Source organism: Schistosoma haematobium, chromosome 4 (assembly GCF_000699445.3).
Source record: "Schistosoma haematobium chromosome 4, whole genome shotgun sequence".
NCBI lineage: Eukaryota > Metazoa > Platyhelminthes > Trematoda > Strigeidida > Schistosomatidae > Schistosoma > Schistosoma haematobium.
Window position 1 is genome coordinate 2,654,741 of NC_067199.1, and position 144,179 is coordinate 2,798,919.

Genomic DNA, 144,179 nt, shown 5'->3' on the forward strand with positions numbered 1-144,179 from the left:
AAGTTTTACTTATTTTACTTTCTTCAGTTCTCTTCATCTGAGCTTATATTGTTTGAGTTTGGTTAAAGACTTGCCTTTTGCTAAGCTCAAGTATACGGCGTGATTCAGTGTGACTGTTAACCTTTGACTGTCTGCTTGGAAGGATTGCTGGAATTCCTGCAGATAGAAGTTTGATCCCATCTTGGTAAGTATATTTTTATTGATTCTCATCACGCTAATTTATGTTATAGAAACCCTTGACTGTATAACATATGCTGAACAGTTTGAAAACATTTAAATTGAGCCCAGATTTTGTGTCTTGATACTATTCAATACGAGCCCTTCAAAAATGCTTTGTACGCTATACGGAAGAGCGTAGTCTGATCTAATCGAATAAATTTTGGTTCGCTAGTTTTGTGTTCAAACCGAATGATAATAATTTATTCCCACACAACAGTCTGTTACATAGGGCATGCCGGTTTAGAGGCAAGATCAAATCGTTTCAGATGTACAGCCTTCACTATGGTAGGTTACTTAGTTAGTTTGATATTTTATATGGTACATTGGTCATAAAATCTTGGGGGATAACACTTCTCATACATGAATGCAAATAATATTAGTAAGATCCGTATTGTCAATATGACAGTTGGCGCTTTTTATGGAAGTTGCATTGCGGTGTGCAACTGATAGTCGGCAGTAAACTCACGTTAATTTGAGAGCTTTTAGAAACCGTGACCTTATATCGCTCTGGAGCATCTGAGGCATTACTGCTGGCGCAGGATGAAGACACTTGTTCCATATATGTTTTCCGTTGCATATCTTGAGGGGGCTGAAAAAGAGGGTAGGAAGAAAGGACGAGGAGCCAAACAAACAATGTTCATGCCTATTGAAATTTAGTCATTTGTGTGAAATAGTGAAGGTGTGATTACTTAGTCTAATTCTCTTTTATTAAGGTACGTCTTAAGCAAGAGCATTCCAGTAGGTTAAGGAAAATAAGCATAAATACGGTATGAATGGACAAAGAACTGTATAAATGGACGTGGTTCAATAAGAAGCTGAAAGTATATGATTATGTGAAGTTTTAATATAGAGTACTGTAAACAATATTCTGATGCACGAATAGATGTCTCCCTTTCTTGTTGAAGTCATTTCAGCTCATTTTTATTGGTTTTATGGGGTGAGTGAACAAATCATAGTTATGAAAGGTCAATCTGGGTTAATATGGCGGTGGGTGTTCCCTGTTGTTATTGATGAGTTCTTTAATCTATCACCTCCTTACTATGACATAAATCTAAAAGGAAATAGCTGTGAAAGTATGATAATTGGATTGATAATGATATAATCTGACTTCTTCCAGGGTGATGGTTGGAAGGGCATTATCTATCAAGGCTGGACTAATAGGACATGTGGAGCTTTGGACAGGAAAATGGATCTTAACAAGCGACCTTAGTAACCTCTGTCTTCTCGAAGTAATAGATTGTAGGAGATTACATGTATCCCTAGGATCACTGCTGTAAGCTTTAGATATCGTGAAGTATGGCATAAGACGTACAGTTATTATCGTTGAGGCCCAGTTGTCTTACAGTATGTTAGTTTTTGAGTGTTGTTTCCTTGCTTATCATTGCCTATTTTGTGAATTGCAGATGATAATTTGTCTTGTAAAAGGAACCAATATTGTTAAGGTACAGGGTGTAATAGGGAAATTCTGAATTACCTCACTTATAATAAACTATTATTTCGAGTTAACATTTCTTAGCAGAGTTTTGATTTATTTATATTTCTGACCATGAACGTTTGAACAGTTTCTTGTTATTGTTTTAAACCAACGAACGGACAGATTATTACGAATTGAACACTTGATGATCATATTTCAAAAAGGGCTAATGAAGTACGTAGATAATGTGCATTAGAGGGATTTGTTTGATGAGTTTGGTACAAAGTGCCGTGTTTATAAATGAATTATTCACCATCACCACTGTCAGGTTGAAACTCTCACTTAACAATAAGAGTAGTGATAAATAAATCCCCGAAGCAAGTAGTTCTGTCTTCAAAATTGACGCATCCGCACCAGATCACGAGTTGGATTAGGTCTATTATTATATTGGCAAAGATAAATGTACTAACACCGAATTAGATCATAAACAAACAGGTACACCGTGATATGCATGTATGATCCGTTTTGAATGTTTTGTGTGTGTGTGTGTGTGTGTGAAAATCCCTCCATGTATATATTTGCACTTTGTTCCTAGTGATCCCCTTGGTTGTACAGTGTTAGGTTTCTGATTACATTTGAATTGTTAATATTTGTATTTTTTTATTATAGTTTTTGTTTTTCTTACGCCTTCACTAAGTTTTTTGTTTCTTCCCGAACTGCACTTATGTTGTTTTACTTTATACTAAGTCTTGGCGGCAGCCATATTGGTTTCCCCCCCCTTTGATTGCGTTGCCTGTGTTGACTGGAATTGTTCATTTTTGGTTGTGAATTGAGGCACTCTTCCAGAATTGGAAACACTCTGTGTTACAAAGCAACCAAATATTATCATTTGAACGAATCTGTGCGTGGTCTATCCAGATAGGATAGAATAACATTTATTTGTTGTGATTGGTAGTTTTCTTACATCCTTTATCAACTTCCTTATTTATTGTAATTTATATTTGATCAATTGAACAATTATTGGTTGGATAGCTGAGTGGTCATATTTGTTTAGGTAACAATGTATATTTAAATTTATGATGAATTATGGAACCGTCATTTTACCCCAGTTACTTTGTTTTGGTCTCAAACGGGCAAGGGCGCGTATCTAACCCACCTAGTCAGCTATCCTTCAGTCCAAACCTTAGTTTGGATCCTACAATTCATTTTTTGCAACTACTAGCCAGCTTGGACCAAACACTTCTCGACATGTCTATAACTCTGTAAGTATATCTTCCAACCCGTTCATTTATGACTTCAGATTTGACTGACGTGGGTAGATTCGGATTTTAAAATGTGTTACGCGTAAAGACGTCAAACTCCGAATACCCGTAGCGTCCTTAGTGGCGGATTTGAGGCGATCTGGCACACTAAGCAATCAACTGAGAGTCCGTTCCTTGTTGCAACTTTAAATATCATTTTCCAATGTTTTTTCTACGTATTGTGGTGTTATTTTCATATTTTCAGGTATGTTTTTCACCCATATATATTTTATATTTACCAAGACGGAACGCACACTCATGCTGTTTAAGATTGAGACTATTTCTCTTCTTCCTTTTAAATCATGCCTTTCTGACCCGATAGTATCGAAGTCTGGCTCTGCTTTTCAGAAGCCGACTTTCATGAGCACAGTGCAAGAAACCTTCGTGCATGATTCCTTGCAGCAGTGGAAGCACCACCACGTAATTTTCACAAGTACGTCGCACCTATTATGTTTACTAGTGTTGTTTCGAAACCCTATTCCTAAACATGTAATCCTTGCAGTGTTATTGGTTTTAATCGCACGATCTTCAAAGGTGAACATTTGATAACTGAGAAAAGTTATATTTAGCATTGAATACCTGGGAGGGTTGTAATGATGAGCGCGGAAACAGTCATTGGAGATGATATGGCTCGGTCATGCAAGCGCAGTCACCCTACATAACTTATTGTTTTTGTATTGAATATATAAATCCCTATCCAGCCCAAATGTGTTCGTTAGAAGTGTTCGAAATCATGTTGCCGATTCTCGTGACCGGACGAGTCAGTGTGAATAGTGATGTGACTTCATGCAAGATCTTATTCACTAGGTAGTCACATCATGACAAGCCTATGGTTTTGGAATTAAGCCTATTATTATAGTAGCGAAGATAAAAGTACTCATGCCGGATTAGACCATAATTCTACGACCTAGCAGACTGACAAATGTTGGACTAGAACTTTCATAACATCGGGTCGAAAAATGGCTCAGAAACACAATTGTTGCATCGAGCTTTACTCTGTCAAAGAAGAGCTCCAAACGACACAAGATGACGTTACAAACTTTTATCGTGCCCTCACTCATCATCTTAATCTTTATCACAATCCCAGACGCTCCTTAACTTCTCAATGAAGTTCATCTCTAGAAAGATGTGTCGCTAGACCACGAGAGGTAGATAATCCCGATTGATGTTGGTACTATAATAAGTACAGTGAGTCTTCCAGAAATTTCAGGAAACCCTGGAGTTTCTCAACCTCCAAACTGTTTGACATGAGAAACCTTTTTGGAAACCTCTCCCTCAGAAAGTGTTATCTGCGACCATGAAACTTTTGCGCCATCCGGAATTAAGAGGCTAGATCAAAAATATTACTTAACTGTTGAGGATGTCTTTTCAGCTTTGTCTGCCAAATTGATGAGTTTCGCATTTCAACCAGGTTTGTTTGTTAAACGTCTCATGAGAGAAGCGAATTCGGTATGAAGCGTCGATAAAAACTTACCATGGCCTAGAACGTACGTAATTGGTTGACTGTGATAAGTTCTTAGTAATCTAGAATATACCCCAATTTGTTTTTCAAAAGGCAAGTACGTTGAACACCACTAATGTACTCGAGAAAATCCAGGGAGCTGGCTACCATCTGATATTTTTGAATGTTTACAGTGTTACCATGTCTTAGGAGATTTTGAAGACAAGGTTCAGATGCCTCAGATGAGATTCTCTATACAGACGTATGATAAAGCAGTCACCCACATACGTGTGCATGTAGTTGAGATCTCCAAATACATCGACGATGGAACTCTGACACCAATCGTTGCTGTATTTTAGGGATTATGTGCAAGTGCGATGCTCACGGACTGTTCTATAGTCAGATATTCCCAGGTCTATTATGTGAAGTAGGATACGTGTTGATTATCCACTAAGAGCGTGGATTAATTATGTACTTAACAATGACTAGGCACAACCTACAACCAGAAAATGGAGTTGTATAAACAGATCATTTAATGTTTCCCCCATGAATGGGTTTGCGTAAACTCACGTTTAGATAAACATATCTCCTACTGTATATGGTAATAGGTTTTCTATTTGCCGCTTGTAAGTTTAAAACAGAATCTTGCAAACACCCGTTAATATTCGCAGGAAGGACTCTTAATCATGCATGATTGTCTAAAACATAGCAGACTGTCGTCACATCACTTAAATGTAAGTAACTATAGTGGACATCATTTTGAGATTGATTACTTTGAGTGCTCATTCACATAAAATTGCATTATTATTAACTGACTACAGTCTTCAGTAATAAGAAAAGTGGGTTTCTGCAGCTTTGTCAATCCTAGCAGTCTTTTCTCCCGAGGAGGGAATTGCTTGCTAATCGGACTGGTAATTGTTCGGGTCGTGCGTTCAAGTCACTGACCAGATGATGAGAAAAATAGAATCACACTCTGGACTTATTTTATCTCAGATTTTTAGCGCTGTTAAAAACAGATCAGAGAGGTAAAACATGTTGGTAACTAAATCATTGTCCAAGATGGGGAATGTCGAAATAAGGTTAACTCGTGGTTTTTCTCAGAAAAAGAGGAAAAGGTTTGGACGTTTTAGGCGCTCATAGTAGAAGATTTTGGGAAACCCGTCGCTAATTTGGTTACCACATGTTCGCATGTAGTAGCCTCCTTGTTAGCACACATGCTTTTTATTTGGATGCAATGCTTTGAGTAAAGTCGAACACAGGTGAGCTATAAAACCCGAAACGTCTCCACCAATTCATTTGAATCCTTGTTGAAGTGATCGAAACACACCATAACCAAATATCAACTTAAACAAAGGAGATGAGGAAATTTGTCGAAAACGTAAGAAAAAGAAAATCCAAAATAGAATTCAAATATTATAATCTTATACGGAATCAAATGATCGTCGAAATATGCATCTGATGGAGTCAGGAGCAGTAGATCGTTATAATGTATACGTGGGGGATTTTCACGCACTAAACGTTCAAGTAAGGGTTTATGCAACATCAAAACCATCTTATTAGTTTGTTAGGATTACACTGTTAATCAAAATGACCAGCCCCACTAAGTATTGATCTCTATATTTTGATACCATCTGCAAATAAGTGTCGATAATATGAGTAGACTCGGTAATTCATTAACTCAGACAAGAAAAGAAGGAGAACTGATATTGAGTTTAAAAGCACATCACTTTTCGCTAGTTTTCACTCAGCTAGTGCCAAATACACCTTCATCCTCTGTATCAAACTTTTACATGACAGAGCTTTCCGAAAATATCCACAGGTTCTGCGCAAGCCCCAGGTAGGACAGATTATCAAAGGCCTTTGTAGAATGCACTGATAACAAACCGTTATGATAGCTTCCCGGTAACTACCTCTCGTAATTAGTAAGCAGATCAAGCAAGAATGTTTGTCTTGAATACATGTTGTCCATTAGTTGACATATTTACAAATTTGAACGAATCATTTTTCAGTAATATCCTGACTGCTATGTCAGACTAATAGATTGGTTGTTGGGCTACGGTTTGGAAAATGAATTGTTGAACAGCATCGTGAATGATCCTGAAGTTTTGTCGACGAGGAATGACAAGATTATGGACGTAATCCATCAGGACTTGGTGACTAATCAGTTCTAAGGTTAATGAGTGGTTGAGGGATCCTAATCCGCATGCACTGGTCCTATGACTAGTACCTCAGAAAAGCGGTTATAGTTAGTGTTTGTAAAAACATCCATTGTGTAGACCTCGCTGAGATGAATTTATCAAATCTTAGGTTCAATCATATGTCATTCAGATATTGAGCGTAAAATTTTCTTCAACAATTATAGAGGAATTCCATCAATATGTTCCGTTTTTGGCTTAATGTATAGAACAAATCACTGCGGACGAATACGGCTGTTGAGTGAAAGTGGTCTTCCGTTAGCACTTTGGCTTCCAGAAGTGGCTGTTTCACATATAATTCAGATTTTTCACGGTCAAATGATGCGTGACTCATCGACTTAAAGGACACTCAGAAGTGTTTCATACACCATAGAAGCTTTAGATTTTCCCTGTCGGTTTACAGTGGGCAATCTGATATCTCACGCGTCGATCATGGGATAAACGGTATTATTATGACTTCTAATGTATCTTTAAAATGATTCCATTCGTCTTCGATCAATCAATCAACGTTGACCAACTAAGCTGTCAAGGTAGCACAGTCTCTCATCCACGGAATATTAGCCTTCCAGATACTGAAACGGAGTAGAGCAGTCTGTCGTATATCGTGTATTTGAAACATAAAATATAATACCACTTGATCATTATTCGCTAGTACGGTTAATAGCTGAATATCATTAACCTCATCACATTGGTCTGTAAACACGAGGCCTGGGAATGTTAGTCTATTTTCCAAGTCACAATGTGTCGGTTCTACAATATTTTGTACAAGCGCTAACTGAATATTGGTTTATAGCGGGCTGTTGTTTTAAAATCAACATAACGTTGTAAGCTATATCCAGTTGATGTGTGACTCCAAAGATAAAGCAACAATGACGCTTATTTCACGTTCAGATACGACTTAAGACAACGTGTTCAGTGAGACAACATGGACTGCATCGTTCGTCTGCTTTTATTAACCCGTTAACTGACCTTATCGTACGACAAGCTACCTCACACGTGCCACTTTCATGGACCCCCAATGTACTTGGTTGTACACGAATGTGAGCTTCAATACACTATTTTGTTCCTTCTCCCTTGAATTTATAACTATCACTCATGATACAGATGTGTTCTACAGCAATTGCAGAACAATGTAGTTTCAGAGAAAACAATTACATCGTGAATTCATTCGTCCATCATAAAGATAGGCTCAAACGTTTCATCCTTAAGACTATAGAGGTTTGTGTAGCACACAATTAGGGAATTTCAAGAATCTTTATTATATCCTATGGCCTCTTGCCCCATTTATTTATAACGCGATGATACCGCCAATTAGAGAACAGTGATTTATCGACCGGACCAATGACGCATATACCCGCATGAGCAGTTTACATTTCTTATCGGTTCTTTTTCTTGTCTAGCACTTCTTGTTGAGTCCAGAACAACAATCTCAGCCTACATGATATGAATCAGGTATTTCGAACATACTCCGTTTAGTGACTGATTTCGAACATTGGCAGGTGCTATAGACATCAGGAGAGATTATATGTTTTTTAGATGGCCTTGACATTACTGGAAGTAATGTAAATATAAAGTTTAATTAAGTGAACAGCGACAATTATAAGTTATTAGACGTGTAGAGTTCTAGAATAGGACCAGAACCAGTTGTAACGGAAAGAGAACAGTGAAAATCCCTCTGCAGCTTCTTTGTTGAACAGTATTTTCATTTATTTGTTCCTTCTCCCTTTTGTGTATTCCAACCTTTGTTTCGATCTCGTTTAACCATGTCTTTTGTTCTTCAGTCTTCCCCGTTTGAGCCTTTATTACGTGATTTTGATTAAAGACTTATTTTCGTTACCTAATTTTCTATTGCATGTTGCCGGACCATTGACAGTAAGGTTGTGTTTGACTAAGCTCAAGGTCACGGCGTGGTTTAGTTTGTGACTGTTAACCTTCTGACTGTCTGCCTGGGAGAATTGCTGCAATCCCTGAAGATAGATATTTGACCCCATCTGATTGGGAATATTTGTATTGATTCTCAGGTATCAAACCCTTTAGTATTAACTGTCTCTTTCATTGTTTAGCGCGCTACTTTGCGTTAGAGAAACTTCTGACTGTATAGCACAGGCTGTACCGTTTGAGGTATTTTGTATTTTTGATGTAATTCGTTCTGTTTTCTTAATTAGAACCGTTTATATTGAGCACAGAGTTTGTGTTTTGATATAATATAATACGAGTATCTCAAAGACGCGTTGTGGGCTATACAGAGGAACTTGGTCTGGTCTAATCGAATAAATTTTGGGTCCGTCAGTCCGTAGTTCCAACCGAATATTGGCTGTTCGGTCGTTACAGTTCTCAAACGAACAGTAATCTCAAGTGACAAATTCTGGAATGCCTGGAAAGCGCAATAAGATCAACGAAAACTTGGCATTGGGCCACGGAGAAATGCAACCGGATTCACCTCCAGATGTACGGCAAGTCAAATTAGATGCATTTTCATGTCATGGCTCTAATGTTAGTTTAGTAAGTAGACGTAGTAAAGTTAGCTCTAGGATTACCTTAGCAGAGTTAAAAGAAAGACAGTTATTAGAAATGAGAGACTTGAAAGATAGACAAAGGAAACAACTACTGTGCTTTCAGAAAGAGTTTGGGTCGTTAAGGCTGAACGAAAGCACGTGTAGTAAGTTATCTTCTGTTTCTAACTGTGATGACAGAGAAAAGGAGCACGTTCACAGGTTTGTAAGTCCTTCTCATGACCTTAGGACAAAGTCTCTAGAAAAGTCAGACCTGCTAGATTATCCGGGAACGAAGAGGAAGGAAGTGACCTTGGAATCTCTTAGTGTAGGTCTTGAACTTCCAAAGGTAGAGCTAAGTACCTTTGATGGACAACCAGCTAAATACTGGAAATTCACTAGACAATTTGATTTATATGTGGTTTCCAAGGTTGAAGACGATGGTCAACGGCTCTTGTACTTGTTACATTATTGTAAAGGCAAGGCTCGAGAGGCCATAGAGGAATGCATAATGCTTCCACCATCGTCGGGTTATGGTAGAGCGTGCGATATATTGAAACGGTTGTTCGGTAGAACACACGAAATATGTCGGGCTTTGATGAAAGATTTAACTGAAGGTCCTGATATTGCTCATAATGACTCAGAAAGTCTATCTAGACTAGCGATAAAGATGGAAAACTGTTCTATAACCTTAGAACAAATGGATTATTCAGCGGATCTCAACTCCGTAGTGACAATAGAAAGTATAGTAAAGAAGTTACCCACGGTTTTACAGATGAGATGGGCTGAGACAGTAGGAAAGGTAACAGCAAATGGAAGAGAGCCTACTTTTGCTGAGTTAACAGAATTTGTGTCATCTAGAGCGGAAATATTGCTTAGCAGATTTGGACAGATTGCAACGGCTAGTAAACGAGTGGCAAGCAAGGTGGCCTGTTCCACACAAGGTCTGTCGTTCGGTAAAATCGTTAGCAAGTCACCTTGTGTTATATGCGGAGAAACTCATAGTGTGGATAAATGTTTCCAGTTTTCAACCTTAGCAGTCAACGATAAGTGGGCGAAGGCAAAAGAAAAGGGCTTGTGTTATTGCTGTCTTCGAAGAGGCCACAGATCTATGGATTGTAAAGATCGTGTTGTGTGTACTGTCGAAGGTTGTCGGGATCGGCATCACCCATCGTTGCATAAAACCATCCGAGTTCAGAGTGGTTCGAGTGAGTGCTTAAAAGAAAGCCATTGTGGGTACACAGAGTCATTAAAAGAGGATGTGTTTCTGGGTCTGATCCCTGTACGCCTTAGAGCTGGGGACAAGGAAGTTTCTGGATATGCGTTTCTAGACAATGGCTCAGATACGACCCTAATCAAGTTAAGTACCGTACGACGTTTAGGATTATCGTCAGATGGGGTGTCGATTACCATCAAAACAGTCAACGGAAATAAGTTAAGCAGATCGACCACTAAAGCCTTTAAAGCTTATTCATTGAACGGAGACGAATGTATATGTATTGAACAGGCTGTTGTAGTAGACGATTTGCCGGTACATCGACCAAGAGTACCTGTTAAGGACAGCGCCAAGAAATGACCTCATCTTATTGACTTACCTTGGACAGAATCAGTGGATGGTGAAGTTATGTTGCTTATTGGTTGTGACGTGCCTGAAGCGCATTGGGTCCTAGATCAAAGGTTGGGTGGAAGAAAAAGCCCATATGCTATTAGGACACTCCTAGGATGGGTTCTGTTTGGACCGGCAGGTTTTAGCAAAAACAGTAAAAGGATGGTAAATTATATTTCTCAATCTGACAACCCTGTAGAGCACTTAAAGGAAATATATAACTACGAATTTGCTGACGTGCACTCCTCCGATAAAGCATTATCTTTAAATGACTTGAAAGCAGTTGGCATAGTGGAGCGCGACACTTATTTTGACGAGGGTCATTGGATTGTCCCTTTACCTTGGAGGGTGGAGAGAAATGTAGTCTCTGGTAGCTATGATCTAGCTAGACGAAGATTAGAAAGTCTAAGACGTAGACTCACATGCAATAAGGACTTTCGGGAAAGCTACACTTGTGCCATGCAGCAGACGATCGACAAAGGGTATGCGGTTGTGATTCCAGGTATGCAACTCGATCCGAGTTATCGTCCAAAATGGTACTTGCCCCATCATGCAGTGATTAACCCCAGAAAACCAAGCAGAGTGAGAGTGGTATTGGATTGTGCCGCTAAGGTGGCTGGTAAATCCTTGAATGACCTTCTTTACCAAGGTCCAGATACTACAGCATGTTTAGTTGGGATCCTGTTACGTTTCCGCAGGGAACCGGTTGCCGTTTCCGCGGATGTGGAAGAAATGTTCATGCAAGTAAAGGTCTCGAAGCCCGATTGTGGAGCGCTACGTTTCCTTTGGTGGCCGAAGGGTGATATCGAGAAGGAACCGGTGGAGTATCAGATGACATCACATCCCTTCGGGGCAATATCCTCACCCTTCTGTGCAAACTTTGCATTGATGAAGACGGCTCAAAAGTTCTCTAGTGACTATGATAACAGCGTAGGGGAATCGGTACTGAACAACTTTTATGTAGATGATTGCCTAGTATCCTTTCCCAATGATGAAGATGCGAAAAGTTTTGTGGTACAACTAAATGAATTGATGGCTCGAGGAGGTTTCAAGTTGAAAAAATGGGTGACTAACTCGGAAATTGTAAGGAAAGTCTTTCCGCAATCTGAGAGTATGGAAGCGATTGTTGACATGTCTCCGAATCAAGGGCCGACACATCGAGCCCTCGGGATTGAATGGGACACCACACACTATGTTTTTAATTTTCGTTTTGATCCAGGGGAAAAAACTCCGACTAGGAGAGGGATACTATCCACCATTTCATCTCTTTTCGATCCACTGGGCCTGATAGCTCCAATATACCTTCCTGCTAAACAACTCTTACAGAATCTTTGTAAAACGCGTATCGGTTGGGACCAGCCTCCGAGTGATAGTGTTGTGTCCTCGTGGAAGGAATGGGTCACGTTTGTGCGGAGGCTCGGAACGATCAGTGTTCCTCGAAGCATTATAAATGAAATCAGAAAGAACTTTAAGGCGATTGAGCTGCATTTATTTTGTGACGCCTCCGAATCTGGTTACGGTGCGGTAGCTTACTCGTGGAACATCCCTAAGCACCAAGCACCATACAGCGTTCTACTCTATAGTAAGTCTAGAGTGGCACCTATAAAACAGGTGACTGTGCCTAGACTGGAACTAGCAGCGGCAGTATTGAGTGCTAGAATGGGGGAAGTTTTAAATAGGAACCTTCCTCAGGTGTTTGATAAGATTCACTACTGGACGGATTCTATGATAGTACTGTACTATATAAAAAATACAGATAGTAGGTATTCCACCTTCGTGGCTAATCGTCTGGCCGCTATTCATCATTTAACATCTGTGGACCAGTGGGGGCACGTAGAATCCAATGAAAATCCTGCTGACTGGACATCACGAGGTATACGGAAGGAGCTAGATTTAAAGAACTGGATTGAGGGTCCTTCCTTCTTGAGGAAGAGGGAGTCTGTAGGAACACTAACGCTTATGTGCGAAAACCCCCCAGAAAATGTTGAATTTAAAAGATGTCACACGACCAACGCAGTTGCGAAAAAACATAGCTTAAGTCCAATTCTGCTATATCACTCAAATTTGATAAAGCTGATTAAAGCGGTAGCATGGCTCAGAAGATACGTGGCCTATATAAGCATCATGTACTCCCATCACAATGACAGATCCCTAAGTGTGGGCTATCTGTCAGTTGATGAATTGGATGCAGCTAAACACAAGGTATTAGCCTTGGTGCAAAAGGAAGTGTATGGGGAAGCAGTAAAAGTGTCTCGATGCAATGGCGTAAGCGCAACTGATATAAAAGAGCTAAAAAATCTTTCACCTACGCTAATCGATAGATTGCTTTGTGTCGGCGGACGATTAAATCACTCGGATTATCCACTCTCAATCAGACATCCGGTAATTTTACCCAGTCATCACTTCGTAACAGAACTTATTATTAGACACCATCACCACCTAGAAGGTCACACCGGGACATCACAAGTGTTAGCTACCATACGACGAAAGTATTGGATTGTTAAAGGAACCAGTGCAGTTAAACGAGTGATAGGTAGATGTGTGAGGTGTATACGCGCGAAAGCCACATTAGGCCAACAGATGATGGCACCTCTCCCCAAGTGTCGAGTGCAGCAAGGCTGGTTTTGCTTCTCCTCCGTCAGAATAGACTATTTTGGGCCGTTGATAGTTCGTCGTGGAAGAAGTGAGGAAAAAAGATATGGATGCCTGTTTACGTGTCTCCAAACACGTGCCGTACATTTGGAAGTAGCTTTCAATTTGAGTACCGATGCTTTTATAATGGCTTTAATACGTTTCATAGGAAGGAGAGGAACTCCTAAGGAAATCTATAGCGACAATGGAACTAACTTTGTCGGGGCTACTTCCGAATTACGGGCTAATATGAGTGTGTGGGACAAGCATAGAATAAACGACTTAACAGTATCAAAGGGTATACGCTGGCATTTCAACCCCCACTAGCTAGCCATCGAGGCGGAGTTTGGGAGAGATTAATACGGTCTGTTCGAAGAATCTTACTATCTATTTCCAACGGGCAAATATTACACGATGATAGTTTGGCAACTTATTTTGTGGAGGTAGAACGAATTTTAAACAACCGCCCGATCGTTCCTGTGACGTCAGATGAAAAGGATGATTTGGCGCTCACGCCAAACACTTTGTTATTACTTAGAGACTGTGATGGTTTAGGAATGGAATGTAGTGTTGCGGATAGGTATTCAAAGCGATGGAGACAGGTTAATTGTTTAGCCAATACCTTCTGGCGTCGATGGATAAAAGAGTACATTCCTTTACTGCAAGTGAGGCAGAAATGGTTTTGCAAACACAGAAACTTGAAAGAAGGTAATGTAGTTCTAGTGGCTAACGATGCAACTACTCGGGGCTCATGGCCAATGGGACGGGTTGATAAGTGCGAGACAGACAGAGATGGGTTGGTAAGAACAGTGATGGTGCGAATGAGAGAAGGTGTAGTAAGAAGAGATGTGCGAAAGCTCTGCCTTCTAGAGGGAGCCGAGTAATTGTAGATTGTAGCTTAGATTTATGGATGTACAGGCGTACTGTTGTAAGTCCTGTGCCTCCCATTGATATAGAGCAGTTAGTAAGGAGAGCCATGACTGAAATGTATTCTAAGGTGTCTTTGCGAAGCTGGAGGGATTTTGGGGGCCGGTGTAACGGAAAGAGAACAGTGAAAATCCCTCTGCAGCTTCTTTGTTGAACAGTATTTTCATTTATTTGTTCCTTCTCCCTTTTGTGTATTCCAACCTTTGTTTCGATCTCGTTTAACCATGTCTTTTGTTCTTCAGTCTTCCCCGTTTGAGCCTTTATTACGTGATTTTGATTAAAGACTTATTTTCGTTACCTAATTTTCTATTGCATGTTGCCGGACCATTGACAGTAAGGTTGTGTTTGACTAAGCTCAAGGTCACGGCGTGGTTTAGTTTGTGACTGTTAACCTTCTGACTGTCTGCCTGGGAGAATTGCTGCAATCCCTGAAGATAGATATTTGATCCCATCTGATTGGGAATATTTGTATTGATTCTCAGGTATCAAACCCTTTAGTATTAACTGTCTCTTTCATTGTTTAGCGCGCTACTTTGCGTTAGAGAAACTTCTGACTGTATAGCACAGGCTGTACCGTTTGAGGTATTTTGTATTTTTGATGTAATTCGTTCTGTTTTCTTAATTAGAACCGTTTATATTGAGCACAGAGTTTGTGTTTTGATATAATATAATACGAGTATCTCAAAGACGCGTTGTGGGCTATACAGAGGAACTTGGTCTGGTCTAATCGAATAAATTTTGGGTCCGTCAGTCCGTAGTTCCAACCGAATATTGGCTGTTCGGTCGTTACAGCAGTATTAGTGAAGATCAAATACATTAACGTTAGTGAGCGAAAAGAGGTAGACAGCGTCAAAACTGGCAAAATTAATGTATGACGTTGAGTCCCAAAACGAGGTGTCGAGTTGATAGAACCCTATCAGTGATGAATTATTTATCGCTATTAAATGTTAAATTAAAGGGAAAAACTAATAGGAAAATAAAATAATACCACGTGAAAAAAAAGTTACGACCTCAAAAAACCGCACAAAGACGTAGGGTATATATGTGACTCCTAAACGTGCTCTATTGTCGAGCTCAGATCACTGTAATTAGAATCCAAACTACGGTTTGGATAGACGAATAGCCGTCCAGGTACGTTAGACACGCGCCCTTGCCCGTCAAAATCAAAACAAGTAATCGGGTAAATAGCGGTTCTATAATTCACCATAAATTTAAATGTAAATCGTTACCTAAACAATTATTATCACCCGGCTATTCAACCAACAATTTTTCAATCAATAAAATCTAAATTACAATAAATAAAGAAGTTGATGGAAGATGAGGGAAAATTACCAGTCAAAACAAATGAACGTTATTCTATCCTGACTGGATAGAACACACACACAAAAGGAGGAGCAAGAACAAGTGTCAAGTAAAACAACACAGATGCAGTTCAGGAAGAAACACAAACTTAGTGAATGCGTAAGAAAAACAAAAACTATAATAAAAAATACAAGTATTAACAATTCAAATGTAATCAAAAGACAACAATGTACAACTAAGGGGATCAATAGGAACAAAGTACAAGTATATACATGGAGGGATTTTCACTAACACACAAAACATTAAAAATTGATCTTACACTGTATAACTCGTGTTCTACCTAAAGTATATGGAAAGCATGGGAAGAGCACACTTGTACATCAAGCCAAGAAAGTCAAATATAGGAATTACTCAGAAGACAATATCCGAAATCTGAAAAACATGTTTCATACGACTAACTGGGAATTATTTACAGATGACTCACTCGAAAACACTACTGATGTTATCACTTATTACCTTAAATTCTGTTTTGATATTTACTGCTCCACTGAAACCATTTTCGTAAGTTTTGATCGATTTACATCCTCACAACTAAAACGATTACGTGAGTGAAAGAAAGAATGTACAGGGAGAAAAACTAACGAAGTTCGTTAGTTAAATGTTCTGATAAACCAAGTGATTGTGTGTCTCAACTCTATGTTTACTCAAAAACTATTGTCTTGTAAAAACTTCCCAAGTATGTGGAAACTCTTTAAAGACTTTATTGGTGACAGACACATTAGGAACGATAACCAGCTGAATGTTTGTGACCTAAATAAGTCTTTTGTACGTCAGTCATCTGATGTAGTACTCCCTTCATCCAAAGGTTTAAAGAATATCTATGTTCCTATTTTCACTGAAACTGATGTCCGAAGATGTCTCCAGTCACTTAATTCATCCCTATGTTTAGGACCTGATGTATCCCAAACCTCCTTTTTAGGTGTGCTGGCGTCCTATTTTACCCATTCACGACCATCCTCAACAGATCCTACTCATCTAATCTCATACCGAAAATGTAGAGAAAGATGAAGATAAACCCAAGAAAGTATCTGGTGATAAAAATGTGAAATTCAGACCTATTGCAATAACTTCACCCTTTGAGCACCAACCATTTAATCATGGGTACGAGCTAAACTGATACTACTATCAATCACGCTCGTAGTTTCTTCTTTGTCTCATGTCAGGCTCGTTGAGCGGGGATAATAATTTAAAAATTCATTCATTAGAGTGAAAAGCTGTGGGATTTCATCTAAGAGGATCGCTTTTATTAGTCAGTACTATTTAGGTAACGAGAGTGAAACCGGACTTCTGGAACGTCTACGCGCAAGCGACAGTAGAATAATACTTACATTATGGAACCATATTTAACAATTGTCAGGCTGCGTGTCATCTTCAACAGGGAAGAAACACATAACAGACTTTATCGATGACTTTGGGTGACCATTTGAACAAGAATGATGTCAAAAGAGCAAGCCACATAAGGTTCGACAAGCGATGACCTTAAGAGAGCAACAATAAAAATTTACCAACGGATAACTTCAAATAGTAGTCGTTGAAGCAGTAAAACGTCAAAATATTAGACGAACTCTGTTTTCAAATCTCCCTGCTTTAGGAAATAAAACATTTCATTTGTTAATGAAGGAAAGTGTAGTTCGCTAATGCTGCCGAACAAAACATGTTTAAAAGATTAGAGCTCCTTGTCCTGGAAAATAACAAGATAATGCGTGAAAATTATAGAAAGGAGTGGCACTTGTAGATCAAATACACAAAGTTTAAGACAGATCAGTCAACTTACTTTCTTATTCGCAGCACCCTGTTTGAATTCACCAATGGGTACTTTTGTGTGACCTCAAGCGTCCGCGCGTTTTTTAGGCCTGAAATGCTCAAGTCGTTTTTTAAGAAGTTTATATCAGCTGACGAGTCTGCGAAAAAGAGCTTCTCCACTACAATAGAAAGGAATGTTAACCCAACAGATATATGGGAAATTATTTCGGAGCTTGGAGATGGGGCATTCGGCAAGGTGTACAAGGTGCGTATTTTATTTTGGTCGACGTGTTTGTAGACTCATAAGCGTAATACTGACTTATTTGCTGCACTTAAACGGGTTGATTTTGAATCTGAGGATGAACTTGAAGATTTTATGTTGGAAATAGACATCCTTACTAACTTCAAGCATAAGAACATACTTACTTTGCACGAAGTTTACATATATGAAAGCAAATTGTGGGTAGGTTATTCTTCATATACATTACTAGAAAGATTTATCTGGAACTATGTGGTGGCGGAGCTTTGGACTCTATTATGGAGACTCTTGAAAAGCCTTTGACTGAGCCTCAGATCAGATTTGTCTCCAGAGAAGTCCTTCAGGGTCTTGAATTCCTTCATGAGAAGCTGATAATCCACCGAGACATGAAAGCTGGAAACATCCTACTCACTCTTAATAACGAAGTTAAACTTGGTTAGTCATAATCCACACGATTCAGATTTCAAGTAAACAATTTATATATATCTGTAGTGAACACTGACGTTCGCATCTTACCATTAACGTGCTTTGTTAGGGGAAATCAGGTTGTAATACAAATGCTTCTCACCTAACACCAAGTCTTCTCAACCTTACGTGTTTATCAGTATTGGTACTTGTTAAAACTTGAACGGCAAATATGGTGGAGTAACATTTTTTCAGAAACTAATCAACGAAAAAAATCTTCATTAGCTGTAGGTTCTAATGTATGATCCAAGTAATTTAAGAAAACTAAGTGACATCGGAGAATTAAGAAACGTTGTAAATCTTTCTTAGATTTTATCGTCAGGCGGACTTCGAGGTCTTCTTTTCACTAATGACACAGCTTATTTGCAGCGGTTTAATGTTAAAGTTTGTAGTGAAAACAAGTAGAGTTTAATGATACGATGATTTACATCTCAATATTTTTATTCGGGGGGTCGGCACAGTAAACGTCTAAGGGACCCTGTGTTTGGCTAGCGCAGGAAAACTGACTAGCTCCTGTTTGATTTGAGTTCTCTTTATAACCCGTGCTTTATTTTACAGCTGTAAGCATTCAATTTGTGAATCTCACATAATATCTAAGTCGTTTAAGTGAGCTCGTGGCATCTTCAACGAAGTTCTAGCTGAAAAGTGCATGTTCAAGATTCTGAGTGAGTGTGTTCATTATCATTTGCACATAAAGCAGGTAAAAGGAGATATAAGTGTATATTCACTACATTAAATTGTTGTCTTTCTGTGGATACATGGATATAAATATTTTTGAAATAGTGAATTTAAAGACAATTTCAGCTTCTTAAAATTGTTTTTCGATTAACAGCTGATTTTGGAGTTTCTGCCAAGTTAACGGATGAAAAGCAAAAGCGATCGACATTCATCGGGACACCTTACTGGATGGCACCAGAAGTTATCAATTGTGAGACTTTTAAAGATGCTCCTTATAACTGGAAAGCAGATATATGGTCTTTTGGTGTGTTCCATTGATTTATTTTCAGTAATTATTCTTTGTAGATTATGTGGTTCTGTTGTTGATTTTAATGTACATATTGTATGATGTTTAATTTAGATATAGTAGGGTTTATTATCTATTTCGGGTTTATTAACACAAATGTTCGACTTTCTCTGTTTAATTCGTGTCGCGTGGCTGAATTAAAGGATATATATCACTATTCTATTGACTAGTACTATTTTGCTGGGTCATGATTTATAACTTTAAATACAACAAACAATGTCTACACTATTGTTGTCCTGGTAATCATGTGGGGCACATTCTATCTCATAAACGTTCACATAGTCAATGATTTATTTAGTGATAACTCACATTTACTGATATCTACATGTTCCATGGATAAAGATTGTGCAATTGCCGAAAGTGTCGCACTCCTGTCGCATTTTTTTCATGTCATCAGGTTTACTAATACCAGTTTGTATAAAGCGAAACCCTTCGTTGAGTTAGTACTCTTGCTACCAAACACCTTGTGTCAAATTACTGAAGCATTTTTCATATATCCTGGGACCACCGAGTAAGTAAAGCAGATGCTAGGACACAGGTACTAGGTAAGGATGGCAAATCAAATGATGAAGTAGTGAAACTTCATGAGTTGAGATGGCTGGGACATGTGTTACGTATGCCCAAACACCGGCTGCCCCGACTTTTGATGTTTTATGGTGTAGGAGTAGGTTCTAAGGAAGTTGTTGGCGGCCAGACGAAAACATGGCACAAGTCCATTAAGTGACTGACAAGTGGACTGAGTGATGTTGGTAGGTGTAGACTATCTGGTTCCAGGGATCTGCGAGATGATAGCAACCGATGGTTAGAAACCTTGAATGACATAGCTCAAAATTGTTTGCAATGGTGCAGGTGCATCCACTTTTCGTGTTCTCTGAAATTCTAATCTTCTGAATTCTTCATGTCCCTGTTATTTCCCAAATTGATTTTACTGGATTATACTCCTTGAGTAACATCTTATACTCTTACTACCTCTACTATGGGATTTGAATAGACACTTGTATCTGTGTGTTAATGTGGTATGACAACTCGAACTGGTGTAATTGTGTACTAAGTTCTATGTTGTTGACTGGCTGACTGTGTCAAAGTACTGAGTTTTATTCTAGCTATAAACGCTCAGAGGACTTCATATTAGATTCCTTACAGATGTGAGTTAATTACCTATATATTTATAAGTCACAAAGGAGCAGTCACTGTGGCTTATAGTGTCTATGAAGCTGTAAATGTTTGTTTCTCATATCCTACATGCATTTCTATTCTAAATACTACTACCTTGGCTCATTAATATAGAAATATATACACTTACTATTAGACAATAGGTTTTAAACAACTAAATTGTAATTTGTGTTCAATTGACCTTTCGCACTTTCTTTTGTGATTTTGTGAAAAAGAATTAAACCTTATCGATTTCATCAAAAGAATTATGGATGAAAGTCACTTGATCTGTTGAATTCAAAGTGCCATATTTTATGTACGGAAGCTACCCATCGTTCAGTACCTGTTTAACTAAAATCATATGGTGAAGTGAAAATTCTTTTGTGAGTATACATATAATTGGCTGAGATTTCTCACTTGTATTGGTGTTCCAATAGTTACCAAGACGTTTAGATGTTAGACTGAATGAACGACGTTAATTAAGCTAAATTGAACAACGCCATATAAAACTTATCCCCAGTTCATATCTCTTCGTAAATGGTAAATAATTTTGTAGCTGCTTAAAAAATAAATGTTTCTATGTTCTTTAACTAATATAATTCTGTCATATTGTTCACTTGATTCGTTTAAAGGATTATTCAATCAAGCTGATGACCGGATATCATAATACAATGTATTTAGTTTTGGATAATTAGAGACTTTAAACTTCATTGTTATCAAACCTTAACACGAAGTCTTATAACAATGATTTAGGTTGTAATATAGCAGAAGCTAAGTCTTCTTCATTAATTCGCTACTCTTAATGTTTCAACCATAGCAACAAATGATCTAAATTTGTATATTTGAACGAAGTACTAGTTCCTTAAAGACTACATATTTTTCTACAATTTAGTGTTGCAAGTGGAAAATTTAAATCAGTCGGAGATTCTTGGGTATTCTCATTCAATGCAACTCACTTCGACCTATCAAGGCGAATTATTTAATTTTGTTTTGATAAGCGTATCCCTTTCTTTTTGTTGAATAAAGATCTATTGCTAACTTTGTGTAGGTATAACTCTAATTGAACTTGCTCAAAAGAGACCACCTCATAACGCTACCAATCCAACACGTGTTTTGTTGAGAATTCTGAAGTCTGACCCACCAACTTTATCTAGACCACAATTATGGTGAGTTACCATTTATTTGATGGATTAACCTTATTGTCCGAAATCTCAATTGTTAGTTATCTAAATTAGGTCATATATACATAGTAAGTCAAAGATTCCAGATTCCTCTCCATAGACTTTCTGTACTTATCATACATTATAAGGTATCATACCCTTAGCAGCATGAACTGATCATAATATTTGGCATCAGATTTGTGTTTGGTCTCGTTGTTATAATATACAGTTTTTAGTGTAGCAGCACCTCAGTGGTTAAAACCTGAATCGAACCCCATCCCACTTACTTTTGTTTGAACAATCGGATATTATCACTAACCCTTAAACATGGTCAACAAACCAAGTACGTAAGTTAGGTAATTCTGTGCTCAGTAAATAAATACAATACTTAAGTTTGTTATCGATATGCTTGTGAAACCTGGTCTCTCCGAGTTGAGGACGTTAGACGACTCTCTGTGTTCGATCATCGCTGTCTCCGAAGGATTGCTGACATCCAGTGGCAACACCATGTCAGTAATGCAGAGGTTCGGCATCGTGTGTTCGGGCACAGAGACGATAATGCAATTGGTGTCACCATCTTGAAACACCGACTTCGGTGGCTTGGACATGTTCTACGAATGTCGTCCCAGAGGATTCCACGTCGTGCATTATTTGCCGACTCTGGGACTGGTTGGAAGAAGCGGAGAGGTGGTCAGTGCATGACATGGTGTCGTGGCATGAAAGAAAGCTGCAAAGGACTGGCTTGTGTTGGTCTTTCACGACTCCCTGGTTGGGGTCTGAGAGATGGTGCTACACAGTGGCTAGAGACGTTATCAGATATGGCTCAGAATAGAAGCCAGTGGCGATCCTGCTGTAACCTTCTTTTACTTTCTTCATAAAAAGTGGTTCTGTCTCGCTTACCTGAAAGATTTCTTCTGATTGTACCTTTCCGTTCCCTCATTTCTACCATACTACCTTACACCAATCTCGTTATTGTTCTCTTTTTTTTGCGCTCCTTAGATTTTTTTTTCTATTTCTCTTCAAATTCTCATTGTTTTGTGTGGCGCATATTATTTATTATTTATTTGGACACATGAATATTGGTACAATAGAGCGCCAATATATATGCGCCACACAAAACAATGAAAATTCGAGAGGAATACAAAGAAAGAAAAAAAAAGCTAAGGAGCGCAACAAAAAAAGAGAGAACAATAACGAAGAGATTGGTGTAAGGTAATGTGCTAGTAATCAGGGAACGCAAAGGTACAATCAGAAGAAATCTTTCAGGTAAGGGAGACAGAACCACTTTTTATGAAGAAAGTGAAAGAAGGTTACAGCAGGATCGCCACTGGCTTCTATTCTGAGCCATATCTGATAACGTCTCTAGCCACTGTGTAGCACCATCTCTCAGACCCCAACCAGGAGTCGTGAAAGACCAACACAAGCCAGTCCTTTGCAGCTTTCTTTCATGCCACGACACCATGTCATGCACTGACCACCTCTCCGCTTCTTCCAACCAGTCCCAGAGTCGGCAAATAATGCACGACGTGGAATCCTCTGGGACGACATTCGTAGAACATGTCCAAGCCACCGAAGTCGGTGTTTCAAGATGGTGACACCAATTGCATTATCGTCTCTGTGCCCGAACACACGATGCCGAACCTCTGCATTACTGACATGGTGTTGCCACTGGATGTCAGCAATCCTTCGGAGACAGCGATGATCGAACACAGAGAGTCGTCTAACGTCCTCAACTCGGAGAGACCAGGTTTCACAAGCATAGAGCAAAACTGCTCTCACCGACGCGTTGTAGATCCGACCTTTTACAGCCAGATTAACATCACGAAGGCGCCATAGATGGCTCAGATTGGCATAAGCCGCTCTGGCTTTCACTATACGTGCATTGATCTCATCACTCACACCCCCACCAGCACTTATGCAGCTACCCAGATACACGAACTTCTCGACTACGTCTATCTGCTCACCATCCAGGGTGAGTACAGGATTGGAATCCTGCCAGTCTTGTAGGAGTACTTTGCACTTCGAAGGTGCAAAGCACATACCATACCTACGGACACTGATTGCCAACTGATTAAGTGCGGATTGCATGCCTTGGGCATTATCGCACAGTAAGACAATATCGTCCGCATACTCAAGGTCAAGAAGTCTTTCTCCAGGCAACAGATCCACACCACCATTACTTACACTCATCAGAGCTGTTTCCAGAATGTCATCGATGGCAAAGTTGAAGAGGAATGGTGAGATTGGGCAACCCTGCCTAACCCCACTACTCGAATGGAACAATGGAGAAAGGTGGTTGTATGCCCTCACTCTGCCTGAGGTGTTTTTATATAGGGCTTTTAGGATGTTAATAAACTTCTCAGGCACACCCTTCTTCAATAGACAATCCCAGAGAACAGTTCTGTCCAACGAATCGAAGGCAGCCCTGATGTCAAGAAACACTACGATTGTTGGCCTTTGATAAGTATGGCGGTGTTCTAACATTTGGCGGAGGGTGAAGATATGATCAATACATCCTCGACCAGAACGAAACCCAGCCTGCTCCTCGCGAGTCAATCTTTCTCGGGTTTTGAACAACCTACGAAGTATGACGGAAGCCAATAGCTTGGACGCAATCGGAAGTAGACTTATCCCCCGATAGTTGTTACAGGAACGACGTGAACCCTTTTAAAGATAGGGACAACTATCGACTCATTCCATGACGTTGGCACACTCTCTAGTTCCCAAACCTTTGTAAACAACGTCGTCAATTCCTTAGTCAAAAAGTCACCACCATCTTTAAAAAGAGCCGGAGGTAAGTCATCTGGGCCAGTTGATTTGTAACTCTTCAAGAGTTGGAGTTCCTTGCGGACTTCCTCCTCGTTTGGTGGATCAGTCGTCACCGGCCATGGAGGGCAGGACAGTCTGACCGATGTTGCCGGAGCAGCAGGCCAGTTGAACTGCCCTTCGAAAAATTCTGCCCATCGTCCAAGACGTCGATGGATGTTAGTGATTGGCATCCCATCATCCTTGCAGATTGTTTCACTCACACCAGACTTCTTGCTGCCAGTGGCTCGGATGAGCTGGAAGAGCTTCCGGTAATTACCAGATGCAGCTGCTGCTTCCAGCTCATTAGTACGCTTCGACCACCAGGCTTCTCGGTCCTTACGCAAGCTTTGCCCAATTTCCTTACATAACATCCTTCGTTTATGGTCAAACTCACGGTCACCCGGAGTAGACCGACGGGCTTCAATGAGTTGTAAGGAGCCTGGAGAAACCCAGTGCTTAAAAGCGGGACGTTTCGCAAACCCACAACTGACTGTTCCCGCCATTTTCATGGCGTCATGCAATTGCAACCAATGCTCATCTACACTTTTCGGTGGGGTGGTAGCTAGCCTAGAGGCTAGCTCGGTTCGATACTTATTTGCAACAGAAGTTGCAACCAGCTTGCTAACATCAATCTTTTGGTGGTGGTCACTTCGTTGGCCACTGAAAAGTAAGGCAAGATTGGCGCAGACCAAGGCATGGTCAGAGTCCAGATAGGTACTCCAAAAGGAGCGGCAGGCTTTTACACAACCACGCCAGCGGTAGCTGATCGCGATGTGATCAATCTGAGTCCAGGCTTGGGATGCAGAGGGAGGACGCCAGGTGGCACATCGGCGATGACTGTGCCGAAAGTTAGTGCTAGCCAGAAACAGGTTGTGGTCTGTGCAGAGTTGCAGTAGACGGTCCCCGTTATCTGACCTGCGACTAACAAGTCCCCATCGGCCACCTAAACGACTCTCTTCTGTGCCTAGACGCCCGACCTGAGCATTCAAGTCTCCGGCTAGTACTACAATATCTGTCGAACGCACTTTCTGGAGAAGAACAGATAACTGGTGGTAAAACTCATCCTTGATTGCATCCGGGCTGCAATCTGTCGGGGCATAGGCGGAGATGACGAAAAGACATCGTTTCTCACGCCGATTTCTTCTCACTTTGATGGAACTTTCTAATCTAACAGTACATAACCGACTGTTAATGGGGATCCAGTCGATTAGTGCTGCCTCAGCTCTAGCGCTTAGTGCGACACCAACGCCAGCAAGACCAGCCGAAGATGCCACAGGGTCCCCGGATAAGCGCACGTAAAACAAGCTTTTTGAAGTGACAGATGTAGAGCGAATTTGTAGTACTTCGCTAGAGTCTTGAATACGGGTCTCGGATAGACAACAAACATCAATATTAAGACTTTCCAAAGACATAGCCAGCCCTATCTGTTGACCAACCTGCATAAGTGTGCGAACGTTGAAGGCAGCCAGTTTGAATGGCGCACGTGGTTTCAGAAAAACTGCTTCAGTACTCATATTCGATGGTAACATACAACTTTCAACCGGACAGTGACTGGAGAACGTTTAGATACAGTCGGATTTCCACCAAAGACGAGCCGCTGTATAAGTATAAAAGAGGGTGAATAATGTGGGAAATAATAATAATAATAATAATAATAATAATAATAATAACGACAATAATAGTAATAATAATAGTATTAATAATGACAATAATAGTAATGATAATTATTTGAATCGACTGATTGTTTTTCGGAGCGATAAAAGTAGTTGCCAAAGACATAGAGTTCATCGTTTGTGTGTGGGCTGTGATACTGCCCGGGTGCCCAAACCGAAGCAGGTGGTTATCTTAGGGGGCCACTCCCCGAGCCTTTGACCTAAAGGTCTAACCCACAAGGCAGTGGAGCATCGTAAGGAGATGCAATCCCATGGTAGCCGGTGACCAAAGATTGGTTCATACGCCATTTGTTCCCGCAGGATACTGGAGCCCATGTGCACCATTGGTTTGTGATCCGGTTAAAGCGCCGGACATTCGTTTTTCGTCCTCTCATTTTCGTAAACAACACCCCCGCCACGAGAAGGCAATGAGTAGGACTTCCCTGGTAGAGGCTGTATACGCGCGGCCGTGTGAGAGTATTTCGAGAGGGAGAGCGGACTCACCCCACTCTCGGCCGTACCAGGGCATTCGGGGGCTGTCTTGTATCAGACAGTAAGTTTTAAAATCACGTTTACAACAAAAAATCACAACTACAAATATGGAATATGAATAATTCATTTATAATTGATTGGTCATTGGGTAGTGACCAATGTCATGTGTGTTAGTTCCTTCTTAATGCAAATCGAATTCTCTTCAAATTCTCATTGTTTTGTGTGGCGCATATATATTGGCGCTCTCTTGTACCAATATTCATGTGTTCAAATAAATAATAAATTTTGGACACTCATATGATGTTTATTTTATTTATATTTATTAATTAATAGATGTATTGATAAGAATCATAAATCGACAATGAAATATATAACAGAGATATATTTACATGATAGTATTTTGAAAAGAGCAAGAACAAAGATTCTAGCAGAACAGCATGAATTCATTTCTATTTCGTAGGTTCTCATCAGCTGCTTACAACCTATGATATTTAAAGTCATAATTACATAATGGATTTCAATTATTTACATGAGACGGTTTGGTTGAAAGCTATATTGAAGACATATTCGTATAGTATAGCAAGGGTGTAAATAAATTTAATAGATTGAATATTGTAAATATATACCTTATGTGATGAAAGAACATTTTACAACATTGATTGTGACAACAGTTCAAACGGCTAGAAACAAGTGATGATTGTATAATGAGTAAACATTGATAGGAATATAGTGAGTAGAGCTCAGTTGATAAAATAAGATTATTAATTTGGAAGATAGTTGAAATAAAATTCATTGATGTAATAAATGCAAGAAAGAGTTTAAAGAAGAAGATGCAACGAAGGAATATTTGTCATCAAGGAAAGGAAAGGCAAGATTAATAACCATCTCCTTTTGAACATAAAAGTCAGGATTTTGACTCCTGATAGCAACGGCTTTAGCAAACTTCAGAAGACTAGAGTTTAGCAGATGTCCTGTATCAAGGAGATGTTTGGTTATTTCACTGTTTAGAGTCTTTCTTTCCCTTGTTCTGAGAATTTTTGCATCATGTTCAAAAAATAAAAACGAATTCATGCTATTCTGATGGGATCTTTGTTCTTGCTCTTTTCAAAATCATAAAGGGAACTATGTGTATGTAATAGTATTTTTCTGAAATAGTTATACTTTTCCAGCTATAAACCTTCATTTTATTATGTTATGAAATCTTGAGCTTTATCTTTCTATTCAAGCAATTCGTTGGATGTGATTCACATCGTAACGTTGGAATCAGTCACTTTGGTTATTGAATTGTATCATATGTATTTTAGTACAATTAGTATTTTATTGTAGAAAGTTTCAATTCACAGGGTTTCCGATCAATTGTTTTCACGATATCACAAACGAATTGATGTTGTATTTGAAATGTCTGTTTGGTGAGACTATAATTTATGAACGACCTTTGAGCGACGTTAAAGTAACCTTGAGAGTGTCCACCTAATAACCAGGACGAAATGAGGGTTGTAAACCAGTGTGAGGACTTCGAATTGTGATTTACAGTTGACGGTTAAGGTTAGGAATTCTATTTAGGGTTTTTGTTATTAACTGACATGAGCTATAATGCCAAGACTCTACTGACTCAAGTGGATGAGTGAATTTAGTGCCAAAATTCGAGACATGTTATCTTATACATAATTGGTTCGTCCATAAATTATAGTCTCGCCGTCTGTTTTTCTGATAAATGGCATAGTACTAATTCAACTGCGAACTATGGAAACAAAATATTACCAACTATTTATTTATTAACATAACTCTTATTAAAAAAATAATGGAATGAAGTACTATTGATAATGATTGATTTGTGCACTACTACATTTGTAACTAGTAGTTCTGTAGTATACGTTATCTCTCATCAATAATAGTAACATTGAATACTTTCTGTAATGGGTATATTTTTTCTAGATATTAAACTAACAATTCCATTTACTATATGCTTATTAAACTCATTGTACAATGTTATTCGTTCATCTCTTTTAATTTACGGATTAATTGTTTATTTCAAATTCTAACAATGTGGTGTTGGATAAATTTCTAGTGATTTCTTTAATTGAAACCTGGCCTATCCGAGTTGAGGACGTTAGACGACTCTCTGTGTTTGATCATCGCTGTCTCCGAAGGATTGCTGACATCCAGTGGCAACACCATATTAGTAATGCAGAGGTTCGGCATCGTGTGTTCGGGCACAGAGACGATAATGCAATTGGTGTCACCATCTTGAAACACCGACTTCAGTGGCTTGGACATGTTCTACGAATGTCGTCCCAGAGGATTCCATGTCGTGCATTATTTGCCGACTCTGGGACTGGTTGGAAGAAGCGGAGCGGTGATCAGTATATGACATGGTGTCGGGGTATGAAAGAAAGCTGCAAAGGACTGGCTTGTGTTGGTCCTTCACGACTCCTTGGCTGGGGTTCGAGAGATGGTACAACACAGTGGCTAGAGATGTTATCAGATATGGCTCAGAATAGAAGCCAGTGGTGATCCTGCTATAACCTTTTACTTTCTTCATAAAAAGTGGTTGTATCTTCCTGAACTGAAGCAATTCTTTATGGTTGTCCCTTTCCGTCTCCGCCATTGTTATTATTACACTACCTTACACTAATCTGTTCGTTATTGTCATTTCTTTTTTACGCTCCTCACTTTTTTTCCTTGTTCTCTTCAAATTCTCATTGTTTTGTGTGGCGCATGTATATTTGGTGCCCTTCTGTACCAATATTTATGTGTTTAAATGAATAAATAATAAAATACATGCTGGGTATGTACTTACTCGATTACTTCGTTTAGAGCTACACTTATGTATAAGGATTAATAATACTATGTAAATACTATGTAAACAGAGAAAGATTCAAGTGTATAACTCAATAATTGGAACACTAGTGTTCTTTTTCAGTAACTTTTTGTTTAGAATACTTAACTTTCAACTGTTAGATTTTAGGCTCGAAACCCTCCGCACTTAAATACTTTTAAAGTGTACTTCAAAACCGAGCGCATAAATTTTTACTTGACTAGTGAGTTAGCCTTATAGTTTAGCAAATAAACTACCGTTTCATACTTAACTTTTATTATTTCTTTTTATAAGCTTCTATGACTGTATTTTTCCACATTTTAATGAAAACTCTGTACTTTCTTTCATTTAGTTTCATTTAGGTAAGCAGTTAGTATTACCGACTCTCCCGTTAAATTATTTTTTATTTGATTATAATTTATTATAGGTCTTCAAAATTCAAAGCGTTCTTGGAGCGTACTCTACAAAAAGATCCAAATCAAAGACCCGAGTGTAGAGATCTTCTCTTGGTAAGTTGATGGCTTTCTTATCAGAAGCACAACTGCCGTTTAGACATAGAAAGTTATAGCTGCTTGTCATTTAAATGGATATGATTTATTTTTCTGTACCTTATCACACTAACTATTACACATTGATCGAGTATGGTGCTACTCAAATTAAGTGACAAATCTAACCGTAATTCATGACAGCAAAACGTTCTCATAAGACAATATTCATTGAAGTACATTTATCAGAAGCACAACACCTAGTCCTAAACACCTTGTTTTTACTGATATACTTAAATTAAATTATTCCCTAAGTACTTGTGTGTAAACCACATCCCAGGTGTAAGGGTCAGTTATACTATCCGGCTGCGCAAACGGGAATAGGTGGAGTGGGGTCTGAACTGAGAACTAATGGGCTGAAAGTTGAACACCTTAACCACTAAGCCACCGCTCTTATTTACTTACTAGACTGATGTAATGTTTTATGACCAACCAAATTACAAGAGAGATGTTCGCTCCTCCAAGACATTATAAACGGTGGTCAAGTTGTTTTAAAAACCGTGAATTGGCAATTTAATAGATAGGAACCTTTGAATTCTGGCACTATGTGACGATATATGAGGAAGACTATGCCAATGTTTAGTCTGAAATTGGTTATAGTTCAGATGATTGATGATGAAAGTTCTCCAACTGGGTTTCTGCATCAACTCTACTAGTGTATCTTGTTGTAATATGAAAAATCCAATCCGTGAAATCGGTTTGTTGTATAGTCATGTCGTATTCTGCTGTATGATTTGATCAAAATATGCACCTCCTACGGTATACCAAGTCCACTGTGAATGTGAGAAAACTATATGAATAGAAATATTCACTTGCTTGTTAAGTCCTCTACTTGATTACGACTAATAAGGTATATGATTTCATCAGTCAGACGCGTAGGATCCATATTCAAAAATCGAAAAGACAGAAGAAAGTGGGAGGACGGTTTATTGTGTAAGTGTTTTAAATGTACAGAACAGGTCTATTTATAGTTTCTGGTGTAGGCTATAACATCATTGTGATCCAGCGAATTCTCACTTCGGAAGTTTATACAACTGTCCAATTACGGAGTTCTATCTCATTGTTATTGGATGACGCTTCGGCTCCGGAGGCCTCGTTACGTGTTCTGGGAGCCATCCTAACATTGTCAAACTAAGTTTTAATGCACATAATTTATGGGTATTTACTTATTCACCCTCTTTGACCTGGATAACGTAGGCAACGGACCCTTGACTGAGGCATAATCTACTTTCCTCAATTCAATACTTCCGTAACATCTCACCTAACTTTTGGCGTTAAGACAATACATAATTGAATTTTTATGGCATCGTGTAGTATATCTAGATGGACTCAATCTGTTAAATCCTATCTACGATCTTGGATCTATTCTCTTGAAGTTTCAAAGAACACTGCTCAATGCTTCTTCATCATTTGATGGTAGTTCATAATTGACATTTTTCTTCAAATTAGGTCTTAGTTACTCTATGAGATCTCAACAGTTTATTCATTCTCTTTTCTTTAAAGCTTAAAATGAATATTGATTAAAGTTTTAAAGTGCTCGACTTTCTTTACCTGTTTGTTCATGATGTCTTGACTACAAGTTTTTGTTTACAAATTAATAATTATCTAAGTATAGTGTTTTGTTTTATAAACTTGGTTGTTGTTTCTTTCTTTTCTTTTTTTTTTTCTCTATTGATGAAATAAAACCATACATTAACACATTATACTACTTATGTGACATAACTCATCTATGACTTTATCAACATACCACACATATACTAACTACAATATTTTGTTATTATATATGAATTGCCAATTTTCAGTCAATTTGTTTTCTTGAATAGAAGTGAACTATCTGTAGTTGTGTTAAACTGTAAATTATACAAGGAATAAGGTGGTAATGCTGATTACGGAAATCCATGAATTGTCATATGACTATTGACTTGTGACGGCTGTATATGAGATACAGATGTGTAATATATCTTCTCAAACATAGATTAAGATGTTATTATACAAATATTTCACTGATTGAAATCATGAGCCAATTGAAGCCAGACCACCATGAAAAATCATCTGCTCACTAGTGACTGACTTCAAAGATACTCCTGGAGTTCTAGTGAGCCATTACCAGTAGAGTTCAACTAGGTCTGTTGTGAGAAATCAACTCACTGAAGACAATGGTGTACGGTGGCGCAACTTCGTGGGTTGGTTGAAGTTAGACATTAACACCGTTGGATGCCGGCTCAGTGGTCTAGTTGGTCAAGCGCCTGGCGCAATACTGATAGGTCCCGGGTTCGAAACTCGCGGAGTGCGGGATCGTGGGTGCGTATTGCTGAGGGGTCCTATACTAGGACGAAACAACCGTCCAGTGCCCCCAGGTTTTTCATGGTGGTCTAGCTTCAATTGACTCATGATTCCAACCAGTGAAATCTCTAAAATCTCCACAGAACTCCTGATACAAATATTTAGTAGAGCAAGAAATTTTGACCGCGTGTTTGATATTTGTTTTGTTTTATATTGTTTATTCACAGGATCCATTTGTTTCTGATGTGACGGAAAATGATCGTAAAGTAATTCAAATACTATTATGTGAAGTCAATGCAGATATTATTGAAACAGTTGAAGATTTCGATCCAAATGAGCCTGTAAGTTACTTCTGAAATACACGTAATAATAATAGTAATAATAATAATAATAATAATAATAATGTGATCCACCTGTTGAGTAAAGGTTCTCATGCATAGCTTACGGCCACATGTTAGTTGCAAAGGCTAATGTTACTAACTATATATAATACCAAAATTAAAATATGTGAAGTGAACTCGAACCTGAAATCTATTGATTGGAGATTCGAATGCACTATAATTGATATTCTATATATAGATGACATTCGAAGGCTTTTTTTATTTATTTACATTTCACGTAATCTGTTTGAATGATTATTATTAATAACTATATTCAAGTTGTCAACCGATTCGAGACTGTTTTCACTTGATTTGCTTTTATCTAGCCTGAAGTTATCTTCGGTTTTCATATACGAAAATAGTACTGAAAAATCTAATATATAAACTTATATTAGGCTGCTGAATTGCATTCATAGTTTCTACATCTCATTCCATACCATTGGTTGGCTTATATCAACCATAGTTGACGTATGACTACCTTTAATAATGTTACTAATTATGCTGTTCTGGCGTCTCTCCATGCTGATATCATATGGGAGCTTAAATAGATGTGTTAGGTTTTGCGTTTCTTATGACTGATTGACTGACTGATGAAGTTAGTACGGAACATTTAATAGAAGTTTCATTCTTGGTGGCATTTCAGCAAGTTGTATCTGGAACCGTATTTGATCTGAATATTTTTCAAAAAAATATAATTCATATGCCAAGTGTAAGTCTATGTTCACTGGTCTTCGAACAACACTTATTTAAGATAGCCAGTGATATCCACTGGGTTATCGAAGTCAACTCAAGTGGATCGGGACTTACAACTACTGCCAAATAACTTTCAGAGTTAAAACTGGTAAGCTATTAACACTCTGAAATAATCCGATTCTCAACATCAATAATATAATGACCTGGTAGATTATTATCATCAATCGATTTATTTTCTCCTAAGTTTGTATATAACTTGTATATTCAAATCCATAGTGTTTTAATGATTGTCACATAGTGTACATTCACAAGTTTTTCTCCTTATTTGTTTTGTCTTGTAATAACAATGTGTTAGTTACAATAAAGCACATTTATAAACATATACACGTATATATATGGTTGATATTGTTTGCTTAGATAATTAGGCCATTTTGTTTTGTTTTATATGCTAGGTAGTTTGAGAAAGAGAGATATGTATGTGTCTGAATAGTGATGTCCTTTATTTAACTTATGTTGATTGTATAACTCATCAAATAAGCACTATCGCATGTTTATTTGAAGGAGATAAAATCAGAACATGTTATCATCCATTATTTGACTTGTTAATTAATATTCTGATAAGTCTATAATTATATTTTCTTCTGACCTTTCAACCTCCTTACATAGTATTCTCAGAGTACATATTCACAGTTATGAATAGTGATGGTGGATATTGGTAGTACAGACACATGGGGAGAGAGACCTAACGACATGAGGCTTTTGAGTTCTAAAGATGGCGTACTATATAGAAAGCGCTAGTATGGTGTGGCAACGTAAAACGATGTACATGTGTGATAGATTCTAAGTTATATATGACTGGCTGATCTAGAAAGAGAAAGTCAGTGTAAAGAAACAATAATTTAAATTGAACCGGGCGAGGTAAATAAACAAACTAAACATATTCTCTTTAATTATATTCCCACTTTAGTCACGAAAACTGTGACTTGATTTAGATATATCTAAAGTCAGATATAGTGGTTCACTCGGTTATGATGATGGGATCACCGGGTAAGTAACAGTGAGGTTAGACACAGGGTATTAGGAAATGATGGCAAGTTAGTTGATGAGGTTGTGAATCTTCATCGACTGAGATGGTTGGGTCAAGTATTACGCATACCCGACCACCGATTACCACAGTGTGCAATGCTGACTGGTGTTAGAGACGGATGTAAGGAAGTTGGGAGCGGCCAAACCTAAACGTGGCACCAGTCCACAAAGTCACTAACTTCTCGTCTGAGGCATGTTGGGAGATGCAAACTATTTAGTTCGGGTCCGCGTGACTATCGTAACCAATGTTTGGATACTCTGGATGACATGGATCAGAATCCATCACAATGGCATCGGTGTATACACTCTTTGTCTTTCCTTAAAACGTGAGATTAAAATTGCTTCATGTCTTTCTTTCTACGCACTAATTCTTTCTTCCTGTACTATATCCTTATATGAAATCTTTCTTTTATATAATACCACCATTGAATTAATTGCTTCTATGAATTCAGTGTTCATCTTGTTGTGTTAATGAGGTATGGCAACTTGGACCGGTACATATATGTGCCTGGTCCTACGTTGTAGCTGACTAACTGATGAGTTTATCTAAAAAGGTTAGATATGCAGTCGTATCGTTTGTAAAGTAAATTCAACTTACTTTCATTCGACGAAATTTTTTGTTAAGAGCGATAAACTGTATACACATATGTACCTTCAGATCAAAATTGAATAAAAAACTAAACTATCAGATAAAGGGATTAAACAGTTTAAAAATATGATATTACTCTTATTGACATAAATGTGAACTTAAGTCGTTTGCCTTTTAAAATAATAAATAAATAATGGGTTTCAATAACTTTACTTCATTTTATCACTATGGAAGATTTGCAGAGATTATCTAATGTCAATACAGTTTAAGTCGTAAAATGTAATACCAGGAAGCTATTTTTTCTTATCATAGGACCTTTCAATAGTGTATACTAGCAATTAGTCATTAATGAGTAACTGATCATTATTAGGATGAAACTTCACTTAATGATGTGAAGAATCGTGAATAATTTATATTCTACTAATCATTGGTAAATGCAACTTTGTAACCTAGTAGAAGTTCAGTCACTAGATTTTAATCAAGCTTAATACGAACGAGGTCATTATTTTAAACTTTGTTTTCAAGGTGCTATTAAAATCTTAACACGTTCAATATTCGTCTTTATCTAGTTGATGCCTTAGTACATGGTTACCACTTTCCATTCTTATTCCATTCAGTTGAAAATATGTCTTATCTCTTTACATTAATTGAAGTAAAGCTTGATTTAAACATATAACCTATTGTTTGAAAGTTCTCTATCTAAACCAAATAACCACATCTTCATCATACATTATAGTGTATTGATAATAATTATCTTCTCAAAGTCAATCTAAATAGTCATTTAAAAAGGAACAACAAATACAACAACGAAACAAACAAACAAGCAAACATATTCTTCTTTTAAATAGAATGTTGAAAGAACTTGATGTGACTTAGTAGAAACATTCCTAAGTTCAGTAGAAAATAAAATGTACATTTTTGTATAAACCATCATTATATATACATATTAACTATAAAAATAATGTATCTCTCTCTTTGTCTCCATCTCTGGTATTTTTTATCAAAAGTGTGTGACTTCAGTCAGTCAGTTACAACGTAGGACCAGGCACATATGTGCATTGGTCCAACTTGACCTACCTCACTAGCACAACAAGATGAACACTGAATTCATAGAAGCAATTAATTCAATGGTGGTATTATATAAAAGAAAGATTGCATATAAGTATATAGTACAGGAAGAAAGAATTAGTGCGTAGAAAGAAAGAAATGAAACAATTTTAATCTCGTAGTTTAAGGGAAGACAAAGAGTGTATACACCGATGCCATTGTGATGGATACTGAGCCATGTCACACAGATTCTCCAACCATTGGTTACGATAGATATGCAGAACCCAACCAAGTAGTCTGCATCTCCCAACATGCCTCAGACGAGAAGTTAGTGACTTTGTGGACTGGTACCACGTTTTGTTTTGGCCGTCCCTAACTTTCTTCCAACCATTCCCAACTCTAGTCAGCAATGCGCATCGTGGTAATCGGTGTTCAGGCATATGTAACACATGGCCCAACCATCTCAATCGATGAAGATTCCCAACCTCATCAACTGATTTACCATCATTTCCTAATACCCTGTGTCTAACCTCACTATTACTTACACGTTTGTGCGAATTGTCTAAAAGATTACCGATACGATTACTTCGACTATTCTGTTCGGTTTATATCGTGTCAATTTATCATTTGAGTTGTGTTAATGTAAAGTGTGAGAATTCAGGCTCAATGTTTTATGTGTGTGCTCGGTTCTACGTTGTCACTATTTGATTGATTTATACAAGGTAATATTTATGAACCATAAAAAAGAACTTTTCACTTGAGATCTATCATTCCGAATATCACCTAAACTGTCAAAACATATTATATATATATATATATATATATATATACAGCGAGCAGCAATTCGGAAGACTCTCCTGGTCTTCCACATTGTACGAGCGTTCCATGTACCTAGTTGTCAAAAAGGGCATCAGCCTCGTTTCTTCCGAAGGAAATCGGCTTTCACCATGTGGCTCCATAACTTTTCTAAATGAAGACCTTCTGACTCCTAGGGTAGAGTTTAAATGGTTTGAATAATTTTTTCTGATTAGTGTTTTTTTAGCGAGTAAGTTCTCTACGGGATAATGTCGCTAACCCCATACCCAACCCTCCTCCATTATCCGGGCTTGGGACCGGCAGTAGCCCAAGAGGCGCTCCAGACGGAGTCATATATATATATATATATATATATAAGATAATACTATTATGATTGCTACTACTACTACTACTACTACTACTACTACTACTACTACTACTACTACTACTACTACAATCCAATAACTAAGACTCGTTGTCTCCATAAATTTAACAATAATTGAGAAAAACAAAATAATATTCTATTCATTGTAGATTGATGAAATTGACGATAATGATTTGAATCCACTTATACTGTCAGATTCTACGAAATTATCAATTCCTGTTGAAATCGTTTGTGATGGTGATGATGATGATGATGTTGATAATGATAATAATAAAAATGATCCAATCGATGAAGAACATGATAATACAAAGAATAAACATGAATCAAATAAAAATCTTAAACAAATAAATGATAATAGTGGTGATAGTGGTGTTAGTCTTGAACAAACAACTTCTGATAATCATTACGAATTAACAAAACAATCTGATTCAGTAAGTGTATTATTTCTCTTAATTGTTTTTATATTCGTTATGTATACTTTCACGATTAAAATAGAATATTTCCTTCTTAATATTCCATCATTACAGATTTAGCATAAGTTGTAATTATATAAAGAATTTCTATGTAATTTTAATAGTTGAGATCATGAATTAATTGAAGCTAGATCACTATGGAAAACCTGAAAGCACTGGACGGCCATTTCGTCCTACTGTGGGACTCCTCAGCAGTGTGTATCCTCGACCGACATCCGTGGCCATATTCACATGCTTTTTATACACTTGCTCAACCTGGTACGCTTTGGTGAGAAAGCTAGGAATGAATATAAAGCTGTAATTGGCACTAATAAATTAGTATATATATATATATATATATATATATATATATATATATATATATATATATATATATATATATATGGCCTAGATGAGGACATACAGACTTAGACGTTTGCTGAGTGTGTAGTTGGCTTCATTCGATAACGTGCCTAATTTACTACTCTCCATCTACCTTTCGGTCGTGATATAATATGTGAGCACAATCACGTAACGTTTTCAGCTCCATCCAGCGTATTAGTGAAGGCTTTTCTTTACAATTTAAGTCAAGTTGAGTGACTAATGATTAATTTGAAAGGAAATAGTTTTACCATAAATTGATATCAGCTGAGAAATCGTTTAAAATCAGCTAGCACTGGTTAGACATTTTACTCTAGCGATAAATCCATGACTTTACACAAAAATTAAGCCTATTAGAGCTCTCGGCTTTCAACCACTAGGTTTTAGGCTTCAAACCTGCTCCACTTTTTTTTGTAATTTCAGCACCGAGTTAGTATCTCTAGCCCCTCATACTTAGAGTTCTCCTCTAAGCCAAATGAATGAGTTAGTATCTAGTAAATTAATTAGTACAAAATTCCTTATCGATCAATCAGTTCCAATCCAATTATTTCAATTTTAGTTCATTCGGTTTACAACGTGATCCTTGGTCAATATATCATCAATCGTATTTATTAACATACAGTTACAATCAACATCTTTTTAAATTAACAAATTAAGTACTAAAGCAAATAAAGTATATTTAATCTTGTAGGGAATATAAACTGTTTCTAACTCCCCCTTTTTCGAATAGTCTTATAATTTTCTTTCAACTTAATGAATACATGTTAACCTAATTAAAATGTGCTATAACTTAAGGCCTATGTGCCCTGGTAATGTATAACGTGAAGATACCACCAATTTGAGAGCAGTGAATTATCGATCGGACCAATGACGTATAAAACGCGTACGAGCAGTCTAGGATCCTTATCGGTCCTACTTCCTGCCTAACCCACGCAGCTAGTTAAGTCCAGAACACCAATCTCAGCCTCTGCAGTATGAATTATGTATTCCAAACATACTGGGTTTGTATACCAACCAGATAGACCACATCGTACCATAAAATATGAAACAACATTTGTACAAGATTTAGCCAAAAGTGGCTGTGAATCGGGGAGGTAGTAATTAATGGACAGGGCTTAATTCAAGAATGGTAAATAGTATAATAATAGTTCATAGGTCAAGATAAAGCTCATAATAAGAGGGACGTGAATATAAATAACAAAATGTTTACAAAAATCTACACATAAGCACTAGTCGTTGATAATCAACTTTACTTTATACAAAAAGAAACCCATATTAGTTCGATTTTTTTTTATCACTCTTGAGGATGTAATTGCAGGTCAAGTATATTAACTTTTTACATTTTGACATGGACTATCATTTCAGATTTTCTTGCTGTTAATCTGTGTACTATTAAAGTTAATTGTTCAGTGTATGTGATCATACCTAGTAATGTTCTATCTATTGATTATCTCATTATTGTTACTCTGTACTCAAGTAATAATAATCCGTTTATAAGTTAGGTCAAGGTTAACTAAGTAGATCTAATGGAAATATTCTTAAAATACTACTTTATTCAAACTAATTCGTGTATGAAGTACTATTAGTCTCTGTATAAGATATTTCAATTACTACTAAATGACTAAATTGTAATCTGAGTTCTTCGGTTATTTGAATACATCTTACTATATTTCAAGCTTGATTGGTTATTTCAGTATTTCATGTGAAGCTGATATAACATCGGGCAAGTTAATGAGATATTTCGCTATATTCTTGAGAGCTGCAAACTGTTTATAAGAGTACATTATCTTTATGCCACTGTATGTTAGTCGAGTTATGTAGAATTTTTTTAAATGTGGTAAATTTGTAACAGAAAGAAAAATTTATCCTAACTTTCAAACTGGTTATCTCCACGGTTCATGTCCTTGAATTACCTGTTCTTTATGCTATCCCTTTGCCATCAACTAATTAATCGATATTCACTGACACAGGCTTTCATAGTCAATCAATTTACGATATAATATTGTCAAGGGAGATTGGAATGAATGGGTTAAACACGACCATTATGCAGGTCTCAGAATACGATTTATATGACTCTGCCCATACTAAAGTATCTAAATCGCACGACACAGGATTTATTGCAACAATCACATGTCACTATACTTGCGCACAAATTTTATCGGTAGTACGGAATCTGTAAAAATAATTATTAATTATTTATAACAATAGAAATGGTGTTACTCTATCAGATATCATCATCATCATAAAACACTACCGATAAAACAGTAAACGATAACGAATCAAGCTTGATTCGAACGGGATCAAACAAAATTACTGAATGAACGCTATTGTGTTAAGTTTTGGAACGTTCAAGCAAACCAATAACTTCACTTACAGAGATTCTGGGTCACTTCTGAAAATCCAGTGGGAATTTATCGCCTTTAGAGTCGACCAAGTTGAATATGAAGTAATACTTACTTACTCCTGTTACTCCTCGTTAAGGAGTATAGGCCACTCACCATCCAACCTTGTCCTGGGCAATCTTTTCCAGCTCTTTCTAGTTGTTATTCATCCTTTTCATATCTGCTTCTATTCTTCCACGTAATGTGTTCTTTGGCCTTTCCGCTTCACTTCAGGATTCCAAGTTAGGGCTTTTCTCGTGATACACTTTGGTGATTTCCGTACTGTATATTCTATCCACTTTGAATATCTTTTCCTAATTTTCTCTTCAACTGGAAGCTGGTTTATTCTCTCACATAGTAGGCTGTTGCTGATGGTATCCGGTCAATGGATGTTGAATATCTTGCGTAGACAACTGGATGAAGATCAAACTTGAAAATTAGTTTATTAATTTTTCAAGAATAAAAATTATCATCAAGCTATACGAATATTTTTTTGTGGACAGCATATCGAATGATGTATAGATAATAAAACATAAGAAGATAAACTCTATTTTCATTATGTACCTTGTTTGTCTTAAAGTCTCACTCTGTATGATAATAAATAATACTAACCAGTTGCTCAAATAGATGTGGATGGTGCGAATGCTTAATGGTTGGAATTCGAGTGTTTCAACCACACTACAGCTCATTGCTCCATTGTTGTATGTTGTCTGTTTTTTTTTGCAATCCAATAAAGTCAATATCATACCATTATAGTGTAGTTCGTTGAATTCTTACATCAATTCGTAAATATCTTATCCGTTAAGTTTGCTGTTTCCATAGTCAGACAAAATTAGCAGACCAATTGTATTTTTAGAAGATTTTTAACCAGTTCATTGGTGTGTTTTATTGTTTATGTTACTAAGTATTATTGTATTTACATTTGCTGTTGTAGTTGGCACTATTCCATCACAAATTGTTTGCTCTCTATATCACTTAATAATTTAACCAATCTCTTTCTCATTATACATTTGTGAATGTGTAAATCTTAATGTATTTTCTTCTATCTGTTTAGTCATGATTTGTAAATATTAGTTCTATAACAATAATAACACATTCAATCATTTGAAAGCGAATATAGTACACAGAGACTTTAAGTTACAATTAACTTTACTATCCAGTGGTAACTATTGTAAAATTGAGTAATGTAGGCATGAGTCCTATAAGGAGAATTAGTTCTTTCAAGATTTAAAATGTACTTTAATAACGTGTTCCAAGTAACACGAAACTTGGGCTTAGGGGATCCTCCCAACTTCATTCAACCTATTAACATATTCTTTCTAAAAATGATCCCCATCTCGTAAGTATTTTCGCGTTTTGTGATGTTATATAAACAATATAAGGTAGTACAGTTGATTGTTCACTGTATTGGTTAAAAGATTTTTGTTATTAGTAGTTTCAACCAGGTTTATTTTACATTTATTGTTGAAGTTCTTTTCGTTATCTGAGTTTCAGTTGAAAATTTTTTCGAAAAATGTAGCTACTTTTTAAAATCGAATACAATTCATTATGTTAGAAGGTGGGGAAAATGCCAGGACTATCATTGGTTGCAATAGCTCGGTCATGTTCTTTGAAACAAGATCTACTACAGACAACCACTAAACCAGTTGTGAAAATGCGTTCTAAAGTAAAACGTCGATCTACTGTTACACATGTCAGTCAAAGAAAATCCGGTTCATTATTCACTATCTCATCGATTTACAAACCGAATAACGTACCGGTATCAACTAACACTAATCAATTATCATGTGAAAAATCAATTAATACCATACAATCAAGAAACAATCATAATAAATCAGCAACTACTCATCATACTTCTTTTAAAGTTACTGTATGTCCTACATGGATAGATAAATCGATGATCACTATAGATTTACCATCTATTAAACCAATTATATCTAAGAAAATTTGGCGAACTGAAATCAATTTACCAATTTTATCACCAATAATAAAAAAGAATCATAATGTTGATAATATAAAATCAACAATCATATATGATTATGGAAAATCTCAACAACAACAACAACAAGTAAATACAATTCACATTCTCATCTACACGATACACAGCTGATTATATAAATCCAACACCTAGTGATTATTTATAAATAAAACAAAAAAAGTAATAAGTGCTCTAAATTGAATGCTATTTGATTTAAAAAGAAAATCCCCATCATTATATGTACACATGATGATACCATTGCACATTTGATCTATTGTTGTTGCATAATTATGTCATATAAAAGTGATCAGGCTTCTTCTTCTTCCTATTATGCACTTTTGCTATAAAGAAGGAAAAAAAAGCTAACAAATTCAATGCTTTTTTATCAATATATCTCTGAATTTGTGGAGATTAAAGTTAGACCATTATGAAAAACTTGGAAGTAATAGACGGACGTTTCGTCTTAGTATGGGACTTCTCAGTAATGCGCATCTACGATCTCGCTCACCGGGTTCGAACCAATGTAGTTCAACCAGGTCTGTTGTGATAGTATAACACATTGAAGACAATGGTGGACGGTGATGCAATTTAGTGGATTAATTGAAGTTAGACATTAACATCGTTGAATGCCAGCTGGCTCAGTGGTTTAGAGGTTAAGCGCTCGTGAGCGAGACTGATAAGTCATGGGTTCGAATGTCGGGAGGTGGGATCGTGGATGCGCACTGTTGAGCAGTTCCACAACAGGACGAAACGGCCATTTAGTGCTTCCAGATTTTCCATGGTGATCTAGCTTCAATTGACTCATGGTCTCAACCATTGAAATTAATATCTATATATATTATTTGATTTATAGACAACTATTCATGCTTATAATAATCGTTCATGAGATATACCAACCTATGCACCATATGATTACCTCTCTATTAAGCACATGAACTAAATTTTTTTGAAGTTTTGTAATGTGACTTTAAATTTCTTTTTGATTGGCTTTCATTAACGAGTATCACTGATAGAACTGATATACGTACGTACGAAGTTCTACGTTGTTACTGATTGATGGAACTCATGCTATTTTAGATAATAAAAAGCTTTCATCAATAAGTTCATGATCTCAGTCAAAAACTTAATAATCTCTACAACTGCATACTGATAATTACCATATGCTCACTAGTGACTATCTTCGTGAGGAAATTCTTGGAGTCCTAGTGAGAAGCCGTGACCAGTGGAGCTAATCCGTGTCAGGTAGAGACAGGTATCTACCTCAATACAATGAAAGTTTTCAGTCGAGAAATTTCGTGGATTGCTTGAGGTTAAACATCAACACCGTTGGATGCCGACCAGCTCAGTGGTCTAGAGGCGAAGCGTTCGCGCGCGAGACTGACAGCCCCGTGTTCGAATCCCGTGAGCGGGATTATGGATGCGCATTGCTGAGGAGTCCCACAATAGGATGATTTATTCAATAAAGACAACTCTATGATTTTCTATGTTATATTACTTAATATTTTTTCTTAATCACTAACATGATTCGACTAACTATTAACTAACCAATTATATTTTCCATTATATTCAATTTGATATTAAAAAAGGGATTTTATTTAATTATCATGCTATAATTGCTATTTTGCTTTTCGCTTTGTCTCATTTTCGCTTTATTTAATTTAATGCTATCTAATCTTTATCATTAATATAATATTTCCTCATTTCTTTCTCTCTATATATATATCTACTCACATATGTATTATGTGATTGTGTAGAATAACAAAATGAATGATTATATAATTGATGAAATAGTCGATCAATTAATTACAGATGTAATCACTTCTGACACAAAATCACCTTCAATTACATCATGTGTATTTGAACTTATGCATGATATACATTCAACTGTTGTCAAATCACCATATACTACTTCTATTACTCCTAATGCCACGATCATCACCACTTCTGTTGTTCCTAATTCTACTGCTAAAATGGAACATGTTGCTAAGGGAAAAGTAAGAACTGTTTAGTGTTTGACTTTTGCCTTGTTCGTTTGTTCTGATTTACAATGCTGTAACTTAGTTGTTTATATATTTATATTCCCTACTCCACTTCGGTTTAAACTGCCATTATGTTCATTGTGATAGGATGGGAATGTCTAACAGTTAACCCTTTACTTAATAAAGGATAAGTAACTTTAAAAATTGATCTCAAATCGTTCAGGTGCTTACATCGATAATTAGGTTTCTTGAAAAGCCATCACTTGGTCATACTTCGTATCAGTGTATACCATCTATCGATCAGTATTATATCCTTTCATTTCAATAGTCATTTGTATAATCTATCATAATAAATAATTGGTCACGCTTGCAAAAGAATGGAATACACTAATTTGTATTTGTTTATTGTACAAAATGGTCTCAGCATTTGATTTCTAACGCTTGTTATCACTAACATCTTAAACACATTATTCTCTTACACGTGATTGAGTCTACTCGGTATTATCGATGACCTGGTGCATAGCTGATAGTGTATTTTGCTTAATTCAATTCAGTATTATTAACGCTTTTGCTTAACAAATCAGTTAACCAAAACTAACATTATTACTTATAGTTTCTTGTTGTTTATATTCAACACTAACTTCATTATTGAGACCTAAATACTACTAATATCTACAAATTGATTGTAATTTGAATAGGAACGTTCGTATTAATATTCAAGAGTCGAGTTTCGTCCCTTTTGAAACTCGTCAACCGTTAGTAGTGTATTAGATCATTTCCATTTTGTATAACGTTTATATTGTGTTTATTGAGTATTATTTTACAAATACTGACAATTCAATAAGTGATTTACGTTCATTTAATTAATTTAATAGTGACTACTATCAAGTTATTTCGATACTAATGAAGTTTATTGCGTGTAATAGATAACACTTGTTCCTTGGAGTATCTTTTTTGTGTGTGCAATATTTGATCCAGAACAACATATATATCTAAGCGAACAATATTGTTTTCGATTAGATCCTCATCAGGCTTTACTCTAATATACAGTTATGTATTTATATGCATATATGAAATTATTAAACTGATCCAGGTAGTTTATAAGTCAATGATGATAACAGTGGAATAGATTACATGAATAAGTGAAAAGTACAAATTGATAGTGTAATGACAAGTGTACTAGTTGTGGTAAGCAATAATAAAGGGTTGAATCAATGTTACGTAATGGGAAATAGGTCAATGATTAGAAAAATAGATTAATACAGTGGTCTCGAGTGCTGTTAGAGGTATGAGGGCGGTTATCACTTCCCGGTTGCCCACACCGAGGAAGGGTTCTTCTGGAGGTACCTGAAAAGGAAATTGGATTAGAGGTGGTCTCAGTGACCTGAGAGCGTGACCGCAGTGCCCAAGGGACAACTGCTTGAGGCCGGTCGCGCACGACCTTTTCGTGGGAGGTTTTCGACGTGTTAGCTCCGTTCTTCAAAGGGCCTTACCGCCGGAGACGGAAATCCGTGAGGTAAGGTGAGGTGTGCATTTTTAGGGTCGACCTTTTCTAACCCCACCCCTCCTTGTGGGAAGGCAGCATCTCTGTCATGCTGGTTGTCTGAAGGGAACACCTTACTGCTGTCACACCTCTGTACAGTCAGCAGTACGACTTCACCTTCGGACCTTGGGTTTGTTGCTTTTAGTCTTACCGCTCTTCAACCGACCTGTCTGACATGGTAGGACCTTGAGGAACGGTTGTTCCAACCAGTATAGCTCGGTTGCTTCATCACGATAGGCAAGCCCGACCACCACGTCAAGGTAGCAACAACGGTCGGAAAAATATGTAGTCACTGTGAAATAACTATCTTGATTAGTTTAATTATTTCATATATGCATATAAACACACTACTGTATATTAGATTAAAGCCTGGAGTCCCTCCGGGGACTACTGCCGGTCCCATGCACGGATAAAGGAGGAGGGTTGGGCATGGGGTTAGCGACCCCACCCCGTAGAAAACTAACTCGCTAAAAAAACACTGATGAGGATCTAGTCAAAAACAATATTGTTCGCTTATATATGTTGTTCTAAATATTTGTTCCGTCTAATGATATATTGGTATGTTTTCTATTACATTGAGAGTTGATTATTGTTTTCTATACCGTACATTTGAAAGCTTGTCATTTAAATCAGTTATTACTCAATGTAATGTTTATCGGTTGTTATTTCCTTTTAAATAATAAACCATCGCCAAACATACATCTTTTATGGATTACTACCATGAGTGTTAATATTTTCATTGTTGTTCTTCCTCGTTCACCAGTTCAATCCATCTTACTCTTGTGGAAATATGATCTATCGAAGTTATCATACATCTATATCAGTTCCTTTATTGTTTATGATGAGATTTCTATCTATTTTAATTGAGCTAAAGAAAAAAACCCACACATTACATCTTTAGTTTTGATCATAAGTATAAGATATTTGATTTAATGTTTTTAATCTTCATAACATATTACACTGTCTGAAGAGTAATAAACGGATGTTCTATACCTTATTCATAAGATGTACTTATTAACTATTTAAATCACTTTTATGTTAATATCTGTTTTATATTTCAGGCTAATAGTAATGTTAACAATCGTATTCGGGAAACAATTGTTCATCCTAAGAAACGGTTGACTCCATCAGAAACTATTGAACATAAATCTCTTGTCGTCAATGATGGATTGAAAGATCCACTTTCATCATTGCCTTCAACAACTGATTTTCATGATAATAATAAATCGAAAATGACTGTATCTCCAGTAAGTCAACTTTTGTTCATTAGAGTCATATAAAGGGTGGAATATGATCTTTCATTGTGAATGTGGATTATGTAATGTTAGTGTCTTGATTTTTTTAGATGACTGATTTCGGTAATTTATATTGGACTTTTTTTTATCGTCGTGTATAGACCTCAACTGAGTAGCTATTTAAAAAATGTAGGTACTAGACAGTTGTTTTAGTCTTGTTTGGAGTTCTTCAACAGTGTACACCATCGGTCTCACAACATTATCACTCAAAACCTGGAGGTGTCACGATACTGTGTCAATATCACATACTTTTTATTCCAGACTTCCGGCTATTTGCGTTATCTTCGATAAGTTTCATCAATGATTTTCTCATTCATTCTTAGTTTGCAGTATTTTCTTTTTCATGGCCGTTCACAAGAGCTTCAAGAAATCTATCTGAAAGCCTTTCATTAATGAGCCCATAAATATTACTGAAGAAAGGGTTTTGTTACAAGTGTTCAGTTTACGGTTAGTATTATAATGGATTGATATTGATCGTAAATACTCTAGAGACTTGAGAGGGTTTGACAGGCGTTTCATCATAGTCTGTCATTTTTGTCTTTGTGTCTAGCAGTTCTTTCTGTCCTACTTTCTGACTGTAAAACGGAGTCTCTAAAAATCGAAGGTATTCTTATTTTATTAGTATTTACCTACAGACATCTCCAAAGCACTCACCACGTATGTTGGGGTCACTGACTGTGCGATTTTGAGGTTATATGCAGGGTACTGAGTAGATAGTTAGGACGTATATCACGTATGAATTGAGACATGTAGAATGTTTAGACTATTTGTTTGGGGTCCGTGCAGTTATCGTAACTGACGACATGGGTTTAGAGTCTTCTTGCAATGTTGCAGATGCAGTTACTCTTTGTCTTCGCTTAGATCCTGAGTTTTAAAGCCCATACTTTTTATTTCCGTGAATTAATTCTTTCCATTCGATTCAGATTGTTCATGCATAATGTTTTCTACTATCATTAATACTTTTACTACGTCTACTACTGTGAAATTAGTCTTAGAGACTTCATCTCACTGTACCGATAAAATGTGGCAGTTTGAACTAGTTCTGATATTCATCGTTTAACCGGTTGAAATGTAAGTATATGGGCCATAGATCTACCGATTACTACCAATTTTATCAGTACCCTGGATAACTGTACGTGACCCAATTCATTTGTCCCGTAATATCATTTGGGTCACATTTTTCTATCTTCTACTAATTGCTAATTTTAGACGATTAAATGGTTAATTTACGTGTATCAGTAGTGAATTATCCATTTCATTCGTTATAGATGCTTAGTTTCGTCTCACTGGAATTAATTCCATTTTATTATATTTCTAGTTCATTCATCATATGGAAGAAATCAAGATCAATGGTTTATTAATTGAAGGATTCAGCCTTTAATTGTTATGTTGTATGCTTAAAACGCACATCAAATACTTCATTTTATGTAATGGAGTAGTATCACTAACTTTCCCGTGGACTGTATGACTATACTCTAATGACCGGGACCTATATTAAATATATATTATATTACACCATAAGGAACACTTATTGGCTAATGATAGTTGATCTGTTTGTAAGAGTTATCCGTTTGTACTACTGTGGTGTGTGCTACTGATGTCGACAGATATAAGTAGTATGTAGTGGTAGTAGTAATAGTAGCATCGAAAGTGAAATATCTGGTGACAGAAGGTTAAGAAGATCGGAGGAAAGAGAACGAGAACAGAAAATATCTGGTGTGGAAATGAAGGAACAATCGAGTCTGAAACATTTGATTGACATTTTGCAAATGAAGTATTTATTGTATTGTTCTCAAGTTGTACTAGGTGATTCTGTTATTTTCTATTCAATTACATTTGGTTGTCCCCGCTTATATTCTCATTCACTGTACTACTACCGTGGTGTGCGCTACTTATATTGAAAGTCTCCGTTCACTTCACCACTACTGTAGTGAACAAGAACACAAGTGAGTACAATCGAACGTATTTGGAAACAAAATTACAAACTCTCTTAGTAAAATCTGAGAACCATACAATAAATACTTCATTTGCAAAATGTCAACCAATTGTCTTAGACTCGATTGTTCCTGTGCTTCCATACCAATCACTCTCTATTCGCGTCCTTTCCTCCTCGATCTTCTCGACGTTCTGCTTCCAGACATTCTATTCCTGACTAGAGTTATATACTACTTATGTTGATATAAGTACCACACATCACACTAATAGGATAGATGACATCTCTGGTTGGTACTTAACTCATTTACCTTGTAGAAAGTATAAACTTGAATGTTAGTAAAATAAGTTTAATTTTTAAAATATTTAATGTTTTCATCTTATTAACTCGGAACAATCATAAATCACTAATTCAAATATCTATGTCGGACAGGTATCTACCTCAGTACAATGGAAGATGGTCGCGCAGTTTCGTGGATTGGTTGATGTTAGACACTATCACCATTGGATGCAGGTTCAGTGGTCAAGTAGGTTAAGCGTTCGCGCGCGAAACCGAAGGCCCTGGGTTCGAATCCCGCGAGCGGGATCGTGGTTGTGCACTGCTGAGAAGCCCCACAATAGTACGAAATGGCCGTCCAGTGCTTCCAGGTTTCCAAAAGTGGTCTAACATCAATCGGTTCATGATCTCAATCAGAAAAATCAAATATCACCTATTTGTCTATTTATGTATCAATAGTCAATTATTATCCATCAGTTAAACAAATGAATGATTACATAATAGTAGTAGATATCTGAATAGATTGATTACACATACACCTACTACTGAATCAACAAAATTGACACATTTCAATTTTATGTTGAAATAGGTTATTGTTTTAAATAACCACTTTTTCTGTTTACTTTGGATATGTTTTGGTTAAGTAGATATTTTAAAAATTAAAACTTTATTCATTATCCATATACAAATTGTTCAACTATTCAGTTAGTGTTTCAATATATTATGTATTTTTGTATTGATACAAGCCAAAAGTGTTTCTTAGTTACTACTGAGGTATGGCAACAGATATTATGTCATTCATCAGGTATTTGATTGTGAGCCATACATTAAGTGTAATGACTAATGAAACGAATCAATTGTCCAAACTCAAATAGGTGGGATGAATCTCGAACCTGAGGATGGGACTTAATTGCTGATATTTATTTATTTTAACATTTATTTAAACAAAAAAACATTGGTACATGAAAGCACCAAATAAATGCATAAGTCGAATGATATCTGTGAGCGCTGGGATACTGCTCGGGCGCCAAAACCGAAGCAGGTGGTTTTTTCGTATAGGGCCATTCCCCGAACCTTTGACTTAGAGGTCTATTCCATAAGGCAGTGGAGCAACGTTAGAAGATGAAGTCCCATGGTAGCCGATGACCAACATTAGTTTTATACGCCATTTGTTCCCTCATGATCGTGGTGCTTATATGCATCACTGGTTTGTAATCAGGGTTTCCCGACTTTCCTCTGTAGATCTTCCATATCCATTAGCACGGTTAAATCATCAGACATTCGCTTTTTGTCCTGTAAACTTCGTAAAGAACACCTGTGGTACGACTTCTGTGGTTGTGGCTATATACGCGGGGCCACCCTCAGTTATAGCAGGGCATTCAGGAACCAGTAGGTGAAAGTTGAACGCCTTAATCATTAAACACCGCTCCACTATAGGTATATTAAATATGATAACTAGTGAAAACTTATTTACTGTCATGATCAGGCCGACACAAAAGAAAAGAGGATATTTACAAAATAAGTATACGTTATTTGAAGACACGTTGTTCATTAGTCCTCATACCTAAAACATGATGTGTATTTTAGAGCTGTGTAAATACTTTGCTTCTGTGTAAACTGGTATCGATCCGATTAGTGTCCAATTTGAAATTTATCATGAGACAAAGTATTGGTGTGTCAGTTCGATCGTTTCCGGATAAGTTTTCAAATTAGTTCTACTAGTTAACCTCATATATTGTCTTGCGTGTTTGGGCACATATTTTGGTGGATATCCTATGACGGCATTCTTTTGCCCCCATGTTGAACAGACGACAAGCGATGGAATATACACAAATCTTTGCTCGTTGCAACATCTTTTTCCTTCCTTATTTTCAATATTCATAATTTGATACCATCATACTATTGTGAAATTATTTCATATACTGGATTATTATGGTTTAACTCTATCTTAATTTGTTATCGTTATTATTCTTTGGTGTTTACAAAATCATATATAGTTGTCTAGCTTTTTAGGATGCAGGGTAAATAATCAATTTGTGTTTTATGGCCTACATCGCAGATTAATTTTAGTTAGAAGCCTTAACTAGTAAGGTTCAACCATCTTCAATGTGAAGTAGAATTAATTGGTCAGATATGTGAACCATTAGTTTCCAGCTGTGTTCCAAAAATCAATCTTTCGCAACAGAAGTTGAATGTTCCAGGCTCCATCTCTGTTGAGGTCGTGGGTCGATACAGCTGAGAAGTCGCATACTAGGGCGAGACAAGTGTTTGATACTTTTTTGGTTGTTTAATAGTTGTCTAATTAAAATCAATTCGTGATGTTAATTATAAAATTCAATTATGTGTCATAATACTGATAATTCTGTCTTAGTATATTACGATACAATGTCTTGGGTTTATGTCCTTGTTTTAATTACATCGTGTTGGCTATCTTGTACTTATCCATTTATTTATTATGAATTTCAGCTTAAACGTCAAAATAGTGCTTATCGTACAAGAACACGGACGCGTAGATTTGTTATTGATGGTCAAACGATTACTACAACATCGAAACGCATTGTAAACACTAATTTAGAAGATAAAAGGTTCTGTGAAGACGAACAGTGAGTCATCGTTTTGATTATTATTATTATAACATTTTGTGAAAAATGTCAAATTCTATCCCCTCATCGTCTATGAAATATTTATCTGTCAATTAGTAATAATTTACAAGTTCTAACGTTGCTGTATCAGCTGGTCAATATTGACGAGACTATAGTTTATGGACAAACCAAACAGGTCTTGAATTTTAGCGCGAAGTTCAATCATTCATTTGGCTAAATAGACTTTTGGCATTATAGCCAATGTCAGTTCGTGATGAAGAACTTAAGTCTAATTTCCTAACCTTAATCATCAACTGTAGATCATAATTCTAATTCCTCACACTCGTTTCTAACCCTCATTTGGTCCTAGTTATTAGGTGGACAGTTTCAAGGTCACTTTAGCGTCGCTCAAAGGTCTTCCCTAAATTCTAATCTCACCATTTTATCTCTATAGTAAATTGTTCTTGAGACTAAAGTTTTGTATTCATAAACAAGACAAATATATCGTCGGTTAAATAGTTTGTATTCACTTAATAAGTGAATTCATGAGTCGATTAAAACTAGACTACCATAGAAAAACTGGAAGCACTAGACGACCGTTTCGTCCTACTGTGGGACTCCTCAGCAGTGCTCACCCACAATCCTGTCCCGCGAGGTTCTAACCCAGGACCTCTCGTCCTCTCACGTGAACGTTTAACCTGTAGGCCACTGAGGCGATCGGCATCCAAACTTCATTTGATCCTAGTTATTAGGTAGACACTCAAGGTCAGTTTAGCGTCGCTCAAAGGTCTTCCATAAATTATAGTCTCACCGTCAATACGATTAACAGGAACAATATCTGATAAATTAAGGATAAACAAAATTTTTGTAAAGGGAGAAATAATACAAATTTCAGAAATTAATAAATAACACTGATAGAATATAAGTCAATATGAAGCTTTTTTTTCCTAATGTGAAGATATATTATTTCCTATTGAAGTCTGTACGACGTTCAGGATAATTTATTGAGGTTATTAGATGTTGTCGGCTTAAAATTCACAACACTGACTCAAATTTACTCAGTTTACTGCCCTAATAAACTTCTGTATACTTGATACTAACCTATTTTTGTTCATTTTCTTATCACTTTGTAACAGTTGAATTCTCCTTGTCTGGTGAAAAAATGAAGTAATATATGTATTCGGTTCAAATATATGCCTATTAAGTCATCAAAGAAATCCATTTATAAGAGTTCATTTTAAAGTTGTACTATTTTATATAAATATGAAAATCCTGCTTCGCTTAGGGTGCACGGGGAATATTCCAGCTTTCACGTTAATCGAATGATTTGTGTGGGGCATATGTATTTGGTGCCTCCTTGTACCAATGTTTATATATATATATATGGATAACCCAAACTTGCACAATTCAAAATAGTTTAAGAAATACATCTCTTAGTGTTTTTGACTTGATTGTTTAAAGGATCTAAATGTCTTTTATTTGCTGCGTGTTACAGAATCGATGACATGATTCACTTATTTCAGCATTAGATAAACTACTCAGGTAGATCCTCCCGAATGTGATTAAGATGTGGTCTTGATAAATGATTACAAGTACAGATGAACTAGAATCGAATTGATCAATTTCGGCAGCCTATTATCCTAGTTATTTGTTATTCTCCCATATTACCTGGGTGTCAAATGTCGATTAATTTATCTTTTTAAATCAATCACACATTTTTATGTGGGTGGATGGGGCAGTTGGTATCTAAGTCCTTTTATTGTACTATTAAAAAACATATGCCTTAATCAGTCAGTTACCGTTTTGAAATTTAAAAAAAAACATTTTATTAGACTAATTTTCTACTTTTTCTTTTTCTAAACAAAACAAAAAATTTCTATTAGAATTAAACGTAAAGCTGCTTTACGTGCATTCAGAATATTAGCCAAACAAGAAGCACATCAAACACGTGAACTGAATGAACGTGCACAACAACAAATTGATATATTAGAGAATAAAATGAATGCAGAATTTTCAGTAGGTCTTCTTTTCGGTTGTTAAGGATAGATATTCATGCTTTTTTTCCCTCCTCTTTTGTTGTTGTTGTTTCATAGAGATCATTTTAATATTTGAAGATTTTCATACTCAATGAGGTTGTATAATGCAAATATTGACAAATTTGTGTCTAGTGTAATTATTCACGTGCTTAAGATGATACACTTCATGAATCGAATTCAGTTCGTATAAAGTTAAACCAATGGTTGTTGGGTATTTGTTTTTTTATAGGCACTTTAATTATTTGAAATGTGACTAGTTATATAGTCCAAGACTGATATTTTTTCTTGCTTGGCACATATCACCTGCATGTACTTGGATCACTATGTTGATATCTATACTGAAATTTCATTCCAGTACCTATTATTTCGAATCCAAACTCATTATTTATTAAACTAATGAATTCAAATAATCACAATCTTCTTCAGTGAGTATGAAGATGTTAACAGTGGTTTTCAGTTTTCCCTCATTGCGAATATAGTTTGCATTTGATCGGTTCTACTGTTAGTCATAATTTAGATATTAACGAAATCTTGAAATTAAAAAAAGGCTTTGTTAGGGCAACTTGCTCAGAAATTTTTTTATACTAACAGTGCCTCATCAATTGACATTCTGAATACGCACTTATAAACCTCTCTTTGTACTGTTCGATGTATCTTTAATGTAACTATTTTTCCTTTTCATTGAATCTAGATATTTACCTTATATCCTTTATATCAGATGGGTTTTGTGGATATTATAGTAGTTTCAATGGTTAAGATCATGATTCAGTTGTAGCTAGACCACCATGGGAAACCTGGGAGCATTGGATGGCCGCTTCGTCCTACTGTGTGACTCCTCAGCAGTGCGCATCCACGACCTTGCCCCTTGCGACATTCGAACCCAGGATCAACTGGTTTCGCGCGCGAGCACTTAACCACTAGACCACTGAGTCGGCATCCAACGGTGTTAATGCCTAACTTCAACTAATCCACGAAATTGAGCGAAACATCCACCATTGTCTTCAGTGAGTTACTATCTCACAACAGACCTGGTTGAACTCCACTGGTCACTATTTCTCACTAGAACTCCAGGATATACCTCTTGAAGCCAGCCACTAGTGAGCATATGTTGATTGATACCATTAGGTCCTGGGTTCGAATCTCGCAGGGGGCGAGGTCGTTGATGCGCACTTCTGAGGAGTCCCACAGTAGGACAAAACGGCCGTCCAGTGCTTCCAGGTTTTCCATGGTTATCTAGCTTCAACTGACGCATGATCTTAACCATTGAAATTATATCTTTTATATTCAACCGAATAAACTTCTGAACTTAACATTTCTCGAGTAACCAGGATAGTTTGTCTGTTTTGTTTTGGTTTTGTAAAACCTTTCGTCCCCTTTTTTTAAAAAATTTCAATTGATCTTCTTAACATGAAAAAATTTACTCATTTTTTTGTCTAATTATATTCTAGTCAGTTACGTAATTGGTTCGATTATATTGTAATTTATATCACTTGTTACATCTTTTTGTTGTTGTTCTTGTTGCAAATGTGATTGTCTTATACTAACTTGATTAGTTGAATGAAAAACGAACAAAACAAGACATGATATTTTGTCACAATCTTAAAAAAAAAAGGTCGAGGTCGCGTTGCACTCGATCCATGATGCATAGGCTCTTACCCTTTCATAAACTAACTTATCCAATTTTCCTTTACCCATTTTTTTTGTTTCTTTCCTAATTCAGTTTATTGTGTGCATGACCCTATTAATTATGTAACTAACTGAGTTGTGATCATTGTTGCAACATATTACATAGACTGGAAACAGCTTAAAATGGATAAGAAATGTATGATATAGATTAGTTAATGAGGTTGAAATGAATACTTGAAACAGAAGTGAAAATTATATTTAAGAAAAAAAATGGAATAGGATAGAAACTCGTCAAAGATTAACGTGGTATTTACGTTTTGAAAGAGAAAACAGTGAAATTATAGTCATGAGTCAATTGAAGCTAGACCACCATGGAAACCTGGAAGCACTGTAAGGCCATTTCGTCCTAGCATGGGACTCTTCAGCAGTGCGCATCCACGATCTCGCCTCGCGAGATCCGAACCTAGGACTTATGAGTTTTGAGCGTGAGCGCCTAACCACTATGTCACTAATCTGGTATCCAACGTTGTTAATGTCTAACTTCAACTAATCCATGAAATTAAGCGACATATCCACCATTGTCTTCAGTGAGTTACTATCTCACAACAGACTTGGTTGAACTCCACTGGTCACTAGAAAATTATAATTGCCATTGATCATTATAAAATAAAAGATTACATCATTGTAATGGCCAATATTTTTATAGTTAACTTAGGAAAAGCAGAATGAAAACATGAAACACAGAATAAAAATATATTTCTCCAAGTATGTTGATGATATCTTTATTATTTGTGATAATATGCATCATACTTCTTATATCCTCTATTGCTTCAACCGTTGCTAATACCTCGACATGGTGGTCGGGCTTGCCTATCGTCGTGAACCACCATCCATGCACGACCTCACACTGTAGTCCGTCGCATAAGTTCCGGATAATGTCGACAATCTTCTCAGGAACTCTGTAGTGTCGACGACGTTTCCATAACGGCCTCCTATCTACATTGTCAAATGCCTTTTCATAATCAATGAAGTTGACGTACAGTGACCAGTTCCACTCAGTTGATTGTTCGACGATGATTCGTAGTGTCGCAATTTGGTCAGTGAACGACCGATCCTTACGGAATCCAGCTTGTTGCTCTCGAAATTGGGCGTCTACTGCATCTTTCATCCGGTTCAGCAACACTCTGTTGAAGACTTTCCCTGGTATTGACAGTAGTGTAATGCCTCTGTAGTTTTCACATTTGCTCAGGCCTCCTTTTTTTGGAATCTTGACGAGGTACCCTTCTTTCCAGTCCATCGGCACTTGTTCCTCCTCCCAAATATTTTTGAATAGAAGGTGAAGCATGTTTGTAGTTGCTTCGATGTCTGACTTCAGTGCTTCAGCTGGTATATTGTCGGGTCCTGCTGCTTTCCCGTTCTTGATTTGTCTGACGGCCATTCTAATTTCTTCCGTCGTTGGTGGGTTGACATCTATAGGAAGATCTATGTGTGCTGCTTCGATGTTCGGTGGATTCATTGGAGCCGGCCTATTCAGGAGTTCCTCGAAGTATTCTACCCATCTGTTACGCTGTTGTTGAATTTCGGTGATTGGCTTGCCTTCTTTGTCTTTGACCGATCTCTCTGATTTACTATATTTCCCTGCTAGTTTCTTCATTGTATCGTAAAGCAGCTGTTTCATATTTCCTTCTCTTGCAGCATTTTCCGTCGTCGTTGGTAGTTCTTGCACGTATTTCTTTCAATCGGCTCTAATGCTCCTCTTCACTTGTTTGTTTGCTTCTATGTATTCAGCTTGTGCTTGGACTTTCTCTGCTCGTGTTTGGCTGTTGTTAACTGCTGCCTTCTTGTTCTTCCTTTCTTTGATCTTGTCCAGTGTTTCTGTAGAGATCCATTCCTTATGATGGTATTTCTTTAGACCGAGAACCTCTTGACACGTTGAAGTTAATGCTTCCTTGATGTCTTTCCAGTTGTCCTCCATAGTAGTTTCTTCTTTCAGTAGATCTTGTAAGGCTTGGAACCTGTTGTTGAGAGCTATCTTGAATTCATTGAGTTTGCCAGTATCTCGAAGGAAGGCTGTATTGAACCTTTGTAGTGCTGTTTGTCCACTTGTCCAGTTCTTTTTTAGCTTCAGTTTTAAATTGGCTACAACTAGGTGGTGATCTGAAGCTACGTCAGCACCTCTCCTGGTTCTCACATCTTCCATTGTCCTTCGGAATTTTTTGTTGATGCAAATATGATCTATCTGGTTCTCTGTAGTGTGGTCTGGTGAGATCCATGTAGCCTTGTGTATACGCTTGTGTGGAAATATTGTGCCTCCTATGACCAATTTGTTGAATGCACACAAATTTGCAAATCTTTCTCCATTTTCGTTTCTTTCTCCCAGTCCATGTCGTCCCATAATATCTTCATATCCAGTGTTGTCTATTCCGACTTTGGCATTTAGATCTCCCATTAGAATGGTGAGGTCCTTTCTTGGACATTTCTCTATCACTGACTGCAGCCGCTCGTAGAATTGATCTTAAATGTCGTCGTTGGTATCATTGGTGGGTGCATAACATTGGATAATATTCATTGTGATCCCCTCCTTCTTTGTTTTGAATGATGCTTTGATGATTCTGGATCCGTGGGATTCCCATCCTACAAGTGCATTTCGTGCTACTTTGGACAGCATTAGAGCAACTCCCTGTGTGTGTGGAGCATTTTCCTCTTCATGACCGGAGTGTAGTAGCATCTCTCCCGTATTTAGCCTTTGTTGTCCAATTCGCCTCCAATGTGTTTCAATGATCCCAAGCACCTCTAGGTTGTATCTCCTCATTTCTGCAGCAATTTGGAAGACTCCCGGTCTCCCACCTTTTACGAGTGTTCCATGTGCCTAAATAAATGGTTGCTCTGGTTGTCAGAAGGAGTATCGACGTCGTGGCTTTCGAAGGAACTCGGCTTTCACCATGAGGCATCATAGTTTTTCTAAATGAAGACCTAACTTTCAGGGCAGAGTTTAAAAGGTTTGAATTATTTTTTCTGGTAAGCGTTTCTCTAGCGAGTTAGTTTTCTACGGGATGGGGACGCTAACCCCATGCCCAACCCTCCTCCTTTACCCGGGCTTGGGACCGGCAGTAACTCTAGAAGAGCTACAGGCCTAGTTAACAACAAAAATCCAGCAACTAAACTTACATATGAAAAGGTAATACATAAGAAAACAGTTCCATCAGTAGAACTATGTATAGAAATACTTTTTTTTCTCTCATTAATTCTATATCTATCAATCTGTCTCTGTTTGTTTTTCTTTATCATTTCAGGTTGTTGTTGTTGTTGTATATTGTTTATTTATCTATTTATACAACTGATGAAAAGATTTGAAACTGAATGAATTCTTTCATCTTCTTCTTTTATTATTATTATTATTATTCTACAAAATGTTTGTCATTTTTCTTTTCTTTTTTTAAAAATCTTTTATCTAAATACAAAAAAATAATCGTGTTTTTGTATAGGAGTTATAATTTATTGGAATCAATAAAATAAAATACAATCTCATCATTTACTGTCATTTAATTTTGTAATTCGAAGGCCCGACTAGCTTTTTCCAACTTGCGTTACTTCTGTCGTCAGCGAGATATCCGCCTATTAACGAAAGGGCGGGTTTACTGCGCAGAAGTTCGTTCCGTCCTACTTTATGGCAGTGAAACATGGTCGGTAAGAGTACAGGATATACGTAGGTTACTAGTACTCGATCATAGGTGTGCTCGAAACATTGTTTGTATATCCTGGGACCACTGAGTAAGTAATGTAGTTGTTCGGAAACGGGTATTAGGTAAGAATGGCAAATGAATTGTTGAAGTAGTGAAACTTCATGAGTTGTCTGGGATGGCTGGGACATGTGTTACGTATGCCCAACCACCAACTGCCCGGACTTGTGATGTTCTATGGTGTAGGAGTAGGTTGGGAGAAAGCTGGGAGCTGCCAAACGAAAACATGTCAGAAATCCATGAAGTGATCGACAAGTGGACTGAGTGATGTTGGTAGGTGTAGACTATCTGGTTGTGGGGATCTGCGAGACGATAGCAACCGATGATTAGAGACCTTGAATGACATGGCTGAAAATGGTTTGTAATGGCGCAGGTGCATCCACTCTTTGTGTTCTCTGAAATTCTAATCTTCTGAATTCTTTATGTCCCTGTTAATGTTCTCTTTCGAAATTGATTTCACCGGATTATACTCCTTGAATAACATTTTCAAACTCCATTGTTTCGAGTTACTGCTTATAGGTTTAGTGCCTCTACCATTATGGGATTTGAATCGACAATTGTTTGTGTGTGTGGTAATGTGGTATGGCAACTCGAATTGATGTAATTACGGAGTTCGACGTTTCTACTGACTGACTATATGGTCATTAAAGAAAAATTTCAATGAAACTTGTCACGAAGTTACGTAGTGATTTAGTTCATCGTTGAAATGAGTGTACTCAATAGTACACACTGAATTTTTTTATCAAGAACTGAAACTATGATAAAAGTTGGAGATGAGTTCAATAAATTTATATTCAATGATGTACACTTTTTTACTTCAATCAATTTACGATATTAATGTATTCATCATAACTGTAATATTATTGATGATTGTTATCATTTAAGAATGACCTGATTTTTAAGATAATTTTGTTGTTGTAGACTTATATTATCTAAAGTAATAACTGAGTAATAGACTTCATTTGTGTTTTGGTATTTCTTGATATTCTGTACTTGAAACATCACATAAGATTGAAATGGATCTTGACATTAAATTAGAATCGGATGATGTATTTTATTCAGTTTTCAAGGAATTTGTCTAAAGCGTTTCATCATCTCCTTGTATGAAATATTCTATTCTAACTCTTGAAACACGAATTTTACTGGGTTGTGTTTTTAAGTGACACTTTAATGATTTTTTTGGTTATTTTTGTTTCATGCATTTTGTATTTCTCAGTGTTTTATTTTTATCATTATTCTTGTCATTAACTTAGATGGTTGGAAGAAAGTAAGGGGCGGCCAAACCAAAACGTGGCATCAGTGCTTGAAGTCACTAACCTATAGTCTGAGCCATGTTGGTAGATGCAGACTACTTAGTTGGGGTCCGCGTGACTTTCGTAACCAATGGCTGGAGACTCTTGGTGACATGGCTCAGAATCGATCACAATGGCGTAGGGTATACACTCCCTGTCTTCCCTTAAACTAAGAGATTAAAACCACTTCATATCTTTCCTTCTACTAACTAATTCTTTCTTCCTATACTATATTCTTATATGCAATCTTTCTCCTATATATTACCACCTTTGACCTAACCTCTCCTATGAATCCGGTGTTCATCTTGTTGTGCTAATGAGGTATGGCAACCTGAACCGAAGCACATATATGCTTGGTCCTACGTTGTAGCTGACTGACTGTCATTAAATTATTTTGCTGAGTTGATAGTGCTCAGATTATATAAATTAAGGGAGTTATTGTACAGCAATTCAGTTTGAGGACTGTAGAGTTCACATCTTTCATCTCATATCTAGCTGAATGCAAGTAGTTTACGTTTTTGTGTTGTAAAAAAAAATTCTTTCAGATCAAAGTCCAAAATTCAATATTCCGAACTTTAGCCTATTCGTGGTATATAATACAATAATTATTTTCTAGCTAATGCTAGTTCTGTCTTAGTCGTCTCTATAAATCATCGATTTTATCTGAGAATTTCAGACAAACTTGAAGAAGACTCATTTTATAACGAAAAGACTATTTCTTATAACCTATTACATCAATTCTGTAACCATCAAACAATGCGAATTATGTTGTATTTACTAGTATAGGGGTTGTGGAGATTATTAAGTTTTTGATTGAGATCATGAACCGATTGATGTTAGACAATCTTTGGAAACCTGGAAGGACTGGACGGCCGTTTCGTCCTATTGCGGGACTCCTCAGCAGTGCGCATCCACGACCCGCTCGCGGGATTCGAACCCAGGGCCTTCGATCTCGCGCGCAAACGCTCAACCTACTGGACCGTTGGATGCCGGCCCAGTGGTCCAGTAGGTTAAGCGTTCGCGCGCGAGACCGAAGGCCCTGGGTTCGAGTCCCGCGAGCGGGATCGTGTGTGTTTTATTTCTCCAAACTTTTGATCTACATTTCGCTCATACATAAACCACATATAATTTTCTGAGTTGCATGTGTATGTGAATCGAGTTAATCAAATTGTGTATTTCAAAGTCGATATTTAACGACAGTATTCGAACAAGAATATCATATGGCAATTCAAAACAGATATGACTGTAATGGCGAGACTATGATTTATGGACCAACCAATCACGTGTAAGATAACAGGTCTTGGATTTTGGCGTGAAGTTCACTCATCCATTTGGGTAAATAGAGTTTTGGTATTATAACTCATGTCGGTTCGTAATGAAGACCTTAAGTCTAATTCATAACCTTAACCATCAACTGTAAATCATAATTCAAATTCGTCACACTAATTAATAACATTCATTTGGTCCTAGTTATCAGGTGGACACTCTCAAGGTCAGTTTGGCGTCGCTCAAATGTCATCCATAAATTCATAGTCTCATCCAACTAGTTATATAAGATATTATAAAAAGATATTATGAATATATCATCAAAATTAAAAATCAAGTAAATTTTGTTATCTTTCAACACGAACTATCTATAACCTTCTTTGTACTGTAAAGCGTTTTTGATGGTCGTACACGACCAAATCACCCAGCTCAGAGTACAATACTCCATCGAAATCATCCACGTGAGCTAAAAATCTTCTTCATCATCTCAACTGTAAAATGTTTCACACTATTTCCTGTATATACAAAAATTTAGATACAGAGAAGTTGAAGATATAATCTTAATTGCATTGAATATCTGTTGTCGATCAATGGGAATTGATTGAAATGTGAACTGTTCAAATACTTTTATGAAGCCAGGAGATAATGATCACTATGATGTGACAATGTTTTGTTAATAGGGATCCAACTTTTTAATAAGGCGAATTTTTCAGTCAGTTACTTACTTATGCCTGTTACTCCCAGTGAAGCATAGACAGTCGATCAACATTCTCCAACCCACTCTGTCCCGGGCCTTCCTTTCTAGTTCTATCCAGTTGTTTTCCATTCTTCTCATGTCTGTCTCCATTACTCGAAGTAATGTGTTCTTTGGTCTTCCTGTTCTCCTTTGGCCTTAAGGATACCATGTTAGGGCTTGCCTTGTGACATAGTTGGGTGCTTTCCTCAATATGTGTCCTATCCACTTCCAGTTCTTCTTCCTTTGAAATTTTTCGGAAACATGTGCAATAAGTAGGTGTCGTTTGATTGTCGTATAAGCGAGGAGTAACATTTCTCGATATGGTAATACCTTTATCGATGCATCTGATTTAGAGATTTTTGAAAGCTAATCACAATTGATTCATATAATTTCTATTACCCCCAAACTAAGTATACAGGGCTTCCAATTCCTTATAGTAATATTTATACTGCAACTTGATGGATGAAGTCCGGTGACTACAAAAAACTAGGTAATCATGAAGTGGTAAATTAGCATAGTGTTTGTTAAAAGATATATTCTCAGTAAGAAACCAAACAATAGAGGTGTCTTTCATTTGAAAGGTTTCATTTTATGTTTATATAGAACTATGTAGAGAATCTATAACAAAACCGTCATTGACTTCTAATTGAAGCCATGTACGACAAAGTCGTCATACTACTGTACAACTTCAACTAGGAAGTCTTGATGAACTAGGAATTCTCAATTGTTTCTTCTATACCATGTAGTCATATCACCACCTTACACACAAAAACTTCAGAATTCACATTAAATGTTTATGAAATATTGAACTATTTTTCATTGAATTTTTTTTTCTATGTATAGACATTGACAAAAACCTATGATCATAAAATGGAAATTGTTATACGTAATTATAAATTACAAATGGAACGATTAGATAAAGAATTCGAAGTGGAAATGAAACGTATTCGATCAGAAACTGTAAGTTTACATTCGGTAGTTTGTAATAAAAAAAATAGTTGAAGTTAGACGTTAACACCGTTGGATGCCGGCTCAGTGATCTAGTGGTTAAGCGCTCGCGCGCGAGACTGATAGGCCCTGGGTTCGAACCTTGCGGGGGCAAGATCGTGGATGCCCACTGCTGAGGAGTCCCACAATAGGACGAAACGGCCATTCAGTGCTTCCAGGTTTCCAATGGTGGTCTAGCTTCAATTGACTCATGATTTCAACTATTGAAATTACTATAATATCCACAAAACCCCTTCTGATAAAAAAAATTGTTAAAATTGTATAGTTAAAAAAATGCTAAGGAGGATAACTTATAGCTTCAGGATCGTATCCATTAGCCTGTGGTGGTCGAATAATTCATTTCCATCTTAATACAAATACATATTTAATGCGTTATTAATAAAGAGATGATAATTAATCCAATGAATTATCATATATTTATCTTTTATCCCTACAAATACTCATGATTTGTAGTTCTTTATACCATGATTTTTAATCCTTAGTTTCGACCTAGTTTGCCAACTTGCGTCACTTATGACTCCAGCAAGATATCCGTCTACCAACTAACGGACGGGTTTACTGTCCGGCAGTTCGTTCGTCCTACTTTATGGCAGTGAAACATGGTCGGTAAGAGTACAGGATATACGTAGGTTACTAGTACTCGATCATAGGTGTGCTCGAAACATTGTTTGTATATCCTGGGACCACTGAGTAAGTAATGTAGTTGTTCGGAAACGGGTATTAGGTAAGAATGGCAAATGAATTGTTGAAGTAGTGAAACTTCATGAGTTGTCTGGGATGGCTGGGACATGTGTTACGTATGCCCAACCACCAACTGCCCGGACTTGTGATGTTCTATGGTGTAGGAGTAGGTTGGGAGAAAGCTGGGAGCTGCCAAACGAAAACATGTCAGAAATCCATGAAGTGATCGACAAGTGGACTGAGTGATGTTGGTAGGTGTAGACTATCTGGTTGTGGGGATCTGCGAGACGATAGCAACCGATGATTAGAGACCTTGAATGACATGGCTGAAAATGGTTTGTAATGGCGCAGGTGCATCCACTCTTTGTGTTCTCTGAAATTCTAATCTTCTGAATTCTTTATGTCCCTGTTAATGTTCTCTTTCGAAATTGATTTCACCGGATTATACTCCTTGAATAACATTTTCAAACTCCATTGTTTCGAGTTACTGCTTATAGGTTTAGTGCCTCTACCATTATGGGATTTGAATCGACAATTGTTTGTGTGTGTGGTAATGTGGTATGTCAACTCGAACTGATGTAATTACGTACGAAGTTCTACGTTGTTACTGACTAACTGAGTTTCGTTGTAACTACTTATTATTACAAATGATCAAGTAATGTAAATATCTCATTACTAATGAAGGTGAAATGTATTATTATGCTACATAGAAAATATTTTCTTGAATATTAACTATATGGCTTGTTAATAAGTATTGATGTTAGTCCAATACTTGTTGTCCATCGTCTTCAACCACATAACTCATACTCATTTTTTTATTTCTCTTAAAAACATTTTTTTACTTACACCTGTTACCCCTCGTTGAGGAGCATAGACCGCCCATCAGCATTCTCTATTCAACTCTGTTTTGGACAATCCTATCCAATCGCTATTTGTCCTTTTGATATCTGCTTCTGATTCCTGACGCGGTGTGTTCTTTGGCCTTCCTCTTCTCTGTTTCCCTTCAGGATTCCAAGTTAGCGCTTGCCTTGTGATTCGATTTGGTGATTTCCGCAATGTATATTCTATCTACTTCCAGCACCTTTTCCTATTTTTCTCTTAATCTGGATTCTGGTTTGTTCTCTCCCATAGTAGTCTGTTAATGATGGTTTCTGGCCAACGGACATTGAGTATCATGCGTAGACAATTGTTTGTAACTACGTGTACTTTTTTGATGATACTTGTAATAGTTCTGGAAGTTTTAGCTCCATACAATAGGTTTGTATTGATGTTCATGTTGAAGATTGTTACTTAGATATTGATTGACAAACAGTTGTTTTGAGTTCCATATATTCTTCAACTGTAAGAATGCTGTCCTTGTTTTGCTAATCCTTGCCTTTATGTTTGCATCAGATTCTCCTTGTTGATCGATGATGCTGTAAGATTTAACTTGTCCCAGAGTTTCTCCATCAAGTGTGATTGAGTTGATGTTCTTCGTGTTTTGCCTTTTTCTTTTGTGTATATTGAAGCTTACTGATACAGAGGTTACTACTACTACTACTACTACACTCGCATACCTTAATGAAATTCAGTTTTTTTTTAAAAAAAACCGTATTAATGTTTTAGTATTATTATTTTATTTTATTTATTCTAGTCTAAAGAAGAGCGTACATTTAAAGATCGTTTAAAAAGTGAAATTGATACATATGATCGTGCTATGCGTAAAGCTGCTAAACGTGATCTTAATAAATATGATCATATTCAATCATCTAATTATGATATTAAATCAAATTCATCATTAACTTCATTAAAATCAAATCATTCCACTAATAATAATAATAACAATGATCATAATAATTCACTTGTTTCTCAACGTTTAACATTGTTTCGTGAAAATCAAGAATCACGTATGAATAGTCGTATTTATGATTTACATAATGAATATAATAAACGTCGAAATTTAATACATTCAGAATATTTAAATGAAATTCATACATTAAGATTAAGTAAGTATTTTTCTAAGTAAACAAATATATATATCTTTAATTAGAGGGAACTTGTTACTAAGCCTTACTGGTGGTCACATTGTAATTTAATAGTTGAATTCATGAGTCAATTGAAGCTAAGACCACCATTGGAAACCTGGAAGTACTGGGCGGTCAACTCGTCCTAGTATGGGACTCCTCAGCAGTGAGCATCTACGATCCTGCCTCGCGAGATTCGAACCCAGGACCTATCGATCTCGCACGCGAACGCCTAACCTGTAGACCACTGAGCCGGCCGGCGGGCATCCAACGGTGTTAATGTCTAACAGACCTGGTTGAACTCTACTGGTCACGGCTTCTCACTAGAATTCCATTGTAATTTGATCAGGATTTAGAACTAGACAAACATGATATCAACCACTACTCAGTGATCAGTTAATATGAATATCTAAGTCATAAAGGTGGAAAATCTTCACTTGAGTAGTTTAATGATAACGCCTCAGAATTTATATTCGGGTAAATTTCAATCGAATCTATTAAAGATTATCAGTTGCCCAAGAGATTTGATGTACACTTTGCTAATGAGTGGCACTAAACCTAAATCAGGCAGAATTTTCTAGCAACTACCTTCAACCACATAATAACAGTCTTTGAATCAGTTAAATGCTCATCAGCTTAGAGACAACCACTAAACGACCTTTTAGCTCATCCTGTTTAAAAAGTAAGTAATAAAACTATATTATACTTTCAGACGTTAAAAAGGTACTATTCTATACTACTCAGTATTATCCTACAGAATATGATAAGCACTGAGGACTGGTTGATGTGATATTTAATTACAAGTCAATCAACAATTAATTTCAATTTTATTGTCTGTTATTGAAAAAAATCGATTGGGTACCAGGTTAACATACATATAGAGAAAATGTAAACGTTATATGGATAATCAGTCTATAAGCCTATGAACTACGTGTTATCCGGTTTCATTTTGAAGGGATATATATATATATATATATATATATATATATATATATATATATATATATATATATATTGATATCAATCAAAAGCCATGTCACCTAAAGTTTCCAGCTAGAAGCTACGATTTTCTCATGGGCTTTAACCGAAAGGTTTCCGCATCTTGATACAGCTCAACCCAATGGCTATTGACTTGATGAATTAATGCCATCTCTGCGTGCGACATATTCACTTGTGTTATTTAGGTCTATTTTTCGGATTCATAATATTATGTTTATACAACCATTAATGATGATAGTATACCAGGGAAATAAATTCTTCTTATAGGCATTAGACAGAACGTTCTTAGAAGGTGATCTAGATACTTCAGGGTTTTGAAAAAAACAAATAAAGAACCCTTTATTCTTAATCATACTGTAACATTAAAGTGGGACAGTATACCGACTAACCATTCAATATATGTTTAACGTTGATATTCTTCAGATGTTTTGTAGATAGTATTACTTTACCATATTCAGCTTTTATCATGTTCCCTATTTTAATGTACCATACCGTTTCATCTTTTAATTCCTTTTATTAACACAACCGTCTGCCTTACAAACAATCAATTGTAAAGATTTTGAAGAAGATAAATGGAGAACGGAACATCGTTTTTTATCTATGAAACATCAATTGGATAGAAATCGTCAACTAGACTTATTTATGATTAAACGTGAACAATTAACTGGTCGATCGGAACTTGAATTAACGGAATTGAAACAGGTATTTTTTTAATAACCTCTTTATCTGACACCATAGTGATCGGATAATAATGGTACTGATGAAGTAAATAGATATCCTACTTCGCTTCATATATATTTATCAACTTAATTCGCCTTAGAATATAACAAGTAAAATACGAGATTGCTTTTGAATATATATTTTTGAGACAATTATTATAGACAGATGATGAGAGATGCGTGTGTGTGTGTGTAATACAATAAAAGGATCACTTAGATCCATCTACATTAGTTCTGTAAATCTGTCAATATAACTCAAGAGATAAATGAATTTTATAAACATTTTATCAATCAATTACAGTGATCGTACATTGAGAATACCAAGTGCTAGGCTTTTGGTGTGATGTAGTTACTAATATTTTTCACATTGGACATTTCAAAGTAGGTGAACAATTGGTTCTAATTTGAGAACTATTGTTTGATTGTCGAATAATCAAACTAATAAACAGGGAATCTTTTTGATCTGTCGATGAAAATAAACAGATTTCCTTGTTTAGTTATTCAAGCCCGTGATATTGAACTATAAGAGAGGAGAGCAATTGTATTGCTCTAATCTGAGTGTTGACTGGCTCGTTTAGACTGTCTATCTAGTATCAATGACCTTCGTCTAATCAACGACACGTTAAATGTGAGATAGTAGCCGAGAGTAAAACTAAATATCTATTAGTACAGAATGCAGTTGCATATACTCACTCACTCGGTAGCCAGAATATACAACAAATCAGTTTTCAACGATGCAGTTCGAATTTTTGAATCATTCATACAGTATAATATAGAGCGAAATTCCGACCACTTATCAATAGAATTAAGAAATTACAATATGGGTATAAATGGAAGAGCTCCGAAATAAATTAACAATAATTTAGACAAGATAAAACACACAACAATCATTTATGTATCAAACAGAAAATTACAAGTAGAGGAGTAGTACAAGTTTATTTATTTAAACACAAACATGAATACAAGGAGGCACCAGATAATATATGCACCATACTTCATCATTCGATTTGTGTGAGGGTTGGAATACTGCCCGGCTGCTCAAACCGAAGCAGGTAGTTTACTTAAGGGGTCACTCCCCGAGGTTTAATCAACAAGGCAGTAGAGCAACTTTAGAAGATGCAGTCCCATGGTAGCCGGTGACCAACAATAGGTTTATACGCCATTTGTTCCTTCATGATCCTACAGCCTATGTGTAACATTGGTTTAGAATGAGGGTTTTCCAACTTTCCTCCGTAAATTCTCCTCATCCATTAATGCGGTTAAATCACCGGAAATTCGTTTTTGTCCTGTAAACTTCCTAAAGAACTCATGTGGTATGATAAGGTAATGAGTATGACTTCCGTGTTTGTGATTGTATACACGTGGTCATGTGAGATCATCTAGAGAGAGAAAACGAACTCTCCTTACCCCTCAGTCGTACCAGTTCATTTGAGGGCTACTACTAAATATATTGGTTTAAATATTTAACAATAATAATTTCAATGAAATTCGACAATCTCCACAACATCATACTGAAGACAAATATATAAACAGTAACTTCGAATAGGATCATTTGAGAAGTTCGCTTTTGCTTTATGTTTATTTCAACATAATAACAATTTAGATTGTATATCTATAGAAATAATGGTTGATTGCTTGAATTATATTCACTTTTATTAGTCTCAATAAATATCATTGTTTAAGCCATTTTAGTATGAAACTATAAGATTAGAGATAGTTCCTCATTGAAACAATGTTCTCTTAGAGTGGAAGATTGAAAGGTGATAAATCATTTCGTTTTCGTCTACAGGAAAATTGATTTTAGACATAGAAGAAGACTAGTTTTAATGAATATTGTAACAATTGGAAAGTGTTATTTATAATCTTCAGTCGCTGTTATAAGTAATTGTATATTCATGTTTAGAATAGTAATACTATGATGTATGCTACTTATATCAATATAAGTAGTATATAAATACTAATCAGAAGTGGCAACAGAAGGTTGGAAAGATTGAATAGAACAGGAACAGCAAGTAATTTTTATGGCAATGAAGGGATGAAGTTTGAGACAATTGATAAATGATTTGAAAATGAAATATTGAACATATGGTCTTAACATTTGACGAAACAACCCTGTAATTTTGTATTGAAATTATGTTGGTTGTCCCCATATATGTTCTCGTTCATTAGAATACCACTGAAACAGAAATTGACATACCCCACAGAGATGTAAATTTTGCATATAGATCCAAGACAGTTCTTCAAGATCATTTTCACCAATCACTTACTAGATCAATATCGTTTACTGATATTAGCCAGTTGTATTTCATTTTACTGTGTAACCACAGAATGAACATCTATGTAACGATATTTAGTTGTTTTTTATTCTGCCCATTTTCATTTTAGACAATCAACATGGAACGAAGTAAACTTCAAACAATTCATTCCATAGAGAGAAAGAATTGTATAAAATCTATGAAGTCTGTTAACAAACGTAGTATTCTGACATTACAACGCCAATCTAGAATCAATACCATCCAAGTAAGCAATCAGCAGTCGATAAGATGCTTTTCTCGCCAATAAAATAACTAGTTACTTATTCTTCTAATAATCTAGTAACGATTTGATTTGTATCATGTTTGTGTACTCAAGTTACAAGTTGAATTTTCATTAGTCTGCATTAGAAATTAAACATCTTTTGGAAGAGTTTTCCTACGAAACTAAACAAATCAGCCATCAGAAACCTAAAGTTGTAATATCTTTCATCGAACATACAACAAAACTTCTTTTTGTGTTGTATACTTGATTGGAGATGTCAGAGATAGCCTAGATAGGCGTAACTCGTTATGGCATTTCTATACGTACATTGATCTTATTTGCCATGCCGATAAATGACGTATTTTATTTATTTATTACTTGAACACATAGAGATTGATACAAAGAGGCACCAAATACATATGCGCCATACGAATCTCATTTGATTTGTGTGAAGGCTGGGATACTGCCCGGGTGCCCAAACCGAAACAGGTGGATTTCTTAGGGGGCCACATCCGGAGCCTTTGACCTAAAAGTCTGATCCACAAGGCAGTGGAGCAACTTCAGGAGATGCAGTCCCATGGTAGCCGGTGACCAACGATTGGTTTATACGCCATTTATTCCTTCAGGATACTGGAGCCCATGTGCACCAGTGGTTTGGGATGAGGGTCTTCCAACTCTCCTAGATGAATCCTCCGTGTCCACCAACCCTGTTAAAGCGCCGGACATTCGCTTTTCGTCCTCAATTTCGTAAACAACATTAATGCCGCGAGAAAGCAGTGGGTAGGACTCCTCTGACATTGGTTATACGCACGTGGCCACGTGAGAGCATTTCGAGAGGGGGAGCGGACTCTCCCCACTCTTGGCCATACCAGGACATTTGGGGGCACTCTTCATCAAGGTGTGCCTGTAATCTTGAGGGAACTGGTGCTCCCTGACGGATTCGATCCCGTGTCACCCAGCTTCACAGTCAGAGACGTAACCACTTGGCCATCTGGGCTGCCAATAAATGACGTAGCTATTCAAATACACAAATGTTTCGACGATTCGGCCCAAAGGCACTCACAGACATAGGCTTCTGCTAGTCCTGTCCATATATAATCTTCATGGTGCTTAAGTTCTCTGGGTTCGATGTCCAAGCGATTCAAGGACAAATGTTTAAAAAAACAAACGGAAGTATATGAAAGTCAGTTGTTTTTAAAATTCAGTTGTTTTATCTGTAATACAAACTTTACTATAGGTGGGATTGATTCCATGTATAGTTACAATAATTTATCTGTTTCTTAATATGAGTTAACTGGTTGTTGTTATGACTTTTGCCGTTAGTTATTACGTGACTTAATTGCCAATTAGAACACCGACCTATACGACCTTGGCGCTGTGCCAAACCAATGATGCGTTAACCAGTACGAGCAGCTTAGTCAACTCCGAGTCCCTTATTGGTTCTTTTCGCCCAACCCAGTCCATTTTAGTCGAGAACAGAATCCCAGCATCCACTGTAGTAATAATGTATTTCAGAAATAAAGACCTCAATACGCCATAAAATAAAAATAATTATACAAGTTCAAGCCAAAAAGTGGCTGTGATTGTGAGAGACTGTAACTAATAGATTGGGAATAACTTAAGAATAGTAAATCGTATAATTGTAGCCCATAGATCAAATGGAAGCTTATAGCAAAAGGAATATGAATATACATATGATTTAGTTCATTAACAGTTATACCATAAGAATGTATCTACAATAAGTCTATAAATAGTTCCCGGAGGTTACCCGTAATTTGATCTCCTTCCGATATAACAGTTGTTGCTTCTCTTCCTAATTATGTAAAGTATAAAGTCATCACCTTATCCATGTTCATTTACATAATCCTACCCGTGTTGCCGCTGTCTCAGTTTCAATAAAGATGATTATGATTAAGGTTTCCAATCGAGCCTTGCGATAATTGCTATTTATGAACGACTTCTATGACATATTCGTTAGAACAGTAACTAATACACAATATCGCTCCAACATTAAAAATGTACACATTAATGAGAGAGAAAATGGCACTTTCAGAATAGCTTTATATTCCGAACAAAAGTTAAACATTGAAATGGATTGGCTCTGTTTATACAATAATTTCAGTGCACATGACTATGTTAGCAAACTAAAATTGTTAACAACCAATCAGATGGTACCAAAGTTCATAACGGAAATATGAACCATAAAAATGTTATCGACGTTATCTTCTAAAGAAAGAACTAACATACTATGACGAAGATTAGAAAATCTGAGCTCTTATTAACACTATCATACTCTTGATTACTGTTATGTCCCGATAAGTATAATGAATGGTAATTTTTGGGATCCATTTATGGACCAGTACTATGCATATATTTTTATCGTATAATTGTCAAATAACTGAACTATTCATATTCATGTTCCTCTTATTATGAATTTTATTTTGACCTATGAACTATTATTATACCATTTACCATTGTTGAATTATGATCTGTCCATTAATTACTACCTCCCCACATTCACAGCCACATTTGGCTAAATCTTGTACAAATGTTGTTTCCTATTTTATGGTACGATGTGGTCTGTTTGGTTGGTATATAAACCCAGTATTTTTGGAATACATAATTGATATTACAGAGGCTGAGATTGGTGTTCTGGACTTAACTGGCTGTGTGGGTTAGTCAGGAAGCAGGACCGATAAGGGCTCTAGACTGCTCGCATGGGTTTCATGCGTCATTTGTCCGATCGATAAGTCACTGCTCTCTAATTGGCGATATCATTACGTTGTACATTAATAGGGCACACAAGCCACAAGTTATAACAATTACTTACTCTGTTATCATCTTCTTGTAAGTAATAGAATGATATTGGTATGTAATCTTTTATTTTACTTTATAATATAAGTTGAATGAAGCTCAAAAGCGTATGAATGAAGAATTGGAATTGTTAGAATCGAAACATAAAGCTCAAACGGATGAATTAGAACAGAGTATACATTTTCGATTACAAGAATTAGAACAAAGTACCATTGAGAAACGTAATGCTTTAATTGATCAAGAGACTAAACGTTTACAAGAATTAGATAATCGACATCAAAATGAAATGCGTATCTATTCAGAATCTTTACCTCGAATAAAAGCTGTAAGTTAAAGTGCTTTATTATTTTTTTTTTCTTTTATGATTAATTTGTGTGTATTTTCAATATGAAGAAAATATATAATTTGGCTTGATTTTTGTAAGTTTAAAACCCCGTGCATCTCCTGTTGTTATTTGGGCATCTTGATACTGGATCAAGTTTGGGCACATAAATTTTTTTCCGGCAAATGTAATTTATGTCAGGTTGTATTCTAAAATATTTAACGACAGTCTAGTAATACATGCTTAATCTTCACTATAGGCTTGTTGAGATTGTTGAGTTTTGATTAAGATCGTGAAACGATCACCATTGAAAACCTGGAAGCACCAACAGATCTTAATCAAAACTGAACAATCTTCACAACCCTATACTGATAATTATCATATGCTCACTAGTGACTAGCTACAAGAGGTAATTCTCGAAGTTCTAATGAAAATCCATGACCAATCGAGTTAATTCGTCGCGAAGTTTTCAGTCAGTCAGTCAGATACAACGTAGGACCAGGCACATATGTGCATCGATCCAAGTTGCCTTATCTCAACAAGGTGAACACCGAATTCATCGAAGTAGTTAATTCAGTGGTGATAATGTGTAAAAGAAAGATTGTATATAAGGACAGGAATAAAGAATTAGTTGGTAGAAAAAAAGATATGAAGTAATCTTTATCTCATAGTTTAAGGGAAGACAAAGAGTGTATACATCTACTCTATTGTGGTCGATTCTGACCCATGTCACCCAGAGTCTCCAACGATTGGTTGCGATAGTGACGCGGACCCCAACCAAGTAGCTTGTATTTACCAACATGACTAGGACCAGAAGTTAATGATAAGCGCCCTCATACTTCCAACAGCACCCAAGACCACTTATCAATCTTACAAAATTAGTGATAAACTCTTTAATTATCTAATAAAAATACGATATGATCTGTCGTTTCCTAGATCTGTATGAGAACTGAACAAATTATTTTCCTCCATTTTTAAGAAAATCTCAAACGATCTCAACATAGACTAAATAACAGTAAAGTTACATCATTTTGTACAAATATTCGCTGAATTATTTAACAAAATAACGGCCGTCTCTTCCTATGATTAGACTCCTCAGTAGTGCTCATCCACGATCCTGCCTCACGAGATTCGAACCCAGGACCTATCAGTCTCACATGCGAACGCTTAACTTCTAGACCACTGAGCAATGTAACAAAATAAACACTCCATATATATATATGTGTGTACTGAAATTCCTTATCTCATTTTAAATGATCTTTTGTTTTATTCAATGAATTATAGTTAATGAAAGAACAATTTGCTCAAGAATATAAAGAAGATTCTTTTAAAATAAATTATAATAATTATCGATCATATAGTCCAAAATCTCATCGGCATAGATTACCAATTCCTGTATCAAGTTTAACAAATCTACGTTGGGGTTCACTTTCTAATTCGAATACAAAATTAAGTAATATATTAGAATCTCGACCAAGTCGATTGATTACATTATTCTCTTCAGATTTGAATCATAATAAGACAAGTTCATCGGATTCAATGTGAATTATCATACTAAATAGCATTATATAGTGTTAATCATTTTAAACTTATTCAATGAATATCTTATTCACGCTTCTTTTAATCCTGCGGTTGTGATTATTATTACTTCACAAATTATATAGATATATATTAATGTACACGGATATAACTTTATCATCCTATGCCTAATTTATATGTTACCTTATTCCACATCATGAAATCTTCTACCAATTTGATCTTAACAGAGAGGAAAAAATAATCCTACTTTTAAATGATCCAATTACTATAGACACTATTATTATTATTATTACTTGTAAAAAGCAAACAAGCATCACTTCACGCTCAGAGTATGTCTACGTCTACGTGTGTGTGTGTGTTTGTACGTGTACAATTCAATCTCTTTCGTATTTACATATTTCCAATGATTAAACTGTCTTCCATTGATAATCATTATTATTTTGTTAAGAACAGCATTATTTTGTTTTTGTAATTTTAGACTGTTTCTTTTTTTTCATAAAAAATGAAATTGTTATTACATTTATAAATGAATAATAAAAAAGAACTTTTTTTAATGATGAAAAGTATTGTAACTTTAAGTTTGGCTTGTATTTTCCCATTGAGATGGTTTATGACTGCAATTGATCAGTAGAGCTGAGTGGATAACGCGATGGCGTTTGAAGCAAATGGTACCGCGGTTCGAGTCCCAGAGTGAACATCAACACTGAGATGCAGGTACATCCAGCTGACGAGTCCCAAATAGGACGAAACGTGCGTCGAACTGGATTCCACTGCTAGCCACTATCCATCATTGCTTTAAGTTTGTCCATCCAGTTCGTTATCATGTAATTTGATTCGCCAATCGAAATATGACTTATTCACTCTTGTACTGTATACTAAACCAATGATGTTCAACTGGTCTTTTGTTCGTCTAACCCCATTCACAACTAAGTCCAAAGGACACCAATATCAGCTTACACTATACATACCATTTATTTCAAACATACTGGGTTTATATTATCAGTCAAACAGGCCATATCACACCATGTAATAGAAAATAGCATTTATACATGATTAAACCAAAATGTGACTGTGAATGTGGGAGACAGTAATCAATAAACTCGACATAACTTAAGAACAGTAAATTATATCATAATAATCTATAGGTCAAAATGAAGCTTATAATAAGAGGAATATAGATATATATAATTTAGTTACTGAATAGTTATACCATAAGAATATATAGATAATATTAGTCCACTAATAGTTCTTAGAAGTTACTTGTAAATTATTCTCTGCTAGGATATAACAAAAAGAACTCTAATGTAACAATAATGCATATCTAAATTATTATTTCATTCATTTGGTATTGTTTCTTTGAATATTCCCATTGATGTTTAGGACTGTAATTGATCCGTATCTTATTGGTATATGTGCATATTATGCGAAGGTTCAAGTAAAAAAGTACCAAGTGAATTTAAATTTCACCCTATTGCATAAGTAAGCGGCTATTGGGATTCAGTAACTAAGTGGATAATGTGATGGCATTTGAAGCGAACGGTACTGGGTCCGAGTTGCACATTGAAAATCAACTCTGGGATGCATGTACATCCGATTGAAGAGTCACAAATAGGACGAAACGCGCATCCTAGATTCCACTGCTAGCCACTATCCATCTTGAATTGTTTTTTTCAGTGTTATCTTTCGTTTTGTGACTACTGTCTTTTTTCCACATTCAATCGTTCAATTAGCGTTTACATCCTCTGTTGCTCTTTTACTAAGATTTATTGTTGTACTCGCAAATCAATTGAGTGAATAATTATAATGTAGTGCTGTTATGTACACTGTAAACGTTTCCGAGTATATCCCATATACATAATAATTCACTTGATCGTTATGGTAGTTAGAGATCCGTTTTCAACATAGGATTGTGGAGATTGTTAAGATTCATTGAAATCATAAACCGGCCAATGCTAGACCATCATTTGGAACGCAGAAAGTTTTAGTATGGGACTACAGCAGTGCACATCTACGATTTTCGGTATCCCCCACAAGTTACTAGCTTTGGAAGGAAATCCCCGAGGTTTTAATGAGAAGCTGAAACCAGTGGAGTTCAAACGTGTCGGTTGTGAAGCAGTTACCCAACAAAGACAATAGAAAATGGTCGCGCAATATTGTGGATTGGTCGGAGTTAGATATTAACACCGATAGACGTCAGCTCAGTGGTGTAGATGTTAAGCGTTCACATGCGAGACCGAAGGTACTGAGTTCGACTCCCGCGTGGTTTTCATGGATGTGTACTATTAAGAAGTCCTGTAGTAGGACGAAACGACTGTCCTGTGTTTTCAGTGATGGTCTAACATTTATCGGTTGACAATTTCAATGAAAATATGTTTGTTGAAAACTGGATATTGAAAGGGGTTTAATTTTGTGTCTGTGTGCTTTAATCTGCACAAATGAAGTTCCTGTCTATTGGCCACTTTTAGAAAAGCGAAATTAGCAAAAAGTAAGCGGGAGACTGGATGTGAGAATCAGTGCTTTATTGAGTTTCTTATCATTTAGTTTTTATTTTGTTGTTGAGCAATGAGTCCAGAATGCCATTTTTCCAATATGATCGATTTAATTAGTTCAATCCCGACATATGGAGGGATTATTTTAAAATAGCAAAGAGATTTCACTTTAACAACACAGGATATTGGTTCTCGTTACAAATTCATTTCATGAACACCCAATGTCTTTTTCAGATTATTGTCTAGCAGTCTTGATACTATGCTTCAGAGTTAAATCATTTCTTTTAAGAACAATTTAATCAAAGAAGACTTGTTAGATTGGATAAGCGTTTTGAAACAATATTAGTTCACAATCCATGTGTTTTATAGGTTAAAGAATCCTTTTAACTTCGTCCCCCATTTTCGTGCTTATTGCAATGATTAATACATGAGTTTTACACAGATTTATGATACCTATTCAAACGAGAACTGTTAGCACGATATATTTTTTTTTATTCGATCTGTGTTACTTTGTAGATATGAAACAGCCTTGCAAGGCACATTTATGTAAGTTGCTAGTATTTGTTCAAAAGTATTTTCATAGTACTGTTCATATGTGATATAACCATGTAATTAATACTGCAGTTGTGAATAGATGACAAACAAGTAATTATAGTACGGAATCAGTTGTGAAACTATAAATCTATATGACTGAAAAATATACTGATCAGATCAAGACATATGATAGTTTACATTCACTAAGCCACTGACTCATTTGGTAATATGAGAAGTTGCCAACTGTAATCTGCGGGCTGATTATAATTTCTGAGTACAAATATTTATTATTTTAACACATAGACATTGGTACAAAGAGGTACCAAATACATATGCGCCACACAAATCTCATTCGATACGTGTGTGGGTTGTGATACTGCTCGAGTGCCCAGACCGAAACAGGTGGTTTTACTAGGGGGCCACTCCCCGAGCCTTCGACCTGAAGGTCTAACACACAAGGCAGTGGAGCATCGTAAGGAGATGCAGTCCCATGGTAGCCGGTGACCAACGATTGGTTCATACGTCATTTGTTCCATCAGGATACCGGAGCCCATGTTCACCATTGGTTTGGAATCAAGGTTTTCCAACTCCCCTAGCTGGACTCTCCATGTCCACATGAGATAGTTCAAAGATAACGCCAGTAGAACAGATATATTTAATTTTTATCTTCCTCCCTAAATTTTGAACTTATTATTATCATGTATTATTCATTCTCCGATCACATTTACAAATTCACTATGTTTATAGTTCCCATTACTATTGATATTGATACTTTCGATTTCTCCTTTGTCATACATAATAATTACCTCATTCACCAGATATTAGGTAATGAGCAACACTGTAACCATAAAAGGTAACGATTATTATCCAGATACTCAAACTGAAATAGATGAAGCCAGATTTCAACCTGTGATTTAATGGTTAACAACAACAACTACAAAAACAGTCGGACACCCTAACTACTAAAAGTTACCACTTCAATTTCACCTACTAAATATCTATTTGTTTGATATTCGGAAAAAATATTTAAATCTTTAAAAACAAAACTCAATATTTTATCAAAAGAAATGATACAACTTTCATTTTCATATTTATACAATAATGATAATAATCATTATATCAACACATTGAATGTACAAAAGCTATTTGAGTGATTTTCGTGGTCGTTTAATATCTACAAGAAAAGAATTAAAAATAATACAGATTATTTCTCTTTTTTTCTTAAACATTGATGATTAAAGCACATTTTGCGTGATGCCTTCAAATGCCCTGGTATGGCCGAGAGTGGGGTGGACCCTCCCTCCTTCTCGAAATGCTCTCACACGGCCACGAGTATACAGCCTCTACCAGGGAAGTCCTACTCACTGACTTCTCGCGGCATTACTGTTGTTTACGAAATTGAGAGGACGAAAAGCGAATGTCCGGCGCTTTAACAGGGTTGGTGGACACGGAGGATTCATCTAGATGAGTTGAAAAAGCCTGATTACAAACCAATGGTGCACATGGGCTGCAGTATCCTGAAGGAATAAATGGCGTATAAACCAATTTTTGGCCACCGGCTACCATGGGACTGTATCTCCTGAAGTTGCTCCACTGCCTTGTGGATCAGACTTTTAGGTCAAAGGCTCCGGGTGTGGCCCCCTAAGAAATCCACCTGTTTCGGTTTGGGCACCCGGGTAGTATCCCAGCCTTCACACAAATCGAATGATTTATGTGGCGCATCTTTATTTGGTGCCTCCATGTACCAATGTTTATATGTCTAAATAAATAAATAAACTTAATCAAGGATTCTAAACAAAAACGAAATTAAACTATTTGGCGTCTCAGAGTTTCACAATAGTTTGTGAAAATATTTCAAACAATCGCTTTAGTGAATAAACAAACTTACCTTGTGATTTTCCAACAGCAAGTCGTTTATTATTGATTGCTTGAGTTGATTTATTACGAGTTAACCAGAGAGTTTTATTACACTTATATAGTTCTAAGGATAACTTCTTATAAATAAAATGTCCATATTTATGTGAGTGAAGGTGGTTAGTAGCATTAATTAATTGTTCTGCCATTAATTCTTTATAAATTATCGGTTGAGGTAAGGTATTTGTAGCCGTCCATAATGCTTCAACCACATGACTACCGCTAGGATGGCATGCCAAAACAGAGAAGCCGTTCTATATGTGTTGGAAAGAAAACCATATACTCAAATTAAAGAAATAGCTAATTATAAAAACAGTCTTCATTATCAAAATAGAAGATGAGAAAAAATACGTCCGAAATAAAATGAAAGTAGTGAAGTGTTTGTGGTTACTTAATGACCAACACTTTTATGCTTGGGTAAACATTTGTTACGTAATATTAAGTTGGCCACTTTATTTAAATACATAAACATATGACTGGTATTGTAGACTTTGAATTAACATGGCTTGAAGTCGGTTAGTGGAGTGAATGCATCCACTTTATGTCTTCCCGTAGATATTGACATTCAGTATTCTTTCATGCATACGTTCACACAGAACCATATTCTCAACGTTTAGCTTTTCTTACTGAAATCCAGTTATCTCGAGTCCTTTACCATGCATCTTGCTGTGCCAGTGTGGTATGAAAACTGGGACTAATGTATATTTTTACAGGCCCACCTATGTCCAGTATGAGAACTGGTTGACTGATATGAACATTAGTTTTGTCTAATGAACTGTGTTCGGTTGAAATTTTGGGTTCCAGTCTTGGAGTAAACATCAACTCCGGAACGCAAAGACATCCACCTGACGAGTCCCAAATAAGATCAAACGTTTGTCCTGGATTCTACTGGTAGCTACAACTCATCGTTTGTACGAAAATCTTTGTCATAATAAATCTTCTTTACAATATATTTTTTCCGAAATAACCGCGGCTAGGAGAAATGTAGCTCAAAATTGACTCAATCAACATATACTCATTATTGAGTTGTATTCGATTATAATTAGAAGCAACATAAAATATACGTCCTGAACTTCACCACTAGATGCTCCCAGCTATATCCGAATGAAATTTGTCAGCATAAGAAAGTCATAAGTTAAAACATAGTTATTATATGAAAAGAACAAGATATAATGGTGAGACTATAATTTATGGACGACATTTAAGCGACGCTGAACTGACCTTGAGAGTGTCCACCTAATAACTAGGATCAAATGAGGGTTATAAACCAGTGTGAGGAATTCGAATTATGATTTACAGCTGATGGTTAAGGTTAGGAATCAGACTTAAGGTTTTCATTAAGAACTGACATCAGTTATAATACCAAAACGCTATTTGACCAAATGGATGAGTGAATTTCGCGCCAAAAATCTAAGATCTGTTATCTTATACCCCTGATTGCTTTGTTCATAAATTATAGTCTCGCCTACAATATATTTTTTTCAAAGCAAAATACCATCAACTAACCATTAGAGACTTCAATAATGTAATTTTAAGCTCACTAATTACAGATTCTGATAAAATTAGCGCTTCTAAAACTCTTGATAATTGATAATGTTGTGCCCATGCAATTAAACGTTTAGGGGATTGACTTAATAAACTGTTAATCACTTTAATAGGATGAGCATAAGTGAATTTAAATAAACTTTCAACAAATAAACATCCTGGTACAGTGACTGGATTGACTAGATCTTCTTTATTGTCAAAGTATTGATTATCATCATTATTATCCTTTTCTTGTACTGACTGATTGGTGATGTGTTCATTTAATTCACTGAGAGTTATCATTCCAACAAGACAACGAATGAATAAATCTTCTTTAGATTTTGAAGAAGAATGTTTTTCAGTAAAACCAAAAATTGACGGTAGCATCTAGAAGTGTTGAATAAATAAATAAACAACAATAATGATGATAATTGAAATTCGATGACCAGATGCGTTTCAATGATGAAATAAGTGAATAATAACATTATATTTTTCATTGAAATCGTGAACCAATCTAAATTAGACCATCATTTGAAACCTCGTGTGTTATTACAGGTATGAGGGCTGATATCACTTCCCAGCATCACACCGTGGAAGGGTTATATCTTGAGGGACCTGAAAAGGAAGTTGGATTAGTGGGAACGTGACCACAGAGCCCAAGGGACAACTACTTGAGGTCGGTCACGCATGACCTTTCTATGGGAAGTTTCTGACGTGTTAGCTCCGTTCTTCAAAGGGCATTACCACCGGAGACGAAGTCCGTGAGGTAAGGTGAGGCTTGATATTTCTAGGATCGACCTTTCCTAACCCTTTCCTTCCTTGTGAGAAGGAAGCATCGCTGCAGATGCTGGTTGTCCGAAGGAAACACCTTACTGCTGTCACACCCCTCTACAGTCAGCAGTACGACTTCGCCCTCAGACCTTGAGTTGCTGCTTTTAGTCTTACCGTTCTCCAATCGACCTGTCTGGCATGGTAGAACCTGCAGGAACATATGTTCCAGCCAATATAGCTCGGTTGAGTCATCACAATAAGCAATCCTGACCACCACGTCAATGTAGTAGCTATGGTCGGGATTTGAAACCTAGAAGTAGTGGATGAGTTTTTCGTCTTAGTACGAGATTTCCCAACAGTGCGTATCGATAATCCCACACGCAGGAGTCGGACCTATGACCTTCAGGCGTGCAGATTATCATTATAAAATCTTTGGTTGGTGAAAACGACCACTATATTAAACTGATTTATTTATCCTAGAAATAGTTTTCTTTTCTCAAAAGTGTTAGTCAAGTCACATAAACACTTTTTTGGAAAAGGATAACCATTGATCTTTTCAACAGTTTTTTGTTTTGGAAAAGAAATAAAACGAACACACAGAAAGTTATCATAAATTGAATGACTTTGAACAAGTATGATAAGAATTAGGAAATTGGGATTATTTGAATAAGTGAAGAATATTAAACAATAAAATGATATTGTATAGAGGAGTTGCAATCAATGGTAAGTCTTTACAATGAAGAAATTATAAATTCTTATTGATGGAATGATAAACAATAAATGACTTGCTACATAACATTATAGATAAGTCAGCCAATTTGAAGAGTCAATCAATAAGATAAGAAATAATAGTAGTAAGCATTTGGACATAGGAAATTTAACTCTGAAAGAATTAATGAACTCGAGAAACACGATATTTGGAATAGTATTAAAACTTGAAATTAACTGTAGGACAAACTATGAATGCATGTGTATTATATTATCACCTACGGTTTTTAATTGAAGATAATGATCATGCCCATTAGTCATAGGAAACTGTAGTTTGAAAGTTATTAACTTCATGGATAAGTTCGATATCTTAGTTCGAGTACGGTTGGTCTTTACTTAATCTCTACTCAGTCAGTCAGCTACAACGTAGGACCAGGCACATATGTGCATCGATCCAAGTTGCCACATCTCATTACACAAGTTGTATATACATAATAATCTGAAGAAGAACAATATAGGCTTGAAATGGATTAGGATATTTGAAAACACAAGCTATTTCACTAATAATACAAGTGTTGATATATATAATATATAAAATGTTTACTCGTAGGAATGTACGTTGAAATTCTTCAGAAGGATGCCTGATACATAAATCAGCCAAATCTGTTAATATACCATGCTGTTTATTGGGAATAATGCTACGTATGCCAAATTTATTACTTTTGCACGACTGAATAACAGTAAAAAAGTTTTTAATATCAACTGGTTTTACTAAACGTCGAATGACCGCTCGTAACACACGACTAGCTGTTTGATTTGACATAAGAATATCTGCTACTGTTACGGGATTTGAATCATTGCTATCCAAAGAGAGTGAACATTCTGATAAAATATGAGTGTTTAAAAATTTTGCAAAATTAGCCCCTGGCATAACCTCCACGAGAAGTTCAGCGAAGTAGGTGGCAACTGGGTGAGCATAAGAATCAAGATATCTGAAATGGGGGAAAAAGAGTGGTACCAGTAATCTAACGTGAAATACGTTCGCACATCACAACTGTATCCCTAGGACTGTCATCACATAGAATATCCTCAGACTACCAGATAAGTAATACTACCTCACTTTCTAGAGTGAAAAAAGTGGGGCGGAGTTTAGGCCCGTAAACAAGTAGTTGAATGTTGAACATTTTAATCACTAGGCCATAAACTTGCATGTAAGTACAGTTCCGTTAAAAGAAAAGTGTACGTTATATCTTTGTCAACGTACCAAGTGTTAATGTTCGCAGTCTGAAATTGTGATCAGTGGTAGTGTAGTGCCTGTGCTTCGTTAACCAATCACCCTCGTAACCGTTATCATATCATCCTCAACGGTGTTTGAAATCAGAAGGCAAAGGGAAGCAGCGACTACAATTTTATTAGCAGATAGCTCAGACCATAAAGCAGTGAGGCGAATGAACGAGTCAGCGAACCGAGAGTGTGTAGAGTGGAAATGTACATGTATATATATAGGGAAATGAATGGATCATCGAATCAATTAAGCAGCTAATAACAAAGCTGGCAGAATGAATATATGCGTAGACGGTAAACAATGTTCAAGCATACATATTTCATACAAGCACAATAGTAATAAATTTACAATAAGTTGTTGTCGTACGGATGACTTTGTCCTCTAAATAAGTTAACAAAAGGGCTTAACTGAGTTAAATGAGAACAAACTCAATTGCACATGAGTTGCTATAGTAGCCGTGAATAATAATAATAAATTATTAGTGTTGGCTGTAAATTTATTGAAAATACTACTGAAAATCTACAGGAAATACCATCTGAATAACACTGAAAGCATGCTTAAGGTTTCAGAATTCGCAATCAATCTATTTAGTTATGTTTGTTGATACGGCTTTTTAGAAGCACGACGAAGCCTCCAGAGGCTTTAAAGGAGCCGAAAAGATTGCACCCAATGAAGACTTGGTGGAGATTTCTAGAATATCAACGTGGCATGCAACGATTGGACGACAGAATAACTTGCTTCCTTGCGGATTATCTAGACTATAATGATGTTATAGCAAACACTAATAACTATAAATACCCACGTTTTTCCATGCATTTTTGATCCTTACCCAATAGTCACTTCCTTTGCTTCTTTCATGTCCTGATTTGCGACTGTAGGGTTCTACACGTTCGAGTGCCGTTAGTTGTATATCGTATTCTGTCGTAATCACGTAGAGGACGTAACAATGCCGTGGACGAACACCACTTTAGAAGTCATAATACATCCTGCATACACCAGATAACTATTACTACTACCTGGCAAAACGATAGCCTTCGAAAGACCGGAAAAAGAAATGGATAACAAAGCTATTTACTACTGTTTCAGTGGAAATTTTTGGAAAATACGGAACCAATCCTCCCTAATTGATAGGAATAAAAATAATAAGTGTTTTTACTAACCTTGTAATCAAATCGTCTTCTTGTAAATTCAAACTAAACAAACCAGAATACTTCATAACCTTTTTAAACTTTTTTGTAAATACATCAGGAAGACGAGCTGATGCGACAAGCAATAATACTTGAATAAATGGACAAAGGTGTTCGTTGACCACATGATCTAAATAGTATTAATTATAATATGGTTTTAACACTAAAAAACCTACTTTTCAATGCTTTCGTAAATAAGAACTCTTTACACAACTCATTAAGTGATTGAATATAATTTTCATCATACGGTGTGACAAGTTGAACAGCTGACTTATAAGTATCTTTGAAAAATGATATTATCAAGTTAGCAGTATACTTGTTTTCTTGTCCTTTTCTAAACGAACTCCAGCTAAAATTTGTGGATAAATGCGACATGTATGCGTTGCATGAGAATTGGTTATATAGACTGGCAGATTTTCTTTCATATGAGTACAGAAACTTTGTATATGATCAACAATCAATTCGTCGGCGTTATATTCAGCTGTTTGACATTTAGACAATGCCTTGTGAAGCAAATGATATGCAAACTTGCTATTGATTAATCGACCCCAACCTTTGGATAGAATTTTTAGCAAGAGAGCAATACACTCCACGTTTGCATCTGTAATTAATTCTTCTAAACACCTGCATACTTGTGGATGTAGTGCTAATGACCAACCATCTTTTTGAAATGCCAAAAACGTATTTAGTATAAAGTTGTCTAAAAGTATATAAAAGAAGTGCTTGAAACCAAATACTATTTGTCATAGATGCGAAAATATAAATAGTGCATGTAGTACATGCGAAAACCTACCCAAACAAATCTGAACACATAATTGAACAAATGTCAATACTGACACTAGCAACAACCAACTCTCGCTTTTTACTACATAAAAGTTAGCAACAATGCTGACCTTACGTAAAATTCATTTACAGATATCATGTTTGACGAGTGGCACCATCGCTATGTCCTTTTCAGCGTTCATTTTGTCTATCACAATGAGCTTATATTCTCGGTACGTTTTTGCTCAGCCGAGCTCGATGTATAGTGCAATATCATTGCCACACAACCCACGTGGAGAAACATTTGTAAAAAACGGTTGTCTTGTTAAGTATCTAGGTGACTAGTCTTTAATTTTGAACACACTTTAAAGCTAGTAATTAATATATAAAAGCGATTTGGCAACAAATTGGATGAACCTTAAATAATTGAAATTTTGATGAAAAATACAATTTATAATCTTACGTAACCTTAGCAGAACTTACGTTTCTCTTCGATATCTGTTATAGACGACAAGCAATGCACGCGGTTCAAATAATACTTTATAGTGCTTCTTTCAACATGTACTCGTTCCATCAGTTCGGTAAATTATTAATGCCTTCTGTCTATACTATCTGGAAGGCCTCTTTTCTAAAATTAAAATGGAGAAAACAGTCCTAGAAAAAAGAAACATAATGGGAACACATGACCAACTGTCCTCTTAATTTAACTCATTGGAGCCTAATACTAGTCTTTACTCCCAACCAAGAGTCGTGGAATTATCATTTCAATAAACATGCCGATCCCTTTATTTTGTCTGACATTAGTTTTCAAGCGTTATCCAGAAAGCTACTCAGGTATAAGACTTTATCGCGGTAGGTCGACAAGTCACGTCTATTATTATTATTTAAGCACATTCGTTAAGGGAGGCACCGAATATATGTGCGCCATACTTCATCATTAGATTTGTTTGACGGTTGGAATACTGCCCGGGCGCCCAAGCTGAAGCAAGTGGTTTACTCAGGGTGTCAGTGCCCGAGCCTTTGACCTTAAGGTTCAATCCACAAGGCAGTGGAACAACGTTAGGAGATGCAATCCCATGGTAGCCAGTGACCGATAATTGGTTCATACGCCATTTGTTCCCTTAGAATCCTGGAGCTCATTTGAACTATTGGTTTGGTATCAGGGTTTACTAACTCTCCTGGGCGGATCCTCCATATACATTAACCCTATTAAAGCACCGGACATTCGCTTTTTGTTCTGTAAAATTCGTAAAGAACACCTCCGGCGCGAGAAGTCAGTGAGTCAATGGTATACAATGTTTAAACCAGTATTTTGCGTCATATATGGTTGACCTAACGAGAAACCTAAAACAAAAGTGGTCTATATTTTACGATAGCTTAACAAATGATTAGTGAAGATACAACAGAACAGTAGTAGAGTATTTTTGCTCGTCGTTTGCTTCATTTCGACCGATTGATATTAACACCAATAAAATGTAAATCATATTTACTTGACAGACATTCTGTCGATAAATCGCATTGACACAACGCAGATGACACGAGTCGAATGTGAATTGTATTTAGAATACTTATATTCCAGACATGTTAATGTTGAACGGCAGACAGATAATGGATATATTAGAGTTAACAACAAAGTGAGTCAATCTTTATGAACATCAAAGAAATACAGGAAGTGATTAGACGCATATATGTATAAAAAACAGTTAAGGTAATGCGCGAACAGTTGAAAACACAAAACATATGTGGGACAGAATAGATGAAAAAGCTTGAATGATGCGTCCTTTCGAAAGTTAAAATAAATCATGTAAGGGTGAATAATGAGTATTGCAACACATTAATATTCTTTTTCTTTGTGGATACCGTCGTCAGCAGAACCGTCTATGAGTATTGTCGTACAACATGTCATGAAATCTGTGCTTATTTTCGCAAAAACTTTAGATAGTTTTTTATACGGTGTACATTAGTGACTGTTAGCTCGATCGAATACTAGGACCGAGTTTTATGACTTCTTGTACGGCCGAGAGTGGGGTGAGTCCGCTCTCCCCCTCGAAATACTCTCACACGGCCGCGCGTATACAGCCTCTGCCAGGGAAGTCCTACTCATTGCCTTCTCGTGGCGAGGGTGTTGTTTACGAAAATGAGAGGACGAAAAGCGAATGTCCGGCGCTTTAACCGGATCACAAACCAATGGTGCACATGGGCTCCAGTATCCTGCGGGAACAAATGGCGTATGAACCAATCTTTGGTCACCGGCTACCATGGGATTGCATCTCCTTACGATGCTCCACTGCCTTGTGGGTTAGACCTTTAGGTCAAAGGCTCGGGAGTGGCCCCTAAGAAAACCACCTGCTTCGGTTTGGGCACCCGGGCAGTATCACAGCCCACACACAAACGATGAACTCTATGTCTTTGGCAACTACTTTTATCGCTCCGAAAAACAATCAGTCGATTCAAATAATTATCATTACTATTATTGTCATTATTAATACTATTATTATTACTATTATTGTCGTTATTATTATTATTATTTCCCACATTATTCACCCTCTTTTATACTTATACAGCGGCTCGTCTTTGGTGGAAATCCGACTGTATCTAAACGTTCTCGAGTCACTGTCCGGTTGAAAGTTGTATGTTACCATCGAATATGAGTACTGAAGCAGTGTTTCTGAAACCACGTGCGCCATTCAAACTGGCTGCCTTCAACGTTCGCACACTTATGCAGGTTGGTCAACAGATAGGGCTGGCTATGTCTTTGGAAAGTCTTAATATTGATGTTTGTTGTCTATCCGAGACCCGTATTTTTAAGACTCTAGCGAAGTACTACAAATTCGCTCTACATCTGTCACTTCAAAATGCTTGTTTTACGTGCGCTTATCCGGGGACCCTGTGGCATCTTCGTCTGGTCTTGCAGGCGTTGGTGTCGCACTAAGCGCTAGAGCTGAGGCAGCACTAGTCGATTGGATCCCCATTAACAGTCGGTTATGTGCTGTTGTGCTGCTGTGGTAAAACTCATCCTTGATTGCATCCGGGCTGCAATCTGTCGGGGCATAGGCGGAGATGACGAAAAGACATCGTTTCTCACGCCGATTTCTTCTCACTTTGATGGAGCGAATTTGTAGTACTTCGCTAGAGTCTTAAAAATACGGGTCTCGGATAGACAACAAACATCAATATTAAGACTTTCCAAAGACATAGCCAGCCCTATCTGTTGACCAACCTGCATAAGTGTGCGAACGTTGAAGGCAGCCAGTTTGAATGGCGCACGTGGTTTCAGAAACACTGCTTCAGTACTCATATTCGATGGTAACATACAACTTTCAACCGGACAGTGACTCGAGAACGTTTAGATACAGTCGGATTTCCACCAAAGACGAGCCGCTGTATAAGTATAAAAGAGGGTGAATAATGTGGGAAATAATAATAATAATAACGACAATAATAGTAATAATAATAGTATTAATAATGACAATAATAGTAATGATAATTATTTGAATCGACTGATTGTTTTTCGGAGCGATAAAAGTAGTTGCCAAAGACATAGAGTTCATCGTTTGTGTGTGGGCTGTGATACTGCCCGGGTGCCCAAACCGAAGCAGGTGGTTTTCTTAGGGGGCCACTCCCCGAGCCTTTGACCTAAAGGTCTAACCCACAAGGCAGTGGAGCATCGTAAGGAGATGCAATCCCATGGTAGCCGGTGACCAAAGATTGGTTCATACGCCATTTGTTCCCGCAGGATACTGGAGCCCATGTGCACCATTGGTTTGTGATCCGGTTAAAGCGCCGGACATTCGCTTTTCGTCCTCTCATTTTCGTAAACAACACCCTCGCCACGAGAAGGCAATGAGTAGGACTTCCCTGGCAGAGGCTGTATACGCGCGGCCGTGTGAGAGTATTTCGAGGGGGAGAGCGGACTCACCCCACTCTCGGCCGTACCAGGGCATTCGGGGGCAACGAAGTGACCACCACCAAAAGATTGATGTTAGCAAGCTGGTTGCAACTTCTGTTGCAAATAAGTATCGAACCGAGCTAGCCTCTAGGCTAGCTACCACTCCACCGAAAAGTATAGATGAGCATTGGTTGCAATTGCATGACGCCATGAAAATGGCGGGAACAGTTAGTTGTGGGTTTGAGAAACGTCCAGCTTTTAAGCACTGGGTTTCTTCTGGTTCCTTACAACTCATTGAAGCCCGTCGGTCTACTCCGAGTGACCGTGAGTTTGACCATAAACGAAGGATGTTACGTAAGGAAATTGGGCAAAGCTTGCGTAAGGACCGAGAAGCCTGGTGGTCGAAGCGTGCTAATGAGCTGGAAGCAGCAGCTGCATCTGGTAATTACCGGAAGCTCTTCCAGCTCATCCGAGCCACTGGCAGCAAGAAGTCTGGTGTGAGTGAAACAATCTGCGAGGATGATGGGATGCCAATCACTAACATCCATCGACGTCTTGGACGGTTGGCAGAATTTTTCGAGGGGCAGTTCAACTGGCCTGCTGCTCCGGCAACATCGGTCAAACTGTCCTGCCCTCCATGGCCGGTGACGACTGATCCACCAAACGAGGAGGAAGTCCGCAAGGAACTCCAACTCTTGAACCGTTACAAATCACCTGGCCCAGATGACTTACCTCCGGCTCTTTTTAAAGATGGTGGTGACTTTTTGACTAAGGAATTGACGACGTTGTTTACAAAGGTTTGGGAACTAGAGAGTGTGCCAACGTCATGGAATGAGTCGATAGTTGTCCCTATCTTTAAAAAGGGTTCACGTCGTTCCTGTAACAACTATCGGGGATAAGTCTACTTCCGATTGCGTCCAAGCTATTGGCTTCCGTCATACTTCGTAGGTTGTTCAAAACCCGAGAAAGATTGACTCGCGAGGAGCAGGCTGGGTTTCGTTCTGGTCGAGGATGTATTGATCATATCTTCACCCTCCGCCAAATGTTAGAACATCGCCATACTTATCAAAGGCCAACAATCGTAGTGTTTCTTGACATCAGGGCTGCCTTCGATTCGTTGGACAGAACTGTTCTCTGGGATTGTCTATTGAAGAAGAGTGTGCCTGAGAAGTTTATTAACATCCTAAAAGCCCTATATAAAAACACCTCAGGCAGAGTGAGGGCATACAACCCCCTTTCTCCATTGTTCCATTCGAGTAGTGGGGTTAGGCAGGGTTGCCCAATCTCACCATTCCTCTTCAACTTTGCCATCGATGACATTCTGGAAACAGCTCTGATGAATGTAAGTAATGGTGGTGTGGATCTGTTGCCTGGAGAAAGACTTCTTGACTTCTTGAGTATGCGGACCATATTGTCTTACTGTGCGATAATGCCCAAGGCATGCAATCCGCACTTAATCAGTTGGCAATCAGTGTCCGTAGGTATGGTATGTGCTTTGCACCTTCGAAGTGCAAAGTACTCCTACAAGACTGGCAGGATTCCAATCCTGTACTCACCCTGGATGGTGAGCAGATAGACGTAGTCGAGAAGTTCGTGTATCTAGGTAGCTGCATAAGTGCTGGTGGGGGTGTGAGTGATGAGATCAATGCACGTATAGTGAAAGCCAGAGCGGCTTATGCCAATCTGGGCCATCTATGGCGCCTTCGTGATGTTAGTCTGGCCGTAAAAGGTCGGATCTACAACGCGTCGGTGAGAGCAGTTTTGCTCTATGCTTGTGAAACCTGGCCTCTCCGAGTTGAGGATGTTAGACGACTCTCTGTGTTCGATCATCGCTGTCTCCGAAGGACTGCTGACATTCAGTGGCAAAACCATGTCAGTAATGCAGAGGTTCGACATCGTGTGTTCGGGCACAGAGATGATAATTCAATTGGTGTGACTATCTTGAAACACCGACTTCGGTGGCTTGGACATGTTCTCCGAATGTCGTCCCAGAGAATTCCACGTCGTGCATTATTTGCCGACTCTGGGACTGGTTGGAAGAAACGGAGGTGGTTAGTGCATGACATGGTGTCGTGGTATGAAAGAAAGCTGCAAAGGACTGGCTTCTGTTGGACCTTCACGACTCCCTGGTTGGGGTCTGAGAGATGGTGCTACACAGTGGCTAGAGACGTTATCAGATATGGCTCAGAATAGAAGCCAGTGGCGATCCTGCTGTAACCTTCTTTTACTTTCTTCATAAAAAGTGGTTGTGTCTCCCTTACCTGAAAGATTTCTTCCGATTGTACCTTTGCGTTCCCTGATTACTAGCACATTACCTTACACCAATCTCTTCGTTATTGTTCTCTCTTTTTTTGTTGCGCTCCTTAGCTTTTTTTTTCTTTCTTTGTATTCCTCTCGAATTTTCATTGTTTTGTGTGGCGCATATATATTGGCGCTCTCTTGTACCAATATTCATGTGTCCAAATAAAATAAATAAATATGGGGTCCGAATAGGGTGGCTTAGATATCGACGTACAATCACTGAGTTCAAGCCACATACTATTATTTCTCAGTTAATGAGACGGAAAGCATAAACCAATAGGTGGTTACCTAGTTGCATTAAACATTCCTAATCCTTGTACATTACACTAATTTAACTTAGATTTGAAACTAAACAATTTGAATCAAGGAGATAGGCACAGCGAAATATGTGAAATTTCAAACTCAAACAGCACTCAACAGTTCAAGATATTATTTATTAACCGTGGTACAACTAGGATGTCTTAGTAAACTGGAAAGTATTAGGAGACCATAGCCAATTTAGATCTAGTTTGTGGGTTAAAAGGTTCACAAAATGAAAATTAGTATGGCCAAAATCATGCTTACATATTTGAATGTAGTCAAAATAGCTTTACTGAGATCATAAATGAAGTAGCTCGATTCCTATTATCAACTGATTTCGTATAAAGTTACCACCCAAACCCCCAAAGTATCTTTACAAATTTTTATATTGGCATATTTAGCATCCCAAATGTTACACTATAAAACAGCTAACAGGAGATAAAAAGCAATCGACCTAGACTGAGTATTGATTTATTCAGTTTACTCGGATTTTCTGTTCAAAACATTATTCATTAATGCTAAAGTAGGTTAATGGTTTTCTCAGAATCGATCACAATGGCGTAGGTGCATACACTCTTTGTCTCCTTTTAAACTATGAGATTAAAGTCGCTTCACATCTTTCTACGAACTAATTCTTTCTTACTGTAATATACCTTAATATGCTATCATTCTTCCATGTATTAACATCATATCACTACCTCAACTTGTCTTCATGAAGATACAGAAGTAATAACGAAAGGTCTTACGGTGATATTTACTCTTTCTACTTGTAGTACCACTAAATCTTAATCTTAGTTCAAAAGTTCAGGGAACTAGCATAATCGGAAGCTTAATAATTGGCATAAAACATACTCCACTCGGTAGCGTAAGAGCTGATAATACGCGGGGTTCAATCTTCAGTCTTCAGACCTCAGTAATAAGGATAGGACGTCTATCGACCTATATTAATCCTTGCAGTTTGTAATACTGTGAAGGTCCAATCTCGTTTTGAATATATTAACAGAGGGTGCTGATAGTACGTGTTCCGGTAGAGAATTCCAGTACTCGGTGCGAGAAACGGAACTCCAGACGTAAACGATTTTATCTCGGTTTTTGAACTTTCTTCGAATGTCCTCTCAAATGATCAGTCCTGGACGAAAGTAAAAGATCAGACGTGTTAATACCACGGTCATCGATCAGTATACGATAAGCCAATATTAGATCACCTTGGCCAGTTTGACGGAAGAACTTTCCACACAATCTTCAATAGTTTCATCCGTCCCCATTTAGAGTACGGAAACATAGTACTCCCACCTCACTCCAAAAGGACAAGGCCACTTTGGAGCGTATCCAACGGCGAGCCACGAAATCAGTTCGAGGACTCAAATCTAAGCCTTACGATAAGATAACGGAAATAAGTTGAGGTGTCTCAGTCTGTCTTCATAAGATAGGTCAGATAGACCTTCTACCATTTAGTACTTCGTCGTCGGACTCTTTCCAGCATCTCTGCTTCATACTTGAAACAAGGATGCGCTGCTTGAATCCTGTATTCTAAATGTGGTCGAAATAAATCGGGTACAACAGTTTCATCTGCAATTCCACAGGACCCTCCGAAGTGAACCTAAGCGCTAATTTAATGTTCCGTAAATTGCAGCACTTAAGACTAGATACTTCTCCTGGCCCGGATATGGTTCATCCTGCCATACTGAGGGAGGCAGCCTCGATCCTGGCAACGCCGCTTAGCGTGATGTTTTCACACTCGCTAAGCCGAGGCAAATTACCGGAAAAATGGAAGTTGGCTCACATCACACCAATTTTCAAAGGTGGTCGACGCAATGAACCTTCAAGTTATCGGCCGGTGGCTCTTCTGTCATTACCTTCAAAACTCATGGAGTCCCTGATATGCGACGGTTTAAACGACTATCTACTGTCCTTAAATTTCTTCTCACCCCAACAGCATGGTTTCAGGAAGGTTTACTCTTGTATAACCAACCTGCTGACTGCGGTGGACAGATGGACAAGCATCCTCGATCGCAAGGGAAAGGTTGATGTCATTTACCTTGATTTCTCAAAAGCTTTTGATAAGGTTAACCACTTATGTCTTATCAATAAGCTCAAACAACTAGGTATCAAACCACCTCTAATCGATTGGCTTACTTCATACCTAAAAAATCGACACTTTAAGGTTAAAGTTAATTTCACTTTATCTCAGGCTATGGAATTTCCTATTGGGGTCCCCCAGGGCTCAGTACTAGGGCCTGTTCTCTTCTTGGTCTACATAAATGATCTTCCTCAACAGGTAACGTCAGACTTATTACTTTTGCCGACGACGTGAAACTTTGGAGAGAGATACGCAACTAAGACGATACACAGGCACTTCAGGAGGATCTGACGCGACTTCAAAGTTGGGCAGACGATAACGGACTTACCTTTAACACTTCAAAGTGTAAAGTAGTCCATCTGCGACATGTTGCAAACTACAGTTACAACTTAGGAAACACCTCTCTAGTAGTATCCCAAGTCGAAAATGATTTAGGAGTCCTGGTGCCCCATGACTTAAAGTCTAACGCTAACTGTGACAAAAATGCCTTCCGAGCAAACCTTGCACTGGTAACGTTGAAGCGCATTTTTGGACAGTTTGACGGACGAACTTTCCATACAGTCTTCAATAGTTTCATCCGTCCCCATTTAGAGTACGGAAACATAGTACTCCCCCCTCACTCCAAAAGGACAAGGTCACTTTGGAGCGTATCCAACGGTGAGCCACGAAATCAGTTCGAGGACTTAAATCTAAATCTTACGAAGAACGCCTCCATTCACTAGACCTTTACCCATTAGAGTATAGGCGTCTTAGAGGTGATTTATTAATGGCTTATAGTATTCTTAACACTTCTGGACATCCTCTTAAACACCTACTTAAGCTTAGTTCGAATAATAACCTAAGGGGTAACACCCAGAAACTGGAAACACAACATAGCAAGACGGAATGTAGACACAACTTCTACTCCTTAAGAGTTGTCAAAAGCTGGAACTCGCTGCCGGCCGAGCTAGTCCAAGCGACTTCTCAGGAGTCATTCAAGAGGCAACTTGACCTATTCTTAAGGACCAAGGACAACATCACACTATGATTTACCAATTTCTTTTCCTCTTTTATTGTTAACATACCTAGGTTCCTGCCTGGAGGATTTGGTGATCCCTGCTACTAGACACGGAAGCCTGTTAAGCGAAAGCTTCTTCTATTCCGTCCACAACCATTTGAACCATTTGAATAGTAATCTAAACATTTCATCATCTAAATACTGGAAAGACCTACGAATTGACCATAATACCCTGTAGCCTTTTGCTGCAACAGCCTTACAGTGACTAGTGGTTTTGAGATCATTGCTTAATATGACTCCTAAATCTTTATAGTTTCTTGCTTAGGGTAGCACAAATCCACGTAGTGTATAGTCATACGATTCATCAGAGTTATTTAACTGCATCACTACACTCTTATTAGAATTTACTTCTAGTGACCACCTGTCTAACCATGCCACCAATGAGCTAAGATCGTCCTGTAATACTGTTCTATCCGACATACTTTATATGGGTCTCCAAATCTTTATGTCATCAGCGAAGAATCCCTGACCAATTTTTTTTCGTATGATAGTCTATTCTTGCTTATTAACGCCCAGTATCTAGAAAGAACAAGATTATAACAAGTTCGACTGTTACTAATACGAATATAACCAAATCATAGAATATATGGCTTATCCTTTCCTATTATTCATTGTTTATTAATCATAAACTTATGTTCCTAACCCTAGCTTTCAGTTCCCAAATCTCTACAGGTTAAATGTACATTATTCTTCCTAAAAGTCATGCTTTTTTTTTCTACTGCAAGTAGACAGATAGCTCAATCTTATGGATGCTGATCTACTAAGGCCGATCATACAAAGCTCAAAATTTGGCCACAAAGTCTTGTGAGTTTCTCAATGTTTTATTTGTCTTACCCTGAAATCTTTTTCTTTTCTTTTTTCTTTCTACAGTTTTATACCCTCTCATATCTTTTAATTTGCTATTAGTCCTTACTTCTTTAAACCATTAGTTATTTTCATAGCGGTGTGATATACTATATGGACATCTAACCCAAAAAAGACTTTCCAACTACCTGATTTGCTTGTAACATGGACCTAGTAGAGACAGTGTATTCCAACTATGAGCTTTGATTAAAGCAGTATTCATACTTACCACAAACGTAAGAGAGCCTAACATCACAAAAGGAGGGAGGGTGGCGTTATTGACCAGCAAACATGAAGGTGGGGAGATAAATTCAATCCACCCATGCCCGTAGGGCAGAACATTTTGTTAATTATGGCTCCTTATGGTTTAGTGGGATGTCACGAACTTATGGTATTGAAGCTGATTTATCACGCGAAATACCTCTTTAAATCGTGTTACGAACGTTGAATTAGTTTCACTTCCTACCCAGTAATCCTATTACAAGCAAACTAGACAATTCGCTACTATACGAAGCCTACTCAAGACCCTATGATACCTGAAAAAAAGTAATAATACAAAAAAAATGAAAAGGGCTCCAATTGCTTCAATAAAAAAGATAGCCAATTGTATATCACAATAGTGTTTCTAGCACCATATTTTATTTTATAACCACACATAATCCCATACTCACAGCTCCATTCCGAATCGCTTCCATTTGTCAGTTGTATGTCCACTCACACCTTGTTAACACTTATTTTCTTTAACCGATTAAATGCTCTTTCTTAACAACTACCTTAATAAAAGAAAATTAGACTGAGTAATCATACCTTAAACATTCATTCATAAATATTGGCTACTCTGCCCCTCGTGTTTTCTTTTACATGCTCCATCTTTCAGCCCCCTTGTGATATGGAACGAAAGATTTTATCCTGCACCATCCTCAAAGCCTTAGACATTCCAAAGGGACATAAGGTTGCGACATTTAGAAGCTCCCACTTTCAATGGGCCTATCCTTGACCATCAGTTGCACATTCGCAACGCAACTTTCATGAAGCGCGCCAACTGTGATACTGATTAAAACCATCTACATTTATATCTTATAAATTATCAACCCAGCTGTGTAATTTACTACAGTGGATATTGTATCATTTGTAATAATTTGATCTTGCCTGTAAACTGGCATGCATCATGTAACAAACTGTTATTTGAGAATAAATTATTATTATTATTATATTTATCATTAACTTTCCACTCAATGCTCAACTTATTTGAAACTATTAAGTCCAATCTTCGTATGGATACGTTTAAAATATTTTTTTGTATCCGAAGTAGATTAAATTAACGGTAACCTACAGAAATTGTTTATAGACGGTTATAATATAAATATTCTTATTTTATAACTTTTAAGTAACTAGATTGTATGTAATAATTGAATTCATGAGTCAGTTGAAGCTAGACCATCATAGAAAACCTAAAAGCAGTGTTTTGGGATAGTAACTCATTTGAGACAATAGTGGACGGTAGCGCAAATTAGCGGATTGTTTGAAGTTAGATATAAACACCGTTGGATGCCGGCTTAGCGGTCTGTAGGTTGAGCGTCCGCGCGCAAGACTGATGGGCCCTGGGTTAGAATCTCTCGGACAGGATCGTTGATCTGCATTGCTGAGTCGTCATATGCTAGGAAGAAACAGCCGACCAGTGCCTCCAGGTTTTCGTTGGTGGTCTAGATTCAATTGATTCATGAATTCAATTATCAAATTAGTACAATTTCTACAAAACCCCTCTGATTAGACTATATATATTTCTATTCCTTTTATCATAAGCCTTTATTTGAACTATTAACCACTAATATCAGACTTGTTATCCTTAATTTTGTCCCAATCTATTATTTACGGTCTCTTGAATTTACAATCACTTTTAGTTTGACCTTTTGAAATCCATTTTTATAATCTTATGGTTTGATGCGGTTTGGTCTGCATGTAAGTGAAACACGTACGTCTGAAATATGTCATTTATACAGTGGAGTAGGATATTGTGTTCTGAACTCAACGGGTTGGGTTAGACGAGAAGTTTCTATAGGGAGGACCAATAAAAATTCAAAATTGACTCAAGGCTGCTAGCGCTGGTTGATGTGTCATTGGTTCAGCACAGAGCAGGATCACAGAATTCGATATTCTTGTCGGGAGGTTTGCAACAGAATAATTAACAGAGGCATAAATCCTAACAATTTTTGTGTGTGATTAAAATTGTACAGGTAATAGCGTACGACTCAAATTGTGAGAATTAACACAAAGCCATTCTACGAAAATAACTCTGTAGTGACTGACGTTTATCACGAGAACACGACTGGTTTAATAAAAACAATTATTATTACAACCAACTGTACCAGTGTTTGTTTTTATGTGCTTTTGTTTGACTGTGCTAATGACAGCTATTTTCTGCTTCCATTCTTTCGCTTACACTTCGATTGTAACTTCGCGCGAATTCGGTTACGTTCTGTAACCAAGCTTGTATCCTGGCACGATCTCGGTATCCTTTCGATGCCACGAGATCGCCAGCAAATAAACATCGACTTGGTCCATTAATTGCCTTCTGGTATTCGGCTTCTCGGGGATTTTATGGAGTCATTTGGAACGAGCTTCTTACGCCTTCTGATTCGCTTGGCACGTGTTTCTTGGTAGCGGTGTTCATAGTTAATCTCAACTCGACGCCACGCTACAATTGGTAATCCCAATTCGCTACAATTGGTGAGCCGTATTTTGGAACACGCCTCAACTTCTGATCAAATCTTCCAAAGAAGCCAATTCGGTGAGTCTATGATTTATCTATCCACGTCTGTCGTATATTTTCATATTTTTAATATATAATATACGCGACATGACGGATAACGATAAGAATAGTATTAATATAATAGACTCACACGTATGTGTACCGAATCCTTGTCACTTTTTATTCGCGTGATGATGAATTCCACGCTTTATTCGAGAAATGTTACCCTATTAACGATTCTCCTCGCTGACCCGGCTGCTTGGTACGGAATGCATACGCATAAGCATATCCGTCTACCACCCAGCACCAAATGGTTAAGTTGAACGGTTTCACTGCCAACTTAAAAGTGTTCTACGAGCACACGAAAACGGCAACTGGCACGAAACCATACCGCTCGTACTTTTAGGGGCGAGAACGAGCTTAAAGGCAGATATCCAATGTTCCGCCACTGAACTTGTATACGGCACGACATTGCGTCTGCCCGGAGAATTCTTCACACCACGGAGCAGACCTAATTTCGGTAAATCAGACTACGTCCATCGACTGTCTGCATTTATGCGAACGCTGTCTCCGGTGTCAACTCGAATACAACATCGACAGGTCGCTCTCCCTCGAGAGTTATCTACCTGTTCACATGTTTTCATACGAGTAGATTCGGTACGCAAACCTTTGCAACAACCTTACGAAGGCCCTTTTCGCGTGATCGCTCGTCACGAAAAGACCTTCAAGGTTGATCGACACGGCCGCGTCGAGATCGTCAGCATTGATCGTCTCAAACCAGCACACGTCGATGACAGTGCCCTATCTGACAACCTGAGATTCAATGCTAGACCTAACAAACCTACTAGCGGGATCCTCAAATCATCTACAGGTCCCACGCTAGATACATCTGAGACCTCATTCTCACGTCCTGGTCAACAGCACGCGTCATCTGCACCGTCTACGGACGAGACAACAGTCTCACGTCCAGATCAGCAGACCACGCCGCCTCTGACCTCGGATGAGATTGCAGGCTCACGCGACGCGAACGAGACTGCCGTCTCACGTTCCGGTCGTCGAGTACGGTTACCCGTACGCTTCCTCGACTAGTCGCACAGTCGACAACCGATACGGTGTAGGAATATTCCTATGCTACTTGTATGCTACACTCTTCTTTTTTGATTTTCTTTTTGTTTCCTGAGCCCACGCCTTCGACCATCTCCTTTGGTTCCGTCGACTTCAGTCAACTTTGGCGAAAGCTGGCCTGATCACCCACGCTCTTGTCAACGTACTCAGTCGATACATTGGTTTCGAATGCTTGGCACACGCTTGGTCACGAACTTGGTCGTAACGGTCGCTTCTGGCTTTCGGCTCAACGTGGTTTCGTCCTTCGTCTGCAGCGTTTATGTTCCGGACCCGTACGAACGCCCTCTTCAGATTCTGGATACAAACCACTCTGGTGTAGCATGCCGACTCGAGTAATAAATACAACACATCGCTCCTGGTACCGTTCTCCGATAACGACCTTCGTTGGCAACTCGACGATCAACGATCGCTTTCCTGTTCGCCAATTCTTCCGTCCTACAATCGCTCATCAGCCGATCAGTCCCACGATTCAAACCGCTATTTATCGAAAGTGTAAACCCTTTCTAGCGAGGGGCTCCTGTAGTGACTGACGTTTATCACGAGAACACGACTGGTTTAATAAAAACAATTATTATTACAACCAACTGTACCAGTGTTTGTTTTTATGTGCTTTTGTTTGACTGTGCTAATGACAGCTATTTTCTGCTTCCATTCTTTCGCTTACACTTCGATTGTAACTTCGCGCGAATTCGGTTACGTTCTGTAACCAAGCTTGTATCCTGGCACGATCTCGGTATCCTTTCGATGCCACGAGATCGCCAGCAAATAAACATCGACTTGGTCCATTAATTGCCTTCTGGTATTCGGCTTCTCGGGGATTTTATGGAGTCATTTGGAACGAGCTTCTTACGCCTTCTGATTCGCTTGGCACGTGTTTCTTGGTAGCGGTGTTCATAGTTAATCTCAACTCGACGCCACGCTACAATTGGTAATCCCAATTCGCTACAATTGGTGAGCCGTATTTTGGAACACGCCTCAACTTCTGATCAAATCTTCCAAAGAAGCCAATTCGGTGAGTCTATGATTTATCTATCCACGTCTGTCGTATATTTTCATATTTTTAATATATAATATACGCGACATGACGGATAACGATAAGAATAGTATTAATATAATAGACTCACACGTATGTGTACCGAATCCTTGTCACTTTTTATTCGCGTGATGATGAATTCCACGCTTTATTCGAGAAATGTTACCCTATTAACGATTCTCCTCGCTGACCCGGCTGCTTGGTACGGAATGCATACGCATAAGCATATCCGTCTACCACCCAGCACCAAATGGTTAAGTTGAACGGTTTCACTGCCAACTTAAAAGTGTTCTACGAGCACACGAAAACGGCAACTGGCACGAAACCATACCGCTCGTACTTTTAGGGGCGAGAACGAGCTTAAAGGCAGATATCCAATGTTCCGCCACTGAACTTGTATACGGCACGACATTGCGTCTGCCCGGAGAATTCTTCACACCACGGAGCAGACCTAATTTCGGTAAATCAGACTACGTCCATCGACTGTCTGCATTTATGCGAACGCTGTCTCCGGTGTCAACTCGAATACAACATCGACAGGTCGCTCTCCCTCGAGAGTTATCTACCTGTTCACATGTTTTCATACGAGTAGATTCGGTACGCAAACCTTTGCAACAACCTTACGAAGGCCCTTTTCGCGTGATCGCTCGTCACGAAAAGACCTTCAAGGTTGATCGACACGGCCGCGTCGAGATCGTCAGCATTGATCGTCTCAAACCAGCACACGTCGATGACAGTGCCCTATCTGACAACCTGAGATTCAATGCTAGACCTAACAAACCTACTAGCGGGATCCTCAAATCATCTACAGGTCCCACGCTAGATACATCTGAGACCTCATTCTCACGTCCTGGTCAACAGCACGCGTCATCTGCACCGTCTACGGACGAGACAACAGTCTCACGTCCAGATCAGCAGACCACGCCGCCTCTGACCTCGGATGAGATTGCAGGCTCACGCGACGCGAACGAGACTGCCGTCTCACGTTCCGGTCGTCGAGTACGGTTACCCGTACGCTTCCTCGACTAGTCGCACAGTCGACAACCGATACGGTGTAGGAATATTCCTATGCTACTTGTATGCTACACTCTTCTTTTTTGATTTTCTTTTTGTTTCCTGAGCCCACGCCTTCGACCATCTCCTTTGGTTCCGTCGACTTCAGTCAACTTTGGCGAAAGCTGGCCTGATCACCCACGCTCTTGTCAACGTACTCAGTCGATACATTGGTTTCGAATGCTTGGCACACGCTTGGTCACGAACTTGGTCGTAACGGTCGCTTCTGGCTTTCGGCTCAACGTGGTTTCGTCCTTCGTCTGCAGCGTTTATGTTCCGGACCCGTACGAACGCCCTCTTCAGATTCTGGATACAAACCACTCTGGTGTAGCATGCCGACTCGAGTAATAAATACAACACATCGCTCCTGGTACCGTTCTCCGATAACGACCTTCGTTGGCAACTCGACGATCAACGATCGCTTTCCTGTTCGCCAATTCTTCCGTCCTACAATCGCTCATCAGCCGATCAGTCCCACGATTCAAACCGCTATTTATCGAAAGTGTAAACCCTTTCTAGCGAGGGGCTCCTGTAGTGACTGACGTTTATCACGAGAACACGACTGGTTTAATAAAAACAATTATTATTACAACCAACTGTACCAGTGTTTGTTTTTATGTGCTTTTGTTTGACTGTGCTAATGACAGCTATTTTCTGCTTCCATTCTTTCGCTTACACTTCGATTGTAACTTCGCGCGAATTCGGTTACGTTCTGTAACCAAGCTTGTATCCTGGCACGATCTCGGTATCCTTTCGATGCCATGAGATCGCCAGCAAATAAACATCGACTTGGTCCATTAATTGCCTTCTGGTATTCGGCTTCTCGGGGATTTTATGGAGTCATTTGGGACGAGCTTCTTACGCCTTCTGATTCGCTTGGCACGTGTTTCTTGGTAGCGGTGTTCATAGTTAATCTCAACTCGACGCCACGCTACAACTCAATCTTCACTTTGTGTCCCAAGCTACACCATAATCTTCAATTAATATGATTTTCCAATAGTTTAGGCAGTTATGTTATATATCTATCACTAGAAGAATTCGGATGCTTTAAATAGTTATTACTGTGGATACTTCAATGATTAGTAACTGCAGGGTATTTAACTGATATATTACATCCCATGAAAAAATGAGTGAATTTCTTAATTATAAATAACGAAGTTTGGTCGTAAGTTCACCATTTAAAGTCACTATTTACATGTTTTTAGTTCAGGCTGTAGAATAACAATTTTTAATAATCTGAATAAAGTTGAATACATTCAGGTTTCACTGTCGACCACCTCTAACCACCATCTCATCTCAACATAGTGCGTACAATGTTGAGTCACCTATAGTAGTGGCCTCATTGCAACTTGTTCGATAGAATTAAATCTGAAGTAAGAAGGACCTGACCTACATGACTGTTGTGAATGAAAACGTAGGTGGAGATGACCAAATCAAATTTTCTACACATCCTTACAAAGTCCTTGTCAAATTCTAAAATCCATACAGTGAATATTTCATTTGCAGATTTACATTATTTTTAATTTGCATTCTGTATGTTTCTTCCAATTCACAATTCTATTCTATTTCCGTTTCTGTTCTCTTCAACTCTATCTTCTTAACCTTCTGTTGCCAGGTTTTCCACTTCCGATTGATAGAACATACTACTTATAACGACAGACATAAGTAGCGTACACTACACTACTACTCATTTACTCAGAATTTGTATTAACTAAAATTATCATCTCTACAACTAGGGCTTCAAATGTTCAAGTATACCTATTGACTTCACTAGAAAATTTCAAGGCTATAGTAGTAACTAAAAAAACCAACACAAGAAATTCAACATAGATGGTTAACAACTTATTAATTGGTAAGATACCGATATACCCAATGAACTAAATCTTTGACTGCAGATTTAAACGTGTCTTTTCGAACAAAGTAGTATGCCTTGAATGAATAAAGTATAAGAAATAATAATAACACCGGTAACCACGACCCGCATTGCTGACTAGTGTAGGTGCTGGTTGGAAGAAAGTTAGGGGCGGTTATACCAAAACGTGGCATCAGTCCACAAAGTTACTTACTTCTAGTCTGAGCCATGTTGGTAGATGCAAACGTCTCTGTTGGGGTCCACGTGACTATCGCAGCCAATGGTTGGAGAACCTGGGTGACGGCTCAGAATCCATCACAATGGTGTAGGTGTATATGTAGTGGCATTGAACAATAACCGCGCAATCCACAAAGCTGAACACGAGACTACTCAGAAAATGGATATTCAATATTTAACTCCGGGAAATACCTAACAATGGAGAAGGCGCGGAGAATGAATTGAATGGACTGGAGTTGATCGAGTGGCATGGCTCGGCCATGCAGGCGTGGTCTCTGCCGAATGTTACCTTATATCTTCTATTCATATTAAATATATTGTTGATTCTCTAGCCTAACCTTGTTCTACATCATGTATTGGTAATTGATACGATACAGTGAGTTGGTGTAGTCGATGGTGTGACTTCCACGTAAGATCTTATAGATTAGGCAGTTATATCATGACGAATCTACAAATTTAGGATTAGGTCTATTATTAGAGCAGTACTAATATCATAGTAGACCATAATTCTACATATACACTCTTTGTCTTCCTTTAAACTATTAGAATAAAATCACTTCATAACTTTCTTTCTACCCACTAATTCTTTCTTCCTGTACTATATACTGATATGCAATCCTTCTTTTATACATTACCACCATTGAATTAACTACTTCTATAAATTCGGTGTCCATCTTCTTGTACTAATGAGGTAAGGCAACTTGGACCGATGCACATATGTGCCTGGTTCCACGTTGTAGCTGACTGACTAACTGAGAGTATTATGAAATATCATTACTGGATCCAAAATAGTACATTCACATACATTTAATATCGCATTATTGTTGTTCAATAATAAATATAATAAGAAATTTTACAATTATGTGCAATTAAGCTGTACAGTGCTATTAGTTTTCAACGCGGATGTATTAGGTCTTTCCCTGAAAAATACAAAACATTTAATCAGAATGTTTTTTGAATATTTTCAAGGTTGAAAATTTAATTAAAAACACCATATTTTGTAAATTCAGAGAGAGTATTATTTATGGTTGAACCAATCAGGTATAAGAGGTCTTAGATTTTGGCGCGAAGTTCATTCATCCATTTGATTAAATAGTTTTGGTAGTATAGATGATGTCAGTTCGTGAGGAAAATCCAAAATCTAGTTTTTAACTTTGACCATTAACTGTAAATCATAATTCTAATTCCTCACACAGGTTTATAACTCTCATTTGGTCCTAGTTATTAGGTGGACACTCTCAAGGTCAGCCTGGCGTCGTTCAAATGTCATCCATAAATCATAGTCTTAGCAGTAAATGAAACAACCATCATATATTGTAGTTGGAAAATTTGCCATTTTTAACCGAATTAGGAACCAGAATATTGTCAGATTAATAGCAACGGCAATTCGGAGGACTCAGTCTCGCACATTGTACGAGTATTCCATGTACCTGATGTGTGGGCGAGAATGATGATGATTAGTTGTTTGCTTAGTCAGACATGTAGATAGTCTGACAGGTGTCAGGTGAGTTATATATTCCCTTATCCTTATTATCATTACTCACTTATTATTGATTGTTCATTATTGTTGGATTGTGTCGGGTTTTGGTGTGGAAATATATTTACGTTGTGGTCAGGCTAATCACGTGTTCTTGATCTGAGTTGTGTTGACGTCCTATAGAATAGACACTGGGAAGGAATCTAGTGTAGATATTCGTCTAAATTAAATTAACGTCCCATACGTGTAAACGTGTAAACCCAACCGTTATAACATTAAACGAAGTAAAACCGAGCGGTATAACAGTACCTAAATTAATGGTTGTTCTGGTTGTAAGTGCATATCTTGTTAGAATGATCATAGGCCTCGCCTATTTACGGATTATTAACTTGTTCATTAGTATATATGCTTGTTTGTTTTTCATATTTCCCATCAATATCTAATCATCATAATTTGTTTTCAACTACATTACATGTTGCCAAATTGTAATCTTACATCCTACTGTTATGTGACAAAGTAATTTAGCCTATAAGACTAAGAAATAGTAATATTTAGATTAACAAATAATATTCCATTTAGTGTACATTATAATGATGTATTTGTAATAATGCAATCAATTCACAACTGTTATCTAATCTTCATGACTCAAATGTTTTGATGGATTTTTATTTAAGGCAGTCACAAAGATTTACAACAAAATGTATTGATACATATTCAGCTATAATATAGGAGAATAACATAAGCGATTTATTTTTAGTTGAGATCATGAATCGATTGATGTTAGATTACCATTGAAAACCTGAAAGCACTGGATTGGCATTTCTTCCTAGTATAGTACTCTTCAGCAGCGCGCATCCACAATCCCAACCGCGGGATTCGAACCCAGGGCCTTCGATCTCGCGTGCGAACACATAACCTCTAGATCAGTGGGTCGACATCCGTCGGTGTCAAAGTCTAACTTCAATCAATCAAAAAAGTTGCGCGTCCATCTTCCATTGTACTGAGGTAGATACCTGTCTCTACCCGACATGGATTAACTCCACTGGTGACGGCTTCTCACTAGAACTCTGAGAATTTTCAAACGAACCTAATTACTAGTAAGCACATGATAATTATCAGTATGGGGTTGTGGAGATTATTAAGTTTTTGATTGAGATCATTAACCGATTGATGTTATCATTTTTTATACTTTATACATGCACATAATAAACGTACCCTGCAAAACCTGTTAACATTAGGACATAAGATTTTCCCATTAAGTCTCGATTCTCCATCAGATACATTAAAAAGTACTGGTTCATCTTTCCTGGTACAATTCACAGTTGAATCTTTAAAGAATAAACCAAGCGTTCCATCTTTATAACACGTGTACTAAATAAAAAAAGAAATACGATTTTGTGAAATAATTCGAGAATAAATTAATATGAAGATACAATGAAACAGGTTATGTTAAAGATACGAACGAAAGTTGTGGATTTAAAATATAAAGATAGCTGATTTTGGTGAAGTTTTGTTCTTTGAAGTTTGTGCTGATGATGTCGTTCAGAAGAACGATGAAAGCTCCACGACCAAACCATCCAGCTCAGAGAACAAAACTCCACCAAAATCATCCACCTGAGCTACAAATCTTCTCCACCATCTCAGATATGGCTGATATATTGCAACGCGAATAATGGATGGTTACTGTTGGGATCCATTTATAGACAAATCTTATACACATATTTTTATCGTATAATTGTTAAGTAACTAAATTATTCATATTCTTGTTCCTCTTATGATTAGAGCTATTTTGACCCATAGACTATTATCATACGATTTACTGTTCTTGAATTGTGCCCGGTCTATTCATTACAGTCTCCTGCATTCACAGTCACTTTTAACTTGGTCTTGTACAAATGTTACTCCCAATTTCATGGTACGATGTGATCTGTTTGATTGGTATATGAGCCCAGTATGTTTGAAATACATGATTCATATTGCAGAGGCTGAGATGTGTATTCTGAACTTAATAGGCAAGGATAGGCAGAAAGAAGGACTGATAAAAACTCTAGACTGCTAGTACAGGTTAAGGCATCCGGTCTATAAGGTTCGAGGCCATAACCTATAACAGTAGCATACATTTTCAATCACAAAACTAGAAACTGTTAATATATATAATTTCTAGACATTACAACATAAATGTAAAGACAATATTCAAGGTGCATATCATTTGAAGAAAGATTTCGCAGATAAGAAAGTAGTCCCTGAATTTTCTGAAGTAAAATAATGTTCAATCTCGAAAGAACACATATTCCAGATAACTTTAATGATTATTAAGCTGTGTTACAAATTAATCTCGCATCAAGTCTATGAGGTGTCGTTAGTAGTCCACACTGTGAAGATCAAATTCAAGAAAGTTGTTCTATTTTACATGATTTTCTACTTTTCTTTCAGTAATGCAAACTATCTAACATGAACTGATATTACTCAAAAGTTATCAGACGTTTATATCATCTTGAAAGTTTGGTTTTATCTTTAAAAACTCAATAGATGACAGAAATATAAAAGAGAACAAAACTGTACCTTATGACAACTTCCTTTCAAATATGTCCCTAAAGTGTATTCATGTTTGTGGGTGTAATTCCAAACACCTCGATGTTCAACACAAATCCCATTTAGTCCATATGTTTGATAGTATTGGTTAACGCCTTCACCTAATATGGAAGATGAGTTTTAAATAACTGATTAATTATTTCTTATCCATTCAGAACGACTAGCTAAATACACAGATAGATCGACGATGTAAATATCTGATTAGGAAAAAGGAAACTTAAATTCACTTGATATTGTTTACTTGAATCTTCCCAGTTGGTATTTAGAACTGCAATTGTTCAGTCTCTTATTGGTATATGTGCATCCTGTGCGTATTGCCTCGATATTGCCTTAATTCACAAGAATTATAAGCAAATGTGAAGTTATATCTCGAAATGAAAGCTCTAATTAATGCTATGCTATTACATACATTATTTAGTTACTGAATGGACAGAAAAACCCTAGGCACAAATCATTCAAATTGATCCAATTTTTTTTGTTTGTAATGCTTGTGAATTAAGGCTATATCTAGGCAATACGCACAGGATGGACATATGCCAATAATAGACTGATCAATTGCAGTCCTAAACAGCAATGGGAAGATTCATACAACCGATACAAAGATGAATTAAACTTCACTCCATTGCACAAGCTAGTGGCTATCTCGACTCAGTAGCTAAGCAGATAACGTGACGGCGTTTGAAGCGAACGGTAATAGGTTCAAGTCCCAGAGTGAACATCAACTCTGAGCTACAGGTGCATCCAACTGAAGAGTCCGGAATAGGACGAAACGTGAGTCTCGGATTCCACTATTAATCACTATCCATCTTTGCTTATAATATTAGGAAACATCTGTTTCTCATGGTTATTTAACTGTCGTATATTTTCTACATTTTACGAAACAATTTTAGAATTCTAATGAAGAGCATTGAATGTTTAGCAAAATGATACATAAGCCATTATAGATATGCTAAGTACACCTAGAGTTTACTTTGCGTCCATGATGTAATGGTATCTTTGCTATTGAAAATACCATACAGTTTCAAATTCTATGTATAATACAATAAGTAAGTGTAATTTTCCATTCTGAAACCAATCCAAGTTGATTATTGAATCAATAAAAAGTACAATCAGCAAACAAACATTAGAGAATCGCTTTAACTATTCTTCTCATGTAAAATATTTGATGGGCTAACTATATTTGTGAATAAAGCCTAAAACGCTGTTCTAACCAGTCTACTCAAAATTCTTCACTACATGTGTTCTGTGAATAGGTGATTCGATATATGATCATTTTATAAGAATTAAGTCAATTGTATTCACAGAATACTTGATCTATAATTGAGTAATTCAATGATAGGTTAACGAAGAAATAAATTGAATAGTGGCTAGTAGTGAAATCCAAGACATGCGGTTCGTCCTATTCGTCAGCTAGATATACTTGTATCTTAGAGTTGATGTTCATTCCGGGACTCGATATCGATATCGTGGCAGTCCTCACAGGACAAGTATATATGAACAACAAGAGACTGATTAATTCCAGTCCTAAATAACAATGAGACGATACAAGTAAATAACATCAAATGAAAAAAGTGGGATAATTAAATCTCAACTGAATGATTTCTAATAAATTTCCACGTCAAACGCATAAAATATTTAACTTGATAACTTATCGATATGAGACTATAACTTATGGACGATCATTGAGTAATGCTAAAGTGACCTTCAGAATATTCACCTACTTAATAGAGCTAAATGAGGGTTATAAACCTGTGAGAAGAATACAGATTATAATTTTCATTTAATGGTTAGAGTTAGAAATTAGATTTGAGGTATTTCACCACGAACTGACATAAGCTAAGATGCCAGGACTCTAGTTACTCAAATGGATGAATGAATTTCGTGCCGAAATCCAAGACCTCTTATGTTAAATCTGATTGACTCGTTCATAATTTATAGTCTCTTTCTTATTGATGAAAGTATGCTTTTAAGCTAAATGTATACTATACTATACAGACAAAAAAGAGTAAAGTGCTTACGTGATAATTTCTCATTCTCCGGATGTGTACAGAATGATGTAGCTGAATATTCACTGCCCAAACCTTTAACATACTACAAATGTGGGAGAGTAAGGTTAGTCCAATATAATAAATCATTATTATGAGAAGATATTTTCTTACAAAAATGGCGAGACTATAATTTATGGACGACCTTTGAAAGAATCTTGAATGAGCTTGAGAAATATTAGCCATTTTTAATATTTGAGATCATGAGTCAATGGAAGCTAGACCACCATGGAAAACCTAGAGGCAATGGACGGCCGTTTCGTCCTAGTATGGGACTCCTCAGCTGTGCTCATCCACAATCTCACTTCGCAAGATTCGAATCTAGGACCTATCAGTCTCGCGCGAGTGTCTAACCATTAGACCGCTGAGCCGACATCCAACGTGATCGTGGATGCTCACTGCTGAGGAGTCCTACAGTAGGACAAGACGGTCGTCTAGTGCTTCCAGGTTTCCATGATGGCCTAGCTTCAACTGACTCATGATCTCAACTATTCAAATTACTATAATATCCATAAAACCCCTTCAAATATTAGTCAATTAGAAAACAGCTAGTATAGAGTAAAAATCTATCATATATAACCAAAGAACTAAAATGGATACACTTCTTTTATATGGTTCAGAAACTTTTCAAAGTTAGAAAGAGATCCAGAGGTTCTAAAATTGTGATCAATATAGTAGAGGGAATCATCCATATGGCTCTATAACTGTCGACCTCTGGAGCCATGATAAATACGCGAAAACTTTCAGCCTCGATCATATCGCTTCAATATTGTTTGTGTGCACTCCGGTGGTTGGATCCATAAAATGCCACTTGTGGATAACGACACGATGCACATAAACAAGTCTCTGTAGGTGTCTGTAAGCTCTTCAATCATCCGTATATATTGTAGTACCCGGTAGCAGCCAGTGTTACTGGTGCGTTTATTATCCAGTTCGCAACAACTGTCGTAATTTGCCTTACTCTCAATCTGCATAGAGCGAAAAAAATCATATCATGTCTTCTCTAAAACCCGCTGTGAAATGATCGTACGTGAGCACCAGATACAGGAATTGACATCATGACCCTGAAATTCCTGAAACGTTCCTGATTAACTCGTCCATAAATTATAGTCTTGCCAAGTAATTTTAAGTAGTACTGAACAATTGAAACTATTTTAACTGTTACTTATTCAAAACAACCATTTGTAATTTTCTATGTTAAAACAGTATCATTTCCCACATGTTAACTAATATAAGCTTCACCATATATCCCATTAAAAGTACTTGTTATTTATATAAATATGATTATGTAGTGGCTTTGTTCCGTTAATCGATCACCCTCGATAACCATTATTATGGAAATTTCAACGGTGTTTGAAATTGGAAGGCAATAAGAAGCGGAAACTGCAGTCTATTAGCAGATAGCACAGATCACAAAGTTATAAGCACACCAAGCAAATTTGAAGCAGAGAGGCGTATATGTGTATGCGTGCAATTACATAGGCAAATTTATAGTCAAGTTGCATAAAGGCACAGCAAGACAAACCAAAAGCTAATAATCGGATTCGAGTACATAAATACATAGGGATCGGAATGAATGATCGAATGATATATAAGCAATCAACATTTTAGCTAGATTCTGTTATGTTACCTAGTGATCATAACAGGACAAAGAAATATGAGAATTGTTACGGTTCAAATAAGGTTGTCTGTTAAGGGTTTAACCAAAGTGAACCATAATCGAAATTTGTTGGCGTTTGAAGCGAACAGTATTGGGTTCGAGTCCCAGAGTGGACATCAAATCTGAGATGCAGGTCCATCTTACTGACAAGTGGCGAACAGGACAAAATGCGCGTCCTGGATCCCACTGATATCCACTATCCATCTTTTGCTTATAATGCTTGTTGTAGGATAGTTTCTATATTTATATCATTTCAGATTATTTCACAGTAATAGTGAAAATATCTTTTTATCTAAATATGATTCATTGTAAAACCTAAATATTTTCAATCATTGTATTCATGACTCCATTGAAGCTAGACCACCATTGAAAACCTGGTAGGATTGGACAGCAATTTTGTCCTTGTATGGGAGGATTAATTGATAATATCACACATTACCGACGATGGTAATTCATGTTTTCGTCACAGATTCATACATGAAAGTCGGTACAGGCGAATATATTTTAAATTATAAATAGTTAATTTCTGATTATGGTCAGGAATGAAAAATGATTATAGAAGTTGACCGAGAACCCTAGGTCATAATATTAAACGTTATAAGGTGAAATATTCACAAGAATGTGGAGCAATCAACTTACAGCCATTGTTGGACAATAGTCTGTAAATGGATCATTCCCACCGAAATATTCAGGAGGATATTCAGTGTCAAATGGGGCTTTGGAGAAGAACCGATCTTCTTTAGGAACTGGGGTTCCATACCTCACAATAATACATCTTCCATATGAGAATGCATCCCGACATCTTGCTTCATTGACAGTGTCACAGAATGGGATAATTTTCCTGCCGCTTAACGAAAAAACAAACAATCAATTTTAAAGGCAATTAGTAATTTCATTTTTCGTCATGTATCTTTATTCAAAACAATTTACTATGCCATCAACAAACAGAGTATTATGTTTGAAGTTAAATATCAACAGTAAACAGTTAGACAATTTCATTATGGAATGTTTGAAGTGATTACAAGTTCACCTAGTCTGAGAACGAAACAAGGACTCTGTGACCTGAGACCAATAAGTTAGCTATTCTGATGCGTCACAGCCCCGTTAACTAGAGAGAGAACTTCATTTTCGATACAGAGGAACATACTCCGCAAGCACCCAGAAGCACAAGAAATAATAACAGGTAAAAATCAAACACATATATACAGCAATGAATTGTCCTTAGGAAGCGTTACAAAATTGCATACTAAAAGATACAACGAACCAACAGTGTTTAAGATTCTCCCAAGTGGGAAATACAACCCGACAGTGAAAATGAGCGCCTTTGGTACGAAAACAAGAAATCCAAAATTTTAAAATAAAATTACAAAAATAAGGTATTTACCAAATGAGTTCTGGGGATCTACTTGATGGTATATTGAAAGGTAAGAAACTTTGATAAATTGATAGACATCTAATATAATCAAAAATATAAATATTAAGGAATGGATCTGAATTATTGAATTACCAGTTGCGATCGCATTGTGTAACTTTGAGTTACATAGCGAAGCAAGAGCTGTAGTCCAACAATTGAGGATATATGCGACTCAAAATAATTATCTGTCAATAATATCAAAGTCGCAATCTTAAATACGAACGCCAAAACAGTCCCACTGTACAGAGCTGAAACGTGGAGAACCACTACAACCATCATCAAAAAGGTACAAGTATATATAAATACTTATCTACGCAACATACTCAACATCCAACATTAGCCGGATACCATCAGCAACAGCCTTCTGCAACAGAGAACAAACCAGATTCCAGCAGAAGAGTAAATTAGGAAAACACGTTAGAAATGGATAGGACATACATCATGGAAATCATCGAACTGCATCACGAGGCTAGCTCTCACTTGGAATCGTGAAGGGAAGTGAAAAAGGGGAAAACCAAAAAACACATTACATCGAGAAATAGAAGTAGATATGTAAAGTGTGAAGGATTGTTTGGAACAGCGTTTGATGAAGAGTGTTGGTGGTTGGCCTATGCTCCTCCACGAGGAGTAACAGGCGTAAGTAAGTAAGTAACATATATTTTGTCGATTAGACATATGAAGGTATTGAACAAAGAATAATATTATAAACTCATAAATGAAATGACAATTGACTCACTGTTGTCGTCTAATTTGAGCATAGTCGAGGCAACTTTTCATGCTAAAGTCACATCCTAATTGTCTACCATATTCCCATTTCATTGCTTTTGAGTAATCAACAGTGTACCAACTTAGAAATGACATAAAAGAATTTATAAAGTCGAATTCCACATCATTAACGAATGAATAACAATAATGAAAGTTAGTACAAGATACACCAGAGGGTGATATAATTAATACAAACTACTAAGTAAAGATGATAGTTAATTTATAGTTTACTTTTTGGATGAAAAGTGCTGATGGGAGGCCTACGCTCCACGAGGAGTAACAGGCGTAACTAAGTAAGTGAGTAAGTAAGTATAGTTTATTGTAACTGAAAAGGACTGATTACCAGATAAATTCAAAATGAGTGTTTTAGACAAGTGTGATAAAAAAGAAAAAGTGAAGAACAACGAACGTGATGAAGTGTATATAGTTTTGAGAAGAGTGGTATTGCATAACAAAATTTGAGGTTTTATAACAAAGATAGTTTTATTAAGGATAAACCTGTCATTTGTTGACATGGTTAAAGTATATGCAAAACTATTGTGGGTTTGGTATGGCGGATGTGTCACTCAATTTAGTGGACTAGTTGAAGTGAGACATTAACACCGTTAGATCCCGACTGGCTCAGTGCCGAGAAGTTTAAGAGTACTTGCGCGAGATTAATAAGTCTTGGGTTCGAATCGCGCGGGACGGGGTCATGGGTAAGCATTGCTGAGAAGTCCCGCAATGCGAAGGGTTGGCCTCCCAAAGTTCCCAGGCTTTCGATGGTGGTTTAGCTTCAATTGACCCATGATCTCAACTATTGAAATTACTACAATCTCCAGAAAACCCCTTTCTGATATGAATGAATCATTTAATGTATTTTGGTTTGGAAAATATTTTATATTCGCTTAATAAAAAATATGAAACTGAGTTCAGAAACCTTCAGTCTGTTCAGTCATTTCCATCATGTCTCTGAGCCAATGTTGGCGTTTACGACAGTGTTCTATCCCGACGAGAATAATGGATGGTTACTGTTGGGATCCATTTATAGACAAATCATACACACATATTTTTATAGTATAATTGTTAAGTAACTAAATTATTCATATTTTTGTTCCTCTTATGATTTGAGCTATTTCGACCCATAGACTATTATTATACGATTTACCGTTCTTGAGTTGTGTCCAGTCTATTCATTACAGTCTCCCGCATTCACAGTCACTTTTAACTTGGTCTTGTACAAATGTTATTTCCAATTTCATGGTACGATGTGGCCTGTTTGATTGGTATATGAGCCCAGTATGTTTGAAATACATAATTCATATTGCAGAGGCTGAGATTGGTGTTCTGGACTTAACCTGCAGGACTAAACAGGTAGATGGATGGATAAAGACTGTAAACTCTTCGTACTTGTTTTATGCGTTATTAGTCTGGTCGAATAATCACTGTTCTTTAATTGGCGGTATCATTACGGCACATATTGATCGGGGCACAAGTCCACAAGTTATAACAGACAGAAGTAGGTTCATAGACTGTGCGATTCATTCAGTTTCTCAAAAAAATGTGTAGTAAGGTAACAGTTACAGTAAAGATGGACCGTCCGTAACACTGCCTCTAATAACATCCTTCCAAAACCTGTAAACATAGGCTCGTGGAGTTCAGATTTCGAAATCGTTAACGAAACCAAATCTTTTATCAGAGATTCTGCATGACAATTGACATTATTCTTTTATATCCATCGTTGTAATAAAAAATAGGTAATTACTTTGTCTAACTTTGCTTACCCCGAATCCTCAAAGAAGCTAAGAGTAACACGCGATACAGAGTAATCAATTTGTATTCTTCCAGCCATTATTTCGCTCTGAAATCCAAGATGATAATACACTACATAAACAATGAAGCAACTAACATTTATGGTTATACAAGAATACGGTTTTTTATGCTATATTATTCTCAATAATATTTACGTCCTAACCTTTACTGAACTATCATCAACAAAGTGTATACCCTACTACTAATAATAGATGAAAAAGCTCTGCTTACCGTACCGAAATGTGTTACTTTGTTCACATAAGTAATTAATGATGATTGCAGCTGGATCCAAGACCCGTATTTTATTCTATTTAGGATTCGTCAACTGGAAAGAACATCAACTCCGGGATTCAGGTACATCCAGCTGACGAGTCCCAAATAGGACAAAACGTGCGTCACAACGTCACAAATAACTGTCACTCTTAACAAAAGTCTAATATCACGGTAATTGTTTAACATGTTGACTTTATTTGCTACTTAACTCCTTAATACTCTTAATTCAATGCAAATAATTTCAGAAATAGCAAAATATATTATTTTGACCGTTGTTTATCACACAATTTAAGAATGTACAAAATTCATATTCATACTTAAGTAAACTCACTGAATATGTTCTTCCCTCCCAATGCGATCCTATCGGTCCAGTTTGGTATTGATTTTCCAAATCTGCTCCATCTAACTGTTCACAATTGAAATGTTTTTTCGCAGCGTTCTAAATATTATAAGTATGTACAATTTGATTCTTTTTAATTAAATGAAGAGAAACCCAGAATAATTTTGTTTTTGATTTAGATCATGAATCGATTGATGTTAGACGTCTATTGAAAACCTGAAAGCACTAGATGGCCGTTTCGTCCTATTGTGGGACTCCTCAACAGTGTGCATCCACGATCATGCTCGTGGAGTCAAACCCAGAACCTTCGATTTCATGAGCGAACACTTAATCTCTAGGCCACTGATCTCAACAAAAATAAAACTTAATAACTTCCACAACTCCATACTGATAATAATTTTTTTGTTCTATTTCTAAATAATTAAATACAATAAAGTCAGTCTATGGATTCATACACTAAATAACAATAAATTCTTTTCTTTAAACGACATAAACACTTTCACTGATAACCAACCAACACCAAGAAACACAAAACACTTGTTTCTTCTTAACATATGGTTACATACAAGTAGACACAAATTAAACGTAGATACGCACTGTTGAGGAGTCCCAAAATGGGACGAGTTGGCTGTCCAGTGCTTCCAGGTTTTCTATGTTGGTCTAGCTTTAATTGACTCATGAACTCAACTATTAAATTACTATAATATCCACAAAACCCCTTCTTGATAATCCATATATGATTAGTTTAAGGGTTTTCATTCAGAAAGATGATATAATTTCAGTGGTTGAGATTATGAGTCAATTGAAGTTAGACCACCACAGAAAATCTTGGAGCAGTGGACGGCCGTCTTGTCCTACTATGAGACTCCTCAGCAGTGCTTATCCACTATCCCACCTCACGAGATACAAACCCAGGACCTATCAGTTAAGATAGTGTACATCAGTCGATGAGAAAAATTTCTTTTCGTTCGAGGTGAGTTAGTGAATTTCTATCTAACATTTTCTTCATCATAAAATGATATGAATTGTATAAAAGACTTAACTAACCAGGATTTTAGGAGTAACGAAAGCATAAAAGTCTTTTGTAAACCATCCTGCCGCACTTCTCCATCTTCTTGTGATCTTTTGGATAGTGTTGATACTGTGAAGAAGACGTTCGAAATATCAAAAACTTGCAATATAAGCACATAAATTCTTTAAAAAATATTCCTTCGAAAGAAAGCCTGGTGATAACGCTACACAAAACAGTAGTTTTCAAGAATTATTCAAATAGATTTGTATGGTGAACCGTAAATGAAATATTAGGGTCATCATCCTAACTAATTGTTTATTTATTGATCGTAAATATTGGTACAAAGGCGCATCGAATATATATGCGCCACACAAGTCATTTGATTTGTGTGTGGGCTGGGATACTGCCCGGGTGCCCAAACCGAAGCAGATCGCTTTGTTAGGGGACCACATCCAGAGACTTCTATATAAAGGTCCAATCCACAAAGCAGTGGAGCAACTTCAGGAGATGCAGTCCCACGGTAGTTCGTGATCAACAATACGTTCATACGCCACTTGTTCCTTCTAGATCATGGAGTTCATGTGCACCATTAGTTTAGAATTAGGGTTTTCCAACTCACCTCTGTGGATCTTCCATATCCACCAACCCGTTTAAAGTGCCAGACATTCGCTTTTTGTCCTCTCAACTTCATAAGCGACACTCCTGGTGCGAGAAAGCAGTGGGTAGGACTCCCCTGGCAGTGACTGTATACTCATGGCCATGTGAGGGCATTTCGAGGGAGAGAGAGCCGACTCTCCTCACTCTCGGTCGTACCAGGGCATTTTTGCGACTAATTATATATAACATATGATGTGTGAAATCTACCTTTAAAGATCAGTACAGAGCTTCTATTATTATTATATCAATACACAAGTAAATCAATCATATGCAAATGAAGAGTAACTTTGGGTTTAGAGTTTTGATTTTTTTTTGACGCTGAGATACATCAGTTACAGATCTAACTTATGTGTTCACATGGTTAAGATTAGCCTATCTGTCAACGATTACTTGCATAGTATTGTTCATTCATCTAAATGAAGTTATCATTGCAATAAAAATATATATCTGAGTCAGCAGTCTGCTCTTTTGTTTCAAACCTAATAGTGAATTCCAGTCACATAATGATGCTGAAAACACTGTTGATAGGACATATTGTCTATGGCGATTTGAGAGAAGTGACTTTTTAAATACTAAACATGGTTTTAGACAATGACAGAGGTAAATTTTAGAAAATAATAGTCAATGAAATCTGTATAAAACTGAATTTGTAACTGATTTTATACCTTTATATATAAAACATCGTAATTTACTCAATGCAATAACAAATAGTACATTTCTATTTCTTCATTAGGTTTTTGATTGAGATCATGAACTGGTTGATGTTAGATCACTACTGAAAATCTAGAAGCACTGGACGGCCACTTCGTTCTATTGTGGGACTCCTCGGCAGTGCGTATCCATGATCACGCTCGCGGGGTTCCAACCTGGGGTCTTCGTCCTGCGCGCGAACACTTAATCTCTAAATCACTGAGCCGACATCCGATGGTGTCGATGTCTAACTTCAATCAATCCACGTAATGGCGCGACCATCTTCCATTGTACTGAGGTAGATACCTGTCTCTACCCATCACGGAATAACTCCACTGGTCACGGCTTCTCACTAGAACTCCGAGAATTCCCACACGAAGCTAGTTACCAGTAAGCACATGGTAATTATCAATATAGGGTTGTGGAGATTATTAAGTTTTTTTAATTGAGATCATTAACTGATTGATGTTAGACCACCATTGAAAACTTGGAAGCACTGGACGGATGTGTACTGCTGAGGAGTCCCACAATAGAACGAAGTGGCCGACCAGTGATTCCAGGTTTTCAATGGTAGTCTGACATCAATACATTCATGATCTTAATCAAAATCTTAATAATCTCCACAACCCTATACTTATATTTCTGTATTAAAAGTTTCCTGAATTTCTATTGGTTGAATATATAGAAACATGAAATTCTCACCTCGGAATATAATGTCCATATTTATCTCTGTACTTTGGCTTACGTGTTTCGTCCCTGGGAGTTCGAGGTGTCCCATTTGGAAAGCGCATAAAAGCGAAGTTGTATGATGAAAATCCCTAAAATATAATACATTTTAAAAATGTTAAGTAATGACTATACAGAATCAGAATAGTACATATGAGATTGTATATACCTGTTCATATTTACAACACCAACATGTCAAGAATATTAACACTAGTTTCAGATAAATAACTGAATAACACTATGAAGAAAGAACTGATTGACATTTTGTAAATGAAGCAATTACTGTATAATTCTCAGATTTTACTAAGATGCTATTATATCCTAGTATGGGACTCCTCAGCTGTATAATGCTTCCAGGTTTTCTACCGTGGTCTAGCTTCAACTGACTCATGAATTCAACTATAAAATTAATAGTTAACTTAGGTCATGTTTACGTAGCTCTTAGCGTTGATCAAGTTTTATCGGTTAGTTATCAGCGTGGTCACTGGTCGTAAAGACTTTATATTCTATGCTTTTTTTCGATGGTTTGAGGTAATCAGGAGGTCATAATAGAAAAACTAAACATTAAGATATCTGTTGTTGCCAAATATATTTTGATAGAGTTTTGTTCTCTGAGCTGCATGATCGTTTGATCACGGAGATTTCATCGTTCTTCTGAACAATAGATGGAAGTCTGACTGAAGTTTGTGTTGATGATGTCGTTCAGAAAAACAATGAAAGCTTCACGATCAACCTATCCATCCCAGAGAACGAAAGTCCATTAAAATCATCCATTTGAGCTAGAAATCTTCTTCACAATCTCAATGCTAGATATATTTCAATATAATTGTTCAGTGATCTCAATGAATAGAAAAATACTCTTTATCTTATCAAAATAATAAATGAACTTACAAGTGCATGACCAATTTCATGTAGGAAAACTCCAATTGATATTCTATCTTCAGGATAATGGACTCCCATATTTCCTGGGCAAACATTTATAAATCCAAGAATTGGCCTAAAGTATTAAGTAGTATCAATATACGGATATAAAACAATGAATGAATTGTTCTCAATTAAAGTAATTAAGTAAGTAGTTACATCACAATTTCATTTTGTAATCTAAATTTATCCAGTATTACATTACATATTTAATTCAATAGACATTGTAGATAGTTGGGTAGTTGGTTTAGTGACATAATATCTTATGTAATTTGTTGAATGAGTGTTTCGTGTTACTGGGATTACAAAAAAAAGATCATTCGTTCAAACCTATCTACTTTAGAGTTGACAATCTATTTACTTTCTTACGCCTGTTACTCCTCGTAAAGGAGAATAGACCAACCACCAACACTCTCTATCCTACCCTGTTCCAAACAACCCTTCACACTTCTTTCCAGTTGTTATTCATCTTTTACATATCTACTTCTATTTCTCGACGTAATGTGTTCTTTGGTTTTCCTCTTTTTCACTTCCCTTCACGATTCCAAGTGAGAGCGTGCCTCGTGATGCAGTTCGATGATTTCCATAATGTATGTCCTATCCATTTCTAACGTGTTTTGCTAATTTACTCTTCTGCTGGAAGTTGGTTTGTTCTCTGTTGCAGAAGGCTGATGCTGATGGTATCCGGCTAATGTTGGATGTTGAGTATGATGCGTAGATAAGTATTTATAAATACTTGTACCTTTTTGATGATGGTTGTAGTGGTTCTGGAGGTTTCAGCTCCATGCACAGTAGAACAGTCTTGACGTTGTAATTGAAGATTGTGACTTTGATATTATTGACAGACAATTGTTTTGAGTTGCATATATTTTTTTGATTTTAAGATTAAGGCTCTTGCTTTTTCGTTTGCGTATGTTGTCGCCGACTGATGCAGAGGCTGCAGCTACACTAGTCGTCTTCATTTGCATTTGTTTGTGTGTATGGTGTGGGAGGGCCAATTTATCTGCGAAGTTCAAATCTTTTAATTGATTCTGAGCTGTCCATTGTATTCCGTGCTTCCCCTCAGATGTGAAGTCTTCATAATCAAGCCAACCACCAGAAGAAAGAGGAAAAGGGAGAGTAGACAGCCTTGTCTGACTCCGGTCCTTACTTGGAATGCATTTGTCGGCTGTCTTCCATGCATGACTTTGCACTGTAGTCCGTCGTGTGAGTTCCGATAATGTTGATTATCTTCTCATGAACTCCATAGAGTCGAAGAAGTCTTCATAATGCTCTCCTATCCACAGTGTCAAACGCCTTCTCATAGTCAATGAAGTTGATGTATAGTGATGAGTTCCATTCAACTGATTGTTCGACGATGATCCGTAGCGTCGAAATTTGGTCTGTGTACGACCGATCCTTACAGAATCCAGCCTGTTGATCTTAAAGGTGGGTGTCTACTGAATCTTCCATTCGGTTCAGCAACACTCTGTTGAGAACTTTTCCTGGTACTGACAGTAGTGTGATGGCTCCGTAGTTCTCACATATACTCAGACCTTTCTTTGGTATATTGATGAGGTGTCTTTCTTTCCAGTCCGTCGACACTTGTTCCTTCTCCCAAATCTTCTTGAATGGAACGCGGAGCATGTTTGCAGTTACTTCGATGTTTGACTTCAGTGCTTCAGCTGGTATATTGTCGGGTCCTGTTGCTTTCCCGCTCCTGATTATTCGGATTGCCATCCTGGTCGTTGGTAGAGTGACGTCTATAGGAAGGTCTGTGTGTTCTGGACAGAGATAAATCACTCGTAAACTAAATTCAAGGTTTAAAGAATGAATTGTACTAATTATCGATTTTAATTTAATGAACTTAAAGTGCTAATAACGTTTACAGACTTGCTATTAGTGACTAATTCGACTTTCACGTGCGACAGTTTCATGGAAATAGTCTAACCTATTTCTTATTGCTCAGATGTTTACTTTTTCTTAGTTGCATCAAATTTAAAGTGTAGCTACTTATTGTTTAGAAATTTGGGACAGCGTAAGTTAAACTGCTATATTTTATTCATATGTGTATTGATTGTTTCAGTGTTCTCGTTGATATTTAGGACTACAGTTCATCAGTCTGTTATTGGTATACGTTCATCATGTGCAGATTGTTCTGATGGTGTCTTAAGTCATTAAATTACAGTCATAAATTTCCATGAGAAGATTCAAACAACCAATACAAAGATTGATTAAACTTCACCTCATTGTACTAGCTAGTAACTATCTGGAAACAGTAGCTAAGTGAATAACGTGATGGCGCTTAAAGCGAATAGTACTGGGTTTGAGTCCCAGAATGAACATCATCGAAGTGAAGCAGGTATATCCGACTGACGAGTCCTAGATAGGATGAAACACGCATCCTGGATTTCACTGCTAACCATCATCCAGTTAAGTAACTTTAAATACAATGCATGTCTATTTTGTACTTGTATTTCAAAACAGATTCAAAGAACAACTACTGAATGGATAAAATTGGAAGGCAATTCCTTAACTTCCACAATATTATCGTAAACATTTGATTTAAGAGTATTATAGTTAAAAACATTGGTCTTTGAACAAGCAATTCAGTCATTTTTCTTTCATCTAAAACAAGAATATGCTCTAATAAATATATCTAATTACCTATCTGTTTCCTCATCCATTAAGCATGATGATGCATATGCTGCTGCACCACCATAACAGGTAATTGTATTTATAGCATCAACAAATAGGACATAACCGTCAGATGGTATTCCACTTCCATTTCTGTAAGATCTATGCAATCGGTTATTTTTTAATTGATAACATTCCTGAAAGATAATCATGATAGAATAATTGAATCGTAATATTCTAAACACAACTAATAAAATGTAGACCATTGAGATGATGGAGAAGATTTGTAGCTCAGGTGGATGATTTTGATGAAGTTTTGTTCTCTAAGTTGGATGTTTTGGTTGTGGAGCTTCAAGTAGAAGTTTGTGCTGATGATGTCATTCAGAAGGATGATGAAAGCCCCATGATTAAACCATTGAGCTCAAAGAACAAAACTCCATCAAAATACACATCATTGTTTTACGAATTGAAATCTAGTTCAAGTAATCTCATTTTTACGTATATAGAGCTTGAATAACTCCTGAAGATGATTAGTTGTTTTTTATTCAATTCTCGTTGAATGAATGTACATAATCTTAAAGGATGATGAAATAACTTAAACAGTGTTGTATCTAATCTCTGTTCAGGCTATCATAGCTGTTGTATGACAAAAGTCATACACCGAATTTCGAGAAAGAGTATTCACAATTATGATAATATTAATATACAAATCTATATTTGTTTCTAAAGAGACTACATTTCAATGTTGATTCTATAATTATCCCGACTCAGTGATCTAGAAGATAAGCGTACATGTGTGAGACTGAAGGTTCTAGGTTCGAATCCCGCGGGCGGAATCGTAGATGTGCATTATTGAGTATTCTGTATTTCACACATTCAATCACTTATAAGAAATGAATTAAAAATCTAATACACATCTCATTGTTGCATTTTAAAAATATTACACCTGTACTCATACTCACCCCTACATACTGATCTGGAATTTTCACCCCTCCGCACAGAACATCGCGTTTACACTTCGACTTGTAACAGACTATGGAATTATTTGCAGTAACTGTGCGATAGTATCCACTTTCACAATACCTTGATGAAACAAAATAAGAAAGTTTTTCATTTAAGAATAAAAGAAATCTATCTATTAAGTTTTAATCTAGAATAGTGAATTACTTAAGTTACTTAACAAGATACCTTCAAACATTGAAATGACAAGAATCACAAGTGTGACAAGAATGCTAATGATTACATATCAATAAACAAGTAAGCTAACAGTACAATCACCTTTTTGCTAGTTGTTTTCCACTTCCAGGTTTCTTGACTGTCAATGCTTCTTCCCAATACTTTATTGCTACTTGTGCAAATTTCTGTTAAAATGTAAAATAACACAAATAAAGTATTACATTATTAATTTTAATAATTGAGATCATGAGTCAATTGAAGCTAGATCATCATAGAAAACCTAGATGCACTGACGGCCGTTCCGCCTTATTATAAAACTCCTCAACAGTGCGCATCCACGATCCCGCCTCGAGAGATTCCGACCCAGGACCTATCAGTCATACGCGCGAGTGCTTAATCTCTACACCATTGAGCTGGCCGGCATCCAATGACATTGATGACTTACTTCAGTCAATCCACGAAGTTCCATCACCATCCACCATTGTTATCAGTGAGTTACTTACTTACTTACTTACGCCGGTTACTCCTCGTGAAGGAGCATAGGCTGCTCACCAGCATTCTCCATCCAACCCTGTCCTGGGCAATCCTTTCTAGCTCCGTCCAGTTGTAATTCATCCTTTTCATATCTGCTTCTATTATCCGACGCAATGTGTTCTTTGGCCTTCCTCTTTTTCACATCCCTTCACGATTCCAAGTTAGGGCTTGCCTCGTGATGCAGTTTGACGATTTGCGTAATGTATGTCCTATCCATTTCCATCGTCTTTTCCTAATTTCTTCTTCAGCTGGAAGTTGGTTTTTTCTCTCCCACAGAAGGCTGTTGCTGATGGTATCCGGCCAATGGATGTTGAGTATCTTGCGAAGACAGCTATTTATAAATACTTGTACCTTCCTGATGGTGGTTGTTGTAGTTCTCCAAGTTTCAGCTCCATACAGTAGAACTGCCTTGACGTTCGTATTGAAGATTCTCACTTTGATATTGGTTGAAAGTTGTTTTGAGTTCAATATGTTCTTCAATTGTAGGAATGCGACCCTTGCTTTGCCGATCCTCGCCTTTACGTCTGCATTTGAACCTCCTTGTTCATCGATGATGCTTCCTAGGTATGTGAAGGACTCTACATCTTCCAGAGTTTCGCCATCAAGAGTGATTGGATTGCTGTTCTCCGCTTTGAATTTGAGGACCTTGGTTTTCCCTTTGTGTATACTGAAGCCTACTGATGCAGAGACTGCTGCTACACTGGCTGTCTTCATGTGCATCTGTTCGTGTGTACGTGATAGGAGGGCTAGGTCATCTGCGAAGTCACTAGTGAGTATATGTTGATTAACATCAAAAACGGTTTTTGTGAATATTATATTAATTTTAATAGTTGAGATCATGAGTCAATTGATGATACAGTATCATGGAGAATCTGGAAGTACTGGATGACCGCTTCCTCCTACTTATTACTTCAACGAAAATCATATTAATCAAAACTTAAAACTGTTACAATTAAATCATTCATAGAAACAATGAAAAACATTACTAAACTGAGAAAAATGTTTATCATAAATCATGTGAATTACCAAGAGTTTAACATAATGTTTCAATCTGCGGAAATTAAAAGTAAAATACGTATAAAACTTTAAATGTTTTGGCGCTGTATTCCGTCTCTCGACATCATCCGAATATACAGTGACAGTATGATCCTAAAATTTCAATCAAATTCTCTAGCAATATTGAAACTACCAATTTCACTAAAGGAGGTGAACCACAGAATGATGTCGAATTGACAATATGACATATGATCAAAATGAAAAACCATTTAATGAATAAATGAATAAGCATATCTGTTAAGTATGGTGGTAACTAACTTATGTCATATGTATACCTATATATATATATATACATGTTGTTGTTGTTGTCTGAAGTTCACAGACCAATCTAATGTCTCCGGTCTATCTCGTTGGTTTATTTCTCACTATACTTTTAACAGTTTCGATGGAGAATAAAACCAATTCACACAACAAAAAGAGAAAAGAAAAGAGAAAAGAAAAACGAAAGAAAAGAATAATGTAGGTTTACTTTTTGTCTTAAATTCAAAGATTCTGGACAATTTGATTTGATTGGTGATTCTCTTAACTTGAATAAGTTTAACTTAGTTTCAAAACAAAATCTTCCCCCCTCCCTATTGCGAAACATTTGACTGAGTCTGATCATAATGTTGATATTAAGTCAGTATTTGTAGTGTTGTACAAAAGTCTTCAAGGGCGTTGTAGTGTCGGTTATTATGTTAAGCCCATATAATTTATTCTGGCTTTCGGACAGGTCAATCAATTCATTCTACTTGAGTCACATTTTCACCTCGTTACTTATTCGCTTATCGATCTTGACTGTTTTTATATGAGCGCGTAGGTGTGTGTACACTTCTTATCCCATTTACTCATCACATGTCTGCAACCTATTTTTGTGTAACTATAACTATTGTTTAATGCTTGGTTAAATGGTAGTTGGCTTACCCGTCATCTCCACTGTTCGTCGTTTCTATTCTCTCCATTCCATTCACTTCATATACAAAAAATATGTATTCAAAAGTTCATTCTCGTTATTTAACTTATCTAAATCCGTTATTGACTAATGCGATTAAAGTCGACGGATAGGCGACATATATATTTCAACAAGAATCATCGTTAAGATCTCCTTGAAGTCAGATCTCGAACCACTGAAGGGAAGAGCCCTTTCGACAACATCGTTCGATCTAAATGACGACAAAATAAAGGGCCGCACAGTGTATACTAAGGTTTATTGAAACCTTGGCTATGCGAAAATTGAAACCTCTTTTTTATATTCAAAAAAAATTTGTTCTTACCCTTAACCTATCGTCGTAATACTAATTGATTATCCAGAGTGATTATTACATTGTTTTTGTGTACTTTATTATTTTGATTTCCTTTGTTATGGCTTACCTTTAACCTGTTTAGTTGACCTTTTAATTGTCATATACAACATGTTTTAATAAGTACATTATATGTGATCAAATTGTTCGAAATGTACTACGCAAATGTATCATCACATAGTTCTGTTGATCTTCGTCTTTTCATTGCATTATCGAAATTTATCAAAAGCAATACAACCGAGTCAGTTGTGAGATAGTAACTCACTGATGACAATGGTGGATGCGTCGCTCAATTTCGTGGATTAGTTGTAGTTAGACATTAAAACTGTTGGATGCGGGCTCAATGGTCCAAAGGTTATGATGAATCGGTTTTCAAGGTTTCCATGGTTCATGAAATCAACTATTAAATTACATTTTTTTAATGATTAGAACTTCTGTTCCAAATAATTACATTTTCATGAATAATAGTTGACTGTCGAATTTTTCAGTACACTAAAAAGTCAATTTACATACCACAACAACTGTCAATACAAATGTCAAGACAGTTGCACTGTATGGGGTAGAAACTTGGAGAACTTCGAAAGCCATCATCCAGAAGATACAAGTGTTTATTAACAGTTGTCTACGCAAAATTCTTCAAATCCGTTGGTCAGACACCATCAACAACAACGTACTGTGGGAGAGAACAAACCTGATCCCAGCGGAGGAAGTAGTGATGACGAAGCACTGGAAGTGGATAAGACACACATTGAGGAAAGTAGCCAACTGCGTCACAAGACAAGTCCTTAGTTTGAATTTTCAAGGCCAAAGGAGGCTAGGAATACCAAAGAAACATTACTCAGAGAAATGTAGACAGATATGAGAAGATTGAACAACAATTGGATAGAAGTAGAAAGGAAGGTCGAGGATAGTGTGAGTTGGAGAATACTGGTCGGCAGCCTATACTCTATTGGAAGTAAAAGGTGTAAGTAAATGAGATAGTCAATGACAGAATTATTGTCCATGAATGTTGAACTCGATTGATAGTCTGATTAAATTATATCCTGACGATAATTAGACATAACTTTGAGCAACTGATTCCGTACACATAATACACGAATATCAGAAGATACAATAACCGATTAGGGAATAATGATTTATTTTAATTATTAAGAGAACTACGTTTAAAAACACAGAATTAACATAACACAACGAAAACACGAATGATTGTTTGATTGGGATAAGTCATTTATAAAAATAAGTAATTCAAAGCCTTACAATCAGATTGATATACTACTACTCATATCTATTTCATTTACTGACTATACAATTTATTATTCTTTTCGTAATACCTCAGGTTTGATCCAATGAAATCGACTTTTCAAAAAAGAAATTGTCTTCAAATCACCTTTGTCAAGCTTTAATGACGAATCTTTTGTGATTGAATGGTTGCGTTTAATCAAGATCTGTTAAATCTTGAGAATTGATTTACTTTTCCATTCATTTAAGGAAGTGCATAGCAACTCTTATTTCAATTTTAAGACTGTTCCTATGCATATGTGTATCTGTGCTCCTGAACAGTGGTCCCATTGGTTCTAGTTTCTGTTGAAATAGAAAAGATTTTCTGATAAAATTTGGTGGAGCGATAAGTCTATTAGTTGCTCATCAAATTACGCCTCTTACTCCTCGTGAAAGAGAATAGGCCAACCACCAACACTCTCCATCCAGCCCTGTTCCAAACAATCCTTTACACTTCTTCCCAGTTGTTATTCATCCTTTACATATCTACTTCTATTTCTCGATGTAATGTGTTCTTTGGTTTTCCTCTTTTTCACTTCCCTTCACGATTCCAAATGAGAGCTTGCCTCGTGATGCAGTTCGATGATTTCTATGATGTATGTCCTATCCATTTCTAACGTGTTTTCCTAATTTACTCTTCTGCTGTAATCTGGTTTGTTCTCTGCTGCAGAAGTCTGTTGTTGATGGTATCCGGCCAATGTTGGATGTTGAGTATGTTGCGTAGATAAGTATTTATAAATACTTGTAACTTTTTGATGATGGTTGTAGTGGTTCTGGAGGTTTCAGCTCCATGCACAGTAGAACAGTCTTGACGTTGTAATTGAAGATTGTGACTTTGATATTATTGACAGACAGTTGTTTTGAGTTGCATATATTTTTTGATTTTAAGATTAAGGCTCTTGCTTTGCCATGTGATAATTCTTAAATCATGTAACTTAAAGTTACATAATGCGATCGCAAGTGGTAATTCATTAGTTCAGATCCATTCTTCAATATATATATATATATATTTGATTATATTAGATGTCTATCAATTTGTCAAAGTTCTTACCTTTCAATATACCATAAAGTAGAAATAGAACAGCAAAAATGAACTAATTAATGTGTTGGGGATGTTAGATCCTCAGAAATCACTTGGTAAGTTCCATATATTCTTCAATTGTAGGAATGTTGCTTTCGCTTTGCCACTGCTCGACTTTCGGTGTGCATCGGATCCTCCTTGTTCATCGATGATGCTACTTAGATAAGTGAACGATTCCAACTCTCCCTGAGTTTCTCCATCAAGTGTGACTGGGATCTTATTCTCCATGTTGTATTTGATAAGTCATATTAACGGGCGATTTATTAATTTGTTCAACTGATTATATAAAAGGTATGGTGACATATATTCAGTGATTTTTGTAACAACAAAAATAAAAACCACATTTTTTCTCTAATTTGTCACACTTTAGTTGTAACCACATTTTTATTCAATAGCTGTTGTTTTGCTGTATCACTTGTTAGAAAAGACGATGATAATTGTTTCGATGAATGGTATTGTTGGGATATTCAGGAAAATATCCCAAAAATTATCCTGTTAAGCCTAATGCTATCCTTGGACATGGAATGGTATCATCTTATTGGTCAATATTTGTTTAACGTGTCATTTTCCTACTGGCCATTATTGTACAAAATGTTATATTCTATTTTATGGTACGTTGTGGTCTGCTTGACTGGTATATAAACAAAGTATGTTTGAAACATAATGATTCATATATCCGAGGCTGTGACTTGCGTTCTGGACTCATCTGGCTGGGCTAGACAGGGAAGCGAGACCAATCAGAAACCTAGGTCGTTCTACGTGTTGGTGCGTCTTTGGTTCGATCAATAATTCGCTACCCCTTAATCAGCAGCATTTATTTTTCACGTCATAACAGTTATACACTGCTACTACCGCGTTGTTTAAAATATAGAACACTATCTACGCCGTTTGTTCTTCTTTTTTATTGGCCACCGTTTTGATTGAAGACTATAATAGTATTATAACATCATTATAGGCCTTCCGACTCAACATTGGACTTTTGGCGCGGTTTACTATTGTATAATACTATTGGATTCCGTCTTTCTCATTACGTCATTGGTGCAGTCACTTGCAGAGGAACACTTGTCAATCAAGTGAATTCAATTTGTGGTCGTTGTTCTCACGAGGCAGTTCACAAGTAACATTCATTCTATAGTAACTGTTAGTGTCTGTTTGTTTAATATACCTTTTGTATTGCTAACAGTATTTTGTTACCTTTGGGTTTTTACTAACGGACAGACATCTAGGTTTCTTTACTATTAATTTTTTTTTGGTATACCATTATTAACCTTACTTACTTACTTACTTACGCCTGTTACTCCCAATGGAGCATAGGCCGCTGACCAGTATTCTCCAACCCACTCTATCCTGGGCCTTCTTTTCTAGTTCCATCCAATTCTTGTTCATTTTTCTCATGTCTATCACCATTTCCCGGCGTACTGTGTTCTTTGGTCTTCCTCTTTTCCTTTGACCTTCAGGATTCCATGTGAGGGCTTGTCTTGTGACACAGTTGGGTGCTTTCCTCAATGTGTGTCCTATCCACTTCCAGCGCTTCTTCCTGATTTCTTCCTCCACTGGGATCTGGTTTGTTCTCTCCCACAGTACGTTGTTGCTAATAGTGTCCGGCCAATGGATCTGAAGTATTTTGCGTAGACAATTGTTAATAAACACCTGTATTTTCTGGATGATGGCTTTTGTAGTTCTCCAGGTTTCTGCCCCATACAGTAGAACTCCGCCTGGAGTCCCTCCGGGGGCTACTGCCGGTCCCAAGCCCGGATAAAGGAGGAGGGTTGGGCATGGGGTTAGCGTCCCCATCCCGTAGAAAACTAACTCGCTAAAAAAACGCTAACCAGAAAAAAATTATTCAAATTATTCAAATTATTAACCTAGTGTATCAATATATTTTGTGTAAGCTCCTTTTGTTTGGGAACCACCACAAAGGTAATAGGTTTCACTGATGGATTAATTTACATTAGTATAAAATGGAATTCACTAACCATCACTCAATTTCATTTGAATTGATCGACCGAGGTTTAATCATAATGAAAATAATCAAAATTGGAATCTGTATTTATTTCCATTAATTGGTTTCTTTTCGCTAAGCGACTACTCATTTCTTTATTATGATGAAAAGTTGTTATGTTCATTTCATAAATTTCAAAAGTGTTTTAAAGAAGGGCTTGTCTGTTTTCTTTATAAAAATGAAGAATATTTATTTACATTTTGTTAGTAAATTGTACAGTATCAACAAACAAGGATGGATAGTGAATAGTAGTGGAATCCAAAACGCATATTTCACCTCTACTGAATTCGAATCCCAGAGTGAACATCAACTCCGGTTGACGAGTCTGAAATATGACGAAATGTGCGTTCTTGATTCCACTGTCCGATGCTATCCATCTTTGTTTAGAATGTTTGTAGTGGCTGTGCTTAGTTAACCAATCACCCTCGTAACCGTTATCATATAATCCTCAACAGTGTTTGAAATCGGAAAGCAAAAAGAAGCAGCGACTACAGTTTTATTAGCAGATAACTCAGACCATAAAGCAGGAAGGCAAATGAACGAGTCAGCGAACCGAGAGTGTGTAAAATGGAAATGTACATGTATATATATAGGGAAATGAATGGATCATCGAATCAATTAAGCAGCTAATAATAAAGCTAGCAGAATGAATATATGCGTAGACGGTAAACAATGTTCAAGCATACATATTTCATACAAGCACAACAATAATAAAGGTACAATAAGTTGTTATAGTAAGGATGGCAACAAAAGGGCTTAACCGAATTAAATAAGAACAAACTCAATTGTACGTGAGTTGCTATGTGCTTGTGATTTGACCTAATATTGAGGCAATCCACATAGTATACTTTTCTTTATTTAGTTTACTCATAATGTAATAATTAGAAGTATTTGAAATATAGTTGGGTTGGAGAATGCTGGTCAGCGGCCTATGCTCCATTGGGAGTAACTGGCGTAAGTAAGTAAGTAAGTAATTTGAAATATAGTACAAACTAGAGATCCTAGAAATAACGCACTAATAAATGTATTGGTATTGGGAATTCGAGACCAAGCTGTCAACATGTACAAAAACGAATGATTAGTTCATACAAACACCATACATAATTAACAATTATCAATGTCATTTTCCCTTATTCTATGTTACTTTCTCTCATTTTATTCTTCTAATAGTCATTTCTTTATTATTCATAGTACATTGAATGTTTATCCTTTAAAAGGATACTAGTTCATCTAATTTAAACCTTTATACGGATTGACATTACTGTTTTACAAATATATAACTATCATTATGTTATTTTCTGAAGGAAAACAACTATTCCGAACTGAATTATTCCATAGTGGGGTCATATCAATCATTAGTACTTTTAAAATCACAGAATTCTTATTCAGATACAGTGTAAGCAAATATTCATGGTTTATATTTGATGCTGCAAGCCAAAATGTGCACAACAGTTTGAATATGATGGCCGATCTTCCTTAACTCAAATAATAATTATAAAATATATAAGCGAACTATCGTGGAGGGATTTTGAACTGTACTCAAATATCGAAGCAATTCTACCTAAAAATCTAAAGCAATTCGTCCCTTTGATAACTTTCGTATAATGTAATAAGAAGACAAAGATTATCAGAACTATATGGTGATATATTAATGCACTATTTTTCGAACAATCTGATCACACATTATATTCTTGGTAAGAACTAGTCTAGACTAGAAATGGAGGGTAGGAGGAGACAAGGATGATAAAGAAGTAATGTGAAAACAGTTTGGACAATTAGTTAATATTACCAGGGTAGGTTTAATTTGAGAACAAATTGTTTTTGATTGCATAAAGGGAGTTTGGATTTTCATATGGCTAAGGCTTCTATAAACCTTAGTATACGCCCTTTTACACTTTTGTACAACACCACAAAAGCCAAGTTAAGATCAATCTTATGACGTGTCTCAATTATATGTTTAGCGACAGAGAATGATAGATGTTTATCCTCTACTTTTATTAGGTCGTTTAGTTCTACCTAAAAACCCTAATTATTTGCCTGTAAGTTATACTAATTCACTAGATTCTGTCTTGTAATCATTAGTATTCAAAATATTGTGTATATGATTATCAAATCTATTAAAACAGTTTCCCTGTCTTATATGAGTTCCACTTCACTCGCCTAAATTGTTCTGGTTTTCTTTTTGTTTGTTCTCTTCTAATCACGATCGCTTGATTGATCAAGTGTAGCCAAATTTACATCTAAAACTTGGCAAACCTTAAGCTACTTATATTTTAATAAGTAGTGTAAATTTTTCAGAATAATTTTAGGCTGACGATGGTCATTTTTCTGTACCCCTAGTAATACATTTTGATCGTATGACCGTAAATACTACAGAAATAGTGATTACTCTAAGTTTTATTGAAATATATGTGCGACTAGTTCAGGGCCACAATTTTTTACTGTACAATAACTATCAATTTGATGACGAACCAATTCTGTGTATGATCTGATTAGTTGAAATCCATTAAGGAAATCTAATTCTAACTGAATGTGGAAATTTTATGACTTTTATTATTTGAAAGGCGATTTCTCAAGAGATTATTGGTATCGTTTCATTAGATCGTTGAAATTAACGTTGTAGCATATGGATTATTCTATTTCCGAAAGTTCCATACACAAAATTAATGACAACAAAAGAGTTCACAACTAATAGATCACTGAATAGAGAACTTATTTCGAAACAGTCTTTTATTTCGCTTGAGCGGTTGTCTGCTTGTTAAGGTTTACCTTTTCTTATGCATACTTATTCTATGTAAAAAAACATGTGTATTTCTTTGACTGCTTCGTACCATGAAACGTCAGCAAATCAACTCCTCATAAGCTCTCAGTTGTCTCAAGAGTTGTGCTTTCATCGAAAATCCTACATCAAGAAACAACTATCTGAAAATTATATCAGTTTTACTATTTGAGGAAGACATGGGCAGAAACAACACTGACTAAAACTAATATTGCTGAACAAAATACATTGCTTATATGAATCCGATCATGAGTACTTCATTGGACGAGTGAAATGGCGTTTTAGATTGTTGAGAAAAGGGTACAGGTGGATGGTGGGGAGTAGGATGTTTTAACATAAATTTCACACCCTTAAAAGAAATATTCCCGTTTGAAAAATGTTATTCATTTCACTAGTGTTTTATTATTAATTTTCTGAAGTTGTTTCACATCATCTCTTACATTAAAGTCATAATGTTAGTGTGATAACTCCATACTAATCATTATTCAACAAAGTTTAACTGAAGATCTCGATAATACAATGTTACATACAAAAGTGTAAAACAGGGTTAGTAATTGATCGGTTATTATTGTAAGTATTAGCTTTATTCAATATTATATTATTGGTAAAATATAGAATTCTCAGAACAAACTATTTCAACAAGTTTCGGTTTCTTATTTCTTGATCGATCCTGACGATAACTATCGAGTGATCTGCAATTAGATGTTAGAAGTTCAACAATCCACATCTGGATAATGTTCATTCTTTTCGGTGAATATTAAAAGCCACCACGATATCTTATGGTAGACATAATGATGTGTTAAAACTGTTGAGTCGGCTTTCGGAGAACTTCAATGGAGCCTCTAGAGGCTCAAAAGGAACCGAAGAGTCCTAGCCAATCAGAGCATGATGGAGAATTCTAGAATTCCGGCGTGGCGTGCTACTATTGGTCTGTAGCATAATATGTCGCTAACGGATTGTCACTATGAACTATGATGTTGATTTAACAAAATTTAACATCTATAAATACCCATGTTTTCTGTACATAAAGGAACCTTGGAGTAAAGTGTCTCTCTCATCCTTTTGCGTATTCTTTCTGGTGTTCAGGTCACTGTATAGTTCTAGCGTGCGGGTTATCAGAATAGCTTAGGAACGAATATGGCGTCCAGTCGACAAGACTTAACAAAAACAAATAAAATCAGAAAGAGATCATGAGTCGATTGATGTTAAATCACCGTTGAAAACCTGGAAGCACTGGACAGCCGTTTCGTCTTATTTTAGGGCTCCTCAACAGTGCGCATCCATATTAACACAGTTGAATGCCAGAATCAAATATTATTATTGTTAAACTTATTTACCGTGCAAGCAATATTAGGATCAGGGCAGGTTATTTCGCTTTGAATTTGATTAGTTTGAATTGTAGCTAACCCTGAATTACATGGGAATTGTTTACCATTATTAATCACTTGTAGACCACCAGAACATGAATACTGAAATGAATAAATAAGAAGAAATATTAGTGATCAATAAGGGAGTATACACATAGATCTAAGCAACAATACACAAGCATATAAGTAGTTAAGCAATTTACATCTAGTGTTGACATTGACTTTTATGTTGAAACACTATTTATTTCAATAGTTGAGATTATGTGTCAATTAAAGCTAGAAAACCATGGGAAACCTGGATGCACTGGACGGCGAACTCGTCCCACTGTGGGACTCCTCAGCAGGGGACATCCACGATCCTGCCACACGAGATCACAACCCAGGACTAATTGGTCTCGCGTGCGAATGCTTAAGATTTACACCCCTGAGTCGACTGGCATCCAACGGTGTTAATGTCTAACTTCAACTAATCCACGAAATTCAGTGATATATCCACCATTTCCTTTACTGAGTTAATATTTCACAACACATCCTGGTTGAACTTCACTGGTCACTGCTTCTCACTAGAACTCCAAGAAATCCATTTTGAAGCCAGTCAGTAGTGAGTATATGTTGATTCATATCAGAAAGGTTTATTGTGGATATCATAGTAATTTCAATAGTTGAGATCATAAGTCAATTGAATCTAGGTTTTCCATGATGGTCTGACTTTCTTTACTGAATTACCTTTATTCTTTTTTAATGACACAACAGGTTACTTTCATTATTAAAACCTGGTTTATTGAACTCTCATACTTTAAGATTAGATAGTGGTTGGGAAAGTCGACAGGAAACCCTGGACTCCGGTTTCGTGCAACTTGGCACTCGTCAGCAAGGTGTACCTGTAATCTTGAAGGAACTGGTGCTCCCTGGAGGATTCGATCTCGTGTCACCTAGTCTCGCAGTCAGAGACGTTACCACTTAGCTATCCGAGCGGCGGCAGACCTCCTGTAGGACTGAGATGTAATCACAATTGATTGATCACTGGGTGGCGATCAATGTCAGTTCCCTCAAGATTACAGGTAAACCTTGCTGACGAGTGCCAAGTAGTACGAAACCCGGGTCCAGGGTTTCCTGTCGACTACCTCCAACCACCATCTAATCTCAATACATAGTGCCCGCAGTGTCCAGTCACCTAGACTGGTGGCCACATTGCAACATGATCGATAGCATTCGATCTGCACTAATAAGGACTAGACAAGCATGACACTGATCGCCACCCAGTGATCAATCAATTGTGATCTTACACTTTAGACATAAAGAGAATTCAACTGTATATTCATATTTTTAGTTGTATGGCAAATATATTTCTATAGAAGGATTATTACGTAACCTTATTTTGATATCTGGAGTTCGAATTCATTTTATGATGCAACCTATTCTATTCTTCTATAGATATCTATTTAACTATTGTAGTGACCTACTTTTATCAAGAGAACGCGATTGGTGTAATGGAAACAATTATTATTATAACCAATTATACCAGGGATTGTTTTACTGTACTTGTTTGTTTAACTGTACTAAAGACATTCTTCCTTCCGTTGATTGTGACCTTGCACGAACTTCCTTTTGCTCAATGAATCCGCTTGTACTCCTTTGGCACGATCTCGGTATTCTTTCGATACTACGAGGTCACCAATAAATACACTTCGTTACAACTTCCAATTGCCTTCTGATATCTGGTAAGTAACCTTGTTTTAGTGGTGATCATAGTCAACCGCGACTCGACGCCACACTACACTATACGATTATAAATATGAATATACAATTCGAGTGAATGATTATGTAGAAAAGAAAATCTTCTTCATTGAATGCACTTTATGTTTATTTGAAGATATAATGAATTAGCTTATGTTTTAGTCAGTAACTATCATTAACTTGAATGTACTCTTACCACCTAATAAACAAAATACGTGAATCATAAATGTATCAATTATTTGAATGGAGCTAAATATATGGACGATAGAATTAATTCAATATTGAAGAATAGTAAACATGACATTTACTAATAACTACGGATGAATTTTATGATAATTAGAAGGATTTGATTGAGATCTTGAACCAATTGATGTTAGATCATCACAATTGAAAACCTGGAAGCACTGGACGGCCGTTTCGTCCTATTGTGGGACTCCTCAGCAGTGCGCATCCACGATCCCGCGGGCGGGATTCGAACCCAGGGCCTTCGGTCTCGCGCGCGAACGCAATTGGATCAAGAAGTACTAGATAACCACAAACGAATAACCTGTATTTAGGATTCGAAATCAAACATTCAACAGGTACAAAGGAATCATTCGTCCATTCAAACACCACATCCACCACAGCTTAAATTGGAGCCTAAGTGTCCGTAATCAATTGTACGTCTTCTCAAGTTTATCCTGTGTCTGTCCGACATTATATTGGATAAAAACTCTGTAGTATCTATAATGGGCTCATTAGTATTGGAATTAACAACCGAAATGGGAACAGACTCACTTGGTTCCTGGGATTGTATACAATCGGTTGTGTACCGAAACCACTATCTAGGATTTAAAGCACAGATTTCCCAAAACTATCCCCCCCCCCACGAAATAATGTTGGATCTTTATATCCCCAATTTATGAATGATGTGGCTTCATTTAAAACGTATTTCTCACATTGATTAGAGCATACATTGGAAGTGAATTTGTGATAAGGATGAACAGTGGTTGATATGAAACTATTCGAATTGTAATCAAACTCGAGCTCATTTAGTACTTGTGCTTCGCATTGAACAAATTTCCCACAAGCAACAAATGCATTATGAGGACAAATAATATTTGTTATGACATCAAGCTTTGACTCTTCTGAAATAGTTTCCTCAAATTTATGAAGAATGTTATTGTAGAGTCGAGGATCATTAGAAAAATCAGCATCTATCAAAACTACATCAGGTTATCGATCATGACTAGGTTCATTCAACATATTTTCCTCAGATTTGCAAGGAATTCTATCAGAAATAAGTGAATCATTAGGAAAAACCATATGTGGTACAATTACATGAGAAGTCTGATAAATCAACTGGTTAGAAACTGTTGTCTCTCAAGAATTCTGAGTTCCACTTAACTCTGAACTGCTATGTGACTCTACACTGTATTTTAAAATCGTTGATAAAGATAAATTATCATTATGAATACTCGACTTAGTAGAATCAGAATTACAAGACTTAATATTAGTTGCAATAAGATGAACAGTAGTATTACAGACTAACTGAATATGTCCAATATCACCACATTTAAAGCATTTAGAATTACGAAATTTACATGAATTAAAAGAGTGGAACTTGCCACAGGACAAACATTGACCAAACGTGTGCACATCCTCGTGAACTACATCGCAACTCCTCAATAAATTATCTGTATAACCTTGAGTATGCACTTGGTTGGGGTGACGTAATGTAGTGGAATTTTTTATATCCTCATGAACCATTTTACGAAATCTTCCTACTTTACCGCATTCGAAATTTGTATATTGAACATAGTCTAGCAGTAGTTCCTTGAGAGCTGTATAAGGAAGCGAAATGGGCTTTTCCGGCATAGCTATATGCTTCTTTTCCGATAAATTTGAGGAAATGTGCTACAATATTAACATCCTCATGATCTTCCTTGGTCATAGCCCGAATTTCGAACCTTTCAAAGTAATCCTCAAAAGCATCAAAATCTGAATGTATAACCAACCGTTCCATCACAGGCTCCATCGCGACGCCAATATGATAATTAGGAGTATTTGAATTATAGTACAAACTAAGAATCCCAGAAATAACGTAATTGGATCAAGAAGTACTAGATAACCACAAACGAATGTACTGTATTTAGGATTTGAAATCAAACATTCAACAAGTACAAAGGAATCATTAGTTCATTCAAACACCGCAATTTTTAGATTGTTGAAGCGAATTTAACAAAGTGTAATGTTGAAAGGACTCACAGTATTAAACAATATATCATTTTATTCAACCATTAGGTCATAATATGATATTAAATTAGAGGAACATTAAAGAATCATATTATGTCATAGAATGAAAACATACTATAAAATATCTATGACCATTTTTTGATAAGCAAATGTGTCTACAGATTAGGTGGCATCGAATAGAATTTTCGTTTCTTTTATTGTAAGGCCTACGCAAAATACTTGGGATCCGTTGGAGTGACACTAACAGCAACAATCTAATGTAGAAGAGAACAAACCAGATTCTGGAGGAGGAAGAGGCGCTGAAATTGAATAGGGCAAATATTCAGGAAAGCACCGAACTGTATCACAAGTCAAGTCGTCACTTGGAATCCTTAAGGTCAATGGGGAAGAGGAAGACTAGAGAACACATGACACCAAGAAATGGAGACAGATATGAAAAGAACAAACAAGAATTGGAAAGAACTAGAAGGGAAGGTCGAGAACAGAGTGGGTTAGAGAATGCTGGTCGGTGGTCTATCCTCCATTGGGAGTGAAAGGTTTAAGTAAGTAAGTATGTATGTATGTAATCTCATGAAATCTTGACTCTACCTCAAGGATATTTCAGATATAAAACAGAACTAGTAATCATATAGGACTTGAAATCCTTCAAATCAAATCAGTTATACAAATACATTTATATGTTTTTGATTGAGATCATGAATCAATTGACGTTGGACCACCGTTGGAAACCTGGAAGTACGGGACGGTCGTTTCGTCCCAGGATGGGACTCTTCGGCAGTGCGCATCCACGATCCCGCTCCCTGTGAGACTCGAATCCAGGCTCTATCGGTTTCGCGTCAGGCGCTTAACCAACTAGATCACTGAGCCGGCATCCAATGGTGTTAGTGTCTAACATCAACCAATCCAGGAAATTGCGTGACCAACTTCCATTGTACTGAGGTAGATACCTGTCTCTACCCGACATGGATTAGCTCCACTGGATATGTAATTTTCTCTAGCCACAGTCACTTTGAGAAGTCTTTCTACACTACTACTCAGGCGCATGAACGTTTAATCACTAGACCACTGAGCCAGCCGGCATACAACGGTGTTAATGTCTAACATCAACAAGGACAAAACGGCCGTCCACTGATTCCAGATTTTCCATGGTGCTCTAGCCTCAATTGACTGATGAATACAACTATTAAAATTTATACAATATCCACAATAACCCTTCACTAGTTATGATAGATATAATTGGTCCTACTAACTGTTATACTCCTCAATGTCTTCTGAACCATCCATGGTCCATCTAGTCAGTGGCCAGTTAATATGCTTTATGATATCACAGTGTTATTTAAATGATAAGTGAGCAATCGGTAGAACATTTTTGCAATATCACTTCAAACTACAGATAGACGAAATATTGTTTGTTTTGATATTTGCGATCTGTATTTCTCAAAATTATGGAATATTTCGGTTTGTGTCTTCTCTCTTTAAAACGTACATTATAGATCGAATCACATGAATCAATAAGTGTTGGAACTCCAACATGTATGTGTTTATACTTTCGGAAATATAAGTAATTTAACTACTACTTGTATTGCTTCTCCAACTTACGATGTTGAGTGTCTAGCACCCTGTGAATATGCAATATTCAATAACCTATAATGAGATTATCAATGAGATTTATTTATTTAGTTATGTTCATTACTGGGTGAAACAATGACAGGTATTACAATAGTGAAAACAGTACTTTCATAGTTAACATTATCGTTGTTCCAAGATTTTGGTTAAGTCAATACATTTAACCAAATCATATATGCTTCAATCATGTATCTTTCTCATGAGATGTTGTTAGATCTCCAGGATAGTTCTATGTGATTTCTATTTGATTAAAATGAGATTCGATATATCATCTCTAGCGTTCTTTTCATTTCTTATTTAGTGATTTGATGTTTGAACAGCTCCATAACCTGGTAACATTGGAACTGAAGTACCAAATACGATAAAGAAGAAATTGCAGTTTAATAATAGCATGTGAACTGCAATAGGCTATCCGAAAAGTTTTCTAGAGAAGCACATGTATGCGGATCAAAAGAAGTTTGAAATATGAACTACGTACATGAAGTTCGTTCTCCTGAACTTACAATCCAAACAAGATGTAGCTAGCAATTTGAAGGGTGATAGATGAGCGAATGCAGTTGAAATAAAATCTTACACACCTTATCTTACGTCGGTATTTTCTAGTTGACAAGTGATATCGATTCAAACAAAGGGTGAGATATCTGAGTTTCCCTCTTCCATGTGCACCTACAAATTTGGATTCTCCTGATCAAATAGCTTTAATTGGAGGGACTACCAGACGACTTTGTCGACAAATGAGGGAACATCTAAATTGGTTTGGAAAGGAATTAATGAGGACAATCTGTAATTCTATCATGATATATTTCACTGACCATGATCATAATAACAAACCAAACCAAATTATTTTAAGTAATCTGTTGTATATCTTCCACTTTTCTTAATCCGGTTTGACCTCATCTATATATAGCAGCAACTATTGACAGTCCTTTGCGTTCATTAGTCGAATATGTTCTTATAAACGAACGATTTTACCGATTTTCCTACATCCTGTATTTGTTTGTCACACCCTAACTCCTTCCTTTTACATTCCTCACCATCTCCCTATTTACACACCTCTTAATATATAATCTTAAAATTGAACTACTGATTGGAATTTCCATTATCTTTTCATTCTTACCACTACTAGCACGCTTACCTTCTTACTATCTATTCTTACTACTTATTATTTGTAGTTATGCAATCTATTTCATTGTGATCAGTGACCCACAAGTTGCCTTGATCGGTTTAAGATTTTCATATACACTATAAATATTCCTATATACTGGAGTATAGTTTGATGGTCTAATTCAAAGCAATATTGTCCGCTTATGTCTGCCTGTCTGTCTGTCTGTCTAATTGTCACAGTCAGGACCTTTAATATTTTAGAATCAAAATGATATATTTTGTTCTGGATACGGTACTGTCGAGACGATATATTCAAAGTAAAAGCAAACCTCAATTCGTAAGGTCTCCATGATGTTCTTGCTGCTAATGAATAAATAAGAAAAGAAAGTATTATGCAATAGTTATGGAGAGATTATTTGAACTTCAATAGCTGTATGTGGAATCATATCAGAAGACAATAACTAAGATAGAGGATAAAAACACAATTAACTTCAGCTGTAACAGCTATGTGAACGGTCAGTAAATGTCCAAAAATTAGAAGTTCCAGATACAGAATTATGAATTAAATGTTAATTCACGGAAGTTCACTTTGGTATCATAGAACTACGAGACACTTGAAAATGATTGAAAATAAAATTAGTTACTGAATATTTATAAAGTAGTATAATGTGAATGAACAAAATAGTTGAATAGTGAGATCACTTTGTTCTCAGTTGATCACAGTTTTTCATAGAATAACCCTATTAAATGCATATGCCTTCAATGCATGACTAACTTACTTGCAAGATTCATATGTTAGTTGGAATAACTAGAAGAATCTCTTGTTTTGTCATGATGTCGAAAACCACTGACATTAAATTAATATATAAACATAATTCTACCATTCAATATTTTCCCTTACACATCCAAAATGTATCGCATTTCATGAGTCTTATACATGATCTCGGTATCAAAATCCATAAATCCGCAAAAATCCATCAGTCAGTATGATAAGATTAGAATGAAGCAAATGAAGTACACTATAGTTGAATAAAGGATTGTCTTCTTAAGAATTGGCCTTAAAAGTGATGGGATAAACGGGTTTACTTAATTTAGACCCGAAATGAGGCCGAATAAGGTAATCTATATCAAATGGATAGCTAGTTGAGACTGTCGACTTCTTGTAAATTCATCATGTTACCTATAATTCT

At 36.8% G+C, this 144,179-nt stretch overlaps 3 protein-coding genes across 4 annotated transcripts; 1 reads left to right on the forward strand and 2 right to left on the reverse strand.

Moving 5' to 3' along the window:
* Nucleotides 1-17,189: 17,189 nt before the first annotated feature.
* STK10_1 (serine threonine kinase 10) lies at nucleotides 17,190-78,951 on the forward strand. Of its 2 annotated transcripts, XM_051215467.1 has the most exons (19): nucleotides 17,190-17,596; nucleotides 17,630-17,794; nucleotides 17,827-18,025; nucleotides 18,888-19,037; nucleotides 21,280-21,397; nucleotides 29,589-29,670; nucleotides 32,217-32,330; nucleotides 37,114-37,395; nucleotides 43,911-44,150; nucleotides 46,740-46,925; nucleotides 51,649-51,785; nucleotides 53,648-53,780; nucleotides 63,304-63,420; nucleotides 65,783-66,134; nucleotides 67,708-67,853; nucleotides 70,256-70,390; nucleotides 73,290-73,526; nucleotides 74,808-78,097; nucleotides 78,904-78,951. In XM_051215467.1, the coding sequence occupies exons 1-18, from the start codon at nucleotides 17,447-17,449 to the stop codon at nucleotides 75,066-75,068; spliced, it is 3,204 nt and encodes a 1,067-aa protein (XP_051065973.1). In that variant the 5' UTR covers nucleotides 17,190-17,446; the 3' UTR covers nucleotides 75,069-78,097; nucleotides 78,904-78,951. The 2 variants fall into 2 exon arrangements, with proteins under 2 accessions (XP_051065973.1, XP_051065972.1); XM_051215468.1 differs by lacking the exons at nucleotides 63,304-63,420; nucleotides 65,783-66,134; nucleotides 67,708-67,853; ... (2 more) ...; nucleotides 74,808-78,097; nucleotides 78,904-78,951 and having other exon boundaries at nucleotides 18,888-20,771; nucleotides 53,648-57,566.
* A 260-nt stretch (nucleotides 78,952-79,211) lies between these two features.
* NOP9 (Nucleolar protein 9) lies at nucleotides 79,212-93,620 on the reverse strand. Its single transcript, XM_051215469.1, has 9 exons — nucleotides 93,579-93,620; nucleotides 86,720-86,864; nucleotides 85,791-86,174; nucleotides 85,651-85,755; nucleotides 85,448-85,604; nucleotides 83,607-83,994; nucleotides 81,506-81,910; nucleotides 79,974-80,253; nucleotides 79,212-79,259 (listed from the first exon to the last, which is right to left on the reverse strand). Exons 2-9 carry the CDS (start codon nucleotides 86,808-86,810, stop codon nucleotides 79,228-79,230), a joined length of 1,842 nt encoding a protein of 613 aa, XP_051065974.1. The 5' UTR covers nucleotides 86,811-86,864; nucleotides 93,579-93,620; the 3' UTR covers nucleotides 79,212-79,227.
* A 19,539-nt stretch (nucleotides 93,621-113,159) lies between these two features.
* On the reverse strand, nucleotides 113,160-125,468 carry MS3_00010871 (uncharacterized protein; the record flags this gene model as incomplete). Its single annotated transcript, XM_035730965.2, has 11 exons — nucleotides 113,160-113,376; nucleotides 114,680-114,790; nucleotides 116,472-116,548; nucleotides 117,104-117,211; nucleotides 118,160-118,253; nucleotides 120,174-120,289; nucleotides 121,089-121,194; nucleotides 123,765-123,931; nucleotides 124,697-124,817; nucleotides 125,013-125,095; nucleotides 125,463-125,468. The coding sequence occupies 11 exons, from the start codon at nucleotides 125,466-125,468 to the stop codon at nucleotides 113,160-113,162; spliced, it is 1,206 nt and encodes a 401-aa protein (XP_035588688.2).
* Nucleotides 125,469-144,179: the final 18,711 nt, after the last annotated feature.

What these genes read in the sequence shown, in the direction of transcription:
- NOP9 (XM_051215469.1), bottom strand. Translation starts at nt 86,810, where the DNA reads ATGGAACGAGTACATGTTGAAAGAAGCACTATAAAGTATTATTTGAAC. An exon ending in AGAAAAGGACAAGAAAACAA is followed by an intron (nt 85,756 to 85,790) that starts GTATACTGCTAA and finishes CATTTTTCAAAG; the next exon opens with ATACTTATAAGTCAGCTGTT. An exon ending in CATTATTGAAGTCTCTAATG is followed by an intron (nt 80,254 to 81,505) that starts GTTAGTTGATGG and finishes CAACACATATAG; the next exon opens with AACGGCTTCTCTGTTTTGGC.
- STK10_1 (XM_051215467.1), top strand. Translation starts at nt 17,447, where the DNA reads ATGCTCAAGTCGTTTTTTAAGAAGTTTATATCAGCTGACGAGTCTGCG. An exon ending in AAATGAATGCAGAATTTTCA is followed by an intron (nt 53,781 to 63,303) that starts GTAGGTCTTCTT and finishes TTCTATGTATAG; the next exon opens with ACATTGACAAAAACCTATGA. An exon ending in CTTTACCTCGAATAAAAGCT is followed by an intron (nt 73,527 to 74,807) that starts GTAAGTTAAAGT and finishes AATGAATTATAG; the next exon opens with TTAATGAAAGAACAATTTGC.